Source organism: Ranitomeya variabilis, chromosome 2, assembly GCF_051348905.1.
Source record: "Ranitomeya variabilis isolate aRanVar5 chromosome 2, aRanVar5.hap1, whole genome shotgun sequence".
Taxonomy (NCBI): domain Eukaryota; kingdom Metazoa; phylum Chordata; class Amphibia; order Anura; family Dendrobatidae; genus Ranitomeya; species Ranitomeya variabilis.
The window spans coordinates 1,092,477,308-1,092,621,486 of record NC_135233.1 but is presented as its reverse complement, the minus strand read 5'-3'; the positions used below and the strand labels follow the sequence as shown (position 1 = coordinate 1,092,621,486).

General features: G+C 45.1%; 1 protein-coding gene across 6 annotated transcripts; it reads right to left on the bottom strand.

The window, feature by feature from the left end:
- Positions 1 to 29,848: 29,848 nt before the first annotated feature.
- Positions 29,849 to 139,257, bottom strand: EFR3B (EFR3 homolog B). Of its 6 annotated transcripts, XM_077291768.1 has the most exons (25): positions 139,176 to 139,257; positions 83,034 to 83,107; positions 78,190 to 78,317; positions 73,850 to 74,000; positions 69,948 to 70,069; positions 67,717 to 67,866; positions 65,475 to 65,618; positions 61,909 to 62,043; positions 61,578 to 61,656; positions 58,876 to 59,011; positions 58,526 to 58,687; positions 56,668 to 56,779; positions 56,402 to 56,453; positions 55,245 to 55,417; positions 53,961 to 54,036; positions 53,448 to 53,609; positions 53,098 to 53,229; positions 48,302 to 48,369; positions 43,980 to 44,107; positions 41,211 to 41,302; positions 40,345 to 40,393; positions 40,072 to 40,178; positions 39,621 to 39,670; positions 36,607 to 38,285; positions 29,849 to 30,840 (listed from the first exon to the last, which is right to left on the bottom strand). In XM_077291768.1, exons 1-24 carry the CDS (start codon positions 139,180 to 139,182, stop codon positions 38,180 to 38,182), a joined length of 2,595 nt encoding a protein of 864 aa, XP_077147883.1. In that variant the 5' UTR covers positions 139,183 to 139,257; the 3' UTR covers positions 29,849 to 30,840; positions 36,607 to 38,179. The 6 variants fall into 6 exon arrangements, with proteins under 6 accessions (XP_077147883.1, XP_077147884.1, XP_077147881.1 ...); XM_077291769.1 differs by lacking the exons at positions 29,849 to 30,840; positions 139,176 to 139,257 and adding an exon at positions 128,119 to 128,163 and having other exon boundaries at positions 38,039 to 38,285; XM_077291766.1 differs by lacking the exons at positions 29,849 to 30,840; positions 139,176 to 139,257 and adding an exon at positions 114,976 to 115,058 and having other exon boundaries at positions 38,039 to 38,285.
- Between the last annotated feature and the right edge of the window lie 4,922 nt (positions 139,258 to 144,179).

Below are 144,179 nucleotides of genomic sequence, written 5' to 3'. Positions count from 1 at the left end.
GGAGGCAGATCCCTGAAGGTTCAGTAACCTAGCATTTAAGTCCAGAGTGATGACAATGAGGCCGCAGCGCCAAAAAAAGCCCCGCCCCGGAGCACGAGCATATCATTAATTAAAAACTGCAAACACTGATTAGACAACAAGATGGATTTCTTCAACCCAGGTATCATTTTAATCAGTATAACGGCTCCAACCTGACACTGTCTGTAGTTTACTTAGCAAAATCTTGATGACAGGTTCCCTTTTAGGACCTTGAAAAGTGTTTATTGCAGCCTTAGGAGATCTCGGGGTGTTACACAAATGTTTCCAGGGCAGTTGCAATGCTTGTTAATTGATTAGCCGCAAATCAGATTTTTGGTAAGCTTTTCTCAAAGCTGGCAAATTAGAATTTTTAATAGATTAGTTTTTCTCTATGAATGACGTGATTTTGGAGAATAATCTACAACCCTCTAAATCCCTTAAAAAGTGAAGATCAATAATTTTGAAAATGATTAATCCCATCTGATTACTAGATACATTATAGACAGATGAAAGATACAATGATAGCGACATCTCAGATCAGCAAAGAACAAGATGAAATGTATGTAAAGACGAGTCACTTTCCCGATCCCCCACTCAACGTCACATAGGAAAAAATGGGTTTGAAGGTTTCTTAAGAAGCAAAGTTATAAGATGCCATACAACAACTTTTCAAGGTCAGGAAGCCACGATATAAACGATCACATGAGACCTGCAAACAATTATTAGTCACAAGTTCATTATGCAAAGGATGATAGGAACAGACTAGTATTGTTAATCATCGAGCCCAAGGTTGCACTGGTCTTCATATGCAATAAGTTCAAGACTTCTTTACAAAGTAAAAGTAATTGAAACTGAAAAGAAACCCCATTATCTCCAGTTTACGTGACTGTGTCTGGTGTCACAGTGCAGACAGAGCACGGGCGGAGAAGGGCAACTGCTGCTGCCAGGAGCCTCACAGCAGGGGCAGATCTCAAGATGATTAGGAGATGTGGTGGAAATGGCTTTATAGTTTAATATATAAATAATATAATATAATTATATAAGGGAGGAGTATCTGTAACCAGGGAATATGTAGACAAGATATAAATATAAAAAGTACTATGGAAGCTAGAACTGGTCTGGAAACTCTACAAGACTGTCAAACCTGTGTTAGGACAGTAAACTGGGAAGTACCTCTGATGTCATCACCCATGGCATTTTAAAGCCACATCACACAGCTATGTGCTGCCTGAGTATTCAGGAGGTACCGTAGCTTAGAGAGTCTTGTTACCATGTGCTTTTCCAGGAGTTTGTCTAATTTTCTACTAGACTCTGTTCCTGCCAGTCTAATCTACCCTGCAATTTCATTCTGCAATTCAGCAACCAGCAGATACTTTTAAGATCACTGTGGCAAAAACCTAACGGTGAACATCGCCCTGAAAACAGCATCCCCTCCATCACACATGATGGTGGCAGCATGCTGCTTTGGGGAGGCTTTTATTTGGAAGAGATAGGGAAGCTGGTTAGAGGTGATGGGAAGTTGGATGGAGCTAAATACAGGACAATCCAGGAGGAAAACCTGTTACAGGTTGCAAAAGACTTGAGACTAACACTGAACATCACCCTGAAAACACCATTCCCACCGTTTCACAAGGTGGTGATAGCTTCATGCTGTGGGGAGGCTTTTCTTCAGCAGAGACAGGGAAGCTGGTCAAAGTTGATTTGAGGCTGGATGGAGCTAAATGGAGGAAACCTGTTACAGGTTGCAAAAGACTTGAGACTAACACTGAACATCACCCTGAAAACACCATTCCCACCGTTTCACAAGGTGGTGATAGCTTCATGCTGTGGGGAGGCTTTTCTTCAGCAGAGACAGGGAAGCTGGTCAAAGTTGATTGGAAGATGGATGGAGCTAAATACAGGACAATCCTGGAGGAAAACCTGTTAGAGACGGCAAAAGACTTGAGACTGGATTATGCGTTCACCTTCCAGCAGGACAATAACCCTAAACATCCTGCCAGAGCTACAATGGAGGGTTTAGATAAGAGCATATTCATGTGTGAACAGCCCAGTCACAGTCGAGACCAAAACCCACTGAGAATCTGTGTCAAGACGTGAAAATTACTGATCACAGACGTCTCCATCCAATGTCACTGAGCGCGAGCGAGTGTGCAAAGAAGAAGGGGCAAAATGTCACCTCTAGATGTGCAAAGCTGGAGAGACAGACCAAAAAAGACTGCAGCGGTAACTGCAGAAAAAGGTGGTCCTACAGAGTACTGACTCAGGGGGGCTGAATACAGATGCACATCACAATGTTGATATATATTTTTACAATAATTAGAAAACTCTATCATTTCATTTACATGTCACAAATTGTTGTTTCTTTGTGTTGGTATCACATAAGATCCTAATAAAATACATTTACGTTTGGGAGTGCAAAGTGAAAAGATGAGGAAAAGGTCAAGTGGTATGAATACATTTTAAAGGCAAATTATACAACTCCCCCGTTCCTATGTGTAACCACACCCCTACTGCAAGACACCCGGTTGCATATATGTCATAAATGTAGTGATAAAATAGGGGATTAATCTATTAAACTATCTTTTGAGAGGGGACGTGTCACCCTGATATTAAGAATAGAAGCGTGGCTTCATTATAAATTGCAAATGTAACAAGAGCTAACACTATTGACATCTCTACTTTATGAACAGGTAAATGAAGCAGGTTATCTGATGGAGAACAGACATGGAGTCTGCACACAGGGGAAACAACAGACTGTGGGGAGATACTTTTCTCTCTTGTGTAAATAAGTCTTCCAGGCTTTTAGAAAGATAAAATTATGATGGAAAATATGTTATTAATATTTCCCACCTGGGGCCTCCAGGTAGGCAGATATCCTTAAGATTGGGGATCTCCTAATTTTTGGTACCTGAGCCACATCTCATTTACAGGACCCCATCTGAAGTCATAAGGGGAGTGACTTGTATCTGGTAAAAGCGGTTTCTGACTTATTGCCATTGTTCACTGCAGGGAGATACAGCATGCCGTAAGGATTGTGCCGTTTCCTAATAGGAGTGCTCCACTTCGCAAGATCTGGGCCATTCCTATGACAACAGGTCTAGCAATTTCTTTTTATCACTTTTATTTTTATGTGTCTGTAGATACTGTACTGTCTTGTCCCCTTTGTACCATCTTTGGTATATCTTTATAAACACTGCCTATTTGTTGGATTTAATATATAAAATGTAATAGCTTTGTTCCTTTTGCTCTGTAAGCCGCACCTCTGAAGCCTAATGAGGCCGTATGTTACCAGTAATGGAGCTCCAATCAGCCTGTAATAAACAATTGGAGGAGGCAGCAATGTTCTTTGGTTATTGCGGAGCTTGGCAGTGATCGTACAGAAGTATATGTATATATACCTGTGTGTGGGGATCGGATATGTATATACTACATGCTTACTGGGAAGCGCCCAATAACCGGCCCAGTAGTGAAAACAGGCATAGCCTCATCCAGCAATTGTCAATCAATTGTGCAATTTTCATGACAATTGTTGTCAAGTAGAGTGCTTTTTGTGACACTATTCATCTCTGCTATTCCTGTGTGTGGTTGTACTCCTCCTGCAAGATGCCAGAATGCCTATACATCTCTGCTATTCCTGTGTTTGGTCTCAGTCCTCCTGCAAGATACCTCCTGCCTATACATCTCTGCTATTCCTGTGTGTGGCCATACTCCTCCTACAAGATACCTCCTGCCTATTCATCTCTGCTATTCCTGTGTATGGTCTCAGTCCTCCAGCAAGATACCTCCTGCCCATACATCTCTGCTGTTCCTGTGTGTGGTTGTACTCCTCCCGCAAGATTCCAGATTTCATATACATCTCTGCTATTTCTGTGTGTGGCCACACTCCTCCTACAAGATACCTCCTGCCTATACATCTCTGCTATTCCTGGGTGTGATCACACTCTTCCTGCAAGATACCTCCTGCCTACACATCTCTGCTATTCTATTCCTGTGTGTGACTACAGACTTGTGATTCCTCATAGTGCGCAATGTGCGCCTTAAGGATTCCCCGGTGCCGCGAACGAGCAGCTGCTTGACTGCAAGTGTGTGATTTGTCTACATTCGGTCACGTGCTGACTAGACGTGCACAACCTCGCTCACTACAAGTGTATCGAGTGAGACCTGACACGTCTAGTCGGAATGTGGCCAGAAGTATGCAAATCACATAATTATACATAATTCCTATGTTCTTACGGAAGAGGTGTCTTCCAGATGCTTGTTCCACTCTCCATCTAGGAAAAACATACAAGGCCAGCCAAACATTCACGTGTATGGTGGAGTCTGGAGAGACACTGCAGCTGTCAGACTATTGAAGATTTATGGGCTCCTTTAGAGTCAATTTACGTTAGCTTATCTCCTTACATATTCCTCCACCTGAAGTCATAGTTATGCAGAGGTATGTTAGTGACCCCACGTATCACCTGGCCAAAACCTTACCACAGCTCCGTATAAAACCATTATAAGTCCCTTATACTATATCTTGATCTTGTCCATTCTTGAATCCAGCCCTGGCGCAATGAACAGAATGTACCGTCCATTTGACCATAGTCCTAAACCTGCCGCCCAAACACTGCCCTACAATCCAGATTACGATGACATTTTTATGGTATTATTTTCCTCTTCAGAAGAATCAAAATAACCGCCACTCATCCACTTTGACTCAATTGCAGCTAGTAATGACATCGTCAGGGATATAATTTCTCAGAAACAGACACAAATTGTTCAAGTTGTACTTTGTGGGATCCATAGACGATCGTGAAATGATTTGGGTTCAACTTTAGTGTCGGAGACATCTACCTCTATCCTGCTAGTCTATGTCTCCCTCTCAAGTACTAAATGACAGCAATAAATCCATATATATCATTATTTCCGAGGACGAGAATGTAATGAGAGGAGACCGGGAGTTCTCCATGTGATAGGTAATATGCCCATCTACATTCTGCACATTGCTCTGCCAAGAGTACACTTGAGCAAAGCTTCCAGAGCTATTTTTTATAAAAACGCCCAAAAAGTTCAATCAAGAAGGCGAGTAAAATTATTAGTCTTGTGGCACCCCTCAATATTTGGCCATGTGTGGCTATTAGAGTTGGGGCCAATTGTTTCCCAGGACCTGGTTTATCAACCTCTGGATAGGAGCCTTGGAAACTGCCTCTTTTCTGCCAGTATCCCCAACTCATCTTTTGATTAGCCGATCTGGCGCAATGTCTTAAAACCTGCTAAGAGGTTCCCTTTATACCTGTGCTTGGGAAAAAATTCCTAACTCCATGGAGTCGTCTTTCAACCCCTCCCTCACAAGAGCCATTAACTCTCATAGCCATCCAAGGCACTTCCTCCATTGGCACTGTCCAGCTGGTCCCAGACCTACTGCTCCCTTTCCATATTGGCCCGGACCACCCCCGCAATCCACTTCCTCCGAGTGGCAAGAAGTGGTTACCCGAGGTTGGGCTTCACCTCCAGTATCTAGACCTGAGGGGTCTTCAGGCGCTTGGCCCTATCGTGAGCCGCAAACCAGGCTACAGACTATGACCCCAGCTTCTGCTCGACCTCGACCCTCTGCAGAAGGCCATCTGGTGTCAACTTCTTGTCCTCCATCTCCATCAGCTGGCGCAATTGTCCTCGGCCAGTCTTCTCCTTGGGCGACTCACTACACTTCAATCAATTCTGCCACTCCGCCATTATCTCAAAATGCTGTTTTCTCGATGACTTACAATCCTCGAATGACGTCGTCTTTGCCCTGACTCACCATCCCGTTTCTCAAATGTCCTTGCCTGTTTCCTGGGACCACACCTTTTTGAATGGATCTTTTCCTTCCACTTCACTCTGCGACGATTGACACTTTTGGTTGAGGTTTTCCCCTCTATATGTGTGCCTGATGAAGGGTTGGACTCCGTTTTATGCCTTTTTGACTCCTGCTTGCCCACGATGGGCAGATCCGTCTCGCCGATTCGTGCTACTCACAACCATCTTGCAGTCCTTGCTCGATGCAATCTTAGACCGCAATGGTCGCCATCTTTGCACTGCACGTTCCTTGCAGATGCAAGACTCGATCCTGCACATTAGGCCAAGTATAAAAATTTCCAAACAACAGGAACGTGCCATATGGCCAGAGAATTAGAGGCCACGAGGTAACTAATGCGAGGAGGAAAAGAGCTGGGACCCTCTGCTGTCTTTTGCGCAAGGTGGCCAGCATCAATCAGCTATCAATGGAAGGCATAGACGGTTAGGCACCGACACAAAAAGATTAATTATGAGAGTACGGTGAATCTCAGGGTTAAGTCCAATATACCACCAGAATCCTGGGAGCCCTCCGCACACACATCTCTCATTGTTCTCTAGCTGTCCCGTATACTGAGCTATCGGGACTGGCTCTCCAGAACCACTTAGCTGACCCAAGTTTGGATTCTCCATATCAGTCCAGCCCTAACGAACCCATTGAAACGTTAGTCGTCCTGTTTGGACCTCCCACTAGGAAGTTATGACCCATCCTAGATATTGGGAATTATTCCAGCTAGGAGGTCAAGGCAGGAGATTTAAGCCCAACCCAAAGGGGCGGTGGAAAATATGGGAAGGGGGAGCTAGGGGTTAAAAGCTAAAAGAAAGGAAAAAAAGAAGTGTGTAAACATAGGCAAGGATCACCATTAATAAGGAAATGACAGATTTACTGAAACACAAAAATACAAGCAAAACAAAAAGCACTCACATTTAAAAACAATTAAAAAAGCTAAACAGGCTACACATAAATCACAACTGGAGGACCATGTAAGGATCAACCAGGATAAATTATACACATCAACAGAAAATAAAGAATCCTACACAATTGGGCCTCCTGAACAGTTGTCCAAGGTGTTGTTTTCAGATGAAAGTAAATTTTGCATTTCATTTGGAAATCAAGGTCCCAGAGTCTGGAGGAAGAGTGGAGAGGCCACAATCCAAGCTGCTGAAGGTCTAGTGTGAAGTCTCCACAATCATTGATGGTTTGGGGAGCCATGTCATCTGCTGGTGTAGGTCCACTGTGTGTTATCAAGACCAAAGTCAGCGCAGCCATCTACCAGGACGTTTTAGAGCACTTCATGCTTCCTTCTGCCGACAAGCTTTTTGGAGATGGAAATGTCATCCTCCAGCAGGACTTGGCACCTGTCCACACTGCCAAAAGTACCAATACCTGGTTTACAAACAACAGTTGTCTCAGTTATAGGAAACAAAGTGTGATTATTATGGGTGACAGCTACCAGTGAAAAACCACAGGGGTCAGTATTGGGCCCTCTTCTTTTTAACATATATATATTAATGACCTCGTAGGGGGCATACAGAGCACAATTTCAATATTTGCAGATGATACTAAACTCTACAGGGTAATCAACACTGAGCAGGATATAATATTACAGAAGGATTTATATAAGTTGGAGGCTTGAGCTAAGAAATGACAATAGAGGTTACCAGACAATAAATGTAAGGTCATGCACTTGAGCAGAAGAAATAAAATGTCTAATTATGCACTTAATGGTAAAACAATGGGTAAAGCCGTCACTGGAAAAGACCTTGGAGTATGGGTGGACGGCAAACTCCACTTCAGTGACCAGTGCCAGGCAGCTGCTGCCGAGACAAAGAAATAATAGGATGCAGTCAAAGAGCAGAGATGCTGATGACAAGAACATAGATTTCCTCTAAACAAGTCTCTTATATACTGGGTACAATTGTTGTCTCTGGTGTGTAACAACAGAGCTGAACTAGAGCGGGTGCAGAGAGGCGCGACCAACGTTATTAAGGGAATGGGTGACTGCAGTAGACGGGTTATTAACCCCTTAACGACCGCCGATACGCCTTTTAACAGCGGCAGTTAAGGGTACTTAAACCACAGCATAGGGGAAAAAGTGAATAGCGCCCCCCAGAGTCGGATTTTCTCTGGGGTCTCGGTTGCCGAGGGTAGCTGAGACCCCAGAGAACATGATTCGGGGTTTTTTTACCGACCCCCGAGTTGCGATCGCCGGTAATTAACCGTTTACCGGCGGTCGCAAAAAAAAAAAAAAAAAGCGCTTTACAACTTATAGAGGGGACTTGTACAGACAATAGACATTACAGCATAACAGAAATCACAGTTCAAAACAGATACCAGGAGGAATGAGGGCCCTGCTCGCAAGCTTACAAACTATGAGGAAAAGGGGAGACACGAGAGGTGGATGGTAACAATCGCTTTAGTTATTTGGACCAGCCATAGTGTAAGGCTCGGGTGTTCATGTAAAGCTGCATGAACCAGTTATCTGCCTAAGTGTGTAGCAGTACAGACACAGAGGCTATTAACTGCATAAAGTGTATGAGAACATGATGCGAGGAACCTGGTTATGGTTTACGTATTTTGAATGGGTCACACAGGGATAGGTAGGATAATGCATTGAGGCGGTAGGCCAGTCTGAACAAATGAGTTTTTAGGGCACGCTTAAAACTGTGGGGATTGGGGAGTAATTGTATTAACCTGGGTAGTGCATTCCAAAGAATCGGCGCAGCACGTGTAAAGTCTTGGAGACGGGAGTGGGAGGTTCTGATTATTGAGGATGCTAACCTGAGGTCATTAGTGGAGCGGAGGGCATGGGTAGGGTGGTAGACTGAGACCAGAGAGGAGATGTAGGGTGGTGCTGAGCCATGGAGTGCTTTGTGGATGAGGGTAGTAGTTTTGTACTGGATTCTGGAGTGGATGGGTAGCCAGTGTAATGACTGGCACAAGGTAGAGGCATCGGTGTAACGGTTGGTGTGGAATATGATCCTGGCTGCAGTATTCAGGACAGATTGGAGCGGGGAGAGTTTGGTAAGAGGGAGGCAGATTAGTAGAGAGTTACAATAGTCCAGACAAGAATGAATAAGAGAAACAGTAAGAGTTTTTGCAGAGTCGAAAGTAAGAAAAGGGCGAATTCTAGAAATGTTTTTGAGATGCAGATAAGAAGAGCGAGCCAGTGATCGGATGTGGACCCTATCATACTTACCGGTGTCCCTGGGTCCTCCTGTGTCCTCTCCTGGCCGCCGGCTTCTTCCTTCGGTAAGAAAATGGCGGGCGCATGCGCAGTGCGCCCACCATGATCTGCCCTCCGGCAGCTAGAGGAGTTGGGGCTAAATTTAGGGTTAGGGTTAGGGCTAGGGCTAGGGTTGGGGCTAAATTTAGGGTTAGGGCTAGGGTTAGGGCTAGGGTTGGGGCTAAATTTAGGGTTAGGGTTGGGGCTAAAGTTAGGGTTGGGGCTAAAGTTAGGGCTAGGGTTGGGGCTAAAGTTAGGACTAGGGTAGCAGCTAAAGTTAGGGTTAGAGTTGGGATTAGGGTTAGGGTTTGGATTAGGGTTGGCATTAGGGTTACGTTTGGGATTAGGGTTAGGTTTGGGATTAGGGTTAATGTTAGGGTTGGGATTAGGGGTGTATTGGGATTAGGGTTAGGTTTGAGGTTAGGGTTGAGATTAGGATTAGGGGTGTGTTGGATTTAGGGTTCTGATTAGGGTTATGGTTGTTTTAGGGTTAGGGTTGTGATTATTGTTAGGGTTGTGATTAGGTTTATGGATCGGGTTGGCATTAGGGTTAGGGGTGTGTTAGGGTTAGGGTTGGAGTTAGAATTGGGAGGTTTCCACTGTTTAGGTACATCAGGGGGTCTCTAAACGCCACAGCCAATTTTGCGCTCAAAAAGTCAAATGGTGCTCCCTCCCTTCCGAGCTCTGCCGTGCGCCCAAACAGTGGTTTACCCCCACATATGGGGTATCAGTGTACTCGGAATAATTTGGACAACAACTTTTGGGGTCCAATTTCTCCTGTTACCTTTGTGAAAATAAAAACTTGGGGGCTAAAAAAATCTTTTTTGTGGAAAAAATAAATAAATTTTATTTTCACAACTCTGCATTATAAACTTCTGTGAAGCACGTGGGCATTCAAAGTTGTCACCACACATCTAGATAAGTTCCTTGGGGGGTCTAGTTTCCAAAATGGGGTCACTTGTGGGGGGTTTCTACTGTTTAGGTACATCAGGGGCTCTGCAAACGCAACATAATGCCCGCAGACCATTCTATCAAAGTCTGCATTCCAAAACGGCGCTCCTTCCCTTCCGAGCTCTGCCATGCGCCCAAACAGTGGTCTCCCCCACACATGGGGTATCAGTGTACTCAGGACAAATTGGACAACAACTTTTGGGGTCCAATTTCTCTGGTTACCCTTGTCAAAATAAAAATTTGGGGGCTAAAAAATCTTTTTTGTGGAAATGTTTTTATTTTTTATGTTCACGACTCTGCATTATAAACTTCTGTGAAGCACTTGGGCATTCAAAGTTCTCACAACACATCTAGATAAGTTCCTTGGGGGGTCTAGTTTCCAAAATGGGGTCACTTGGGGGGGTTTCTACTGTTTGGGTACATCGGGGGCTCTGCAAACGCAACATAATGCCCGCAGACCATTCTATCAAAGTCTGCATTCCAAAACGGCGCTCCTTCCCTTTTGAGCTCTGCCGTGCACCCAAACAGTGGTCCCCCCACACATGGGGTATCAGTGTACTCAGGACAAATTGGACAACAACTTTTGGGGTCCAATTTCTCTTGTACCCCTGTGAAAATAAAAACTTGGGGGCTAAAAAATCTTTTTTATGGAAAAAAAAAAATCTTTTATTTTCACGACTCTGCATTATAAACTCCTGTGAAGCACTTGGGCATTCAAAGTTCTCACCACACATCTAGATAAATTCCGTGGGGGGTCTAGTTTCCAAAATGGGGTCACTTGTGGGGGGTTTCTACTGTTTAGGTACATCAGGGGCTCTGCAAACGCAAAATGACGCCCGCAGACCATTCTATCAAAGTCTGCATTCCAAAACAGCGCTTCTTCCCTTCCGAGCTCTGCCATGCGCCCAACCAGTGGTTTACCCCCACATATGGGGTATCAGCCTACTCAGCATAAATTGCACAATAACTTTTGTGGTCCAATTTCTCCTGTTACCCTAGTGAAAGTAAAAATTTGGGGGCGAAAAGATCATTTTTGTGGAAAAAATATGATTTTTTTTATTTTCATAGCTCTACATTATAAACTTCTGTGAAGCAGTTGGGGATTCATAGTACTCATCACACATCTAGATAAGCTCTTTGGGGGGTCTAGTTTCCAAAATGGGGTCACTTGTGGGGGGTTTCTACTGTTTAGGTACATCAGGAGCTCTGCAAATGCAACATGATGCCCGCAGACTATCCCATCAAAGTCTGCATTCCAAGCGGCGCTCCTTCCCTTCCGAGCCCCGATGGGTGCCCAAACAGTGTCCCCCCACATATGAGGTATCAGCGTACTCAGGACAAACTGGTCAACAGATTTTGGGGTCCAATGTCTCCTGTTACCCTTGAGAAAATAAAAAATTGCAGGCTAAAAAATCATTTTTGAGGAAAAAAAAAGGATTTTTTTATTTTCACGCTCTACTTTATAAATTTCTGGGAAGCACTTGGGGGTTTAAAGTGCTCACCACACATCTAGATAAGTTCCTTAAGGGGTCTAGTTTCCAAAATGGTGTCACTTGTGGGGGGTTTCCACTGTTTAGGCACATCACGGGCTCTCCAAACGCGACATGGCGTCCGATCTCAATTCCAGCCAATTTTACATTGAAAAAGTAAAACGGCACTCCTTCTCTTCCAAGCTCTGCGGTGCGCCCAAACAGTGGTTTACCCCCACATATGGGGTATCGGCGTACTCAGGAGAAATAGCACAACAACTTTTGTGGTCTAATTTCTCCTGATACCCTTGTGAAAATAAGAATTTGTGGGCGAAAAGATCATTTTTGTGTAAACAAATGCGATTTTTTATTTTCACGGCTCTACTTTATAAACTTCTGTGAAGCACATGGGGGCGCAAAGTGCTCACCACAGATCTATATAAGTTCCTTAAGGGGTCTAGTTTCCAAAATGGTGTCACTTGTGGAGCGTTTCCACTGTTTAGGCACATCAGGGGCTCTCTAAACGTGACATGGCATCCGATCTCAATTCCAGCCAATTCTGCATTGAAAAAGTCAAACGGCGCTCCTGGCGCTCCTTCTCTTCCAAGCTCTGCGGTGCGCCCAAACAGTGGTTTACCCCCACATATGGGGTGTCGGCATATTCAGGAGAAATTGCACAACAACATTTATGGTTACATTTCTGTTTTTACACTTGTGAAAAAAAAAATGGTTCTGAAGTAAAATGTTTGAAAAAAAAAGTTAAATGTTCTATTTTACCTTCCACATTGTTTCAGTTCCTGTGAAGCACGTAAAGGGTTAATAAACTTCTTGAATGTGGTTTTGAGCACCTTGAGGGGTGCAGTTTTTAGAATGGTGTCACACTTGGTTATTTTCTATCATATAGACCCCTCAAAATGACTTCAAATGAGATGTGGTCCCTAAAAAAAAAATGGTGTTGTAAAAATGAGAAATTGCTGGTCAACTTTTAACCCTTATAACTCCCTGACAAAAAAAATGTTGTTTCCAAAATTGTGCTGATGTAAAGTAGACATGTGGGAAATGTTACTTATTAACTATTTTTGGTGACATATCTCTCTGATTTAAGGGCATAAAAATACAAAGTTTGAAAATTGCAAAATTTTAAAAATTTTCACCATATTTCCGTTTTTTTCATAAATAATCGCAAGTAATATCGAAGAAATGTTACCACTAACATGAAGTACAATATGTCACGAAAAAACAATCTCAGAAACAGCGGCATCCGATAAAGCGTTCCAGAGTTATAACCTCTTAAAGTGACACTGGTCAGAATTGTAAAAATTGGCTTGGTCATTAAGTACCAAATTGGCTCTGTCACTAAGGGGTTAAACTTGGGGTCATTCAGTTTGGAAAAGTGAAGGTTTAGGGGCGATCTTATTACAATGTACAAATATACAGTATGAGGGACAGTACAGATCTGAACAATGAGCTTTTTACACCAAGGCCTGCGACAGTGACAAGGGCACATGGTTTCCCATGTCCTCTACATCTAGAGGAAAAAAGGTGTAATCATAATCACAGTGATTCTTTACTGTAAAATCAGTGAGAGAATAGATACTATGCTGTAGAGCAGTGAGACTGGATTATTTACTGCAAGAGCAGTGAGACTATGGATTCTTTACTGTAAGAGCAGTGAGACTATGGATTCTTTACTGCAAGAGCAGTGAGACTATGGATTCTTTACTGTAAGAGCAGTGAGACTATGGATTCTTTACTATAAGAGCAGTGAGACTATGGATTCTTTACTGTATGAGCAATGAGACTATGGATTCTTTACTGCAAGAGCAGTGAGAGTATGGATTCCATACTGTAAGAGCAGTGAGACTATGGATTCTTTACTGTAAGAGCAGTGATACTATGGATTCTTTACTGTAAGAGCAGGGTGACTATGGATTCTTTACTGCAAGAGCAGAGAGACTATGGATTCTTTACTGTAAGAGCGGTGAGACTATGGATTCTTTACTGCAAGAGCAGTGAGACTATGGATTCTTTACTGCAAGAGCAGTGAGACTATGGATTCTTTACTGCAAGAGCAGTGAGACTATGTATTCTTTACAGTAAGAGCAGTGAGACTATGGATTCTTTACTGTAAGAGCAGGGCGACTATGGATTCTTTACTGCAAGAGCAGTGAGACTATTGATTGTTTACTGTAAGAGCAGTGAGACTATGGATTCTTTACTGCAAGAGCAGTGAGACTATGGATTCTTTACTGTAAGAGCAGTGAGATTATGGATTCTTTACCGTAAGAGCAGGGCGACTATGGATTCTTTACCGCAAGAGCAGTGAGACTATTGATTGTTTACTGTAAGAGCAGTGAGACTATGGATTCTTTACTGTAAGAGCAGTGAGACTATGGATTCTTTACTGTAAGAGCAGTGAGACTATGGATTCTTTACTGTAAGAGCAGTGAGACTTTGGATTCTTTACTGCAAGAGCAGGGAGACTATGGATTCTTTACTGCAAGAGCAGTGAGACTATGGATTCTTTACTGTAAGAGCAGTGAGACTTTGGATTCTTTACTGCAAGAGCAGTGAGACTATTGATTCTTTACTGCAAGAGCAGTGAGACCATGGATTCTTTACTGTAAGAGCAGTGAGACTATGGATTCTTTACTGTAAGAGCAGTGAGACTATGGATTCTTTACTGCAAGAGCAGTGAGACTATTGATTGTTTACTGTAAGAGCAGTGAGACCATGGATTCTTTACTGTAAGAGCAGTGAGTCTATGGATTCTTTACTGCAAGAGCAGTGAGACTATGGATTCTTTCCTGCAAGATCAGTGAGACTATGGATTCTTTACTGTAAGAGCAGTGAGACTATGGATTCTTTACTGCAAGAGCAGTGAGACTATGGATTCTTTACTGCAAGAGCAGTGAGACTATGGATTCCTTACTGTAAGAGCAGTGAGACTATGGATTCTTTACTGTAAGAGCAGTGAGACTATGGATTCTTTACTGTAAGAGCAGTGAGACTATGGATTCTTTACTGTAAGAGCAGTGAGACTATGGATTCTTTACTGCAAGAGCAGTGAGACTATGGATTCTTTACTGCAAGAGCAGTGAGACTATGGATTCTTTACTGCAAGAGCAGTGAGACTATGGATTCTTTACTGTAAGAGCAGGGCGACTATGGATTCTTTACTGCAAGAGCAGTGAGACTATTGATTGTTTACTGTAAGAGCAGTGAGACTATGGATTCTTTACTGTAAGAGCAGTAAGAATATGGATTCTTTACTGCAAGAGCAGTGAGACTATGGATTCTTTACTGCAAGAGCAGTGAGACTATGGATTCTTTACTGTAAGAGCAGTGAGACTATGGATTCTTTATTGTAAGAGCAGTGAGACTATGGATTCTTTACTGTAAGAGCAGGACGACTATGGATTCTTTACTGTAAGAGCAGTGAGACTATTGTTTGTTTACTGTAAGAGCAGCGAGACTATGGATTCTTTACTGCAAGAGCAGTGAGACTATCAATTGTTTACTGTAAAAGCAGTGAGACTATGGATTCTTTACTGTAAGAGCAGTGAGACTATGGATTCTTTACTGTAAGAGCAGTGAGACTATGGATTCTTTACTGTAAGAGCAGTGAGACTATGGATTCTTTACTGTAAGAGCAGTGAGACTATAGATTCTTTACTGTAAGAGCAGGGTGACTATGGATTCTTTACTGCAAGAGCAGTGAGACTATTGTTTGTTTACTGTAAGAGCAGTGAGACTATGGATTCTTTACTGCAAGAGCAGTGAGACTATCAATTGTTTACTGTAAAAGCAGTGAGACTGGATTCTTTACTGTAAGAGCAGTGAGACTATGGATTCTTTACTGTAAGAGCAGTGAGACTATGGATTCTTTACTGTATGAGCAATGAGACTATGGATTCTTTACTGTAAGAGCAGTGAGACTATGGATTCTTTACTGTACGAGCAGTGAGACTATGGATTCTTTACTGCAAGAGCAGTGAGAGTATGAATTCTTTACTGTATGAGCAGTGAGACTATGGATTTTTTACTGTACGAGCAGTGACAATATGGATTCTTTACTGTCAGAGCAGTGACAATATGGATTCTTTACTTTATGAGCAGTGAGACTATGGATTCTTTACTGTAGAGCAGTGAGAATATGGATTCTTTACTGTAGAGCAGGGAGAGTTTGGATTCTTCACTGTAAGAGAAGTGAGGCTATGGATTCTTTACTGTAGAGCAGCGAGACTATGGATTCTTTACTGTAGAGCAGAGAAACAATGGATTCTTTACTGTAGAGCAGTGAGACGATGGATTCTTTACTGCAAGAGCAGTGAGACTATGGATTCTTTACTGTAAGAGCAGTGAGAGTATGGATTCTTTACTGTAAGAGCAGTGAGACTGGATTCTTTACTGTAAGACCAGTGAGACTATGGATTCTTTGCTGTATGAGCAGTGAGACTATGGATTCTTTGCTGTACGAGCACTGACCATGGATTCTTTACTGCAAGAGCAGTGAGACTATGGATTCTTTACTGTAAGAGCAGTGAGACTATGGATTCTTTACTGTAAGAGCAGTGAGAGTATGGATTCTTTTATGTAATATTCCTATGAATCATCATTCTTTCTTTCAACCTTAAAACTATGAAACTTCGTATCTACAGACTGTGTGATCTGCTCTCCTTGAAAACCAGGGCGTTTTTATCCCCCTTCCAAACACTCTGATCGGTTGTGTTCAACCTCATCCTCCTTTCTGCTGCTATCTTTAATACTAAGAAAAGGAAGCGGCTAGCAGCGTGCTATCGGTTCTAGTCAGATTCAGCAGAACAGCCGGCTATGTACAGGAGTTACACAGAATCAACAGCAGCAAAAGTGTAGGAAATTTTGAATGAAGACCATTTATAAAGTTGCTTAATTTTTTATCTAGGAGGTAAATGGACAACGACGAGGAAAAAAGTGTGAATGTGTTCATACCTTAGATGCCTTCCAGACATATGATATGGCTCACATCTCCAGTACATCACAGGTCAGTGTAACCCTGAAAACCTGTTTTGGGGATTTTATTTTAGGATGGGCGCTTGGAATCCATTATCAATTATCAAAGGAACATTTATTATAACCTTAAATATGGACATTGATCAAGAAATTGATGAACTGACAACCTTTAGTGCAGTCCACAAAGAACATTGATTGGTGGATACATTACATGGAAAAACAATGAAGAACAAAGGAGACATGATAAACAGTATCAATATAAGAAAAACACCAGGAAGACGGAAGACAATCTCTCCCCCCACCATCTCCCCTGAGTCAGCCAACATGAATAATCGTCCGTCTCACCGAGCCTTGTTTACTACCCGGGTGATGTACATATAAGATATATCACGCTGCAGGTGGCAAGAGTAACATTTATAGTGAAAAGGGCAAGAAGAGAAGTCATTAATAAGGAAAGAGAACAGCGGATATCTGCGGAGAACCGGGAGCTCCTGTCTGCTGGGCGTAATGAGAACCACAGATACATCCAGAAATGGGAACAGACCAGGGGAACGTCACCGAGAACGGTCAACTACTATATACTGTGCATCACATCACCCTACATGGCTGACAGCTGCATAGATAGGTGTCATCAGTCATTGTACAGGAGGGGGAGGAGGTGAGCTGTGACATCTCCTATTGTGAATGGTGGATCCTGTGTTATCTGCTGTATATAGAGGTGTTATCAGTCATTGCACAGGAGGGGGAGGAGGTGAGCTGTGACATCTCCTATTGTGAACGGTGAATCCTGTGTTACCTGCTGTATATAGAGGTGTTATCAGTCATTGTACAGGAGGAGGTGAGCTGTGACATCACCAATTGTGAATGGTGGATCCTGTGTTATCTACAGTATATAGAGGTGTTATCAGTCATTGTACAGGAGGAGGAGGTGAGCTGTGACATCACCTATTGTGAATGGTGGATCCTGTGTTATCTACTGTATATAGAGGTGTTATCAGTCATTGTACAGGAGGAGGTGAGCTGTGACATCACCAATTGTGAATGGTGGATCCTGTGTTATCTACACTATATAGAGGTGTTATCAGTCATTGTACAGGAGGAGGAGGTGAGCTGTGATATCACCTATTGTGAATGGTGTATCCTGTGTTATCTACTGTATATAGAGGTGTTATCAGTCATTGTACTGGAGGAGGAGGTGAGCTGTGACATCACCTATTGTGAATGGTGGATCCTGTGTTATCTACTGTATATAGAGGTGTTATCGGTCATTGTACAGGAGGAGGTGAGCTGTGACATCAGCAATTGTGAATGGTGGATCCTGTGTTATCTACAGTATATAGAGGTGTTATCAGTCATTGTACAGGAGGAGGAGGTGAGCTGTGACATCACCTATTGTGACTGGTGTATCCTGTGTTATCTACTGTATATAGAGGTGTTATCAGTCATTGTACTGGAGGAGGTGAGCTGTGACATCACCTATTGTGAATGGTGGATCCTGTGTTATCTACTGTATATAGAGGTGTTATCAGTCATTGTACAGGAGGAGGTGAGCTGTGACATCACCAATTGTGAATGGTGGATCCTGTGTTATCTACTGTATATAGAGGTGTTATCAGTCATTGTACTGGAGGAGGAGGTGAGCTGTGACATCACCTATTGTGAATGGTGGATCCTGTGTTATCTACTGTATATAGAGGTGTTATCAGTCATTGTACAGGAGGAGGAGGTGAGCTGTGACATCACCTATTGTGAATGGTGGATCCTGTGTTATCTACTGTATATAGAGGTGTTATCAGTCATTGTACAGGAGGAGGTGAGCTGTGACATCACCTATTGTGAATGGTGGATCCTGTGTTATCTACTGTATATAGAGGTGTTATCAGTCATTGTACTGGAGGAGGAGGTGAGCTGTGACATCACCAATTGTGAATGGTGGATCCTGTGTTATCTACAGTATATAGAGGTGTTATCAGTCATTGTACAGGAGGAGGAGGTGAGCTGTGACATCACCTATTGTGAATGGTGGATCCTGTGTTATCTACTGTATATAGAGGTGTTATCAGTCATTGTACAGGAGGAGGTGAGCTGTGACATCACCTATTGTGAATGGTGGATCCTGTGTTATCTACTGTATATAGAGGTGTTATCAGTCATTGTACAGGAGGAGGAGGTGAGCTGTGACATCACCAATTGTGAATGGTGGATCCTGTGTTATCTACACTATATAGAGGTGTTATCAGTCATTGTACAGGAGGAGGAGGTGAGCTGTGACATCACCTATTGTGACTGGTGTATCCTGTGTTATCTATGTATATAGAGGTGTCATCAGTCATTGTACTGGAGGAGGAGGTGAGCTGTGACATCACCTATTGTGAATGGTGGATCCTGTGTTATCTACTGTATATAGAGGTGTTATCAGTCATTGTACAGGAGCAGAAATTGGTACCCTTTTTAGTCATGTCAGTTAGCGTTTTAGCAATGATAGAAAAATCCTTGATAAATTTCCTATAGTAGTTAGAAAACCCAAGGAACCGCTGAAGTGCTTTTAGGTTATCAGGCCGTTCCCAATGCAGCACAGCTTGCACCTTAGCGGCGTCCATTTTAAAACCAGAAGCAGACACAATATAACCCAAGAAAGGCAACTCTTGAACAGAAAATACACATTTCTCAAGTTTAGCATACAGCTTATTCTCTCTGAGAAGATGTAACACCTGCCTGACATGATCTAAATGAGTATCATGGTCACAAGAATATGTGAGAATGTCATCTAGGTACACAATAACGAATTTCCCCAAAACATGCGAGAACACATCATTAATGAAATGTTGAAACACTGCAGGTGCGTTTGTCAACCCAAATGGCATCACCAAATTTTCAAAATGACCCTCAGGAGTATTAAAAGCCGTCTTCCACTCATCACCTTGATGGACTCTTATGAGATTGTACGCCCCCCTGAGGTCAAGCTTGGTAAACCACTTAGCACCCGCCACCTGGTTGAACAAATCTGGTATTAGTGGCATTGGATATGGATCACGAACCGTAATCTGGTTTAAGTCGCTGAAATCCAGACACGGCCGTAGTCCGCCATCTTTCTTCTTTACGAAGAAGAACCCTGCTGCCACCGGCGAGGATGACGGCCTGATGTGCCCTTTGCTCAAGCTTTCCGCAATGTAATCTTTTAACGCTTGTCTCTCCGGACCGGAGATGTTAAACATCCTTGCTTTAGGCAACTTGGCCCCTGGTTTAAACCTGATAGAACAGTCATAGGGATGATGTGGCGGCAACTCTGAACAACCCTTCTCAGAGAACACATCCACAAAATCCAGAAGTGACTCCGGAACGCTTGAAGTCACCGCAGTCACACATGTGGCCAGGCAATTCTCCTGGCAGAACTCGCTCCACTGAATTATGTCCTGAGTTTTCCAGTCAATCACCGGGTTGTGTGTAGACAACCATGGAAAACCCAAAACCACCTGTGCAGGAAGATTCCTGAGCACCTTACATGTAACCTGTTCGAAATGTAGAACCCAAATGTGAAGTTTTACCTCAGCCACAAACTCAGTAATCTCCCCCTGTGGGAGAGGAGCAGCATTGATGGTGACCACGCGGATAGGATGAGGCAGTTTTTCGACCCTAAAACCGGCTGTGCGCGCAAACTCCTCATCAATGAGATTTGTGGCGGAACCACTATCCACAAAAACAGTGATTGGCTGCTCTCTGCCAGCGATAATAACTTTGGCAGGGAGATGCATTGAGAAACCACCATGGAGGATATGCATAAGCTCAGATTGGTCTCCTCCACACCCTCTGAGCTTAGAAGTTTTCCGCCGTTGCGTTTTTCTTAGACAGCAGAGGACAAATGTTAACAAAATGACCAGTTTTACCACAGTAAAAACAGGCACCCTGCTTCCTGAGTACAGGGGTACGATGCTTAACATGTGACACCCCTGCGATCTGCATAGGCTCCGTGGGTTCACCTGCAGCAACCTCACGGACAACAAGACTCATAGCGGAATCTAGAGAAGCAGGAGTCTCGTACATCAGGAGGGCTTTTTTAACCCTTCCAGAAACCCCATGAATAAACTGACTCCGCAGCGCAGGATCATTCCATTGTGTGTCGACCGCACAACGGCGAAATTCAGAACAGTAATCCTCTGCAACACGCTCCCCCTGGCGAATAGCGCGTATCTTAGATTCTGCTAGAGCCATTCTGTCAGGATCATCGTAAATGTGTCCCAAAGCAGAAAAAAAACTCTCCACTGAGTTAAATGCAGAAGAATCAGATGGCAAAGAAAACGCCCATGCTTGGGGGTCCCCGTTTAGTAATGACAACACCAGGCCCACACGCTGAGCCTCATTACCTGAGGAGATCGGGCGCATATGAAAATATAGTTTGCAAGCTTCACGAAAAGTAACAAATTTACAGCGTTCCCCAGCAAACTTTTCAGGTAAAGGAAACTTAGGCTCAGCAACTCTACCTGTCGCTTCAGCTTGCACATTAGATACTACTAGTCCCTGTTGCTGCACTGCCCCCCTCAACTCAGTGACCTGTAGGGACAGCGCCTCCAACTGGCGGGTTATGGAAGTCATGGGATCCATGGAATTCAAATAATACTGGCCGATTATAATGTCACGGGAGACCTAGGTAGGCAAAAGCTAACAACCCGGGCCCCTGCGATTTCCCTTAGACTAGGGAAACCCTGACTGACCCTCTCCCAGAGTTTACACTGATGATGTGCATGTCTGGGCCTCCATGCTCACTGTGTCTCCTGTTACAACCACTGGCTGAAACCACCGACCACCACCCAGTGAGGAGACCACACCAATACCCACAGTTAGAACAGACAAGGATAACGGAAAATATACACCACGCCGCAGTCACACAGGAATACACTATAAGTGCACAGGGCAAAACAAATACAAATATAGGAAGGAGAAAATATGACAAAGGGAAATACACCACCAGATACGATACTCCTTCTCCTAGACCACCACTCCAGACCGAGATAACCAAGCACAAGACAGAAGCTATAATCGGCGACGCCCAATGTTCAGGAGAACTATTTAAAGGCAGTGGGCGTGACCCAGCTTCCAATCCGAGCACCAGCTAAATTAACCCCGGACCAGCTAGATAGAATCTAGCTGACGCCACTGAGACAATAGTGGACAAAAGCGGAATTACTGCTGTCTGTCGGACGCCCTAGTATGAACAGCGTCCGACATGACAATAGTGGTGTGCCAACATTTTTGGCAGGTGTGAAAAACATGCTGCAAAGTATGAATGTTTAAAAAAATAGCAAAATACAACTGAATGAATTCACAAAAGAGAAATCCAAACCCCATCAATATTTGATGCCTGCCCTTTGCCTTCCTCAGGTCTTCTCGGACACTTGTACACAGGTTATGGAGGATCTCGGCAGGAGATTGTTCCAAACATCTTGGAGACCTGACCCCAGATCTTCGGTGTATGAGGCTTGTGCGGATCCTTCTGTTTCTTCATGTGATCCCAGACAGACGGGATGATGTGAGATCAGGGCTCTGTGGGGACGGATCATCACCCCCAGGACTCCTCATTCTAAATGACATTGGCTGGATGTTGGGGGTCGTTGTCCGTCTGCAGAATAAATTTGGAGCTGATCAGACGCCTCCTGATGATATAACATCATGGATAAGTGTCTGCCTGGATTTCACAGCAATGATGACACCATTAATCATGACCAAATCCACAACTCCATTTGCTGAAATTCCAGCACAGACTTGCAGGAGCCTCCACCGTGCTCCACTGCTCCTGCAGACCCTCATGATTGTGCTGCTCTCTGGGGAACAATCTGCTTCTGTTACAGCTAAACATTTCACATTGTGTCTCCTCAGTCCAGAAATCTGCTGTCATTTTCTGCACTTATCTTGTTTCCACCGTGAGGTTTGTTTTTTTGGCACATTTCTTCTATTAAGTCCTCATCTGGCCAGAAGTCCCCGAACAGTAGGTGGGTGTTAGCTGACCCCACTGGTTGCTGCCAGTCCTGAACTGATGGCACTGCTGGACATCTTCCGATTTTGAAGAGAAGTAACATGATGCATCTATGGTTCTCAATGCTGCCCATTTCTATGTACGTCTTCAAAATATCAGCGCATCTGGAAACCTCAGTCTGCTGTGAAATCTTTGCCCATGGGAGACCTTGCTGATGTATTATAACTACCTTGTGTCTTGTTGCTGCACTCAGTCTTGACAGAGTGTATGACCTGTGACATGAAATTGTCTTCCACAACCTCACCTTGGGAAAGTTTGTCTGTTTCTCACCCAATTTAAGCCTCAAAGAAGCCTTAATCGGTTTCTGTTTCAGTTAGTGTTTCAACCTATGCATGAAAATGATCATTATCACCTGCTTTTTGTAATTGGTCACTCTTACACCCGACTATATTCCTACAAAATCCTCAAAGATCCCTGACTTTATGCAAATGTATCTAGAAGGAGTGATGGAGGAGAGGGGCAGTCATCAAACATTGTTGGGATTTAGATTTCTCTTTTTTTTTTCAATTACTTTGCATTTTACTAGCTTAGCATAAATAATAGGTCATTTTCTGGTGACATATTTCCATTAAGGAGGAGTGTTAAGGGAACAAAGCCGGGGGGGGGGGGGGGGGCGAGGGTCACGCAGATCCCACCACTGTTACCAGTATGTCACAGATGACACCGGGGAGATCACACAGATCCAGATCCCATCGATCCCACCAGTTTGCAAATGGAACGCAACTCCGCTGCCTCCAACCATCAGGACAATTACACAATTGACTGAAGAGTGACGGACGAGGCCCCGGCGGCTTCCACTACTAAGTCAGTTATTGGGGAACTAACAGTGAGCGTATGGTATATACACCTCCGATTCCAATGCATATATACTGTATGTATATCCCTGATACAATCACTGCCAGCTCCACAACAACAAGAAACTACAAGCTGCCACCACCAATAGTTTATACAGTCCAATTGGACACCTTTTACAGTTAGCGTATCGCTTCGTGGGTGCGGTTTACAGAGCAAGAGGAACAGAACTATTAAATGTTATACTGTATATTCAATCCAGAAAGGCAGGAAGTGTTCATAAAAAATACATAAAGATGTTACAAAATGGGAACAAAACAATACGGTATATACAATTACATAACATAAAAAGGAATAACGAAAGAAAAGTACGAAACCTCACGTTGCAAGAATGGCTCTTATCATTAGCACTCCGATTAGGAAAATGGAACACTCTCACAACGAATGTATGACTTCCAGAATGTACGATGTTCAAAGCCCAATTTCATTTTCTCCCCCTTGATGAGCTCATGTGGGGGCTGATTGTGGGATGTCTTGTATCAGCCCTTCAGAATTTTATGCGATACCTAACTTACAGGATATCTCCACCCTTGAAGGTGTCAAGTGGTAGATATTGTCATATTTCATATCTCAATTTTATCTTTCGTCAGGTATAGAATCTACTATATTAAGTTGGAAGGGTTCCAATGATTTGAGTGAATGCGTTCTGTTCGTACCTTCGCTACGACGCCAAAAATCTATCCCCCATAATTATCGGATTGATGCAAAACCCCAAAATTCAAATATAACCACTGGCATCGGCCGGGCTAAGAGAGATCCTTAGATCTAAGGAAGCTTATGTCTCTATGTAAATGAATCCCCATTTTGGAATCTGGTTCCCAGATTAGACCTTCCCTTCTTTTAATTACCTGGTCACTGCAGGAGGCCTCTTCTTCAAAGGAGGTTGGAGTGTCAGCTCTCCTGCAGTTATAATTAGTTTTCTTCCTCCCTATTATAAAGTACCACGGAGGTTGAAGTGTTAGCTCTTCTCCCTTCTGGAGCTTATGGATTTTAATTTTCTTATTTTCCTTTATGACAAGGGGGGTCACATATTTTGTGCATTTGGAGGCAAGTAGGATGTGTGGGTCATTTATGATGGGATTCCAGATATAGAATGGACAGCAGATGGAGTCTTCCTCAGAAGCCCAACACAAAACTTTATTGAGCACAAGTTACAAAGAATGTACAGTGGTCCTCAGTCGGTGTCCACGTCGTCCACAGGTGGGGCGGCATGTATTCACAAGGATCTGTATCTACAGGGTGGAACATGTGGGTGACACCAGGAGGGGACAACAACGGAGGAGGTCGGTCACTTATCACGTACATGGTGATACATCGCTCCTCCATGGCAGACACATCTCGTGTTATATGGGACCACACAAATACAGAATACATATATTTATCAACTGGTGTGAAGACAAAAACTAGAGGGGAAGTTTTCAGAAATCATGGACCCTCCAAAGTCCATCCTGGGTCTGCAGCTGAGAATATCCAAGATCTGTCCTTCTCCTTTACCAGGTGACACACAAAGTGGCTTTCAAAGTCATTAGTCATAGATTCATTGGAGTCCACTGGGAGGAGCCAAGTCTCAAGCACCAAATCAGAGGCACTGTGACCCCTTTCTTCTCTCACCCATTCTATCTTTCTTCTTTACCGTCCCTGATTTTTGGCAACCAAGGAGCATAAGAAAATCGAACAATAATCAGGTAAGTCACAAGGCCAGTGTCCATGTCTAAAACCGCGTCCCTGAGACTTACTTTGGTCACTTTTTTATGGAGAAGGACTTCATTTGTGAAAACTTTTACTGTTTTTTTATAACTTTTTAAAGTTTCTTTAGACTTTGTATTAAATCACCGATTACCTATTCGATAGGTCATAGTCATCCTCCGACTCCTCATACACAGCCCCTCCACTACAGAAGACGCTACTGATCTGCCGCCCAGGAGCTCAGCGGATTCCTGTTCACTAGTGACAAGGACCGTCCTGATGGCACCACCCCTTTAATTCAGTACATTATATGATCCCTTTCAAGTGGGCGATATACAGAGAATGAGAGTGGCCTTTACTGGAAACAAACTGTGTCCCCCTTCAGCACCAATGTCACACATTGAATAGGAATAACTTGTCCCTAATTTTCAGTGAGTTACTTCATATATACATATAAATTATGTACAAAGTGGTGTCAGTGTGTAAATATATTACATTACTTATGTTTCATTGATATACAGTCATATGAAAAAGTTTGGGCACCCCTATTAATCTTAAGCTTAATGTTTTATAAAAACTGTTTTTTTTGCAACAGCTATTTCAGTTTCATATATCTAATAACTGTTGGACACAGTAATGTTTCTGCCTTGAAATGAGGTTTATTGTACTAACAGAAAATGTGCAATCTGCATTCAAACAAAAGTTGACAGGTGCATAAGTATGGGCACCCTTATCATTTTCTTGTTTTAATTACTCCTACCTACTTTTTACTGACTTACTAAAGCACTTTTTTTAGTTTTGTAACCTCATTGAGCTTTGAACTTCATAGCCAGGTGTATGCAATCATGAGAAAAGCTACTTAAAGTGGCCACTTGCAAGTTGTTCTCCTGTTTGAATCTCCTCTGAAGAGTGGCATCATGGGCTCCTCAAAACAACTGTCAAATGATCTGAAAACAAAGATTATTCAACATAGTTGTTCAGGGGAAGGATACAAAAAGCTGTCTCAGAGATTTAACCTGTCAATTTCCACTGTGAGGAACATAGTAAGGAAATGGAAGAACACAGGTACAGTTCTTGTTAAGGCCAGAAGTGGCAGGCCAAGAAAAACATCAGAAAGGCAGAGGAGAAGAATGGTGAGATCAGTCAAGGACAATCCTCAGACCATCTCCAGAGAGCTGCAGCATCAACTTGCTGCAGATGGTGTCACTGTGCATCGGTCAACTATACAACGCACTGTGTTTTTTGCCGCCATGCATAATGCCTTTTTGTATGACCAAACAACTCAATCTTGGTTTCATGAGTCCACAGGACCTTCTTCCAAAAAGAAATTGGCTTCTCCAAATGTGCTTTTGCATACCTCAGCCGCCTCTGTTTGTGGCGTGCTTGCAGAAACGGCTTCTTTCGCATCACTCTCCCATACAGCTTCTCCTTGTGCAAAGTGCGTTGTATAGTTGACCGATGCACAGTGACACCATCTGCAGCAAGTTGATGCTGCAGCTCTCTGGAGGTGGTCTGAGGATTGTCCTTGACTGATCTCACCATTCTTCTTCTCTGCCTTTCTGATGTTTTTCTTGGCCTGCCACTTCTGGCCTTAACAAGAACTGTACCTGTGTTCTTCCATTTCCTTACTATGTTCCTCACAGTGGAAATTGACAGGTTAAATCTCTGAGACAGCTTTTTGTATCCTTCCCCTGAACAACTATGTTGAATAATCTTTGTTTTCAGATAATTTGACAGTTGTTTTGAGGAGCCCATGATGCCACTCTTCAGAGGAGATTCAAACAGGAGAACAACTTGCAATTGGCCACTTTAAGTAGCTTTTCTCATGATTGCATACACCTAGCTATGAAGTTCAAAGCTCAATGAGGTTACAAAACCAAAAAAAGTGCTTTAGTAAGTCAGTAAAAAGTAGGTAGGAGTATTTAAAACAAGAAAATGATAAGGGTGCCCATACTTATGCACCTGTCAAATTTTGTTTGAATGCAGATTGCACATTTTCTGTTAGTACAATAAACCTCATTTCAAGGCAGAAACATTACTGTGTCCAACAGTTATTAGATATATGAAACTGAAATAGCTGTTGTAAAAAAAACAATTTTTATAAAACATTAAGCTTAAGATTAATAGGGGTGCCCAAACTTTTTCATATGACTGTACATCCTGTACTTTACTCCAGAGCTGTACTCACTATTCTGCTGGTGCAGTCACTGTGTACATACATTACATTACTGATCCTGAGTTACATCCTGTATTATACCCCAGAGCTGCACTCACTATTCTGCTGGTGCAGTCACTGTGTACATACATTACATTACTGATCCTGAGTTACATCCTGTATTATACTCCAGAGCTGCACTCACTATTCTGCTGGTGCAGTCACTGTGTACATACATTACATTACTGATCCTGAGTTACATCCTGTATTATACTCCAGAGCTGCACTCACTATTCTGCTGGTGCAGTCACTGTGTACAAACATTACTGATCCTGGGTTACATTCTGTATTATACTCCAGAGCTGCACTCACTATTCTGCTGGTGCAATCACTGTGTACATACATTACTGATCCTGAGTTACATCCTGTATTATACTCCAGAGCTGCACTCACTATTCTGCTGGTGCAGTCACTGTGTACAAACATTACTGATCCTGGGTTACATCCTGTATTATACTCCAGAGCTGCACTCACTATTCTGCTGGTGCCACCAGTTTCTAAATACATGAAATTACCTTTCTACTACAGATTTACTGTATTTACTCCAGAGCTGTATTCGCAAATCTGCTGGATATTAATGGAAACAATCAGCAAGCTTGGGACATAAATGCTTCTAAAAGCCTAGCTGACCTGATTTAACCCCTTGCCACCACACACAATTTTCAGTGAGTGTGGTGGCAAGGGGGTTCAATTTCTTCTCAGTATAACTACAGCTGTCCTGTGAAGGCCTCAGAGGTTTCTTTGAGAACCTTAGAGATCAAACAGCATCATGGAAAGGAGCCCACCAGACTGGTCAGGGATAAAGTTATGGAGAAGAGTAAAGCAGGGTTAGGCTAAAAAATTTAGCCCAAGCTCTGAACATGTCACGGAGAACTGTTCAATCCATCATCCAAAAATGGAAGGCCTATGGCACAACTGCAAACCTACCAAGACATGGCCGTCCACGTAAACGGACATCCCAAGCATGGAGAGCACTAACTAGAGAAGTAACCAAGAGGCCCATGGTCACTTTAAAGGAGCTGCAGAGATCTACAGCTCAGGTAGGAGAATCTGTCCATAGGACAACTGCTAGTCGTATACTCCACAAATCTGCTCTATATGGAATAGTGGAAAGAAGAAGCCACTTTGAAAGCAAGTAATCAGAAGTCCCATTTGAGGTTTACAAAAAGCCATGTAGGGCACGCAGTGACCATGTGGAAGAAGGCTCTCTGGTCAGATGACACCTAAAGAGAACTTTTGGGGCTAAATTAAAATTAACACTGCACATCACCCTGAAAACACCATCCCCACCGTCACACATGGTGGTGCCAGCATCATGCTGTGGGGAGACTTTTCTTCAGCAGTGGCAGGGAAGCTAGTCAGAGGTGATGGGAAGATGGATGGAGCTAAATACAGGGAAATCCTGAAGGAAACCATGTTAGAGGCTGCAAAAGACTTGTCTTTTGGAAGCTGATGGCACCCCCCCCAAGTGCCGAGGAGATTGACAGCAGCATTTAAGGGGTTAAACAGCAGTGATCCAAGCTAGCTCTGTTCGCAGCTTTTTCAGGAGGAGGGGGTTGCTGGCTGGCTCCTGCGCCAGCTCCACACACTCGCCTCTGATATACAACGTACTATTACGTCCTGTGTTGAGAAAACATTAATTCGGGGTGCAGATAGTTATTTTTTCCTTTGTCAGGTCACTGTAAAAAAAATAACACTTCCCAGGATACAAAGCACGAGATAAAGCCGAGAATGCTCTGCAGAATTATGAATGCAGCTCTGGGGTATAATATAAGCTGTAAATGATCTTGATCAGTACCAGATGACTATATGCAAGTATATTACGCTACATTACTCTGTATATGTAATACATATGCCGTAATATGACAACTACCTAGCCCCGCCCACTTGCCATAATTAAAGGGGGCGACTTAAACTCTATAAAAAGACACTGCTCTAAAGGAAAGATCAAAGAAGTAAAGTACAATACTCAAAAACCTTACATGCCGTTATGCTTTATATAACAAACACATGTCCACCATAACCTGAAAAAGAGCCACATAAAAGGGTCTTTCTCAAGGTCAGTGATCACGCGGGGGTCTAGTACCTACCTTGCCTGATTGCTTGGCTACCACCATTAGCTAATGATCTCAGTGTCCATCTTCTTTCCTCTATTTGCCTGTTGGCTCTTTGTCAGGTTATGGTGGACACGTTTTGTTAGGATCATTCCCGTTTGGGATGGATTGTACGAATATTGTGTGTTGCTTATGGTAACAGCATGTATGCACCCTCTAACCTTCATCAGGTATTACATATATATATATATATATATATATATATATATATATATATATATATATATATTTTGTTTTCTCTGCATTTGCCAACATGTGCTAAGGTTTGGAGGACACTGTTTTGTGGCATGTAAGGTTTTTGAGTATTGTACTCATTATTGTATGACCCATACTTCTCTGATCATGGTCCAAGTTGGGACTTTATTAAAATGTTTTTAAATTGTTTTGTATGTGGTGGTTTCCAATAATAAAAAAGTATTTTTGTATTGAATTCTACTTTGGTGATCCCTTTTTTCTGCATATGCTTTTTTCTTTACTTCTTTGATTACTTGTTTGATATGAATTAGGTGATCCCAGTATAAATTATATTAGTGGATGGTGCCCGCTTACACATACAGAGCCTTGCGAAAGTATTCAGCCCCCTGGAACTTTTCAACCTTTTCCCACATATCAGGCTTCAAACATAAAGATACTAAATGTAAATTTTTGGTGAAGAATCAACAACAAGTGGAACACAATTGTGAAGTTGAACGAAATGTATTGGTTATTTTACATTTTTGTGGAAATTCAAAAACTGAAAAGTGGGGCGTGCAATATTATTCGGCCCCTTTACTTTCAGTGCAGAAGTTCATTGTGGATCTCTGAAGGATCCAATGTCGTCCTAAATGCCTAATGATGATAAATATAATCCACCTGTGTGTAATCAAGTCTCCGTATAAATGCACCTGCTCTGTGATAGTCTCAGGGTTCTGTTTGAAGCACAGAGAGCATCATGAAGACCAAGGAACACAACAGGCAGGTCCGTCATACTGTTGTGGAGAAGTTTAAAGCTGGATTTGGATACAAAATGATTTCCAAAACTTTAAACATCCCAAGGAGCACTGTGCAAGCGATCATATTGAAATGGAAGGAGTATTATACCACTGCAAATCTACCAAGACCCGGCCGTCCCTCTAAACTTTCATCTCAAACAAGGAGAAGACTGATCAGAGATGCAGCCAAGATGCCCATGGTCACTCTGGATGAACTGCAGAGATCTACAGCTGAGGTGGGACAGTCTGTCCATAGGACAACAATCAGTCGTACACTGCACAAATCTGGCCTTTATGGAAGAGTGGCAAGAAGAAACCCATTTCTCAAAGATATCCATAAAAAGTTTTGTTTAAAGTTTGCAACAAGCCACCTGGGAGACACCAAACATGTGGAAGAAGGTGCTCTGGTCAGATGGAACCAAAATCTAACTTTTTTTGCAACAATGCCAAACTATATGTTTGGTGTAAAGGCAACACAGCTCATCACCCTGAACACACCATCCCTGTTGTGAATTTGCTTTTTGCTCCCTCTAGTGGTTACTAGTTTTTTGACTCTGGTTTTTCTGTCATTCCTTTTATCCGCACCTGGGTCGTTAGTTAGGGGTGTTGCTATTTAAGCTCCCTGGACCTTCAGTTCAATGCCTGGCAACGTAGTTATCAGAGCTAGTCTGCTGTGCTCTTGTCTACTGATCCTGGTTCCAGTTATATCAGCTAAGTCTGCCTTTTGCTTTTTGCTATTTGTTTTGGTTTTGTATTTTTGTCCAGCTTGTTCCAAAACTATATCCTGACCTTTACTGGAAGCTCTAGGGGGGCTGGTGTTCTCCCCCCGGACCGTTAGACGGTTCGGGGGTTCTTGAATTTCCAGTGTGGATTTTGATAGGGTTTTTGTTGACCATATAAGTTACCTTTCTTTATTCTGCTATCAGTAAGCGGGCCTCTCTGTGCTAAACCTGGTTCATTTCTGTGTTTGTCATTTCCTCTTACCTCACCGTCATTATTTGTGGGGGGCTTCTATCCAGCTTTGGGGTCCCCTTCTCTGGAGGCAAGAAAGGTCTCTTGTTTTCCTCTACTAGGGGTAGCTAGATTATCCGGCTGGAGCGTGTCATCTAGAATCAACGTAGGAATGATCCCCGGCTACTTCTAGTGTTGGCGTTAGGAGTAGATATATGGTCAACCCAGTTACCACTGCCCTATGAGCTGGATTTTTGTATTCTGCAGACTTCCACGTTCCTCTGAGACCCTCGCCATTGGGGTCATAACAGTTTGCCAGGCCAGTATTAAATGTTTAATGCATTGCAGAAGAGGGATTATAAGAAAGAAGATTCTGAGTTTTTTGTTTTTTTTTTCTTCTTCCCCTTTACCTCAGAGTGGCTATGCTTGCTGCAGACATGAATGTCCAGACCTTGATTACAAGTGTGGACCAGCTGGCTACTCGTGTGCAGGGCATACAAGACTATGTTATCAGAAATCCTAGGTCAGAACCTAAAATACCGATTCCTGAACTGTTTTCCGGAGACAGGTTTAAGTTTAGGAATTTCGTGAATAATTGTAAATTGTTTTTGTCCCTGAGACCCTGTTCATCTGGAGATTCTGCTCAGCAAGTAAAAATTGTTATTTCGTTCTTACGGGGCGACCCTCAGGATTGGGCTTTTTCGCTGGCGCCAGGAGATCCGGCATTGGCTGATATTAATGCGTTTTTTCTGGCGCTCGGTTTACTTTATGAGGAACCCAATCTTGAGATTCAGGCAGAGAAAGCCTTGCTGGCTATGTCTCAGGGGCAGGACGAGGCTGAAGTGTATTGCCAAAAATTTCGGAAATGGTCCGTGCTGACACATTGGAACGAGTGTGCACTGGCCGCTAATTTTAGAAATGGCCTTTCTGAAGCCATTAAGAATGTTATGGTGGGTTTTCCCATTCCCACAGGTCTGAATGATACTATGGCACTGGCTATTCAAATTGACCGGCGGTTGCGGGAGCGCAAAACCGCAAATTCCCTCATGGTGTTGTCTGAACAGACACCTAATTCGGTGCAATGTGATAGAAAAACCGCAAATTCCCTCATGGTGTTGTCTGAACAGACACCTGATTTAATGCAATGTGATAGAATCCTGACTAGAAATGAGCGGAAAATTCATAGACGCCGGAATGGCTTGTGCTACTACTGTGGTGATTCTACACATGTTATCTCAGCATGCTCTAAACGTATAGCTAAGGTTGTTAGTCCTGTCACCGTTGGTAATTTGCAACCTAAATTTATTCTGTCTGTAACTTTGATTTGCTCACTGTCGTCTTATCCTGTCATGGCGTTTGTAGATTCAGGTGCTGCCCTGAGTCTTATGGATCTGTCATTTGCTAAGCGCTGTGGTTTTACTCTTGAACCATTAGAAAATCCTATTCCTCTTAGGGGTATTGATGCTACGCCATTGGCAGCAAATAAACCGCAGTATTGGACACAGGTTACCATGTGCATGACTCCTGAACACCGCGAGGTGATACGTTTCCTGGTTTTACATAAAATGCATGATTTGGTTGTTTTAGGGCTGCCATGGTTACAGACCCATAATCCAGTCCTGGACTGGAAGGCTATGTCAGTCTCAAGTTGGGGCTGTCGTGGTATTCATGAGGATTCCCTGCCTGTGTCTATTGCTTCTTCTACGCCTTCGGAAGTTCCGGAGTATTTGTCTGATTATCAGGATGTCTTCAGTGAGTCTGAGTCCAGTGCACTGCCTCCTCATAGGGACTGTGACTGTGCTATAGATTTGATCCCAGGCAGTAAATTTCCTAAGGGAAGACTGTTTAATCTGTCGGTACCTGAACATACCGCTATGCGTTCATATATCAAGGAGTCTCTGGAGAAAGGACATATTCGTCCGTCTTCTTCCCCTCTTGGTGCGGGATTCTTTTTTGTGGCAAAAAAGGACGGATCTTTGAGACCTTGTATTGATTATCGGCTTTTAAATAAGATCACTGTCAAATTTCAGTATCCTTTACCGCTGTTGTCTGACTTGTTTGCCCGGATTAAGGGTGCCAAGTGGTTCACCAAGATAGACCTTCGTGGTGCGTACAACCTTGTGCGCATTAAGCAAGGTGATGAATGGAAAACCGCATTCAATACGCCCGAAGGTCATTTTGAGTACTTGGTGATGCCTTTTGGTCTCTCCAATGCGCCTTCAGTTTTTCAGTCCTTTATGCATGACATTTTCCGGAAGTATCTGGATAAATTTTTGATTGTTTATCTGGATGATATTTTGGTTTTTTCTGATAATTGGGATTCGCATGTGGAGCAGGTCAGGTTGGTCTTTAAAATTTTGCGTGAAAATTCTTTGTTTGTCAAGGGCTCAAAGTGTCTCTTTGGTGTACAGAAGGTTCCCTTTTTGGGGTTCATTTTTTCCCCTTCTGCTGTGGAGATGGACCCAGTCAAGGTCCGAGCTATTCTTGATTGGACTCAGCCCTCGTCAGTTAAGAGTCTTCAGAAGTTCTTGGGCTTCGCTAACTTCTACCGTCGTTTTATCGCTAATTTTTCTAGCATTGTGAAACCTTTGACGGATATGACCAAGAAGGGCTCCGATGTAGCTAACTGGGCTCCTGCTGCCGTGGAGGCTTTCCAGGAGTTGAAACGCCGGTTTACTTCGGCGCCTGTTTTGTGCCAGCCTGACGTCTCACTTCCCTTTCAGGTTGAGGTGGATGCTTCGGAGATTGGGGCAGGGGCCGTTTTGTCGCAGAGAGGCCCTGGTTGCTCTGTTATGAAACCTTGTGCCTTTTTCTCTAGGAAGTTTTCGCCTGCCGAGCGAAATTATGATGTGGGCAATCGGGAGTTGTTGGCCATGAAATGGGCATTTGAGGAGTGGCGTCATTGGCTCGAGGGTGCTAAGCATCGTGTGGTGGTCTTGACTGATCACAAAAATCTGATGTATCTCGAGTCTGCTAAACGCCTTAATCCGAGACAGGCCCGCTGGTCATTGTTTTTCTCCCGCTTTGATTTTGTTGTCTCGTATTTACCTGGTTCAAAGAATGTGAAGGCCGATGCTCTTTCTAGGAGCTTTGTGCCTGATGCTCCTGGAGTCGCTGATCCTGTTGGTATTCTTAAAGATGGAGTTATCTTGTCAGCTATTTCTCCGGATCTGCGACGTGTGTTGCAGAGATTTCAGGCTGATAGGCCTGAGTCTTGTCCACCTGACAGACTGTTTGTCCCGGATAAGTGGACCAGCAGAGTCATTTCCGAGGTTCATTCCTCGGTGTTGGCAGGTCACCCGGGAATTTTTGGCACCAGAGATCTGGTGGCCAGGTCCTTTTGGTGGCCTTCCTTGTCAAGGGATGTGCGGTCATTTGTGCAGTCCTGTGGGACTTGTGCTCGAGCTAAGCCTTGCTGTTCTCGTGCCAGCGGTTTGCTCTTGCCCTTGCCTGTCCCGAAGAGACCTTGGACACATATCTCCATGGATTTCATTTCTGATCTTCCGCTATCTCAGGGCATGTCCGTTATCTGGGTGATATGTGATCGCTTCTCCAAGATGGTCCATTTGGTTCCTTTGCCTAAGCTGCCTTCCTCTTCCGATCTGGTTCCTGTGTTTTTCCAGAACGTGGTTCGTTTGCACGGCATCCCTGAGAATATTGTGTCTGACAGAGGATCCCAGTTCGTTTCCAGGTTCTGGCGATCCTTTTGTAGTAGGATGGGCATTGATTTGTCGTTTTCGTCTGCTTTCCATCCTCAGACTAATGGACAGACGGAGCGAACCAATCAGACTTTGGAGGCTTATTTGAGGTGTTTTGTCTCTGCTGATCAGGACGATTGGGTGACATTCTTGCCGTTGGCTGAGTTTGCCCTTAATAATCGGGCTAGTTCCGCCACCTTGGTTTCACCTTTTTTCTGCAACTCTGGTTTCCATCCTCGCTTTTCTTCGGGTCATGTGGAGCCTTCTGACTGTCCTGGGGTGGATTCTGTGGTGGATAGGTTGCAGCAGATCTGGAATCATGTGGTGGACAACTTGAAGTTGTCACAGGAGAAGGCTCAGCGCTTTGCCAACCGCCGCCGCGGTGTGGGTCCCCGACTACGCGTTGGGGATTTGGTATGGCTTTCTTCCCGCTTTGTTCCTATGAAGGTCTCCTCTCCCAAATTTAAACCTCGTTTTATTGGGCCTTACAAGATATTGGAAATCCTTAATCCTGTATCTTTTCGTCTGGATCTTCCTGTGTCGTTTGCTATTCACAATGTATTTCATAGGTCCTTGTTGCGGCGGTACATTGTGCCTGTAGTTCCTTCTGCTGAGCCTCCTGCTCCGGTGTTGGTTGAGGGCGAGTTGGAGTACGTGGTGGAGAAGATCTTGGATTCTCGCCTCTCCAGGCGGAGGCTTCAGTACCTGGTCAAGTGGAAGGGCTATGGTCAGGAGGATAATTCCTGGGTGGTCGCCTCTGATGTTCATGCGGCCGATTTAGTTCGTGCCTTTCATGCCGCTCATCCTGATCGCCCTGGTGGTCGTGGTGAGGGTTCGGTGACCCCTCACTAAGGGGGGGGTACTGTTGTGAATTTGCTTTTTGCTCCCTCTAGTGGTTACTAGTTTTTTGACTCTGGTTTTTCTGTCATTCCTTTTATCCGCACCTGGGTCGTTAGTTAGGGGTGTTGCTATTTAAGCTCCCTGGACCTTCAGTTCAATGCCTGGCAACGTAGTTATCAGAGCTAGTCTGCTGTGCTCTTGTCTACTGATCCTGGTTCCAGTAATATCAGCTAAGTCTGCCTTTTGCTTTTTGCTATTTGTTTTGGTTTTGTATTTTTGTCCAGCTTGTTCCAAAACTATATCCTGACCTTTGCTGGAAGCTCTAGGGGGGCTGGTGTTCTCCCCCCGGACCGTTAGACGGTTCGGGGGTTCTTGAATTTCCAGTGTGGATTTTTATAAGGTTTTTGTTGACCATATAAGTTACCTTTCTTTATTCTGCTATCAGTAAGCGGGCCTCTCTGTGCTAAACCTGGTTCATTTCTGTGTTTGTCATTTCCTCTTACCTCACCGTCATTATTTGTGGGGGGCTTCTATCCAGCTTTGGGGTCCCCTTCTCTGGAGGCAAGAAAGGTCTTTGTTTTCCTCTACTAGGGGTAGCTAGATTCTCCGGCTGGCGCGTGTCATCTAGAATCAACGTAGGAATGATCCCCGGCTACTTCTAGTGTTGGCGTTAGGAGTAGATATATGGTCAACCCAGTTACCACTGCCCTATGAGCTGGATTTTTGTATTCTGCAGACTTCCACGTTCCTCTGAGACCCTCGCCATTGGGGTCATAACACATCCCCACTGTCAAACATGGTGGTGGCAGCATCATGGTTTGGGCCTGCTTTTCTTCAGCAGGGACAGGGAAGATGGTTATAATTGATGGGAAGATGGATGGAGCCAAATACAGGACCATTCTTGAAGAGAACCTGTTGGAGTCTGCAAAAGACCTGAGACTGGGACGGAGATTTGTCTTCCAACAAGACAATGACCCAAACATAAAGCAAAATCTACAATGGAATGGTTCACAAATAAACGTATCCAGGTGTTAGAATGGCCAAGTCAGAGTCCAGACCTCAATCCAATCGAAAATCTGTGGGAAGAGCTGAAAAGTGCTGTTCACAAACGATCTCCATCAAACCTCACTGAGCTCGAGCTGTTTGCCAAGGAAGAACGGGCAAGAATTTCAGTCTCTCGGTACAAAACTGATAGAGACATACCCCAAGCGACTTGTAATAGCAGCAAAAGGTGGCGCAACAAAGTATTAAGTTACAGGGGACGAATAATATTGCACGCCCCACTTTTCAGTTTTTGAATTTCCACAAAAATTTAAAATAATAAATTTTATTCAATTTCACAATTGTGTTCCACTTGTTGTTGATTCTTCATCAAAAATTTACATTTGGTATCTTTATGTTTGAAGCCTGATATGTGGGAAAAGGCTGAAAAGTTCCAGGGGGCTGAATACTTTCGCAAGGCACTGTATTATCTACAGTTTTCTCTACAGATGAATCATGCCCAATGCTGACCCCTAAGGAGCCCAGTCCCACAACTTGCTGCAGATGGTGGCCCCGTTAGTTATGGAGCCCCGTGGTTTCATGTTACCTCCTCCCTATATAATTTATATTTTAACCCTTTATTTGTCACCTGCGGATCCCTTTACATCTCAGTACTGGTGCCGTTTCTCCGGTCAGGGCTGTGTGTGACATGGTGTCAGGAGATGGATATGATGAGAGCCGAGAACTTTCTCCAAGGCCGGCTAAGTTTTCCTATTCTTAGACTCCGGTCATACAGTGCATTCATCCGCCGCCGTGAATGAGCCGCCCACGGTTCCTGACAAACCTTCCCGTTCATGGCCGTCTTTTCAGCTGCAGAACCCTGGAAGACAATGTATCTCCAGCTAATGAGATGAGCAACTGAGGCAACTTCTGGAAAGTTGGACTCAACTTCTCCAGACTCCACCGGTCTACCGAACCTTGGTCAGTCCAAGCGCCCACCTAGGACCGGCCTTGTGGTACCATACCTGCATCCATAGATAAGGAACAAGACATGACTGGACCATGACGGAGGTGGTGGTGCACACACTGGGATGACTCACGGGAACATTTAAAGGGATTCTCTCGACAATAAATGTAAATCACTCGGTCTGTACAGGAAGTCATGTAAGAACAATGCAGCATAACGCACGGAGAGGACATCCATAGGGTTTAGTGCAAACAGAACGTAATATCCGGACATGACCTGGCACAAGGTGCGGCTGGAAGAAAAGGGCGACCCCGGTGGAGAGTCTCGGTACTGCAGGTCTCTCGGAGAGCGAGGTACATGCTGTAGAGCAGGACACGTCATAGCTTGTGGCTGGTGAGTGGGCAATCAGTAGACGCACAGATCTGGGAATTTCATCTCATACACGGGGATGGAGTGGTTTTGGGACTGGCCGTACGCAGCTGTGATGGTGCCGGAGGGACTCGGTGGAGGACTGTAAAACAGAAGAGCAAGAGATATGGCGGGATTGTATGTAAGGCAGAAAGATAGAACAAAATTCTCTAGATTGTGTGGAAGTTCTGCAGGAGGCTGGTGTGAATATTGAAATTTTATTGGTTCCAAAAGGTAAATTTAAAGAATACAAATATCAAAATGTGGCCATTATCTGCAGGACAAAATGCCATAATAGGTACTCAGATGATTGGCCGTCCCTGTATTACAAGGGTGGCTCGAGTTCACCAGAACGGGGCCTCTTCTACAGAAAGCCTGTCCATTTTGGTTCATAGAGGAAGGTCAGGAGGATTGGCGGACACCCCACTGTGATGTCCAAAGGCTTTTTGACTTATGGCATCTGCAGAGTTCAGCATTTTGTTTTTAAGCCTTATTTTGCTCTATAATTTTTCTCTGCTGGTATACAAGTTTTGGTTCTGCAGTATGGGAGACAGAAACACTAATAGTGAGCACAGGTTTGGGATCTGCAGGATGGGAGGCAGAAACACTAATAGTGAGCACAGGTTTTTGTATCTGCAGCATGGGATACAGAAACACTAATAGTGAGCACAGTTTTAGATCCGTAGTATGGGAGGCAGAAACACTAATAATGGGCACAGGTTTTGGATCTGCAGTTTGGGAGGCAGAAACACTAATAATGAGCACAGGTTTTGGATCTGCAGTTTGGGAGGCAGAAACACTAATAGTGAGCACAGGTTTTTGGATCTCTAGCATGGGAGACAGAAACACTAATAGTGAGCACAGGTTTTGGATTTGCAGGATGGGAGGCAGAAACACTAATAATGAGCACCGGTTTTGGATCTGCAGTTTGGGAGGCAGAAACACTAATAATGAGCACAGGTTTTGATCTGAAGTTTGGGAAGCAGAAACACTAATAGTGAGCACAGGTTTTTGGATCTCTAGCATGGGAGACAGAAATACTAATAGTGAGCACAGGTTATTGGATCTGCAGGATGGGAGGCAGAAATACTAATAGTGAGCACAGGTTTTTGGATCTGCAGGATGGGAGGCAGAACCACTAATAGGGAGCACAGGTTTTGGATTTGCAGCAGGGGAGACAGAAACACTAATAGTGAGCACAGGTTTTTGGATCTGCAGCAGGGGAGGCAGAAACACTAATAGTAAGCACAGCTTTTGGATCTGTAGTATGGGAGGCAGAAACACTAATAGTGAACACAGGTTTTACTGCTGTCTATGAGACAATTCTCTAGGTCCTAGGAGTAGTATTCTTCTTAACAGGTAAATAAACAGATAATAAATAAATCAATGGATGGAAATACCGATCGATCGATAGATTAAGTGTCACACGATCACTCACCGTATTGTCAGCTCAAAGATCTGGTTCAGTTTGCTCTGTAACAGAGATGCCTGAAAAATCAGAGAACACAGGAGAGAGGTGAGCGGACGTGAGAGTAGTGACGCCATCCGGTGACAGTATAGGTTGCAGCATTATATGAGGTACCGGGGGTATCGGATACAGTATGGGGGCACAGTGCTGGGGAGCGGAGCTGTGCCATCCGCGGCGGGTGCCAGCTGTGTAGTACTCTGCTGCCACAACCAGCATTGGAGAGAACTCCGATCCCGGCCATTACAGGGTCTAATGTCTGACACATGGGTGGGGGGAACCCTCCAATACATAAGATGCAATCCAAACTGGTGGCATCCGAAAATACAACACAGGATTCTTCAAGGGGGAACGCGGTGAAAAAAAGCTAGAAAAAAAAAAAATCGGAATGACCAGATTGACCTTTCTGAAGAAGATTCCTTACCCTGGCCCCACAATGTGCCGCAATCTCCTCAAACGGAGCCTTCTGGAACTTCTCCACCACCTGCCGCCGCCGCTCGCGCTCCTGCTCCTCCACCGCTACACTGTCCACTGTACGGGGGGAAACACGGAGAAGTCTTAGCTGACAGCGTTCCGTTTTCCTGCAGCGCCCCCGGTGGTGGAAGATTGTATTACATAATACATGCAGGTTTTCCTTACTGATCACGTATTATGTGCTTGCTGTCAGTGAATGTCCACAAGCTGCACTGACCCTTACCTATTGCTTTTTTCAGAGTCTCAAATGTTATCTCTTCTGCTGGAGCTTTCTAAAAAAAAAAAGTCAGAATATGACATTTGTTATCTAAGGGTTCATGTCACAGCAGAGCAGAGTATTTCAGGAGCGAAATGAGCTCATTATACAGGAGGTAGTGACCTGGCCCCGTATATAATAATGCTGATAAAGACTGGGAGGGGAATGGGGGGGGTCACGAGCTGGGGGCCAGAGATAGATCATTACAGCACAGAGTATTTCAGGAGAGGAGTGTGCTGATCTTGTGGGAGGTGACAGACTGAAGGCAGCAGCACAGAGTATTTCAGAAGGACCCTGATCTTATGGGAGGTTATAGGCTATGAGCTACTTAGTGGGAGGAGAACAGTCCTCAACAGCACAGAGTATTTCAGCAGAGAGCGCTCATCTTGTGGGAGGCCACAGACTAAGCGTTACATAGAAGTATTTCAGCATAGGAGTGTGCTTTACTTGGGGGGAGTTCAAATACTGGGAGCTAAATAGTTGATGGAGCACAGCACAGAGTATTACCACACGCGAGTGTAATTTACCAAATTAAATTAGCCACCACTAGGGGGAGCTCACTACATACATATTTACTATTGAAATGAGCTCCCTCTAGTGGTGGCTGGTCGTAGGAGATGTGGAGTTCTGACCCGCTATAAGAAAGTTCATAGGGATAGATGAACATGGACACGTGCTGCATTAACGCCAGTGAAGCTCTTAGCGCAGCTCTGCAGCAGTTGCTCTTATGTAATGTCATGGCTGTCTCTTGTTATTACACACGGCCTGCACTTAGCCATTATCTCTGCTCATCCGTCTACGTGCATTATAATGCTGCATGTCAATGGCCGCACCTCCTCCTTCTCCGGGCTGTTTCTGGACTCCACTTCCACCTGCAGAGATATTGTCTCCCCGATGCTCTTCCTTTTAGACAAACGATCTTCATCTACGATACAATGGAAGATATAAATGTGCGTCCTTGATGTCGTCTCAAGAGAAGAGTATGAAGGGACGCAAATGTGAATGGATGGGATTAATGGATGGTAAGAACACAAGCGGATGGGAGACGAAGGGTTAACAGAAGAAAAAACTTTAAGTGACCTTCCACCCTCATAGAGGATGTATAGAAGAGGCAGCGCTGTGGAGTGGGTGTCATATCAGGGGCTCAGATCTTACATAACATATAAAGGGACCGCTACTTTTACAGTTTCCATTTCCTCCCATGATTCCCTGCACTGCACGGTGACTACCGCTGTTCTCCATAGACATTTTTACATTACATGTAATTTCCGGGACTACCACCAGAGGGTGCTAACAAGGGATGTCCAAAGTTTGTGAGAGTTTTACAAAACGGGAACAGTGAGGAATTATGAGAAAAACACCAGTCACAAAACTGTGGTTCCCATGCTGTCACACGGGTGACAGTTGTGAGCCAGTAACTGTGACAAGGTCACAGCGAGTCACGTGTCAGCCGATGACTACTACTCTCATCAGCGCCCCCTTGGTCTCGCTGATAGCAGGTGACGCTGATGAGACTATTCACCAGCTGACGCCTGTCCATAGGAATAAAAGTCAGCGAGATATATAATAAGTGCAGTGCGTGTGCAGCTTACTGTACATGTATTTAACTAATAAAGAAAAGAAAAAAAATGACGTGGACCCCCAATTATTTTGTACTAACCAGCTGAGGGAAAGCAGACAGCTGGGGGCTGTGTTCTTATTGGGGGCTGTGTTCTTATTCTGGGAAGGGGCCAATATCTATATAGGTTTCCAGCCTATTAATAACATGTTGTCACAGCTATCTGCATAGGCTTTACTGGTTATTAAATTGGGGAGACCACCAAAAAATTGATGTGGGGTCTCCCCTATATTTAATAATCAGCAAAGGCTAAACAGACAGCTGCAAGCTGATATTAATAGGCTGGGAAGGGGCTATGGATATTGGCCCCCTCGTAGACTAAAAACACCAGCTCTCAGTGGCCCCAAAAATGACGTATCCATTAGCCTCCACTCTTCCCACTTGCCCTGGTACCTTGGCATGCGGGGTAATGGTTTTGGGGTTGATGTCAGCTGACATTACAAAAGTAACATTGACCCCAAAATATTACCCAACTTGCCAACACACCATGGCAAGTGGGAAAAGCCGGGCAAAGAGCCAGAATGGGGGAATCTAATGGATGCTCCTTTTCTGGGGAGGCTGTAGCTGCTATTTTTAGGCTAGGGAGGGCCAATATCCATGGCCCCTTCCCAGTCCGAGAATACCAGCCCCCAGCTGTCTGCTTTACCTTGAATGGTTATCAAAAATGTAGTGACTTTTTAAATTATTTAATTTACTAATTTAAAAAAAACAACATTGGGATCCCTCTATTTTTGATAACCAGCCAAGACAAAGCAGACAGCTGAGGGTTGCAGCCCACAGCTACCAGCTTTACCTGCACTGTTATCAAGAATAGGGGAGACCCCACGTGTATTTTTAAGTTTTTTTTTTTTTTTTTACATGGTTCAACGGCCAATCACAAGCATGCCAATACTTGTCATGGCTATAATTGAGCCGGAAGTGCCCACACAGGAAAGGGTTGTTGATTGGCTGCACTGCAGTCTTTCAACCAGCTTTGTTCGGGCTGCCGAACCCATATAGTAACACAGACTTCTGGGAGAAGTCCATGTTCGGGGCCCATGCTCAGACCCCGAACTTTACCGTTCGAGTTCGCTCATCACTATTTGTGGCCCCTACGGCTGCTACAAGATTAAAAGGGTTGTCAGACTGGGGACAATTTTTTTTTTACTCATCATTTTTGCAGTCAGGTGTCTTAAAAATTGTGTACTGTTTGCCTTCTATAGTCTATTGGTGGCTGCAGAATGAGTCAATTTAGAATCTGTCAGTGAGATCGCTTGGACAATGTGATGGGGAGTTTGTAGATCTTATCTGTTGTGATGACAGCATTTTATCTTAATTATTCAGAAGTCTAAGTTGTCCCCTAAGCTGACATCCTGTAGAAAGTCAAATCTGTGTCCCTCGCGATGGAGCCATGATGTCTTGGCTCTTGTCTTGTAGAATGTTCCTGGTTGTGGCTTTGTAAAGAATCTCTGGTTCTTTGGATCTCCGAATGTCTTGGATATCCTGTTACAGAGGCATATCCCCTTTTTATTATTAACTTTTCTACAAGCCATTGTTCACAGGTCAAGGGGAAGAGGTGATGAGATTAACTTGCATTATTTGATTATGTATAGTTTATCCTTCAATGTTTTGCAAGTCAACAAACTGCATGGCCTGGTACAGTGCGTAATCAACATATCATCAAACATCATTGTTCAGTGACCCTGCATCCCTGTTTTGCAAAGATAACAGTACAATAAACTGTAGCAGCTGATATAAGAGGTAAATAACAACCACTCATCAATTCACAAATATCTGTCCTTTTTCCTCTCAGCTCATTTATAATCACACCAAAGATGAATGTGCAGAAAAACAAAAAACCTGTAAACGTGCAAAACTTAAAAAATATATATTCTAATTACAAATACATATATTTAAAGGAAAACAACCAATGTGGAAAACTCATAAAAATCATCGGTAACTGATATTTAATGTAGGAACCCCAGTGATGGCAAAGGCGACGTACCTGTCAGCTGGGGAACGTAGGGAGTGCTCAGCCTGTCCGAATTGTAACCGCTTCCCCCCAGCACTTCGCTGACTTTGCTCTGCAGGAAGAGCAGCTCGGTGCTGATGTGATCCACGCTCTTCGACCACCTGCAGGACAAAGTTACACTTCTTTGTTTCCTTAAATAAAATATGAAATTTGCATTGTAATTACAGCTAAAGACGTCCGACGTATTCTCTGCTGCGACCAACACATCAGAATAGAACATCCTATTGTTCTCCATACTGCAGCCAGTAGGTGAGAAGTCAGTGCGACGCCATCTGCTGGCCACTGTGAGAAACAAAATTGCGTCTTATTGTAGCCTTTTAGTGATCACAGGTAGTGATGGGCGGACCCGTGGATGTTCGCGTTTGGCAGGTTCAACGAATATACAGTTAAAAGTTCGGTTTGGGTCCGAACTTGACCCCGAACCAAATACAAGTCAATGGGGACCAGAAATTTGGTACTGTAAAATGCTCATACTAAAGGGCTCCAAAAGGGAGCAAAATGGGGGTAAGAGCAAATCAATTGCCCTGCAAACAAATTTCTATGGAAAAATGAATTACCGTATATACTCGAGTATAAGCCGAGATTTTCAGCCCAAATTTTTGGGCTGAAAGTGCTCCTCTCGGCTTATACTCGAGTCATGATCGGTGGTGGGGTCGGCGGGTCAGGACTGTCATATACTCACCTAGTCCCGGCGTCCCTGGCTCTTTCTCCTGGACAGATGGTCTCCGGGTGAAGCAGCTCTTCCCCTGTTCAGCGGTCACGTGGGACCGCTCATTAAAGTTATGAATATGGACTCCACTCCCATAGGGGTGGAGCCGCATATTCATTCCTCTAATGGGCGGTAACGGTGACCGCTGACAGAGGAAGAGGCTGCGGCACCCGGAGACCATCTGTCCGGGATAAGGAGCCAGGGACGCCGGGAGCAGGTAAGTATGTCATATTTACCTGTCCACGTTCCACACGCCGGGCGCCGCTCCGTCTTCCCGTCCTCTTGCTCTGACTGTGCAGGTCAGAGGGCGCAATAACGTACTAGTGTGCGCACCGCCCTCTGCCTGAACAGTCAGTGCGGAGAGACGGGACGCCGAGGAGCAGTGGGCAGCAAGAGAGGTGAGTATGTGATTTTTTTTTTTTATTACAGCAGCAGCATTATATATGGCTCAGCTTGAGATGGAGCATCTTATGGGGCAATAATGAAAGCTATAGAGCATTATATATGGCACAGCTTGAGATGGAGCATCTTATGGGGCAATAATGAAAGCTATAGAGCATTATATATGGCACAGCTTGAGATGGAGCATCTTATGGGGCAATAATAAACGCTATAGAGCATTATATATGGCACAGCTTGAGATGGAGCATCTTATGGGGCAATAATGAAAGCTATAGAGCATTATATATGGCACAGCTTGAGATGGAGCATCTTATGGGGCAATAATAAACGCTATAGAGCATTATATATGGCACAGCTTGAAATGGAGCAATAATGATCGCTATAGAGCATTATATATGGCACAGCTTGAGATGGAGCATCTTATAGGGCAATAATGAACGCTATAGAGCATTATATATGGCACAGCTTGAGATGGAGCATCTTACGGGGCAATAATGAACGCTATAGAGCATTATATATGGCACAGCTTGAGATGGAGCATCTTATGGGGCAATAATGAACGCTATAGAGCATTATATATGGCACAGCTTGAGATGGAGCATCTTATGGGGCAATAATAAACGCTATAGAGCATTATATATGGCACAGCTTGAGATGGAGCATCTTATGGGGCAATATTGAAAGCTATAGAGCATTATATATGGCACAGCTTGAAATGGAGCATCTATGGGGGTAGCTGCTGCATTTCCTACCCTAGGCTTATACTCGAGTCAATACGTTTTCCCAGTTTTTTGTGGCAAAATTAGGGGGGTCAGCTTATACTCGAGTATATACGGTAATCACTTAAATTATACTTCTTTTTGCATGCTCCCCTGCCCAGGAGCTGTGGTATGATCAGTCCATGTTCCTGTATGGTCAGACACGACCAATACACAGTTAACAGCAGAGGCACATTTATAAGATTATCTCAGTACAGGAAGATTTTTTTTCGAATCCCTTCTTATTGTGGAAATTATTTTCATTTCAAGATCTAGAGAATAAAATTAACTTTTGTTTGTGGGAAAACCCCCTTTAAATTACATTCGTAAGAGAAGCAGACAGCTGTGAGCTGATGTTATTATTCTGGGAAGGGGCCAATATCCATAAAAGTTCCCAGCCTATTAATAACAGCTCACAGCTGTCTGCTTAACCTTTACTGATTATTAAAAATGGGTCCCAAAAATGATGTGGAGTACCTCTATTTTTAATAACCAGCTGAGGGAAAGCAGACAGCTGGGGCTGGTGTTATTATTCTAGGAAGGGGGAAATTTCTCACGCTGTGAACGGAGATCACTGTTAGGTTACCACAGTTCATCAGCTATGAACTACGATAACCTTAGTGACGTCAGCGGTCGTCGCAGCAGCTGGATTCACAAATTACTGTCATGCTGAGCAGTCACATTACTAGTGTCATTGCTGAACACTGCATCTGGATGTAGCAGAGTTGGGGCTCGTCGTGGGACATCAGTATTATGGATTATTGGCAGACAGGTGAGGACTACTTTGATTTTTTATTTTTAATTTCATCTTAGTCAATTGGTAAAAGAGGGGATTTGTCGGGGAGTGTTTTGTTCAATTAAAGGACTTTTCTCTGTGTGAGTCTTACTTTTGACTACGGGGTTAGTAATGGGATTGTCTCCATGACTAACCCCTGGGCTTGATGTCGGCGAACATAAAAAAGCTGACATAAACCACAAAACCATCACCCCAGGGCAAGCAAGAAGAGGCGAGGCTAAAAAATTGCAAATCTAATGATGCGCCTTTATGGGGGCGGCTAAGGGCTTGCGTTATTAGTCTGGGAGAGAGAACATGTCCATGGGCCCTTCCCAACCTATTACTGTCAGTCCGCAGTGGCCTGCACAGCCTTTTCTGGTTATTAAATATAGGAGAGGCACCCCCGTAATTTTTTTGTCCCCCCCCCATTTAATAACCAGTAAAGGCTAAGCAGACAGCTGTGAGCTGATATTAATAGGCTGTGATACTTTAGGGATATTGGCCCCTTCCCAGAATAATACCATCACCTCAGGGCTGTCGGCTTTCCCTTGGCTGGTTTTAAGATAAGTGCTCACAGTCTTAAAGCTTGTTAATTGGCTGTGGTGCAGCCTTTCAACAAGCTTTGTTAGGATGATGAACCCAAACAGAAAACCGGACATACAGTAAGTAGTTCAGGTTTGGGGTCGGGTAGCGGACACTAGAAGTTCTGTACAAACCAAGAACTTTCCAGGTTGGGTTCGCTCATTTCTAATCACAGGACACAATGGAATCAGAATTCTGCAATAAATTGAAGAGCTGGAAATAATAGGTCCCACAGGAGAGCTCAGGAGCACTACACGAAAACAATGAGTGGGGAGTGACTAACATCATGTGTAGGGGGCACTCTGACCATACAGAGGAGGATACAGGGGCTGGCCCATCACTGCCATCATCTGTACTCCACATGAGTACATGCTGATCTCAATGCAGCAGGGGCGGATGCAGATCCCCCTAATAACGGGTTTCAGAACTTTCCTTACTGGACACAAAATTATAAAAAAAAGAAGTTTATTTGCCTCCCTGCCGGTCACGGTGGTCACGGGTGACATTATGACGTGTCCTCCGCCCTGTGATGCTGCACTTAGTGCCGGCTCTCCGTGCGGAATGTGAGAGCCATTAGAGGTGGAGAACGCAGATCTTCTAAGTGCTGCGGGAGGGAAGAGTGGGAAGCGGCCATTATCAGGCATTATCCTGATAAGTGGTCGGAGGGTGAGTCAGCCATTGGCCGCATCCACAAATGTTCCCTCCATACATAAAACAAGGGCTGCCTGCAAACAATGGCCAGAAAGGAGCGACGCCATCAAGACCGGGGAGGAAAACGTGTCCCCCGCCCGACCCTGACTGATCAGGAGAAAGCCGGCTGACCATCCATCGGGATATCACTGAGGTCCTCTGTGCCTCGTGCTGGAGAAACAGTGCCATCCTGGTCTGTAGGTCATGTCTGGTACTGCAGCTCAGCATCATAATAATGGATCGATCTGGGTTGCAATACCCGACACAACCTGTGAATAAAAAAGGCGCCATTTCTGGAAAAAATGCAGCCAGGTGTTTTCTTGTCTGTGAAAACCACACGTGGAGCTTGGACCGTGACCAGACATTTCTATACAGTCACCTGGGCTTCTCCACGAAGACGTCTTCCGGAAGGAGATAGCCGCCTTCTTTTTTTCTCATTTCTATCACCTACGACAAGAGACAGAAAAGTTATCAGCAATATATGGAGGCATTATGTGAGCTGTATATAGCGGTATTATTGTGTCACTATATGGAGGTGTTATGTGAGATGTATATAGCAGTATTACTGTGTCACTATATAGAGGTATTATGTGAGCGGTATATAGCAGTATTACTGTGTCACAATATGGAGGTATTATGTGAGCTGTATATAGCAGTATTACTGTGTCACTATATGGAGGTGTTATGTGAGATGTACATAGCAGTATTACTGTGTCACTATATGGAGGTATTATGTGACCTGTATATAGCAGTATTACTGTGTCACTATATGGAGGTGTTATGTGAGCTGTATATAGCGGTATTATTGTGTCACTATATGGAGGTATTATGTGAGCTGTATATAGCGGTATTACTGTCACTATATGGAGGTATTATGTGAGCTGTATATAGCAGTATTACTGTGTCACAATATGGAGGCATTATGTGAGCTGTATATAGCGGTATTATTGTGTCACTATATGGAGGTGTTATGTGAGATGTATATAGCAGTATTACTGTGTCACTATATAGAGGTATTATGTGAGCGGTATATAGCAGTATTACTGTGTCACAATATGGAGGTATTATGTGAGCTGTATATAGCGGTATTACTGTGTCACTATATGGAGGTATTATGTGAGCTGTATATAGCAGTATTACTGTGTCACAATATGGAGGTATTATGTGAGCTGTATATAGCAGAATTACTGTGTCACTATATGGAGTTATTATGTGACCTGTATATAGCGGTATTACTGTCACTATATGGAGGTATTATGTGAGCTGTATATAGCAGTATTACTGTGTCACTATATGGAGGCATTATGTGAGCTGTATATAGCGGTATTATTGTGTCACTATATGGAGTTATTATGTGACCTGTATATAGCGGTATTACTGTCACTATATGGAGGTATTATGTGAGCTGTATATAGCAGTATTACTGTGTCACTATATGGAGGTATTATGTGAGCTGTATATAGCAGTATTACTGTGTCACTATATGGAGGTATTATGTGACCTGTATATAGTGGTATTACTGTCACTATATGGAGGTATTATGTGAGCTGTATATAGCAGTATTACTGTGTCACTATATAGAGGTATTATGTGAGCTGTATATAGCAGAATTACTGTGTCACTATATGGAGGTATTATGTGAGCTGTATATAGCAGTATTACTGTGTCACTATATGGAGGTATTATGTGACCTGTATATAGCGGTATTACTGTGTCACTATATGGAGGTATTATGTGACCTGTATATAGCAGTATTACTGTGTCACTATATGGAGGTATTATGTGACCTGTATATAGCAGTATTACTGTGTCACTATATGGAGGTATTATGGAGATGTATATAGCAGCATTACTGTGTCACTATATAGAGGTATTATGTGAGCTGTATATAGCAGTATTACTGTGTCACAATATGGAGGTATTATGTGAGCTGTATATAGCAGTATTACTGTGTCACTATATGGAGGTATTATGTGAGCTGTATATAGCAGAATTACTGTGTCACTATATGGAGGTATTATGTGACCTGTATATAGCGGTATTACTGTGTCACTATATGGAGGTATTATGTGACCTGTATATAGCAGTATTACTGTGTCACTATTTGGAGGTATTATGTGACCTGTATATAGCGGTATTACTGTGTCACTATATGGAGGTATTATGTGAGCTGTATATAGCAGTATTACTGTGTCACTATATGGAGGTATTATGTGACCTGTATATAGCGGTATTACTGTGTCACTATATGGAGGTATTATGTGACCTGTATATAGCAGTATTACTGTGTCACTATATGGAGGTATTATGTGACCTGTATATAGCAGTATTACTGTGTCACTATATGGAGGTATTATGTGAGCTGTATATAGCAGAATTACTGTGTCACTATATGGAGGTATTATGGAGATGTATATAGCAGTATTACTGTGTCACTATATGGAGGTGTTATGTGAGCTGTATATAGCAGTATTACTGTGTCACTATATGGAGGTATTATGTGAGCTGTATATAGCAGTATTACTGTGTCACTATATGGCGGTATTATGTGAGCTGTATAGAGCGGTATTACTGTGTCACTATATGGAGGTATTATGTGAGCTGTATATAGCAGTATTACTGTGTCACTATATGGAAGTATTATGTGACCTGTATATAGCAGTATTACTGTGTCACTATATGGAGGTATTATGTGACCTGTATATAGCAGTATTACTGTGTCACTATATGGAGGTATTATGTGAGCTGTATATAGCAGTATTACTGTGTCATTATATGGACGTATTATGGAGATGTATATAGCAGTATTACTGTTTCACTATATGGAGGTGTTATATGAGCGGTATATAGCAGTATTACAGTGTCACTATTTGGAGGTATTATGGAGATGTATATAGCAGTATTACTGTGTCACTATATGGAGGTATTTTGTGAGCTGTATATAGCGGTATTACTGTGTCACTATATGGAGGTATCATGTGAGCTGTATATAGCAGTATTACTGTGTCACTATATGGAGGTATTATGTGTGCTGTATATAGCAGTATTACCGTGTCATTATATGGAGGTATTATGTGACCTGTATATAGCAGTATTACGGTGTCACTATATGGATGTATTATGTGACCTGTATATAGCAGTATTACTGTGTCACTATATGGAGGTATTATGTGAGCTGTATATAGCAGTATTACTGTGTCATTATATGGAGGTATTATGGAGATGTATATAGCAGTATTACTGTGTCACTATATGGAGGTGTTATATGAGCGGTATATAGCAGTATTACAGTGTCACTATTTGGAGGTATTATGGAGATGTATATAGCAGTATTACTGTGTCACTATATGGAGGTATTTTGTGAGCTGTATATAGCGGTATTACTGTGTCACTATATGGAGGTATCATGTGAGCTGTATATAGCAGTATTACTGTGTCACTATATGGATGTATTATGTGAGCTGTATATAGCAGTATTACCGTGTCACTATATGGAGGTATTATGTGAGCTCATGAGCTGTATATAGCAGTATTACTGTGTCACTATATGGAGGTATTATGTGACCTGTATATAGCAGTATTACGGTGTCACTATATGGATGTATTATGTGAGCTGTATATAGCAGTATTACCGTGTCACTATATGGAGGTATTATATGAGCGGTATATAGCAGTATTACCGTGTCACTATATGGAGGTATTATGGAGCTGTATATAGCAGTATTACTGTGTCACTATATGGAGGTATTATGGAGATGTATATAGCAGTATTACTGTGTCACTACATGGAGGTATAATGTGAGCTGTATATAGCGGTATTACTGTGTCACTATATGGAGGTATTATGGAGATGTATATAGCAGTATTACTGTGTCACTACATGGAGGTATAATGTGAGCTGTACATAGCAGTATTACCGTGTCACTATATGGAGGTATTATGGAGATGTATATAGTAGTATTACCGTGTCACTATATGGAGGTATTATGGAGATGTATATAACAGTATTACTGTGTCACTACATGGAGGTATAATGTGAGCTGTATATAGCGGTATTACTGTGTCACTATATGGAGGTATCATGTGAGCTGTATATAGCAGTATTACTGTGTCACTATATGGAGGTATTATGTGAGCTGTATATAGCAGTATTACTGTGTAACTGTATGGAAGTAGGTATTATGTGGGCTGTATATAGCGGTATTATCTGGGTACCATATAGAGGTATTATGTGGGCTGTATATAGCAGTATTACCTGGGCACTATATAGAGGTATGTAAGCTATATATAGCAGTATTACCTAGGTACTTTATAGAGGTGTTATGTGGGCTGTATATAGCACTATTACCTGGGTACTACATAGAGGTATTATATGGGCTGTATATAGCAGTGTCACCTGGGTTCTATATAGAGGTATTATGTGAGTGGTATATAGCAGTATTACTTGGATACTATATAGAGGTATTATATGGGCTGTATATAGCAGTATTACCTGGGCACTAAATAGAGCTATTATATGGGCTGTATATAGCAGTATTACCTGGGCACTATATAGAGGTATTATGTGGGCTGTATATAGCAGTATTACCTGGGTACTATATAGAGGTATTATATGGGCTGTATATTGCAGTATTACCTGGGTATTATATATATATATATATATATAGAGGTATTATATGGGCTGTATATAGCAGTATTACCTGGGCACTATATAGCGGTATTATATGGGCTGCATATAGTAGTATTATCTTGTTACTCTTTCTTTGTATTATGTAGGCCTCTATGGTAGTGTTACCTATTATTATGATATTATATGTCAGTATTATGTAGGTACTGTGTATGAGATGAAATTAGGGGGAAAACTGTATAAAAATGACAAGTGGGAAACCCTGAGATCTTTCCCACCAGATCTCCTGCTGCTACTGTAATAAAATTGCGGCAGTCACACAACCCCACAGATCAGGTCTTAGCTAAAAAAAATAAATAAAGGCGTTATTGTAGAGACGACCCCTTAAATGCAGATTATACACCCCCCGTCAATCTCTTTCTGTTGTAGAGTCACATGGGCATTGGGAATTGTGCATTGCTGTCTGGGTATCTTTATGGTCTGGGACTATCAGCCCCGTAGGATAAGGGCGCAGTGCAGCGTGGGCGCTGCGTCGCTCCGGCTCTCACCTCGTGGATGTGCTGGCAGAACGCGGGGACTGTGGTGAGCTGGCTGATCAGGTTCAGGTAGGCGGCACACAAGGCATGCAGAGCACAGCGATTGTATGCCGGAAGATTGTCCTCATTACTCAGAGCCAAATCCTGAAAATATATCAGTCCATAAACACAATCATTTACAAGGGTGAAAAACTTGATTCATCATGTAAGGAATGCTCAGAGGAAAACTCATATTACAATATCATCGTCGTCTTCCTAGGACGGATAACTTCAGCAATTTACCAAATCGGGTGACCGCTGTCCACGTTTTGTCCCCAAGGGCTTAGGGTCTTAATGGTGGATTGGTCGGGCGGCGTTCTTACCTGCACGGCGAAGACCAGGCGGATGAGATCCACCACCACTTCTTCGTTGGCCAGCTCGATGCTGATCATCACCAGCAGGGCGTACAGAGCCTCGTAGTGGGCCTGGACATTGAAGGAGTCATTGCAGCTCAGGTAGATGTGCCGATACAACTGCTGCGAGTGCTGGAGGGGGAGAGCAAAGCATCATGGGAAGAGATTAGATGTCTTATAGCGGGGTCTCCAGAATCCCTGAACTGTCGGGTTTGCAGTTTGTAAGTATCAGCCAGCTGACGATATGAAACCACCAACGAGAGACGGAAAATGTGAGGCTGAGATCCTGAGAGCTAGCAGGAAATCAGCAGAACTCTACACATTTGGTGTGATGGATTGGCTTGGTGCCTCCTTATGTGTCTGCTAAATCAGCTTAGCTACATAGAACAGGGCTGACCTGTAATACCAGACACCACCTTTAGACACGGGTGGCGCTGTTTTTAGAAGAAATGTGTTTAAAATACGGTCAGAAGTTGAGCGTACCTTCTTCATGAAGAGAGTGTCTTGTCTGGAGCACTTGTCCACTTTGAGCTTCAAAACAGCGATGTCCGGGACAGTACTAGAAGCAGAGCAACACCGAACATCAGCAAAGTGAACACGTAAAATACATACAATTATCACACGCAGATTGATATGTAGAAGTGTGGGAGGACATTCGGTATAACTGACTTACAGCCATGCTTTCTCTGGGCTTAGGAGTCCAGTGGGCGGTCCCAATCAGTGATTGACATGACTGTGCACCACTCGCGCAGAGGAGGCTGTCTAGCACAGAGTACCTGTATATTAAAGATTTCACTCTCCTGCAATGCCCCAGATCAGAGATAACTCAAATCTCTCCAATAAAACCCTTTAGATGCAGCAGTTAAAGGTGACCAAGGCAACTAAGAGGTTAGACAGGATTGGACTATCCGTCACCCCCATCAGCTTCTCCTCGATGAAATAATAGCATGTACATCATACTCCTAATAATACTACAAAAAAGGTTTGGGTTGGGTTCCGACCCACCAAAAAATATATGGTGAATGATGTGGAAAAAAAAAAATGTTCAAAGTTTTGTTTTAGTCTATTTGGATCCCACCTTTCCCAGCGCCCCACCCCCAAAAAAATTAGTAAAAACGAATAACGAAAAAGTCACCAACAAAAATGACAAACTGATGTAGCATTTCTTACAATGACAAACATATCCCGATGCAGAGCAGTGTAACCTCGACACTTAACACAGCAGAGACATCGACGGGAAAATAAAAGTGTTGTGACTCCCAGAAACGAGCGGCTCAATAATGATTTTTATTTTAAGTGTTAAAAATGACTAGGAGAACATAAATTGTTATTGTCGTAATTGTACTGAGTTGCGGAATAAAATTCATTGTATATTGTATATTGCTAGCTAAATGTTTTACGGCTCCTGGGAGGCGGGGCTTAAAAAAAAAAAAGGTCCTGTAACAAAGGCTAAAACTAGTCAAGCTATCAAGAAAATAAACACGTTAGAGGGATTGCCTCTTGCGCCCGTATGTCCTATATTTTAGTCTATTTATACATTTTTTTTTATTTTCTGCTAAATTTATTGATCTTCTTTGAATTTTATAGTTCAATCCTGCTACAGAGACATGAACTTGTGATCCTTTTATAACAAATAAAGCAGTATTTAGATTCACTTAAATAGATACATCATATTCCCACACTAATCAAACCGTAATATCGCTATGACAATCAGGATATAATCATGACCATATACGGTCGGTTGTTATAGACCCGCCCCTGAGGTACCTGATGGTGGAAAATTTGTGTCTGCTATCATGGCGATCAATCAATGAGACGAGAATCTCCAAAACAAACAATCTTAATTCAGCATCTTCCATCAAGGTGGAGGAAAGAAGGGGATCCAAAAAGGAGCTGGGTAAGGCAGTCAACATATTACTGCACTGGAATCCCAAGGACACCTGGTCGTTACAGAGGCACAAGAGAGAGGTTGTCAGAGAATACCCCAGCATTGTGAATCTAAAAAAACTACCGCCATATTGTCATTACGTAGCAGTTGCATACTTAACGACTGCCCAAGGGTCATGTTTTACTCTACAGTGAGTGGGGAGTCAGTTGTCAGGAACAGCTGAGCTCTGAATAGAGAAGGCAGTGACAGTTTGTAAACGTCTCTGCCTTCTTGATCACTGTCTATACAGTGAGAAACAAGCAGTGTATACACAGTATATATGAAACTGACAGTGCTTCCTCCTCCGGACCCAGTGATTATGTGATTGACGGAGAAGAAACTGCTAAGTCTCAGGAGACCCAGTCAGCACTGCTATGTATTTCCACTGTAACTGGCGCTAATACAGTAGCCCCAGTTACAGGGGAAAAAAAAATAAAAAATATATATTTTTAAAGTATTTAAATGTTGAAATGCCGATTTTATGAGAGGCAACAATATGTAAAATAAAAGAAAAAAATATACAAAAGAAATAAATAAATAAAAATTAAATACATTTAAAACAAAAACATGCTGCCAATCCAAATTGCTGTTAGCACGCCGGCCCTCGTCGAATACAAAACATGTCTGATACGTAAAAAAAAAAAAAAATTGTTACAGAAAGAGGAATACGTTTTCAAATGTATTTCAGCGGTCCTTTGTGGTCATAAAAAATACAAAATAATGTACGAAAATAACAAAAATTACATCCCATAAAGATGCCAAAAATATTTGAATGTTCTAGTGTGAAAAAAACCAGAACTCTATAAACTAAAAAATGTGCGTGGACAGGAACTGGTGTTAATGGGCCGATAGTAAACTGGGTAAATTACAGCATTATACAGTGTCATATAGTGATCTGTTGCCACATGGGGACCTAGGAAAAAGAATACGGGGACCAAAATGTCTAGCACTGGCAGATCCTGTACGGCTGGTGGGTGATGAGAGTGGGAGTCAGTACCTGCAGCAGAGACTTCAGCAGCATGATCTGGATCAGACGGTTCCGGTTTTCCCTGAATAGGAAATATGACGAATAAAAGTTAATAAATAATACAAAATATTAGATACAGCCCTGTATGCAGAGGCCGGGCACAGCTGGGCACAAGGGGCTTCACCGTTTCTGGCACCACTATGTGACCATTATCACATTATAGTAACTGGCGCTATAGTGGGCAGCGCAGTTTTCGATACCCTGCTGCACAGGTCGGGCTCATCCCCATCGCTTACCCCGGTCTTCCAGGCTCCATCGGATAATGCATTGAAGGAAGCGGCACTTTTCCCATTATAAAGAGCATGACCTCTGACCTCTGGTACGCAGGCAGCGTGCTGGCGAATGATCCTGCAAGACATCACACAGCCAATAACAGATGGCCTTCAATGAGCAATCATAAGTCTCCTTGTAGATGTGTATCTGCTGCCCCCTGCTGGACACTCATTTTATAAACACGTAGGGTTTTCGGAGAAAATATATTAGTCATATATGGGCAGACTAGCGGTCAGTCACATGATGAACAGGCAGACTAGAGGTCAGTCACATGATGTACAGGCAAACTAGACGTCAGTCACATGATGTACAGGCAGACTAGAGGTCAGTCACATGATGTACAGGCAAACTAGACGTCAGTCACATGATGTACAGGCAGACTAGAGGTCAGTCACATGATGTACAGGCAGACTAGAGGTCAGTCACATGATGGACAGGCAGACTAGAGGTCAGTCACATGATGTACAGGCAGATGAGAGGTCAGTCACATGATGGACAGGCAGACTAGAGGTCAGTCACATGATGTACAGGCAGACTAGAGGTCAGTCACATGATGTACAGGCAGACTAGAGGTCAGTCACATGATGTCCAGGCAGACTAGAGGTCAGTCACATGATGTACAGGCAGACTAGAGGTCAGTCACATGATGTACAGGCAGACTAGAGGTCAGTCACATGATGTCCAGGCAGACTAGAGGTCAGTCACATGATGTACAGGCAGACGAGAGGTCAGTCACATGATGGACAGGCAGACTAGAGGTCAGTCACATGATGGACAGGCAGACTAGAGGTCAGTCACATGATGTACAGGCAGACGAGAGGTCAGTCACATGATGGACAGGCAGACTAGAGGTCAGTCACATGATGTACAGGCAGACTAGAGGTCAGTCACATGATGTACAGGCAGACTAGAGGTCAGTCACATGATGTACAGGCAAACTAGACGTCAGTCACATGGTGTACAGGCAGACTAGAGGTCAGTCACATGGTGTACAGGCAGACTAGAGGTCAGTCACATGATGTACAGGCAGACTAGAGGTCAGTCACATGATGTACAGGCAGACTAGAGGTCAGTCACATGATGTACAGGCAGACTAGACGTCAGTCACATGATGTACAGGCAGACTAGACGTCAGTCACATGATGTACAGGCAGACTAGAGGTCAGTCACATGATGTACAGGCAGACTAGAGGTCAGTCACATGATGTACAGGCAGACTAGAGGTCAGTCACATGATGTACAGGCAGACTAGAGGTCAGTCACATGAGGTACAGGCAAACTAGACGTCAGTCACATGATGTACAGGCAAACTAGACGTCAGTCACATGATGTACAGGCAGACTAGAGGTCAGTCACATGATGTACAGGCAGACTAGAGGTCAGTCACATGATGTACAGGCAGACTAGAGGTCAGTCACATGATGTACAGGCAGACTAGAGGTCAGTCACATGATGTACAGGCAAACTAGACGTCAGTCACATGATGTACAGGCAGACTAGAGGTCAGTCACATGATGTACAGGCAGACTAGAGGTCAGTCACATGATGTACAGGCAGACTAGAGGTCAGTCACATGATGTACAGGCAGACTAGAGGTCAGTCACATGATGTACAGGCAGACTAGAGGTCAGTCACATGATGTACAGGCAGACTAGAGGTCAGTCACATGATGTACAGGCAGACTAGAGGTCAGTCACATGATGTACAGGCAGACTAGAGGTCAGTCACATGATGTACAGGCAGACTAGAGGTCAGTCACATGATGTACAGGCAGACGAGAGGTCAGTCACATGATGTACAGGCAGACGAGAGGTCAGTCACCTATGGTCTTGATGACGGCTTCCTGGAACATCCTCTCCTCGTGCTCTTTGATAATCTTAGTTCCGATGTTGACCGATGAGTCGTAGCTTCCGGTCAGCTCATAGTCAATGCTCAGCCGCAGCTGCCTGAGCAACGTGTTAAACACCTCGAGCACGGTGGGGCCTGCACACAACAGAGGGACATGTGAGGCCGAGCGCAAAAGAAATGACAGACAAGTGTAACTGTGATCCATCACTACACACACAAATACTGCAATACTATAATACCGAAATACTAAAATACCGAAATACTAAAATACCAAAATACTAAAATACCGAAATACTAAAATACCGAAAAACTGAAATACATACCCACAGAACCAGTGGCGGCAATAACAGCAGCTTCAGATAGAACGTCAACAATTCCAGCCCGGACAGTGGCAGCACTTTTACTGTTGGCATCAAGGTGGCTCAATAATTGCTGTATCACCAGGTGAGAATGCTGCGGCTGTGTGATAGAGACACGTAACCAATATTGTGCAAGAGCCAGGGCTGAAAACTGCATACGTCTATACATAGGGGGCAGTACTGTATTATAGTAGTTATATTCTTGTACATAGGAGCAGTATTATAGTAGTTATATTCTTGTACATAGGAGCAGTATTATAGTAGTTATATTCTTGTACATAGGAGCAGTATTATAGTAGTTATATTCTTGTACATAGGGGTAGTATTATAGTAGTTATATTCTTGTACATAGGAACAGTATTATAGTAGTTATATTCTTGTACATAGGGGGCAGTATTATAGTAGCTATATTCCTGTACATAGGGGCAGTATTATAGTAGTTATATTCTTGTACATAGGAGCAGTATTATAGTAGTTATATTCTTGTACATAGGGGCAGTATTATAGTAGTTATATTCTTGTACATAGGAACAGTATTATAGTAGTTATATTCTTGTACATAGGGGGCAGTATTATAGTAGTTATATTCTTGTATATAGGAGCAGTATTATAGTAGTTATATTCTTGTACATAGGGGCAGTATTATAGGAGTTATATTCTTGTACATAGGAGGCAGTATTATAGTAGTTATATTCTTGTACATAGGAGCAGTATTATAGTAGTTATATTCTTGTACATAGGAGCAGTATTATAGTAGTTATATTCTTGTACATAGGGGCAGTATTATAGCAGTTATATTCTTATACATAGGAGGCAGTATTATAGGAGTTATATTCTTGTACATAGGGGCAGTATTATAGTAGTTATATTCTTGTACATAGGAGCAGTATTATAGTAGTTATATTCTTGTACATAGGAGCAGTATTATAGTAGTTATATTCTTGTACATAGGGGGCAGTATTATAGTAGTTATATTCTTGTACATAGGGGCAGTATTATAGTAGTTATATTCTTGTACATAGGAGCAGTATTATAGTAGTTATATTCTTGTACATAGGGGCAGTATTATAGTAGTTATATTCTTGTACATAGGGGGCAGTACTGTATTATAGTAGTTATATTCTTGTACATAGGGGCAGTATTATAGTAGTTATAATCTTGTACATAGGAGCAGTATTATAGTAGTTATATTCTTGTACATAGGGGCAGTATTATAGTAGTTATATTCTTGTACATAGGGGCAGTATTATAGTAGTTATATTCTTGTATATAGGAGCAGTATTATAGTAGTTATAATCTTGTACATAGGGGCAGTATTATAGTAGTTATATTCTTGTACATAGGGGGCAGTACTGTATTATAGTAGTTATATTCTTGTACATAGGGGCAGTATTATAGTAGTTATAATCTTGTACATAGGAGCAGTATTATAGTAGTTATATTCTTGTACATAGAGGCAGTATTATAGTAGTTATATTCTTGTACATAGGGGCAGTATTATAGTAGTTATATTCTTGTATATAGGAGCAGTATTATAGTAGTTATAATCTTGTACATAGGGGCAGTATTATAGTAGTTATATTCTTGTACATAGGGGGCAGTACTGTATTATAGTAGTTATATTCTTGTACATAGGGGCAGTATTATAGTAGTTATAATCTTGTACATAGGAGCAGTATTATAGTAGTTATATTCTTGTACATAGGGGCAGTATTATAGGAGTTATATTCTTGTACATAGGGGCAGTATTATAGGAGTTATATTCTTGTACATAGGGGCAGTATTATAGTAGTTATATTCTTGTACATAGGAGCAGTATTATAGTAGTTATATTCTTGTACATAGGGGCAGTATTATAGTACTTATATTCTTGTACATAGGGGGCAGTATTATAGTAGTCATTCCCTTTTATATAGGACGCAGTATTGTAGCCGTTAGTCTAATACATATATGAAAAATTAAAGTTTTTTTTGTCAAGAACAAAAGTTTATTTTAATCAGAAGATCTTGGAACAATAATAACTTCCACAATTGGATGTGTTTAAATAAAATGTTCCTGTGCTGAGATAATCTTATAAATGTGCCTCTGCTGTGTACTGTGTTATGGCCGTGTCTGACTGTGCAGTAACATGCTCTGATACCACAGCTCCTGGGCAGGGGAGTATACTGGTATTACAGCAGGGGAACACAACTGATTCTTTTTGTGAGGTTACACATCTTTCTGACTGTTTTATTTAAGAATTATTTGCGATCCCCGGCTGTAATGTCTGTACACTTTTTCTCCCCCCACCCCTGCCCAGGAGCTGTGGTATGATCAGACCATGTTCCTGTACGGTCGGACACGACCATAATACAGCGCACAGCAGGGACACATTTACAAGATTCTCTCAGCAGAGGAACATTTTATTTAAATCACATCCAAATGTGGAAATTATTATTATTCCAACATCTATCGATTAAAATGAACTTTTTTTTTTGTGGGGAAAAAATCCCTTTAACGTGATTGGTTGAAATGGAGAGAAGTCATAGTTTAACAAGCCTTACACCTGTGCTGCTGTAGTTAGAGGTCTCCAATTTTTAACCATAAATCTTTATATAAAAAAAAATTAACTTAACATTTTAAATGACATTTAACCCTTTGAAGCACTAACGACTCCTGGTTCTCACCTGTATTGAATACATGATGATCTTAAAACATTGTATGGCGAAGACCTTGGGCTCCCACAGGGAATGGTTATCAAGGTGCCTGTAAAATATAACTGAAGAGTCACACCCCGACGCCTACCGGACACTAAGGCTGCGGTTTGGGGGGTCAAAAACCCCGATACATATGATGATAATGATACAATTTGGCATCTCGATAGCCGGCGATTTTTTAAAAATGGCAAAATAAACCTTTTAGATTTGCTCATATGTAAGGGCAATGGACCTCAAAAAAAAAGGAAATAGAAGCCTTGGGATGTATCTGCGGATGATGACTAGGTGGCGGCATTCTCACATGAGTACGGGTTTAATGGCATTCTTGATGTTCCCATAGGCGGCTCGACCCAGCAGCTCCCGAAGACAGCGCTCGGCCAGCTCTGCCGGGACGTCCTTCTCTTTATCCGCGTTCTGCAGCGGAGATGGCGATCGGCTGAAAATATCGAAAGAAAAATTATCACCACTAGGCGTCGCTGGGAACTCCCAATAATCCAGCATTGGTTTATATACACATATATATATATTTTTTTTCTTTTCAATGGTTGGCACCATGCAGCATGTTGGCATAAATGCACATATGGACTTAAAGGGCAATTCCACAAGCGCATGACTGTAGCATGAGGGAGAGAGGCTTTGGTCAAGGTCCACTTTTACGTCTTAGTCAGATCTTGCTCATTTAAAGGGGAACAGCCGTCTCCATAATTACGGAATATAGAGATAAAAACGTGTTGTCCCTAAAATAAGAACCCCTTCCTAATAAACAGGAGCACTCCCCTCCTTGATAACACCTTCAGTGATTGGTGGGACCCCCGAAAATCAGTGGGACCTTCTGCAATCCCTTACAATACATAGCCCTAGGGCCAGGAGACGAAATCCTATACACGCTTCTTCTGGGGTACTGTGACATTAAGGACCATTCATTTGCCTTTCTTTATCTCCCCCCATTTTTGATCTCGGCCCCTCCGTCTCATAGCGCAGATCATGCACTTTGAACTTCACTTGATGGCAGAATTGCTCTTTAATTTTTCATGCGGCCAATTACTGGCTCTGCGGGGGTCCAGGAGACATTACCGTCACCTACAGAGCCGGTAATTAGGCTAAAACATGGAGCAAGATGATGTTCGCAACTTTGTTTCCATGCTTTTGATGCAGGAAAGGAGGACAGCTGCAATGGGGTAAGCACCTCCTAGGATGCACAGCGGGTGCGGACCCCCAGTCGGGGGGATTCCAGGCAAGACTGAACACTCGGGTGGGTAAAATCTCCTCATTCTCATCTGTAAAGCACATCAAAATTCTAAGCCGACCACCACTATTGCCGCCACTTTCGCTTTCTTGTCTCGCAAAGCAAGAAGTGGCTACCCACAATTTTGAGAACTTGACGGATGAGGAGGACTCAAGGACTTCTGAAAGTTACTTAAGGTTCTAGAAATACAAAGAAAAGGGAAATGAAACAGGAAAAGGGAAATTTGAGGGGAATTTTTAGGCAATAATATGTCAGAAAGGAAGGAGATTAAGTAAATAAGACGGCAGGTAGTAAGGAAGGAAAAAGGAGGACCAAACAATCATCCAAAGCGGAAGGTGATCAATCGTAAGCTGACCGTACACATAGGAAGAATTCAGATTGTAAGGACGACCGGTCACAAGATAGATCCTTTTATGGACAGCGACCCCCAAAATAATCCCAGTACTATGTCCTAGTCTTAGCAGAGATCCTTCATGCCTATCAAGGTAGTCATTACTTCAGGATATAGGGATGGCCTCCTCTTCATGTGGGCATAGTTCTTGGAGCAGACCTCTTCTTTGTGTTCCTCATCCGCACAGTGCTTGGAGCAGACCTCTTCTGTGTGTTCCTCATCCACAGAGTGCTTGGAGCAGACCTCTTCTTTGTGTTCCTCATCCACGCAGTGCTTGGAGCAGACCTCTTCTTTGTGTTCCTCATCCACACAGTGTTTGGAGCAGACTACTTCTTTGTGTTCCTCATCCACGCAGTGCTTGGAACAGACCTCTTCTTTGTGTTCCTCATCCGCACAGTGCTTGGAGCAGACCTCTGCTTTGTGTTCCTCATCCACGCAGTGCTTGGAGCAGACCTCTTCTTTGTGTTCCTCATCCGCACAGTGCTTGGAGCAGACCTCTTCTTTGTGTTCCTCATCCGCACAGTGCTTGGAGCAGACCTCTGCTTTGTGTTCCTCATCCACGCAGTGCTTGGAACAGACCTCTTCTTTGTGTTCCTCATCCACACAGTGCTTGGAGCAGACCTCTTCTTTGTGTTCCTCATCCACGCAGTGCTTGGAACAGACCTCTTCTTTGTGTTCCTCATAGCACAGCGAGTGGAGCAGACCTCTTCTATGTGTTCCTGATCCGCACAGTGCTTGGAACAGACCTCTTCTTTGTGTTCCTGATCCGCACAGTGCTTGGAGCAGACCTCTTCTTCTTTTTGGTCTTTTTGTATGGTGCTTGGAGCAGATCACTTCTTCATGTGGCCTCTCTATATGGTGCTTGTAATCAACCTCTTTCTCATGTGGTTCTTCATGTATTCTCTTTGCCAGGTCCATGGAGCAGACTTCTTCTTAATGTGGTCTTTTTGCATCGTCCATTGAGTAGATCTGTTCATCATGTGGTCTCTTTGCCATGTCCATGGAGCAGACTACTTCTTCATGTGGTCTCTTTGCATGGTTCATCAAGCAGACTTCTTCTTAATATGGTCTCTTTTGCCTGGTCTATGGAGCAGACTTCTTCTTCATGTGGTCTCTTTGCATAGTCCCTAGTGCAGACCTCTTCTTCATGTGGTCTCTTTGCATGGTCTATGAAGCAGACCTTGTCTTCTTTTTGCCTCTTTGCATTGTTCAAGGAGCAGACTTCTTCATGTAGCCTCTTTACATAATCCATGAAGCAGACTTCTTCATGTGGCCTCTTTGTATGGTATTTGGAGCAGTTCTTGTCTTCATGTGGTTTCTTATCATAGTCCAAGGACCAGACCTCTTCGTCATATGATCTGTTTGCATGGTCCATTCAGTAGACCTCTTTGTCATGTCCTCTCTTCATACAATGAATAGAGCAGACCTCTTATTTCATTTGGCCTACTGACATGATCCATGGAGCAGACGTCTTACCTCATGTAGCTTCTTTGCATGGCCCATGGAGCAGACCTCTGCATGTGGCCTCTTTGCATGGTGCTTGGGGAAGTCCTTGTCTTAATATGGTCTCTTTGCATGGTCCATGAAGCAGACCTCTTCGTCATGTCTTCTCTTCATACAGTGAATAGAGCAGACCCCTTATCTCATTTGGCCTTTGGGCATGGTCCATGGAGCAGACCTCTTACCTCATGTGGCCTCTTTGCATGGTGCTTGGGGTAGACCTTTGGTTATATTGTCATGTGCCACCTATCCCCTCGTTCTTGAGGCCCAGAGCATGACAAATTCACTTTCGACCTGCCTTGATATCAGCGGGAATAGGCAATAGGTCAAACTCCGTGAACAAGATGACATCCCTATATCCTCTCAATGTGGCTGCTGAGGTTGGCCATGATTGTGGCGTTTAACGGATGACACTAGGCAATAGCCTTAATTCCTGTGCATCTCCTCACGTAGATTTATGACCAGACAAGTGCAAGGAGGGCAACATTTGTGAGTCCAGCAACTTTTGCATAAGACCTCAAAGCAAAAATTGACAAAATAAGGTCTGATTCGCTTTGATGGATGACTTCTATCTTCAGCGTATGGTCAGCTTACGAGTGTGTGAAGAAACAAGACCAAGAATGAGTCTACAGCAGAATCCAAAGCCAAATGTACCAAGAGAAATTACAAGGAACACATCAACGATGACCCCCACAATGGAGACGTACACAAGACCGTCCTGAGGACGTACCTCAAGGCTTTTCCACCTTGGACAGCCCCTTTTCCTTTCAGGATAATCCCTCCAGTACTCTGTGGCTGCCAGGTCTTAGCTTCACCCAGGACAATGGTGAAGGATGAGACGGGTAAGGCACACAGGTTCATATACATAGAAGGGCTATGGATGCAAGAAATAAACATGTACAGAAGAAGAAGAGCGGCCGAACAAGCAGAAGCAAAAAAGACAAGAATGAGAGCAAAGAGTGATGAGGAATAGCTGAAGGCAGAACATACGGGCTGGTTAGTACCTGAGCAGCTGAGACCAGGGTCAGGTCAAAACAAAACAGCAGAGAGTATTAGTACTGACGGCCTCCACGATCCGCTCCGGGTCATTTACAAGTATTCTGCTTTACCCATCTTGTCCTGATCATGAGTTACATCTGGTCTTATGCTCCAGTCACATCCAGAGCTGCGCACGCTCCCTTATTATTCTCCTGCTGGGTCAGTGTCTGCACAAAGCACGCTCATGTATGTGACCATTTATACATCTGTAATGCACAGATTTAACACCTCCTATTAGTGTCCTGCTGGTTCAGTGTCTGCACAAAGCAAGCTCATGTACATGACCATGTATACATCTGTAAGGGTACTGTCACACAGTGCAATTTTCGTCGCTACGACGGCACGATCAGTGACGTCGCAGCGTCGTATGATTATCGCTCCAGCGTCGTAGACTGCGGTCACACTTTGCAATCACGGCGCTGGAGCGATGCCGAAGTCCCCGGGTAACCAGGGTAAACACCATAGCCGGAAAGCAGAGCGGTGACGTCACCGCGTCACCGCTGTGCTCGCTTTCCGGCCGGCAGGCGCTCACACAGTGCAGAGAAGCTGAGACGCCGGAGGACAGACACCGGAATGTGAGTATGTATTGTTTGTTTTTTTAACGTTTACGCTGGTAACCAGGGTAAACATCGGGTTACTAAGCGCGGCCCTGCGCTTAGTTACCCGATGTTTACCCTGGTTACAAGCGAACACATCGCTGGATCGCTGTCACACACAACGATCCAGCGATGTCAGCGGGTGATCAAGCGACGAAAGAAAGTTCCAAACGATCTGCTACGACGTACGATTCTCAGCGTGATGTCTGATCGCAGTAGCGTGTCAGACACAGCGATATCGTAACGATATCGCTAGAACGTCACGAATCGTGCCGTCGTAGCGATGAAAATGGCACTGTGTGACAAGTACCCTAATGCACAGATTTAACACCTATTAGTGTCCTGCTGCTTCAGTGTCTGCACAAAGCACGCTCATGTACATGACCATGTATACATCTGTAATGCACAGATTTCCCATCACTTAGCCCCTTATCTGCTGGTTCAGTGTCTGCACATAGTATAATGTAATGCTTTTTACTGTGGTTACTGCAGGACTTCATATGCCCTCAGTAGCCTGCTGGTTCAGTGTCTGCACAAAGCATACCCTGCATTTTTAGCATAGGAATCCCTTTTTGGTTCAGCGCCTATGCAAAACCAACTGTAATCTACTTTGTTGTGTAAATGGCCGTTTCATTGCCCTATAGCAGTCTGCTGATTCAGTGTCTGCACAGACTATTCTCTGATAGGTTTCATTATGGGACCTGCGGCATTTTACTTCTTATTTTAGTCCTATGCTGGCTCAATGTCTACAAAAAGACATAACGTACGGTGTTTCATTGTCAGACCTGCTGGCTTCATTTGGCCTACAGATGCCTGCTGGTTCAGGTTCTGCACAAAGTAGATACATATATAAAATAACACCATCTTCCACAATGAGGAGTAATGTGCAATGTATTTTCTGAGATATGCCAATATTGATGTGACTCTTCCTGATTCCAAGCAGTGGCCACCAAAATTGTGAAAACAGATGTGGATGTAAATGGGGAAAAGACACGATGTAACCCATAATCATCACAAGACAAGCGCAGCAAAAGGGGAACATGGGTGTAGGTTATAAAAAATCAGAAAATAATAGGTACGATATCATTAAAGATGGCAAAAACTGTGATCTGATCAAGCCTAGAGGTCAATGCCAGGAAGGAGCTCCATAAAGCCATCATGATAAAGGTATAGACTATATAAAAGGCAATTACAGGTAGACGGAGGATCTTGGCTTGTAACCTGCTCGCTTCATCATATGGATATTCTCTCTGAAGAACGTGGGGTACGTATCAGGCTTGTGTGTTACGGTGCGGCAGTGATGGCTACTCTACGTCCCCGGCTGGTGTCTTGCATTACCTCTCTATGTCTTCCGCATGCTGGAGGTTATACAGTAAGGAAGGAACAATCTTGTCCATGTGTTGAGGCTCCCAGATATTGGCCTGAAGTTCATCGTTAACTGTTTTCCTGACAACTCCCTGAAGACCTTTAATTCCTGCCATTCGGATGCTTGAAATAAGAAGAATATATCAGATATTAAATAATACATCCAACATCGAAAATCGGGTCACAAGGAAAAGAGAAGGATAGATAATAGATAGATACTGTAGATAGATAGATAATTAATAGATAGATAATTAATAGAGAGATAATAGATATATAGATAATGGACAGATAGATAGATAATAGATAGACAATAGATAGATAATAGATAGATGATAGATAATAGATAGATAATAGATAGTGTGAGGCTGTGGCCTCTGATACAGCTAGGGGGCGCTGTTTGTTCTCCCCAGAATGTGCATGCAGACGGATGAAGTCCATAGGTGTGCATGAGAGTCACGGATTTCCGTTCCGGGTTTTCCATGTGGCTGAAGGTCACAGGTTTGTGTGTGTTTAAAAACCCTGCAGTAAGGGGTATGGGTGTGTCAGGCCGTGTCAGGCCGTGTCGGGTCAGGTGTGCGAGGTGCACGTCAGTGTCAGTCTGGTGTGTGCTCGTCTGCAGAGTGCATGGAGGCCAGCAGAGCCAGCACCCAGGGCAGCTGAATAGCCTGGCACCCACAGCGTACACAGAGATGCAAGTCATCCATGGTACTGGTCTCGGATGTGGACAGTCCTGTGCCCGGAGGTGGATGTCCTGTGCCCGAAGGAGTCGGATGTGGACAGTCCTGTGCCCGGAGGTGGATGTCCTGTGCCCGAAAGAGGACTAGCATGTGCAACGATTGCAAACAGGTGGATATGGTGCCCGGCTGCTATCCGGAGGATATCCTGAACTGTGTACGACTGTGTGAGTAAAGAGTCTGTAAGGAGACTGTGATACAGCGATGCAGAACATCCATGAGAACTAGTCAGAGGAGGGTTGGCATGTGTAGTGTCTGCAACATATGAGGCTGCATGTATGGAGACGTATAGAGACTGTGAGATGGCGTGCGGTCGCCCAGGGAAACTGGACAAGGGAAGTCTGGCCTGTTTAGGGACCGCAAATCTAAAGCCATGTGATATGTATTGCTTTGAACTGGTGTAAACTGATCACTGATAATATCCACTGAAGTTATATGCATTTATGTGAATTGGACTTTAATGCTGTGAAGAAACACAATAAAAGAGACTTTTGTGTTTGAATTTGTGGGTCACTGCTTCTTCACTGCGTACGATGCTACTGCAGCTTTACAATAGATAATAGATAGATGATAGATAATAGATAATGGATAGATGATAGCTAGATAGAAAAAAAAATGGAACAGCACATACAATTAAATGGGTGTATAGGCCTCCAAGGAACTAATCCATATACTTGCCAAATATACGGGGACCAAAAAAAAATGGAAGGCAGCACCCCAGGTTTTAGCAAAAAATATAAGTGGATTTATTGGGCCCACATGAAAGATAGAATAGATAATAGATGGACAGACAGATAGATAGATAAATAGATAGATAGATAGATAGATAGATAGATAGATAGATAGACAGACCGACAGACAGACAGACAGACAGATAGATAGATAGATAGATAGATAGAATCCGCCGCTTTCTGAGGAATGAAATCGCAGCAGTTTATTCGCCCATGAATATGGGACATTTTGCCACCCAACCTCTGTATGTCTGAGCCTTCGGCTGCGTTCACGCCTCAGTTTTACGTCTCAGGAGTCAGCCACGTTCTATCCTTCTTGCTGCCAGTTTTCTCCTCCAATATCTTTCTCACTAGAACATGTAACTGTCTGAACTGTTCTATCCATTGAATTCGCAACAATGTGTCAGTTAAAAACGGATAAAACCCGTCTGGAATGTGCGGACAATCACTGCTGCTGTCTTCTGAGTTTCCTCCGGATCCCTGGGGCGTTTACCAGCCGCCTTCCATCCACACAGCACATGGACGGGGGGCCGCTCGGGGTCTCACGGACTGATGTGTGGCTCAGTGTGCTGCCCCACGGCCTGAGGCTCAGACGTTCAGTGTCTGGGCCTCCATCCTCAGAGACGAACGGATGGACCTCCGGAACACCAAGACAAGAGACATCCCACCCTGTGACCCTGGGCACGCACACTGGACGCCGTCACACCGCCGGCGTCGGATGCGGCCGCCCGCCACTTACTTGCTCCGGATCTCCAGGTCTTCGTAGCTGGAGTGGCACATCTCGCTGAAGCGGGACACAAAGAAGTCGTAGCTGCGGTGGTAGGACGGCGTGTCCTCCTCAATGTTGGCAAACTTCACAAACTGAGAGATAAAACAACAACTCCACAGTCACAGACGCACAGCGGCCGCGGGGAGCACTTTACATATAGAAAACAACAACAGTTATTAATTTCTGGATCAATTCAGTCTCTAATGTGCGGAGAAATGGAGCAAAGGGCCGGAGAAATAACAGCCTGGTACAAGAAGTGCTTTATCCCCGCCATCCACTGCCGGTGACTCCGTCCCTCCCTCATACTTTACACTGCAGGTCCGGCTCCTCACACTGGCTGCTGTGTATGAGCACAGGCTCCGCAGGAAGGCAGAACATGGAGATGACGATGAGGAGACGAGAGAGGACCAGGAGAGACGGATGCGCCACAGAGAAACGGGAGATGCTCCAAAAACATCCAAACACAGACTGAGGGGAGGAGCATGTAAAGGGGAGGGGCATAACGAGAGGAGGAGGGGCACATAAAGGGGAGGGGCATAGAGGAGGAGCACAGAAAGAGGAGGGGTATAAGGAGAGGAGGGGAACATAAAAGGGAGGAGCATAGGGGAGCGTAAAGGGGAGGGGCATAGAGAGAAGAGGAGGGGCATAGAAAAGGAGCACATAAAGGGGAGGGTCATAGAAGGGGAGGGGTATAGAGGAAGAGCACAAAGGGGAGGGGCATAAAGAGGAGGAGCACATAAAGGCGAGAGATATAGAAAGAGGAGCATATAAAGGGGAGGAGCAGAGCCTTTAAAGGGGATGGGCATATAGAAAGGAGGAGCACATAAAAGGGAGGGCATAGAGAGAGGAAGAGCACCCAAAGGGGTGGGGCATAGAGGAGCATGTAAAGGGTAGGGGCATAGACAGTTGAGGAGCACCTAAAGGGGTGGGGCATAGAGGAGGAGCACATAAAGGGGAGGAGCAGGGCCTTTAAAAGTAGACGGGCATAGAGAGGAGCACATAAAGGGGTGGGGCATAAAAGGAGGAGGGGCACACAAAGGGGAGGGGCATAGAGGAGGAGCAGATAAAGAGGAGGGGCATAAGGAGAGGAGGGAAACATAAAAGGAAAGAGAATAGAGGAGGGTATTTAAAGAGGATGGGCATAGAGAGGGGAGGAACACAAAGGGGAGGGACATAGAGAAGGAGCACATAAAGGGGAGGGTCAGAGACAGAAGTGGAGGGGCATAGAGGTGGAGCACACAAAGGGGATGAGCATAGAGAGGAGCACAGAAAGGGGAGAGATATAGAAAGAGGATATAAAGAGGAGGGGCATATAGGAAGGAGGTACAGAAAAAATGGAAGAGCCTTTAATTTTAGAATATCCTTGCATACTGCAGACAAGTTGAGAGGGTATCTAATCCCATCATGTGTGATACTGTCCGCTGAGCTTTGTATCTACAACTGCTTCTCACAAAATTAGAATATCATCAAGAAGTTAATTTATTTAACTTCTTCAATACAAAAAGTGACACTCCTATATTATGTAGAGTCATTACACACTGAGTGATCTATCTCATGTGTTTATTTCTGTTAATGTTGATGATTATTGCTTACAGCCAATGAAAACCCAAAAGTCATTATCTCAGTAAATTAGAATGCTTTATACCACCAGCTTGAAAAATGATTTTAAAATCTGAAATGTTGTCCTATAGAAAATGTATGTTCAGTAAATGCCCTCAATACTTGGTCAGGGCTCCTTTTGCATCAATTAAGGTACCGTCACATTAAGCGACGCTGCAGCGATATAGACAACGATGCCGATCGCTGCAGTGTCGCTGTTTCGTCGTTGTGTGGTCGCTGGAGAGCTGTCACACAGACAGCTCTCCAGCGACCAACGATGCCGAAGTCCCCGGGTAACCAGGGTAAACATCGGGTTACTAAGCGGAGGGCCGCGATTAGTAACCCGATGTTTACCCTGGTTACCAGTGTAAATGTAAAAAAAACCAAACACTACATACTTACATTCCGGTGCGTGTCGCGTCCCCCGGGGTCCGCTTCCCTGCACTGTGTAAGCGCCGGCCCTAAGCACAGCGGTGACGTCCCCGCTGTGCTTTGCTTTCCGGCCGGCACTGACACATTCAGTGCAGGAAGCTCTGAGCAGCAGCGCGGACGCCGGGGGACGTGACAGACATCAGAGGGTGAGTATGTACTGTTTTTTTTTTTACTTTTACAATGGTAACCAGGGTAAATATCGGGTTACTAAGCGCGGCCCTGCGCTTAGTAACCCGATATTTACCCTGGTTACCATTGTAAAACATCGCTGGCATCATTGCTTTTGCTGTCAAACACGACGATACACACCGATCTGACGACCAAATAAAGTTCTGGACTTCTAGCTCCGACCAGCGATATCACAGCAGGATCCTGATCGCTGCTGCGTGTCAAACACAACGATATCGCTATCCAGGACGCTGCAACGTCACGGATCGCTATCGTTATCGTTGTTAAGTTGTTCAGTGTGAAGGTACCTTTACTGCATCAATGCGGCGTGGCACGGAGGCGATCAGCCTGTGGCGCTGCTGAGGGGTTATGGAAGCCCAGGTTGCTTTGATAGCAGCCTTTAGCTCGTCTGCATTGTTGGGTCTGGTGTCTCATCTTCCTCTTGACAATGCTCCATAGATTCTCCTTGGGGTTAAGGTCAGGCGAGTTTGCTGCCAATCAAGCCCAGTGATACTGTTGTTTTTACACCAGGTATTGGTACTTTTGGCAGTGTGGACAGGGGCCAAGTCCTGCTGGAGAATGACATTTCATCTCCATAAAGCTTGTCGGCAGAGGGAAGCATGAAGTGCTCTATAATGTCCTGGTAGACGGCTGCGCTGACTTTGGTCTTGATAAAACACAGTGGACCAACACCAGCAGATGACATGGCTCCCCAAACCATCACTGATTGTGGAGACTTCACACCAGACCTCCAGCAGCTTGGATTGTGGCCTCTCCACTCTTCCTCCAGACTCTGGGACTTTGATTTCCAAATGAAATGCAAAATTTATTTTCCTCTGAACACAACACCTTGGACCACTGACAACAGTCCGGTTCTTCTTCTCCTTGGCCCAGGTAAGACGCTTCTGGCATTGTCTATTGGTCATGAGCGGCTGACACAAGGAATGTGACACTTGTAGCTCATGTCCTGGACACGTCTGTGTGTGGTGAAGCAATGACTCCAGCAGCAGTCCACTCCTTGTGAATCTCCCCCACATTACTGAACGGCCTTTTCTTAACAATCCTTTCCAGGCTGCGGTTATCCCGGTTGCTTGTGCACCTTTTTCCACCACACTTTTTCCTTCCACTCCACTTTCCATTAATATGCTTGGATACAGCACTGTGTGAACAGCCGGCTTCTTTACCAATGACCTTTTGTGGCTTCCCCTCCTTGTGGAGTGAGTCAGTGACGCCTCCTGGACATCTGTCAGGTCAGCAGTCTTCCCCATGATTGTGGAGCTACTGGAGCAGACTAATGGACCTTTATAAACGCTCAGGAAGCCTTTGCAGGTGTTTATTGTTAATTATTCTAATTTATAGGAGGTTCATTTTTGTATTGAAGAAGTTAAATAAATTAACTTTTTTATGATTTTCTAATTTAGTGAGAAGCCCCTGTATATATACTACATAGTGATCAGTGTATCGTCCGTTAGATATGTCAGTATCTGGTATATTGGGACATCTGACCCCTCCACCTATTGAGGCCGCAGACTGTAATGTTGACAGGATACAATAACTGTTGGAGCTGCAAAATCTTCACTTAAAATCAGATGTTGCGAATGTCTAGTGGCCGCTCTTCTTCCCCGGATCCACCGGTGGGTGGTCACACATACAGCACAAGGCCACATACTCACAGAATTAGTCCCCAGGATCTGGAGATTTGGCTTCTCTGATTCGAGGAGTTTGGCTACCATCTTCAGAAAACTCTCCACAAACAGGTTAATACTTTGGCAATGACAGGCCATCAAGAGCTGGTCAAGAGCCTCCATGGCGATGCAGACATAACTAACAGAGGAAAAGTGGAAGATGAGAAGAGGCAAAATAGTGATCCTGAGTTACATCCTGTATTATACTCCAGAGCTGCGCTCACTATTCTGCTGGTGCAGTCACTGTGTACATACATTAAATTACTGATCCTGAGTTACATCCTGTATTATACCCCAGAGCTGCACTCACTATTCTGCTGGTGCAGTCACTGTGGACATACATTACATTACTGATCCTGAGTTACATCCTGTATTATACTCCAGAGCTGCACTCACTATTCTGCTGGTGCAGTCACTGTGTACATACATTACATTACTGATCCTGAGTTACATCCTGTATTATACCCCAGAGCTGCACTCACTATTCCGCTGGTGCAGTCACTGTGCACATACATTACACTACTGATCCTGAGTTACATCCTGTATTATACCCCAGAGCTGCACTCACTATTCTGCTGGTGCAGTCACTGTGGACATACATTACATTACTGATCCTGAGTTACATCCCGTATTATACCCAGAGCTGCACTCACTATTCTGCTGGTGCAGTCACTGTGTACATACATTACATTACTGATCCTGAGTTACATCCTGTATTATATCCCAGAGCTGCACTCACTATTCTGTTGGTGCAGTCACTGTGGACATACATTACATTACTGATCCTGAGTTACATCCCGTATTATACCCAGAGCTGCACTCACTATTCTGCTGGTGCAGTCACTGTGTACATACATTACATTACTGATCCTGAGTTACATCCTGTATTATACCCCAGAGCTGCACTCACTATTCTGCTGGTGCAGTCACTGTGTACATACATTACATTACTGATCCTGAGTTACATCCTGTATTATACCCAGAGCTGCACTCACTATTCTGCTGGTGCAGTCACTGTGTACATACATTACATTACTGATCCTCAGTTACCCCCTGTATTATTCTCCAGAGCTGCACTCACTATTCTGCTGGTGCAGTCACTGTGTACACACATTACATTACTGATCCTGAGTTACATCCTGTATTATACCCCAGAGCTGCACTCACTATTCTGCTGGTACAGTCACTGTGTACATACATTACATTACTGATACTGAGTTACATCTGTATTATACTCCAGAGCTGCACTCACTATTCTGCTGGTGCAGTCACTGTGTACATACATTACATTACTGATCCTGAGTTACATCCTGTATTATACCCCAGAGCTGCACTCACTATTCTGCTGGTGCAGTCACTGTGTACATACATTACTGATCCTGAGCTACATCCTGTATTATACCCCAGAGCTGCACTCACTATTCTGCTGGTGCAGTCACTGTGTACATACATTATATTACTGATCCTGAGTTACATCCTGTATTATACTCCAGAGCTGCACTCACTATTCTGCTGGTGCAGTCACTGTGTACATACATTACATTACTGATCCTGAGTTACATCCTGTATTATACCACAGAGCTTCACTCACTATTCTGCTGGTGCAGTCACTGTGTACATACATTACATTACTGATCCTGAGTTACATCCTGTATTATACCCCAGAGCTTCACTCACTATTCTGCTGGTGCAGTCACTGTGTACATACATTACATTACTGATCCTGAGTTACATCCTGTATTATACCCCAGAGCTGCACTCACTATTCTGCTGGTGCAGTCACTGTGTACATACATTACATTACTGATACTGAGTTACATCTGTATTATACTCCAGAGCTGCACTCACTATTCTGCTGGTGCAGTCACTGTGTACATATATTACATTACTGATCCTGAGTCACATCCTGTATTATACCCCAGAGCTGCACTCACTATTCTGGTGCAGTCACTGTGTACATACATTACATTACTGATCCTGAGTTACATCCTGTATTATACTCCAGAGCTGCACTCACTATTCTGCTGGTGCAGTCACTGTGTACATACATTACATTACTGATCCTGAGTTACATCCTGTATTATACTCCAGAGCTGCACTCACTATTCTGCTGGTGCAGTCACTGTGTACATACATTACATTACTGATCCTGAGTTACATCCTGTATTATACTCCAGAGCTGCACTCACTATTCTGCAGTCTAGTCTGTGACTAGAGTATGAAGTGTTGCAACTCAGAGAGTGATCACTGTGTTATCTGTGATGTTACATAGGACTGCAGGTGATATGGTGCACATACAATCTCCGCTGCTCGGTGACCCCCCACACACACACAGCAGTATAGTCCTCTGTCCCGGTCCCCATTCCTCCTCCCCTGCACTTTCGGCCATTCCCCCCACTGTCTGCCATGCAGGATATTTGCCAATGACCTACAAGACGATGACGGACGGTGTAGTGTGTGAACAAGTACCTGCACCAGCAACTCATCTTCCCGGACTGTGGCAGATCGGGGCGCAGGGCTCGGACAGGACACCTCGAATGCCGCTGACTTCTCTTCCCAAAAATGCAGAGAGCATCTGCAGCAGCGGAGGGCAGGCTGGGGTGGACGAGCTGCGGAACAGATGTGCCGCCGAGCCCAGGATTCCTGCACTAATCCACAATCTGAGGGCATTAGGACGGCAGCTGATGGGAGGCCATTTATTAAGTAGGAAGCATTAAATCTAGGGATGTAGGACTGTGAAGACACAGGATTCAGGAGGGGGAGGAAATAGAGATGCGCGCCCCAAAATCTCAGCGACCTTCCTGGAGATCATCACCCTGGCTACATAGGGGCATAATACTGAGTATGAGCTGGGCAAGAGGCCGAGGTGCCGAAATGGAGACTAAGGGGAAAGGATGGGAGGCGGGAGAAGGGTTAACTGTTGGGAGGTGACATTCATAAGGACTCCCGTAACGGGATATGTTGGGCTTCCAAAAACTGGACATCAACCACACGCAGGGCTGCCTCCAGGCTTCCCTGTTACTTGGGTCTTCACAAAGAGAGAGAATCCTGCCATAGATAACAGTGCAGACAGGGGTCACTGTTAGTGTTTCTGCCTCCCATAGATAACAGTGCAGAAAGGGATCCATAGATAACAGTGCAGAAAGGGATCACTGTTAGTGTTTCTGCCTCCCATAGATAACAGTGCAGACAGGGGTCACTGTTAGTGTTTCTGCCTCCCATAGATAACAGTGCAGACAGGGGTCACGGTTAGTGTTTCTGCCTCCTACAGGTAACAGTGCAGACAGGGGTCACTGTTAGTGTTTCTGTCTCCCATAGATAACAGTGCAGACAGGGGTCACTGTTAGTGTTTCTGCCTCCCATAGATAACAGTGCAATCACGGATCATTGTTAGTGATTCTAACTCCCATACATACCAGTAAAGCCAGGGGTCACTATTATTGTTTCTGCCTCCCATAGATAACAGTGCCACCAGCATTCACTGTTAGTGTTTCTGTCTCTCATAGATAAGTACAGCCAGGGATCACTGTTAGTGTTTCTACCTCCCATAGATAACAGCAGACAGGGGTCACTGTTAGTGTTTCTACCTCCCATAGATAACAGCAGACAGGGGTCACTTAGTGTTTCTACCTACCATAGATAACAGTGCCGCCAGGGGTCACTGTTAGTGTTTCTACCTACCATAGATAACAGTGGAGACAGGGGTCACTGTTAGTGTTTCTACCTACCAAAGATAACAGTGCCACCAGGGGTCACTGTTAGTGTTTCTGCCTCTCAGATAACAGTGCAGCCATTTGTCCCGGCTAGTGTTTCCACCTCCTAAAGAGAGCAGTGCAGCCAGGGGTAACTGTCCTATATAACACCGCAGATAACACATTGACATCTCTGAGTACAGCTTATGTAGTACATGTTACGTATATAATATTTGCTGTGGATGATTCCCTTTTAAACCATAGAGAATAACAGGTACATCTCCTCCTCCTCCTGAAGGTAGTGGGACTAGAAAGCTTTTACCTGTTATTACACATTATTAGTGCGCCATTTTCTGTGCGCTGACATTCTGCAGAATAATCTCTTGAGAAAGATTAAATCGAAATATCACATTCCTGCAAGCTAGACTCTGCCTCTCACCCATCATTAACAGTCACTTCTTTTGAAGTGAAAATCATGACTGAGCTGTGCCCCCTCCCCTATAACGTCCACATGGGCTTCCTCTAAGTTACATACACTCTTGGGTAATGTGGCCCCCACATGGTTTCGAAACATACACCTGCAGTCAATATGCGGTTCTTAATTATAGTGGAAAATGTCAAGGATGGTCGTCGTACCCATAGCGGTGCCTGGACACATCTCGACTCAGTCGTTCCGAGAGGTAGGCACCGATACGGTCCAATTTCTCTGGGGCTGAAAGTGCATAGAAGGTCAACTTTTCCATGTTTGCTTTGACCAGACCATCCTGTAAAGGTCACAATATATACAATTACAGAACAATACAATATAAAAATTTTATTCTATACGGTACCAGGCATTTAATGCGGACCCATGTAGGTATAATAACTCATAAATTATGTATTGATTGTAAAAACAAATTCATGGTATTTAATAATAAAAAATATTTATTAAATTTAAATTATGGTTTTTGGTATATTTATTACTCATTTTCCTCCTGTTAAATGAACAATATAAACATTTGTACAATATGAAGAGTATAAAAGCCTTACAGTTGTGGCCAAAAGTATTGACACCCCTGCAATCCTGTCAGATAATAATCAGTTTCTTCCTGAAAATGATTGCAAACACAAATTCTTTGGTATTATCTTCATTTAATTTGTCTTAAATGAAAAACCACAAAAGAGAATGAAGCAAAAAGCAAAACATTGATCATTTCACACAAAACTCCAAAACTGGGCCAGACAAAAGTATTGGCACCCTCAGCCTAATACTTGGTTGCACAACCTTTAGCCAAAATAACTGCGACCAACCGCTCCCGGTAACCATCAATGAGTTTCTTACAATGCTCTGCTGAAATTTTAGACCATTCTTTGGCAAACTGCTCCAGGTCCCTGATATTTGCAGGGTGCCTTCTCCAAACTGCCATTTTTAGATCTCTCCACAGGTGTTCTATGGGATTCAGGTCTGGACTCATTGCTGGCCACCTTAGAAGTCTCCAGTGCTTTCTCTCAAACCATTTTCTAGTGCTTTTTGAAGTGTGTTTTGGGTCATTGTCCTGCTGGAAGACCCATGACCTCTGAGGGAGACCCAGCTTTCTCACACTGGGCCCTACATTATGCTGCAAAATTTGTTGGTAGTCTTCAGACTTCATAATGCCATGCACACGGTCAAGCAGTCCAGTGCTAGAGGCAGCAAAGCAACCCCAAAACATCAGGGAACCTTCGCCATGTTTGACTGTAGGGACCGTGTTCTTTTCTTTGAATGCCTCTTTTTTTCTCCTGTAAACTCTATGTTGATGCCTTTGCCCAAAAAGCTCTACTTTTGTCTCATCTGACCAGAGAACATTCTTCCAAAACGTTTTAGGCTTTTTCAGGTAAGTTTTGGCAAACTCCAGCCTGGCTTTTTTATGTCTCGGGGTAAGAAGTGGGGTCTTCCTGGGTCTCCTACCATACAGTCCCTTTTCATTCAGACGCTGTCGGATAGTACGGGTTGACACTGTTGTGCCCTCGGACTGCAGGGCAGCTTGAACTTGTTTGGATGTTAGTCGAGGTTCTTTATCCAACATCCGCACAATCTTGCGTTGAAATCTCTTGTCAATGTTTCTTTTCCGTCCACATCTAGGGAGGTTAGCCACAGAGCCATGGGCTTTACACTTCTTGATGACACTGTGCACGGTAGACACAGGAACATTCAGGTCTTTGGAGATGGACTTGTAGCCTTGAGATTGCTCATGCTTCCTCACAATTTGGTTTCTCCAGTCCTCAGACAGTTCTTTGGTCTTCTTTCTTGTCTCCATGCTCAATGTGGTGCACACAAGGACACAGGACAGAGGTTGAGTCAACTTTAATCCATGTCAACTGGCTGCAAGTGTGATTTAGTTATTGCCAACACCTGTTAGGTGCCACAGGTAAGTTACAGGTGCTGTTAATTACACTAATTAGAGAAGCATCACAGGATTTTTCGAACAGCGCCAATACTTTTGTCCACCCCCTTTTTTATGTTTGGTGTGGAATTATATCCAATTTGGCTTTAGGACAATTCTTTTTGTGTTTTTTCATTTAAGACAAATTAAATGAAGATAATAATAACAAAGAATTTGTGTTTGCAATCATTTTCAGGAAGAAACTGAGTATTATCTGACAGAATTGCAGGGGTGTCAATACTTTTGGCCACAACTGTACATATTCCAATGGAGAAGGGTCTAATTTCATTCCATAGGGGACTAATTAAATCCTTGGTGCCTTATGTGACAAACTTATCCCAAAGATACAGTTGACATTTGATTTAGAGGTATAGGATATTTTCATCCTAAGGCTGTTGGCACATACATAGACACCCTGCACCCAGCATTTTGGTAGGACGGGAACGTAATAGTCGTGGATTTCTGCGAATGATCCTCTGTGTGTACATCACATCCGAAACAACCGGCACAAAGAGACGACGAACCTCAGTCATTTCTTACACTAGTAATATGAAGCTGTATCACATATTATAATGTAATGTTATGTAATACCATATGATGCAGTATAATGTTATAGCAGCTGCTGCCACCATGACTATTAGATCCTCTTTCCCTATTAGATCACTTAGCTATTTTCCCTTTCGTGCAGGGATTTCCCTGCGGCCTGGATCTCTGGAGCTCACTCAGCGGATTAGTGCTTCGCTCCTGGCATTGACTGTATGAAGGTTTTTCTCCTCCGACCTTGCAAGGTCACCAGTGTCAAAATCTCTCACAGATGTCTCAGTCACGTCCTCCACCCCAAGAGAAGCAGCCGGGATTTAGCAGCAGGCAGAAAATAAGTAGCTGCTATTTTATTTCACAGAACAGCACCACTCATGTCTACAGGTTGTGTCTGGTAATTGCAGACCAGCCACATTTTAGTGAATTCAGCGATAATACCAAAAATGACCCATGTGATGAGTGGTGCTGTCAGACATAACCCACGTGACAAGAGTGGTACTGTCAGACATAACCCACGTGACAAGAGTAGTGCTGTCAGACATAACCCACGTGACAAGAGTAGTGCTGTCAGACATAACCCACGTGACAAGAGTAGTGCTGTCAGACATAACCAACGTGACAAGAGTGGTGCTGTCAGACATAACCCACGTGACAAGAGTGGTGCTGTCAGACATAACACACGTGACAAGAGTGGTGCTGTCAGACATAACCCACGTGACAAGAGTGGTGCTGTCAGACACAACCCACGTGACAAGAGTGGTGCTGTCAGACATAACCAACGTGACAAGAGTGGTGCTGTCAGACATAACACACGTGACAAGAGTGGTGCTGTCAGACATAACACACGTGACAAGAGTGGTGCTATCAGACATAACCCACGTGACAAGAGTGGTGCTATCAGGCATAACCAACGTGACAAGAGTGGTGCTGTCAGACATAACCAACGTGACAAGAGTGGTGCTGTCAGACATAACCCACGTGACAAGAGTAGTGCTATCAGACATAACTAACGTGACAAGAGTGGTGCTGTCAGACATAACCCACGTGACAAGAGTGGTGCTATCAGACATAACCCACATGACAAGAGTAGTGCTATCAGACATAACCCACGTGACAAGAGTGGTGCTGTCAGACATAACCAACGTGACAAGAGTGGTGCTATCAGGCATAACCAACATGACAAGAGTGGTGCTATCAGACATAACCCACGTGACAAGAGTGGTGCTGTGAGACATAACCAACGTGACAAGAGTGGTGCTGTCAGACATAACCCACGTGACAAGAGTAGTGCTATCAGACATAACTAACGTGACAAGAGTGGTGCTATCAGGCATAACCAACGTGACAAGAGTGGTGCTGTCAGACATAACCCACGTGACAAGAGTGGTGCTGTCAGACATAACCCACGTGACAAGAGTGGTGCTATCAGACATAACCCACGTGACAAGAGTAGTGCTATCAGGCATAACCAACGTGACAAGAGTGGTGCTATCAGACATAACCCACGTGACAAGAGTGGTGCTGTGAGACATAACCAACGTGACAAGAGTGGTGTTGTCAGACATAACCCACGTGACAAGAGTGGTGCTGTGAGACATAACCAACGTGACAAGAGTGGTGCTATCAGGCATAACCAACGTGACAAGAGTGGTGCTATCAGACATAACCCATGTGACAAGAGTGGTGCTGTGAGACATAACCAACGTGACAAGAGTGGTACTGTCAGACATAACCCACGTGACAAGAGTGGTGCTATCAGGCATAACCAACGTGACAAGAGTGGTGCTGTCAGACATAACCAACGTGACAAGAGTGGTGCTGTCAGACATAACCCACGTGACAAGAGTAGTGCTATCAGACATAACCAACGTGACAAGAGTGGTGCTGTCAGACATAACCCACGTGACAAGAGTGGTGCTGTCAGACATAACCCACGTGACAAGAGTAGTGCTGTCAGACATAACCCACGTGACAAGAGTAGTGCTGTCAGACATAACCAACGTGACAAGATTGGTGCTGTCAGACATAACCCACGTGACAAGAGTGGTGCTGTCAGACATAACACACGTGACAAGAGTGGTGCTGTCAGACATAACCCACGTGACAAGAGTAGTGCTGTCAGACATAACCCACGTGACAAGAGTGGTGCTGTCAGACATAACCCACGTGACAAGAGTGGTGCTGTCAGACATAACCCATGTGACAAGAGTAGTGCTATCAGACATAACCCACATGAGAAGAGTGGTGCTGTCAGACATAACCTACGTGACAAGAGTGGTGCTGTCAGACATAACCCACGTGACAAGAGTGGTGCTGTCAGACATAACCAACGTGACAAGAGTGGTGCTGTCAGACATAACCCACGTGACAAGAGTGGTGCTGTCAGACATAACCCATGTGACAAGAGTACTGCTATCAGACATAACCCACATGAGAAGAGTGGTGCTGTCAGACATAACCTACGTGACAAGAGTGGTGCTGTTTGCTACAATAAGGGGAAATCAACATAAAAATACATAAATTACCCGGAGCTCTCACCTCTGAATCCTCCGGGAAGATATTGTCCACAAGTCTCTTGTAGCGAGGACGCAGCGCTCCACAGCAGCACAGGCCTGAAGAGAGAACACAGACATTAAAATGATGGAAATTAGGTGTATAATGGAGTAGAGTAAGAAACTATAAGTGGACAGTCAGTGCTACAACTACAACCATGAATACTGATAGAATATGACCACAATTACAACCATAAGTAGTACTAGAACCAAGATTAAGACTACAACCAAAACTACGGCTACAATCACAACCAGAACTATGATTACAACTATGACTGGAGCTAGAACTACGGCTACAAGTACACCTATGACTACAGCTAGAACTAAGACTGTACCTGGAACCAAGACCAGAGCTCGGACTATGACCATGACTACAACCATGAATACTAATAGAGCTATAACCACAACATGACCATTACTACAGAACTAGAACTGTAAGCACGACTGAAAAAAGACTAGAGCTAGAATTATGGCTACAACCAAGAATAGTACTAGAGCGAAAACTATGACCAAGACTACAGCAAGAACCATCACAACAAATACAACCGTGACTGCAGGTAGAGCTTTGGCTTCTACTATACCATTAATATAACTAGAACCATGACTGCGACTACAACCATGACTACAGCTAGAACTAAGTCTACAACCTTAGTCCTTGGGGGATCTGTGGATGACGCAATGTTATGGGGGATCTGTGGATGACGCACTGTTATTGGGGATCTGTGGATGACGCACTGTTATGGGGGATCTGAGGATGACGCACTGTTATGGGGGATCTGAGGATGACGTACTGTTATGGGGGATCTGTGGATGACGCACTGTTATGGTGGATCTGTGGATGACGCACTGTTATGGGGGATCTGTGGATGACGCACTGTTATGGGGGATCTGAGGATGACGCACTGTTATGGTAGATCTGTGGATGACGCACTGTTATGGGGGATCTGTGGATGACGCACTGTTATGGGGGATCTGTGGATGACGCAATGTTATGGGGGATATGTGGATGATGCACTGTTATGGGGGATCTGTGGATGACGCACTGTTATGGGGGATCTGTGGATGACGCACTGTTATGGGGGATCTGTGGATGACGCACTGTTATGGGGATCTGTGGATGACGCACTGTTACGGAGGATCTGTGGATGACGCACTGTTATGGGGGATCTGAGGATGACGCACTGTTATGGGGGATCTGAGGATGACGCACTGTTATGGGGAATCTGTGGATGACACACTTATGGGGGATCTGAGGATGACGCACTGTTATGGGGGATCTGAGGATGACGCACTGTTATGGGGATCTGAGGATGACGCACTGTTATGGGGATCTGTGGATGACGCACTGTTATGGGGGATCTGTGGATGCCGCACTGTTATGGGGGATCTGAGGATGACGCACTGTTATGGTGGATCTGTGGATGCCGCACTGTTATGGTGGATCTGTGGATGACGCACTGTTATGGGGGATCTGAGGATGACGCACTGTTATGGGGGATCTGTGGATGCCGCACTGTTATGGGGGATCTCTGGATGCCGCACTGTTATGGGGATCTGTGGATGACGCACTGTTATGGGGGATCTGTGGATTCCGCTCTGTTATGGGGGATCTGTGGATGATGCACTGTTATGGGGGATCTGTGGATGACGTTCTGTTATGGGGGATGTGGATGACGCACTGTTATGGGGGATCTGTGGATGACGCCCTGTTATGGGGATCTGTGGATGACGCACTGTTATGGGGGATCTGTGGATGACGCACTGTTATGGGGATCTGTGGATGATGCACTGTTATAGGGGATCTGTGGATGCTGCACTGTTATGGGGGATCTGTGGATGCCGTACTGTTATGGGGGATCTGTGGATGAGGCACTGTTATGGGGGATCTGTGGATGCTGCACTGTTATGGGGGATCTGTGGATGACGCACTGTTATGGGGATCTGTGGATGATGCACTGTTATAGGGGATATGTGGATGCTGCACTGTTATGGGGGATCTGTGGATGACGCATTGTTATGGGGGATTGCTGGCTGGCACACTGTGTAAGCTTCTGTGCCTTTGTCCCTTTTAGTATGTGGGGTGGAGGGATATTATATTGGAATTCTCAGGGTTAATGGCGCTAATAATGTTCTCCCCCTGACACAGTGGCACATGGTCTTTTGTGCAGAGACAGGGGCGGTGAATGTCACTGGTAGCAGAGATAGTCCTTAGAATTAGCCGTCATTGCTGTCTCTGCGGGCGGCGGGAGTTGTGATCAGCGGGTATAATGTGTGTTATCTCCAGTGCTGAGTGTCGCATGATGCCCGGCTCCAGCTATGAGTCATCTACCAGAACACCGAGGATTCCAAATGTTCCAAAATCAGGGCACCGACACCTCCACAAAAACCGTAATCTGTTCCTTCCCACGGCTGGCAGTAGAATATAATGACCACCTGACCAAAGTGTTGACACAATTGCATTTGTTTCAGAAAATGAAATAGTTCTTCCAAAGAATTATTGCAATTACACAGGTTTTGTTATCCACATGTTTATTTCCTTTGTGTGTATTGGAAAAACACAAAAAAAACTGAGGACAAAAAAAGGAAAACTGGACATAATTTTGCACAAAACCCCCAAAATAGGATGGACAATATTGTTGGCACCTTTCAAAAAATTGTGGGTAAACAACCTTATTCCAAGCATGTGATGCTCGTTCAAACTCACCTGTGGCAAGTAACAGGAGTGGGCAATAGAAAATCACGGAAATAGAAAAAAATCCAGCTCAACGAGAAAACACTATCTACGCGTTTCTGGTGACATAGCACCCTTAGTCATGACTAAGGGTGCTATGTCACCAGAAACGCGTAGATAGTGTTTTTAATTATATTGTGCTGTTATTATTATTATTATTATTATTATTAATTGTTATAGCGCCATTTATTCCATGGCGCTTTACAAGTGAGGAGGGGTATACATAATAAAAACAAGTACAATAATCTTGAACAATACAAGTCATAACTGGTACAGGAGGAGTGAGGACCCTGCCCGCGAGGGCTCACAATCTGCTGTTGTTTTATCCTCTATTTTTTGATATGAAGTGAATAAAGTACCAAGACTTTGCTTTTTCACCATCTCGTTGAGCTGGATTTTTTTCTATTTCCTGCATTCCTCACACCTTGACACAGTGTTTCCGTGCTCCGAGCCTCCAGGGACTACAACTATGGTGAGCTGGATTTTTTCTTTTGTCTTCAAATAGAAAATCACACCAGGAACCAGGGAAAAAGGGGAGAAGTTGACACAATCTTTGCATTGTGTGTCTGTGACACTAAGTTTGGAGAACAGAACGAGGAGAACTGTCTGAGGACACGAGAACCAACATTTTTTCAAAAATTATCAACAATCTCAAGGTTACAAGTCCATCTCCAGAGATCCTGATGTTCCCTGTGAGCAACATAATCAACATAATCAAGAAATTTACAACCCATAGCACTGTAGCTAATCGACGTGGACGGCAAAGAAAAAATGATGAAAGGTTACAATGCAGGATAGACTGGATGGTGGATAAGCCCCAATCAAGATCCAAAGAAATTCAAGCTGTCCTGCAGGCTCAGGGGGCATCAGTGTCAGAGCGAGCTATCCGTCCACATGTGAATGAGATGAAACGCTATTGCAGGAGACCAAGGAGGACCCCAGTGTTGACAAAGAGACATAAAAAAACTAGACTGCAGTTTGTCAGAATGCATGTAAACCAAAATCCTTCTGAGAAAGTGTCTTGTGGACAGATGAGACCAAGGTAGAGCTTTTAGGTAAAGCACATCATTCTACTGATTACTGAAAGCAGAATGAGGCCTACAAAGAAAAGAACACAGTACCTACAGTCAAATATGGCGGAGGTTCAAATATGTCTTAAGGTTGTTTTGCTGCCTCTGGCACTGGGAGCCTTGACTGTGTGCAAGGCATCATGAAATCTGAAGATCGTCAAAGGATTTTGGGTCACAATGTAGTGCCCATTGTCAGGAAAGCTGGGTTTGTGTCTCAAATCATGGGTCTTCCAGCAGGGCAATGACTCCAAGCATATGTCAAAAAGCTCCCAAAATTGATGGAAAGAAAGCGCTGGAGAGTTCTGAAGTGGCAGCAATGAGTCCGGATCTAAATCCCATCGATCACCTGTGGAAAGATCTTAAAATTGCTGTTGGGGGAAGGCGCCTTCACATATGAGAGACCACGAGCAGCTTGTAAGAGAAGAGGAGTCCGAAATTCCAGCTGAGAGGTGTAAGAAGCTTGTTGGTGGTTATAGGAAGCGACTGATTGCAGTTATTTATTCCAAAGGGCGTGTAACCAAATATTAAGGAGGGCGCCAACAATTCTGTCCGGAACATTTTGGGGATTTTGTGTAAAATTATGTCCAATTTGCCTTTTTTCTCAGCTTTTTTTCTGTGTTGTTCCAATAAACACAAATGAAATTAATCTGTATATAACACGTTCGGCCACGACTGTATGTTACCTAGTGCACATATTGTGGGGTCTATCCGCGTATACAGTGAATATACGTCCCTGCGGCGGCCTTCAGCCAGTTATGGATTGGTCACCTGATTCTGCATCATTGCATCAGTGCCCAGCGACCGGCCCAAAACATCACTGCTCTAGAGGAGACCTGCATGGAGGAGTGGGCAACATACCACCGACAGTGTGTGCCAACCAGGAGATCTGCATGGAGGAGTGGGCAACATACCACCAACAGTGTGTGCCAACCAGGAGATCTGCATGGAGGAGTGGGCAACATACCACCAACAGTGTGTGCCAACCAGGAGATCTGCATGGAGGAGTGGGCAACATACCACCAACAGTGTGTGCCAACCAGGAGATCTGTATGGAGGAATGGGCCAACATACCAACAACACTGTGTGCCAACCAGGAGATCTGCATGGAGGAGTGGGCAACATACCACCAACAGTGTGTGCCAACCGGGAGATCTGTATGGAGGAATGGGCCAACATACCACCAACACTGTGTGCCAACCAGGAGATCTGCATGGAGGAGTGGGCAACATACCACCAACAGTGTGTGCCAACCGGGAGATCTGTATGGAGGAATGGGCCAACATACCACCAACACTGTGTGCCAACCAGGAGATCTGCATGGAGGAGTGGGCAACATACCACCAACAGTGTGTGCCAACCGTGTGAAGACTTACAGAAAACGTTTCACCTCTGTCATTGCCAGCAAAGGATATATAGCAAAATATTCAGATGAACTTTTGTTAATGATCAAAACTTATTTTCCACCATAATTTGCAAAATAAAATCTTACCAAATCAGATGCGGTGATTTTCTGGATTTGTTTTCTCATTGTGACTCTCATAGTTGTGTTCTACCTATGATGTCAGTTACAGGCCGCTCTCATCTTTATAAGTGGGAGAACTTGCACAATTGATCGCTGACTAAATACTTTTTTCCCCTCTTTATGTAATATGCTTATTCTCCATTTGCCCCTTTAAGAACCTCCCGTTATATCTCTTATATCGCTATTCCGGCTCCATAGAGGCGAGCGGAGTCAGCAATCTATGGCGGAACAGAGACTACACGGCAGGGACAGAAAACCCGGGAGAAGCAGCAGACTCAGCGCCACATTTCTGCTTCCACATCAAAAAGCCAAAAACCAAGTCAGAACCCTGTGTCCCACTGTCACACTCCTTACACCACGTCTAAATCTGTGACCTTCCCGTGAATTATCACACCCTTCTTAAACACTCTGTGCTGCTGTGGTCTTCACTTCTTACACTAAGGGTGAATCTGGACCTTCCTGTGAATTATCACACCCTTCTTAAACACTCTGTGCTGCTGTGGTCCCCACTTCTCACACCAAGGTTGTACATGTACACTTCTCCTGAAATACTCTGCGCTACTGGAAACCCTCTGAAAGCCATGGCTCAGCGACTGGGGTGGAACAACTCCTTGCAGCATGCTGGTGGTAGTAGTCAGGGGCAGAGGCTGGTGACAGCGGGTATTTTCGGGGCAGGCGACCATGTGACCGGGTTTTCATCTTTCATATTATTTCGATGCTTATAAACCTTTTAGTGAGGATTTCGCCTCGCACAGATTGAGGTCACCGTCAGCTGATGGAAAGCTCCCCGGCCGCTCCGGGGGAAGGGACTCGGATCAGTGAGAACAGATTTATAGGAAATATCCAGAATGTTACAATAACTGATTATTTCATAAATAAATCGTAAACATGAAAATAAGAAACTTTGTATCAAATCTCAGCAGAGAATTCCGCCTCGTTCTCCTCCCGGACGGATCGTTCCCAATTCATGTGTCCAATCCGTATTCAGTGAGGACAGAATCTCCCATTACTGAGGCCGGAGACGACGGTTGGTGCTTGTACAATTCTATGGAGGAGCGGGACACATTCTGCCACATATTCCCCTGACACCAGTTACACTTCTCCATAGAACTTCACCAGCACCAACTCCCATCTCCGTAATGGGAAATTCTTACTCAATAAGTCACATTTTACCACTGAAATAACAACTTTGAGAAAGAATAATGAGCCGAGGACGAAGCAGATTTCTCTGATAAACAATATTACAAAGTCTCTTATTTCACATGTGCAAATGATTTATTTAAAAAAAAAAACAAAAAAAAACGATGGCTCCTCTTTAAAGCAAAACTTCAAAAAAGTGTGGTCATATCGTGCTAAAAAGGGAGGAATAATGTTGATGGGGTGAAGCAGACAACCCAAAATGTCATACAATCCACACCGAGGACCAAAAACTGTGTGTAATGTATGTAGACTACATACCAACTACGCCAGCAGAACAGCGAGTGCAGCTCTGGAGTATAACACAGGATGTAACTCAGGATAAGAAATGTAATGCATGTACACAGTGACTGCACCAGCAGAATAGTGAGTGCAGCTCTGGAGTATAATACAGGATGTGACTCAGGATCAGTAATGTAATGTATGTACACAGTGACTGCACCAGCAGAATAGTGAGTGCAGCTCTGGAGTATAATACAGGATGTAACTCAGGATAAGAAATGTAATGTATGTACACAGTGACTGCAGCAGCAGAATAGTGAGTGCAGCTCTGGGGTATAATACAGGATGTAACTCAGGATCAGTAATGTAATGTATGTACACAGTGACTGCACCAGCAGAATAGTGAGTGTAGCTCTGGAGTATAATACAGGATGTAACTCAGGATCAGTAATGTAATGTATGTACACAGTGACTGCACCAGCAGAATAGTGAGTGCAGCTCTGGAGTATAATACAGGATGTAACTCAGGATAAGAAATGTAATGCATGTACACAGTGACTGCACCAGCAGAATAGTGAGTGCAGCTCTGGAGTATAATACAGGATGTGACTCAGGATCAGTAATGTAATGTATGTACACAGTGACTGCACCAGCAGAATAGTGAGTGCAGCTCTGGAGTATAATACAGGATGTAACTCAGGATAAGAAATGTAATGCATGTACACAGTGACTGCACCAGCAGAATAGTGAGTGCAGCTCTGGAGTATAATACAGGATGTAACTCAGGATCAGTAATGTAATGTATGTACACAGTGACTGCACCAGCAGAATAGTGAGCGCAGCTCTGGAGTATAATACAGGATGTGACTCAGGATCAGTAATGTAATGTATGTACACAGTGACTGCACCAGCAGAACAGTGAGTGCTGCTCTGGAGTATAATACAGGATGTAACTCAGGATCAGTAATGTAATGTATGTACACAGTGACTGCACCAGCAGAATAGTGAGTGCAGCTCTGGAGTATAATACAGGATGTAACTCAGGATCAGTAATGTATGTACACAGTGACTGCACCAGCAGAATAGTGAGTGCAGCTCTGGGGTATAATACAGGATGTAACTCAGGATCAGTAATGTAATGTATGTACACAGTGACTGCACCAGCAGAATAGTGAGTGCAGCTCTGCAGTATAATACAGGATGTAACTCAGGATCAGTAATGTAATGTATGTACACAGTGACTGCACCAGCAGAATAGTGAGTGCAGCTCTGGGGTATAATACAGGATGTAACTCAGGATTAGTAATGTAATGTATGTACACAGTGACTGCACCAGCAGAATAGTGAGTGCAGCTCTGGAGTATAATACAGGATGTAACTCACCAGCAGAATAGTGAGTGCAGCTCTGGGGTATAATACAGGATGTAACTCAGGATCAGTAATGTAATATATGTACACAGTGACTGCACCAGCAGAATAGTGAGTGCAGCTCTGGGGTATAATACAGGATGTAACTCAGGATTAGTAATGTAATGTATGTACACAGTGACTGCACCAGCAGAATAGTGAGTGCAGCTCTGGAGTATAATACAGGATGTAACTCACCAGCAGAATAGTGAGTGCAGCTCTGGGGTATAATACAGGATGTAACTCAGGATCAGTAATGTAATATATGTACACAGTGACTGCACCAGCAGAATAGTGAGTGCAGCTCTGGAGTATAATACAGGATGTGACTCAGGATCAGTAATGTAATGTATGTACACAGTGACTGCACGAGCAGAATAGGGAGTGCAGCTCTGGAGTATAATACAGGATGTAACTCAGGATAAGAAATGTAATGCATGTACACAGTGACTGCACCAGCAGAATAGTGAGTGCAGCTCTGGAGTATAATACAGGATGTAACTCAGGATCAGTAATGTAATGTATGTACACAGTGACTGCACCAGCAGAATAGTGAGCGCAGCTCTGGAGTATAATACAGGATGTGACTCAGGATCAGTAATGTAATGTATGTACACAGTGACTGCACCAGCAGAACAGTGAGTGCTGCTCTGGAGTATAATACAGGATGTAACTCAGGATCAGTAATGTAATGTATGTACACAGTGACTGCACCAGCAGAATAGTGAGTGCAGCTCTGGAGTATAATACAGGATGTAACTCAGGATCAGTAATGTATGTACACAGTGACTGCACCAGCAGAATAGTGAGTGCAGCTCTGGAGTATAATACAGGATGTAACTCACCAGCAGAATAGTGAGTGCAGCTCTGGGGTATAATACAGGATGTAACTCAGGATCAGTAATGTAATGTATGTACACAGTGACTGCACCAGCAGAATAGTGAGCGCAGCTCTGGAGTATAATACAGGATGTGACTCAGGATCAGTAATGTAATGTATGTACACAGTGACTGCACCAGCAGAACAGTGAGTGCTGCTCTGGAGTATAATACAGGATGTAACTCAGGATCAGTAATGTAATGTATGTACACAGTGACTGCACCAGCAGAATAGTGAGTGCAGCTCTGGAGTATAATACAGGATGTAACTCAGGATCAGTAATGTATGTACACAGTGACTGCACCAGCAGAATAGTGAGTGCAGCTCTGGAGTATAATACAGGATGTAACTCACCAGCAGAATAGTGAGTGCAGCTCTGGGGTATAATACAGGATGTAACTCAGGATCAGTAATGTAATATATGTACACAGTGACTGCACCAGCAGAATAGTGAGTGCAGCTCTGGGGTATAATACAGGATGTAACTCAGGATCAGTAATGTAATGTATGTACACAGTGACTGCACCAGCAGAATAGTGAGTGCAGCTCTGCAGTATAATACAGGATGTAACTCAGGATCAGTAATGTAATGTATGTACACAGTGACTGCACCAGCAGAATAGTGAGTGCAGCTCTGGGGTATAATACAGGATGTAACTCAGGATTAGTAATGTAATGTATGTACACAGTGACTGCACCAGCAGAATAGTGAGTGCAGCTCTGGAGTATAATACAGGATGTAACTCACCAGCAGAATAGTGAGTGCAGCTCTGGGGTATAATACAGGATGTAACTCAGGATCAGTAATGTAATATATGTACACAGTGACTGCACCAGCAGAATAGTGAGTGCAGCTCTGGGGTATAATACAGGATGTAACTCAGGATTAGTAATGTAATGTATGTACACAGTGACTGCACCAGCAGAATAGTGAGTGCAGCTCTGGAGTATAATACAGGATGTAACTCACCAGCAGAATAGTGAGTGCAGCTCTGGGGTATAATACAGGATGTAACTCAGGATCAGTAATGTAATATATGTACACAGTGACTGCACCAGCAGAATAGTGAGTGCAGCTCTGGAGTATAATACAGGATGTGACTCAGGATCAGTAATGTAATGTATGTACACAGTGACTGCACGAGCAGAATAGGGAGTGCAGCTCTGGAGTATAATACAGGATGTAACTCAGGATAAGAAATGTAATGTATGTACACAGTGACTGCACCAGCAGAATAGTGAGTGTAGCTCTGGAGTATAATACAGGATGTAACTCAGGATCAGTAATGTAATGTATGTACACAGTGACTGCACCAGCAGAATAGTGAGTGCAGCTCTGGAGTATAATACAGGATGTAACTCAGGATAAGAAATGTAATGCATGTACACAGTGACTGCACCAGCAGAATAGTGAGTGCAGCTCTGGAGTGTAATACAGGATGTAACTCAGGATCAGTAATGTAATGTATGTACACAGTGACTGCACCAGCAGAATAGTGAGCGCAGCTCTGGAGTATAATACAGGATGTAACTCACCAGCAGAATAGTGAGTGCAGCTCTGGGGTATAATACAGGATGTAACTCAGGATCAGTAATGTAATGTATGTACACAGTGACTGCACCAGCAGAATAGTGAGCGCAGCTCTGGAGTATAATACAGGATGTGACTCAGGATCAGTAATGTAATGTATGTACACAGTGACTGCACCAGCAGAACAGTGAGTGCTGCTCTGGAGTATAATACAGGATGTAACTCAGGATCAGTAATGTAATGTATGTACACAGTGACTGCACCAGCAGAATAGTGAGTGCAGCTCTGGAGTATAATACAGGATGTAACTCAGGATCAGTAATGTATGTACACAGTGACTGCACCAGCAGAATAGTGAGTGCAGCTCTGGAGTATAATACAGGATGTAACTCACCAGCAGAATAGTGAGTGCAGCTCTGGGGTATAATACAGGATGTAACTCAGGATCAGTAATGTAATATATGTACACAGTGACTGCACCAGCAGAATAGTGAGTGCAGCTCTGGGGTATAATACAGGATGTAACTCAGGATCAGTAATGTAATGTATGTACACAGTGACTGCACCAGCAGAATAGTGAGTGCAGCTCTGCAGTATAATACAGGATGTAACTCAGGATCAGTAATGTAATGTATGTACACAGTGACTGCACCAGCAGAATAGTGAGTGCAGCTCTGGGGTATAATACAGGATGTAACTCAGGATTAGTAATGTAATGTATGTACACAGTGACTGCACCAGCAGAATAGTGAGTGCAGCTCTGGAGTATAATACAGGATGTAACTCACCAGCAGAATAGTGAGTGCATCTCTGGGGTATAATACAGGATGTAACTCAGGATCAGTAATGTAATATATGTACACAGTGACTGCACCAGCAGAATAGTGAGTGCAGCTCTGGGGTATAATACAGGATGTAACTCAGGATTAGTAATGTAATGTATGTACACAGTGACTGCACCAGCAGAATAGTGAGTGCAGCTCTGGAGTATAATACAGGATGTAACTCACCAGCAGAATAGTGAGTGCAGCTCTGGGGTATAATACAGGATGTAACTCAGGATCAGTAATGTAATATATGTACACAGTGACTGCACCAGCAGAATAGTGAGTGCAGCTCTGGAGTATAATACAGGATGTGACTCAGGATCAGTAATGTAATGTATGTACACAGTGACTGCACGAGCAGAATAGGGAGTGCAGCTCTGGAGTATAATACAGGATGTAACTCAGGATAAGAAATGTAATGTATGTACACAGTGACTGCACCAGCAGAATAGTGAGTGTAGCTCTGGAGTATAATACAGGATGTAACTCAGGATCAGTAATGTAATGTATGTACACAGTGACTGCACCAGCAGAATAGTGAGTGCAGCTCTGGAGTATAATACAGGATGTAACTCAGGATAAGAAATGTAATGCATGTACACAGTGACTGCACCAGCAGAATAGTGAGTGCAGCTCTGGAGTATAATACAGGATGTAACTCAGGATCAGTAATGTAATGTATGTACACAGTGACTGCACCAGCAGAATAGTGAGCGCAGCTCTGGAGTATAATACAGGATGTGACTCAGGATCAGTAATGTAATGTATGTACACAGTGACTGCACCAGCAGAACAGTGAGTGCTGCTCTGGAGTATAATACAGGATGTAACTCAGGATCAGTAATGTAATGTATGTACACAGTGACTGCACCAGCAGAATAGTGAGTGCAGCTCTGGAGTATAATACAGGATGTAACTCGGGATCAGTAATGTATGTACACAGTGACTGCACCAGCAGAATAGTGAGTGCAGCTCTGGAGTATAATACAGGATGTAACTCACCAGCAGAATAGTGAGTGCAGCTCTGGGGTATAATACAGGATGTAACTCAGGATCAGTAATGTAATATATGTACACAGTGACTGCACCAGCAGAATAGTGAGTGCAGCTCTGGGGTATAATACAGGATGTAACTCAGGATCAGTAATGTAATGTATGTACACAGTGACTGCACCAGCAGAATAGTGAGTGCAGCTCTGCAGTATAATACAGGATGTAACTCAGGATCAGTAATGTAATGTATGTACACAGTGACTGCACCAGCAGAATAGTGAGTGCAGCTCTGGGGTATAATACAGGATGTAACTCAGGATCAGTAATGTAATGTATGTACACAGTGACTGCACCAGCAGAATAGTGAGTGCAGCTCTGCAGTATAATACAGGATGTAACTCAGGATCAGTAATGTAATGTATGTACACAGTGACTGCACCAGCAGAATAGTGAGTGCAGCTCTGGGGTATAATACAGGATGTAACTCAGGATTAGTAATGTAATGTATGTACACAGTGACTGCACCAGCAGAATAGTGAGTGCAGCTCTGGAGTATAATACAGGATGTAACTCACCAGCAGAATAGTGAGTGCAGCTCTGGGGTATAATACAGGATGTAACTCAGGATCAGTAATGTAATATATGTACACAGTGACTGCACCAGCAGAATAGTGAGTGCAGCTCTGGGGTATAATACAGGATGTAACTCAGGATTAGTAATGTAATGTATGTACACAGTGACTGTACCAGCAGAATAGTGAGTGCAGCTCTGGAGTATAATACAGGATGTAACTCACCAGCAGAATAGTGAGTGCAGCTCTGGGGTATAATACAGGATGTAACTCAGGATCAGTAATGTAATATATGTACACAGTGACTGCATCAGCAGAATAGTGAGTGCAGCTCTGGAGTATAATACAGGATGTGACTCAGGATCAGTAATGTAATGTATGTACACAGTGACTGCACGAGCAGAATAGGGAGTGCAGCTCTGGAGTATAATACAGGATGTAACTCAGGATAAGAAATGTAATGTATGTACACAGTGACTGCACCAGCAGAATAGTGAGTGTAGCTCTGGAGTATAATACAGGATGTAACTCAGGATCAGTAATGTAATGTATGTACACAGTGACTGCACCAGCAGAATAGTGAGTGCAGCTCTGGAGTATAATACAGGATGTAACTCAGGATAAGAAATGTAATGCATGTACACAGTGACTGCACCAGCAGAATAGTGAGTGCAGCTCTGGAGTATAATACAGGATGTAACTCAGGATCAGTAATGTAATGTATGTACACAGTGACTGCACCAGCAGAATAGTGAGCGCAGCTCTGGAGTATAATACAGGATGTGACTCAGGATCAGTAATGTAATGTATGTACACAGTGACTGCACCAGCAGAACAGTGAGTGCTGCTCTGGAGTATAATACAGGATGTAACTCACCAGCAGAATAGTGAGTGCAGCTCTGGGGTATAATACAGGATGTAACTCAGGATCAGTAATGTAATATATGTACACAGTGACTGCACCAGCAGAATAGTGAGTGCAGCTCTGGGGTATAATACAGGATGTAACTCAGGATCAGTAATGTAATGTATGTACACAGTGACTGCACCAGCAGAATAGTGAGTGCAGCTCTGCAGTATAATACAGGATGTAACTCAGGATCAGTAATGTAATGTATGTACACAGTGACTGCACCAGCAGAATAGTGAGTGCAGCTCTGGGGTATAATACAGGATGTAACTCAGGATTAGTAATGTAATGTATGTACACAGTGACTGCACCAGCAGAATAGTGAGTGCAGCTCTGGAGTATAATACAGGATGTAACTCACCAGCAGAATAGTGAGTGCAGCTCTGGGGTATAATACAGGATGTAACTCAGGATCAGTAATGTAATATATGTACACAGTGACTGCACCAGCAGAATAGTGAGTGCAGCTCTGGGGTATAATACAGGATGTAACTCAGGATTAGTAATGTAATGTATGTACAAAGTGACTGCACCAGCAGAATAGTGAGTGCAGCTCTGGAGTATAATACAGGATGTAACTCACCAGCAGAATAGTGAGTGCAGCTCTGGGGTATAATACAGGATGTAACTCAGGATCAGTAATGTAATGTATGTACACAGTGACTGCACCAGCAGAATAGTGAGTGCAGCTCTGGAGTATAATACAGGATGTAACTCAGGATCAGTAATGTATGTACACAGTGACTGCACCAGCAGAATAGTGAGTGCAGCTCTGGAGTATAATACAGGATGTAACTCACCAGCAGAATAGTGAGTGCAGCTCTGGGGTATAATACAGGATGTAACTCAGGATCAGTAATGTAATATATGTACACAGTGACTGCACCAGCAGAATAGTGAGTGCAGCTCTGGGGTATAATACAGGATGTAACTCAGGATCAGTAATGTAATGTATGTACACAGTGACTGCACCAGCAGAATAGTGAGTGCAGCTCTGCAGTATAATACAGGATGTAACTCAGGATCAGTAATGTAATGTATGTACACAGTGACTGCACCAGCAGAATAGTGAGTGCAGCTCTGGGGTATAATACAGGATGTAACTCAGGATTAGTAATGTAATGTATGTACACAGTGACTGCACCAGCAGAATAGTGAGTGCAGCTCTGGAGTATAATACAGGATGTAACTCACCAGCAGAATAGTGAGTGCAGCTCTGGGGTATAATACAGGATGTAACTCAGGATCAGTAATGTAATATATGTACACAGTGACTGCACCAGCAGAATAGTGAGTGCAGCTCTGGGGTATAATACAGGATGTAACTCAGGATTAGTAATGTAATGTATGTACACAGTGACTGCACCAGCAGAATAGTGAGTGCAGCTCTGGAGTATAATACAGGATGTAACTCACCAGCAGAATAGTGAGTGCAGCTCTGGGGTATAATACAGGATGTAACTCAGGATCAGTAATGTAATATATGTACACAGTGACTGCACCAGCAGAATAGTGAGTGCAGCTCTGGAGTATAATACAGGATGTGACTCAGGATCAGTAATGTAATGTATGTACACAGTGACTGCACCAGCAGAATAGGGAGTGCAGCTCTGGAGTATAATACAGGATGTAACTCAGGATAAGAAATGTAATGTATGTACACAGTGACTGCACCAGCAGAATAGTGAGTGTAGCTCTGGAGTATAATACAGGATGTAACTCAGGATCAGTAATGTAATGTATGTACACAGTGACTGCACCAGCAGAATAGTGAGTGCAGCTCTGGAGTATAATACAGGATGTAACTCAGGATAAGAAATGTAATGCATGTACACAGTGACTGCACCAGCAGAATAGTGAGTGCAGCTCTGGAGTATAATACAGGATGTAACTCAGGATCAGTAATGTAATGTATGTACACAGTGACTGCACCAGCAGAATAGTGAGCGCAGCTCTGGAGTATAATACAGGATGTGACTCAGGATCAGTAATGTAATGTATGTACACAGTGACTGCACCAGCAGAACAGTGAGTGCTGCTCTGGAGTATAATACAGGATGTGACTCAGGATCAGTAATGTAATGTATGTACACAGTGACTGCACCAGCAGAATAGTGAGTGCAGCTCTGGAGTATAATACAGGATGTAACTCAGGATCAGTAATGTATGTACACAGTGACTGCACCAGCAGAATAGTGAGTGCAGCTCTGGAGTATAATACAGGATGTAACTCACCAGCAGAATAGTGAGTGCAGCTCTGGGGTATAATACAGGATGTAACTCAGGATCAGTAATGTAATATATGTACACAGTGACTGCACCAGCAGAATAGTGAGTGCAGCTCTGGGGTATAATACAGGATGTAACTCAGGATCAGTAATGTAATGTATGTACACAGTGACTGCACCAGCAGAATAGTGAGTGCAGCTCTGCAGTATAATACAGGATGTAACTCAGGATCAGTAATGTAATGTATGTACACAGTGACTGCACCAGCAGAATAGTGAGTGCAGCTCTGGGGTATAATACAGGATGTAACTCAGGATCAGTAATGTAATATATGTACACAGTGACTGCACCAGCAGAATAGTGAGTGCAGCTCTGGGGTATAATACAGGATGTAACTCAGGATTAGTAATGTAATGTATGTACACAGTGACTGTACCAGCAGAATAGTGAGTGCAGCTCTGGAGTATAATACAGGATGTAACTCACCAGCAGAATAGTGAGTGCAGCTCTGGGGTATAATACAGGATGTAACTCAGGATCAGTAATGTAATATATGTACACAGTGACTGCACCAGCAGAATAGTGAGTGCAGCTCTGGAGTATAATACAGGATGTGACTCAGGATCAGTAATGTAATGTATGTACACAGTGACTGCACGAGCAGAATAGGGAGTGCAGCTCTGGAGTATAATACAGGATGTAACTCAGGATAAGAAATGTAATGTATGTATACAGTGACTGCACCAGCAGAATAGTGAGTGTAGCTCTGGAGTATAATACAGGATGTAACTCAGGATCAGTAATGTAATGTATGTACACAGTGACTGCACCAGCAGAATAGTGAGTGCAGCTCTGGAGTATAATACAGGATGTAACTCAGGATAAGAAATGTAATGCATGTACACAGTGACTGCACCAGCAGAATAGTGAGTGCAGCTCTGGAGTATAATACAGGATGTAACTCAGGATCAGTAATGTATGTACACAGTGACTGCACCAGCAGAATAGTGAGCGCAGCTCTGGAGTATAATACAGGATGTGACTCAGGATCAGTAATGTAATGTATGTACACAGTGACTGCACCAGCAGAACAGTGAGTGCTGCTCTGGAGTATAATACAGGATGTAACTCAGGATCAGTAATGTAATGTATGTACACAGTGACTGCACCAGCAGAATAGTGAGTTCAGCTCTGGAGTATAATACAGGATATAACTCAGGATCAGTAATGTATGTACACAGTGACTGCACCAGCAGAATAGTGAGTGCAGCTCTGGAGTATAATACAGGATGTAACTCACCAGCAGAATAGTGAGTGCAGCTCTGGGGTATAATACAGGATGTAACTCAGGATCAGTAATGTAATATATGTACACAGTGACTGCACCAGCAGAATAGTGAGTGCAGCTCTGGGGTATAATACAGGATGTAACTCAGGATCAGTAATGTAATGTATGTACACAGTGACTGCACCAGCAGAATAGTGAGTGCAGCTCTGCAGTATAATACAGGATGTAACTCAGGATCAGTAATGTAATGTATGTACACAGTGACTGCACCAGCAGAATAGTGAGTGCAGCTCTGGGGTATAATACAGGATGTAACTCAGGATTAGTAATGTAATGTATGTACACAGTGACTGCACCAGCAGAATAGTGAGTGCAGCTCTGGAGTATAATACAGGATGTAACTCACCAGCAGAATAGTGAGTGCAGCTCTGGGGTATAATACAGGATGTAACTCAGGATCAGTAATGTAATATATGTACACAGTGACTGCACCAGCAGAATAGTGAGTGCAGCTCTGGGGTATAATACAGGATGTAACTCAGGATTAGTAATGTAATGTATGTACACAGTGACTGCACCAGCAGAATAGTGAGTGCAGCTCTGGAGTATAATACAGGATGTAACTCACCAGCAGAATAGTGAGTGCAGCTCTGGGGTATAATACAGGATGTAACTCAGGATCAGTAATGTAATATATGTACACAGTGAATGCACCAGCAGAATAGTGAGTGCAGCTCTGGAGTATAATACAGGATGTGACTCAGGATCAGTAATGTAATGTATGTACACAGTGACTGCACCAGCAGAATAGGGAGTGCAGCTCTGGAGTATAATACAGGATGTAACTCAGGATAAGAAATGTAATGTATGTACACAGTGACTGCACCAGCAGAATAGTGAGTGTAGCTCTGGAGTATAATACAGGATGTAACTCAGGATCAGTAATGTAATGTATGTACACAGTGACTGCACCAGCAGAATAGTGAGTGCAGCTCTGGAGTATAATACAGGATGTAACTCAGGATAAGAAATGTAATGCATGTACACAGTGACTGCACCAGCAGAATAGTGAGTGCAGCTCTGGAGTATAATACAGGATGTAACTCAGGATCAGTAATGTAATGTATGTACACAGTGACTGCACCAGCAGAATAGTGAGCGCAGCTCTGGAGTATAATACAGGATGTGACTCAGGATCAGTAATGTAATGTATGTACACAGTGACTGCACCAGCAGAACAGTGAGTGCTGCTCTGGAGTATAATACAGGATGTAACTCAGGATCAGTAATGTAATGTATGTACACAGTGACTGCACCAGCAGAATAGTGAGTTCAGCTCTGGAGTATAATACAGGATATAACTCAGGATCAGTAATGTATGTACACAGTGACTGCACCAGCAGAATAGTGAGTGCAGCTCTGGAGTATAATACAGGATGTAACTCACCAGCAGAATAGTGAGTGCAGCTCTGGGGTATAATACAGGATGTAACTCAGGATCAGTAATGTAATATATGTACACAGTGACTGCACCAGCAGAATAGTGAGTGCAGCTCTGGGGTATAATACAGGATGTAACTCAGGATCAGTAATGTAATGTATGTACACAGTGACTGCACCAGCAGAATAGTGAGTGCAGCTCTGCAGTATAATACAGGATGTAACTCAGGATCAGTAATGTAATGTATGTACACAGTGACTGCACCAGCAGAATAGTGAGTGCAGCTCTGGGGTATAATACAGGATGTAACTCAGGATTAGTAATGTAATGTATGTACACAGTGACTGCACCAGCAGAATAGTGAGTGCAGCTCTGGAGTATAATACAGGATGTAACTCACCAGCAGAATAGTGAGTGCAGCTCTGGGGTATAATACAGGATGTAACTCAGGATCAGTAATGTAATATATGTACACAGTGACTGCACCAGCAGAATAGTGAGTGCAGCTCTGGGGTATAATACAGGATGTAACTCAGGATTAGTAATGTAATGTATGTACACAGTGACTGCACCAGCAGAATAGTGAGTGCAGCTCTGGAGTATAATACAGGATGTAACTCACCAGCAGAATAGTGAGTGCAGCTCTGGGGTATAATACAGGATGTAACTCAGGATCAGTAATGTAATATATGTACACAGTGAATGCACCAGCAGAATAGTGAGTGCAGCTCTGGAGTATAATACAGGATGTGACTCAGGATCAGTAATGTAATGTATGTACACAGTGACTGCACCAGCAGAATAGGGAGTGCAGCTCTGGAGTATAATACAGGATGTAACTCAGGATAAGAAATGTAATGTATGTACACAGTGACTGCACCAGCAGAATAGTGAGTGTAGCTCTGGAGTATAATACAGGATGTAACTCAGGATCAGTAATGTAATGTATGTACACAGTGACTGCACCAGCAGAATAGTGAGTGCAGCTCTGGAGTATAATACAGGATGTAACTCAGGATAAGAAATGTAATGCATGTACACAGTGACTGCACCAGCAGAATAGTGAGTGCAGCTCTGGAGTATAATACAGGATGTAACTCAGGATCAGTAATGTAATGTATGTACACAGTGACTGCACCAGCAGAATAGTGAGCGCAGCTCTGGAGTATAATACAGGATGTGACTCAGGATCAGTAATGTAATGTATGTACACAGTGACTGCACCAGCAGAACAGTGAGTGCTGCTCTGGAGTATAATACAGGATGTAACTCAGGATCAGTAATGTAATGTATGTACACAGTGACTGCACCAGCAGAATAGTGAGTGCAGCTCTGGAGTATAATACAGGATGTAACTCAGGATCAGTAATGTATGTACACAGTGACTGCACCAGCAGAATAGTGAGTGCAGCTCTGGAGTATAATACAGGATGTAACTCACCAGCAGAATAGTGAGTGCAGCTCTGGGGTATAATACAGGATGTAACTCAGGATCAGTAATGTAATATATGTACACAGTGACTGCACCAGCAGAATAGTGAGTGCAGCTCTGGGGTATAATACAGGATGTAACTCAGGATCAGTAATGTAATGTATGTACACAGTGACTGCACCAGCAGAATAGTGAGTGCAGCTCTGGAGTATAATACAGGATGTAACTCAGGATCAGTAATGTATGTACACAGTGACTGCACCAGCAGAATAGTGAGTGCAGCTCTGGGGTATAATACAGGATGTAACTCAGGATCAGTAATGTAATATATGTACACAGTGACTGCACCAGCAGAATAGTGAGTGCAGCTCTGGGGTATAATACAGGATGTAACTCAGGATCAGTAATGTAATGTATGTACACAGTGACTGCACCAGCAGAATAGTGAGTGCAGCTCTGGAGTATAATACAGGATGTAACTCAGGATCAGTAATGTAATGTATGTACACAGTGACTGCACCAGCAGAATAGTGAGTGCAGCTCTGGGGTATAATACAGGAGGTAACTCAGGATCAGTAATGTAATGTATGTACACAGTGACTGCACCAGCAGAATAGTGAGCGCAGCTCTGGAGTATAATACAGGAGGTAACTCAGGATCAGTAATGTAATGTATGCACACAGTGACTGCACCAGCAGAATAGTGAGTGCAGCTCTGGAGTATAATACAGGAGGTAACTCAGGATCAGTAATGTAATGTATGTACACAGTGACTGCACCAGCAGAATATTGCACCAGGATATTGCAGTTGATATGAGATCAGTGAGACAATGGCCAAAACTGGAAAGGATTTTTGATACTATTTTTTTAACTTTGCTAAGTTACTGTGGGGACACACTTCCCCATATTTAAGCAGACACACAATGGACCATCTGTCTGCCTCCAGTAACAAAGCTTCTCAACAATATACAGTGCTGAATACATTCAGCACAAGAATGTGACGGCTTAAAAAAAAAAACAACAAAAAATAACAAACAAATGCCATCACGTGCGGTGGTGCCAGGTGGGAGCGTCTGGTGCATTCAGCAGCAAAACAGTGACCGTCAGCTGATGTGTACGAGCTCTCGGCAGCAACTCAGCACCGACACAGCTGGCACCGTCATGGGGTCCACATACCCACAGTGCCTGGCATCAGAGGAGGAGGCGGGGGCGCTGTGTGCTGCACAAACGCCACAGTCATAATCACTAGTATCACGATTAATTAAATATCTGAAGCCTAATTATCCGAAGATCTGATTGGACGAGTCAGAAACGGAACGTGAAGAAGAGAAATCATCATTGTATTTACAGAGAAGACGGGAAGCAAATATAGAACCAGCAGATGTGAAAATATGGATAGGAGCAGTATTATAGTAGTTATATTCCTGTACATAGGGGCAGTATTATAGTAGTTATATTCTTGTACATAGGGGGCAGTATTATAGTAGTTATATTCTTGTACATAGGAGCAGTATTATAGTAGTTATATTCTTGTACATAGGGGCAGTATTATAGTAGTTATATTCTTGTACATAGGAGCAGTATTATAGTAGTTATATTCCTGTACATAGGGGCAGTATTATAGTAGTTATATTCTTGTACATAGGAGCAGTATTATAGTAGTTATATTCTTGTACATAGGGGCAGTATTATAGTAGTTATATTCTTGTACATAGGAGCAGTATTATAGTAGTTATATTCTTGTACATAGGAGCAGTATTATAGTAGATATATTCTTGTACATAGGGGCAGTATTATAGTAGTTATATTCTTGTATATAGGGAGCAGTACTATAGTAGTTATATTCTTGTACATAGGGGCAGTATTATAATAGTTATATTCTTGTATATAGGAGCAGTATTATAGTAGTTATATTCTTGTACATAGGGGCAGTATTATAGTAGTTATATTCTTGTATATAGGAGCAGTATTATAGTAGTTATATTCTTGTACATGGGGGCAGTATTATAGTAGTTATATTCTTGTATATAGGAGCAGTATTATAGTAGTTATATTCTTGTACATAGGGAGCAGAATTATAGTAGTTATATTCTTGTATATAGGAGCAGTATTATAATAGTTATATTATTGTACATAGGGAGCAGTATTATAGTAGTTATATTCTTGTACATAGGGGCAGTATTATAGTAGTTATATTCTTGTACATAGGGGCAGTATTATATTAGTTATATTCTTGTACATAGGGGGGGGGCAGTATTATAGTAGTTATATTCTTGTACATAGGGGAAGTATTATAGTAGTTATATTCTTGGACATAGGGGCAGTATTATAGTAGTTATATTCTTGTACATAGGAGCAGTATTATAGTAGTTATATTCTTATACATAGGAGCAGTATTATAGTAGTTATATTCTTGTACATAGGGGCAGTATTATAGTAGTTATATTCTTGTACATAGGGGCAGTATTATAGTAGTTATATTCTTGTATATAGGGAGCAGTACTATAGTAGTTATATTCTTGTACATAGGGGCAGTATTATAATAGTTATATTCTTGTATATAGGAGCAGTATTATAGTAGTTATATTCTTGTACTTAGGGGCAGTATTATAGTAGTTATATTCTTGTACATAGGGGCAGTATTATAGTAGTTATATTCTTGTACATAGGGGCAGTATTATAGTAGTTATATTCTTGTATATAGGGAGCAGTACTATAGTAGTTATATTCTTGTACATAGGGGCAGTATTATAGTAGTTATATTCTTGTACATAGGGGCAGTATTATAGTAGTTATATTCTTGTACATAGGGGCAGTATTATAGTAGTTATATTCTTGTACATAGGAGCAGTATTATAGTAGTTATATTCTTGTACATAGGGGCAGTATTATAGTAGTTATATTCTTGTATATAGGAGCAGTATTATAGTAGTTATATTCTTGTACTTAGGGGCAGTATTATAGTAGTTATATTCTTGTATATAGGCGCAGTATTATAGTAGTTATATTCTTGTACATAGGGGCAGTATTATAGTAGTTATATTCTTGTACATAGGAGCAGAATTATAGTAGTTATATTCTTGTACATAGGAGCAGTATTATAGTAGTTATATTCTTGTACATAGGGAGCAGTATTATAGTAGTTATATTCTTGTACATAGGGGCAGTATTATAGTAGTTATATTCTTGTATATAGGAGCAGTATTATAGTAGTTATATTCTTGTACATAGGGACAGTATTATAGTAGTTATATTCTTGTATATAGGGGCAGTATTATAGTAGTTTTATTCTTGTACATAGGGGCAGTATTATAGTAGTTATATTCTTGTATATAGGGGGCAGTATTATAGTAGTTACATTCTTGCACATAGGAGCAGTATTATAGTCGTTATATTCTTGTACATAGGAGCAGTATTATAGTAGTTATATTCTTGTACATGGGGGCAGTATTATAGTAGTTATATTCTTGTATATAGGAGCAGTATTATAGTAGTTATATTCTTGTACATAGGGAGCAGTATTATAGTAGTTATATTCTTGTATATAGGAGCAGTATTATAATAGTTATATTATTGTACATAGGGAGCAGTATTATAGTAGTTATATTCTTGTACATAGGGGCAGTATTATAGTAGTTATATTCTTGTACATAGGGGCAGTATTATATTAGTTATATTCTTGTACATAGGGGACAGTATTATAGTAGTTATATTCTTGTACATAGGGGACAGTATTATAGTAGTTATATTCTTGTACATAGGGGGCAGTATTATAGTGGTTATATTCTTGTACATAGGGGAAGTATTATAGTAGTTATATTCTTGTACATAGGGGCAGTATTTGTTGTGAATTAGACTTTTTGGCTCCCTCTTGTGGTTACTAGTGATATGACTCTGGGATTTTCTTCCCTCAGTTTGCACCCAGCTGGGCCGTTAGTTCAGGGGTGTTGCTATATAAACCTCCTGGAACCTTAGTCCAGTGCCTGGCATCGTTGTAATCAGACACATTCTGTTTGCTCCTATCTGCTGGTCCTGGTTCGTGCAAAATTAAGCTAAGTCCTGCTTCTTTGTTTTTTTGGGTTATTTGCTTGCTCTCATTTTTGTCCAGCTTGTACTAAATGTGATTCCTGACCTTGCTGGAAGCTCTAGGGGGATGGTGTTCTCCCCCCGGGCCGTTAGACGGTTCGGGGGTTCTTGAATTTCCAGCGTGGATATTTTTGATAGGGTTTTTGCTGACCATATAAGTTATCTTACTATATTCTGCTATTAGCTAGTGGGCCTCTCTTTGCTAAATACCTAGCTCATTCTTATGTTTGTCTTTTCCTCTTACCTCACCGTTATTATTTGTTGGGGGCTTCTATCCAACTTTTGGGGGATTTTCTCTGGAGGCAAGAAAGGTCTTTCTTTTCCCTTCTAGGGTTAGTTAGTTCTCCGGCTGGCGCGAGACGTCTAGGATCAACGTAGGAACGTTCCCCGGCTGCTGGTATTTGTGGTGCTAGGATTAGATATATGGTCAGCCCAGTTACCACTGCCCTATGAGCTGGTTTTCTGTGTTTGCAGACTTAGCGATTATTCCTGAGACCCTCTGCCATTGGGGTCATAACAGTATGCCAGGCCAACATTGAATGTTTAATGCATTGCAGAAGTGGGATAATAAGAAAGGAAATTCTGAGTTTTTTTTTTTTTTCTTTCCTCTCTTCCTCCCCTTTACCTTTGTGTGGCTTGTGCTTGCTGCAGACATGAATGTCCAGACCTTGATTACAAGTGTAGACCAGCTGGCAGCTCGTGTGCAGGGCATACAAGATTTTGTTACCAGTAGTCCTATGTCTGAACCTAAAATACCTATTTCGGAATTGTTTTCTGGAGACCGATTTAGGTTTAGGAATTTCAAGAATAATTGTAAATTGTTTCTTTCTCTGAGACCCCGTTCATCTGGAGATTCAGCTCAGCAAGTTAAAATTGTTATTTCTTTTTTGCGGGGCGACCCTCAGGATTGGGCTTTCTCGCTAGCGCCAGGAGATCCGGCATTTGGCAAATATTGATGCGTTTTTTCTGGCGCTCGGATTGCTTTACGAGGAACCCAATCTTGAAATTCAGGCAGAAAAAGCCTTGCTGGCTATTTCTCAGGGTCAGCATGAAGCTGAAGTGTATTGCCAAAAATTTCGGAAATGGTCCGTGCTTACTCAGTGGAATGAGTGTGCTCTGGCCGCAAATTTCAGAAATGGCCTTTCTGAAGCCATTAAGAATGTGATGGTGGGTTTCCCCATTCCTACAAGTCTGAATGATTCTATGGCGCTTGCTATTCAAATTGACCGGCGTTTGCGGGAGCGCAAAACCGCTAATCCTCTGGTGGTGTTGTCTGAACAAACACCTGATTTAATGCAATGTGATAGAAGCCCCCAACAAGATAGAATTCAGACTAGAAATGAGCGGAAAAATCATAGACGTCAGAATGGGTTGTGTTTTTACTGTGGTGATCCTACACATGTTATATCAGCATGCTCTAAACGCCTAACAAGGGTTGTTAGTCCTGTCGCCATTGGTAATTTGCAACCTAAATTTATTTTGTCTGTGACTTTAATTTGCTCTTTGTCTTCTTACCCTGTTATGGCGTTTGTGGATTCAGGTGCCGCCCTGAGTCTTATGGATCTGTCATTTGCCAAGCGCTGTGGTTTTGTTCTTGAACCGTTAGTAAATCCTATTCCTCTTAGAGGTATTGATGCTACGCCATTGGCGGAAAATAAACCGCAGTTTTGGACGCAGGTGACCATGTGCATGACTCCTGAACATCGGGAGGTGATTCGTTTTCTTGTTCTGCATAAAATGCATGATTTGGTCGTTTTGGGTCTGCCATGGTTACAGACCCACAATCCAGTCCTGGATTGGAGGGCTATGTCTGTATCAAGTTGGGGCTGTCAGGGAATTCATGCTGATTCCCCGCCGGTGTCTATTGCTTCCTCTACTCCTTCGGAAGTTCCTGAGTATTTGTCTGATTATCAGGATGTATTCAGCGAGTCCAGATCCAGTGCTCTGCCTCCTCATAGGGACTGTGACTGCGCCATAGATTTGATCCCAGGTAGTAAATTTCCTAAGGGAAGATTATTTAATCTGTCTGTACCTGAGCATGCCGCAATGCGTTCGTATATCATGGAGTCTCTGGAGAAGGGGCATATCCGTCCATCCTCTTCCCCTCTTGGTGCGGGATTCTTTTTTGTGGCCAAGAAGGACGGATCTTTGAGACCTTGTATTGACTATCGGCTTCTGAATAAAATCACTGTTAAATTTCAGTATCCTTTGCCTCTGTTGTCGGACTTGTTTGCCCGGATTAAAGGTGCCAAGTGGTTCACCAAGATAGATCTTCGTGGTGCGTACAACCTTGTGCGCATTAAGCAAGGTGATGAATGGAAGACTGCATTTAATACGCCCGAAGGTCATTTTGAGTACTTGGTGATGCCTTTTGGGCTCTCTATTGCTCCCTCGGTATTTCAGTCCTTTATGCATGACATTTTCCGGAAGTATCTGGATAAATTTATGATTGTTTATCTGGATGATATTCTGGTTTTCTCTGAAGATTGGGACTCACATGTGGAGCAGGTCAGGATGGTGTTTCAGGTTTTGCGTGAGAATGCCTTGTTTGTTAAAGGCTCAAAGTGTCTCTTTGGAGTACAGAAGGTTCCCTTTTTGGGGTTTATTTTTTCCCCTTCTGCTGTGGAGATGGACCCAGTCAAGGTCCGAGCTATTCATGAGTGGACTCAACCCACGTCAGTTAAGAGTCTTCAGAAGTTCTTGGGTTTTGCTAACTTCTACCGTCGTTTTATCGCTAATTTTTCTAGCGTTGTTAAACCTTTGACGGATATGACCAAGAAAGGTTCTGATGTTGCTAACTGGGCTCCTGCAGCCGTGGAGGCGTTCCAGGAGTTGAAGCGCCGGTTACTTCGGCGCCTGTTCTGTGCCAGCCTGATGTCTCACTTCCCTTTCAGGTCGAGGTGGATGCTTCTGAGATTGGGGCAGGGGCCGTTTTGTCACAGAGAGGCCCTGGTTGCTCGGTAATGAGACCATGTGCTTTCTTCTCTAGGAAGTTTTCGCCTGCTGAGCGGAATTATGATGTTGGCAATCGGGAGTTACTGGCCATGAAGTGGGCATTTGAGGAGTGGCGTCATTGGCTCGAGGGTGCTAAGCATCGTGTGGTGGTCTTGACTGATCACAAAAATTTGATGTATCTCGAGTCTGCTAAACGCCTGAATCCTAGACAGGCCCGCTGGTCATTGTTTTTCTCCCGTTTTGACTTTGTGGTCTCGTATTTACCAGGTTCAAAGAATGTGAAAGCTGATGCTCTTTCAAGGAGCTTTGTGCCTGACTCTCCTGGAGTCACAGAACCTGTTGGTATTCTTAAAGAGTGAGTAATCTTGTCGGCCATTTCTCCTGATTTGCGACGTGTGTTGCAGAGATTTCAGGCTGGTAGACCTGACTCTTGTCCACCTGACAGACTGTTTGTTCCTGATAAGTGGACCAGCAGAGTCATTTCCGAGGTTCATTCCTCGGTGTTGGCAGGTCATCCGGGAATTTTTGGCACCAGAGATCTGGTGGCTAGGTCATTTTGGTGGCCTTCCTTGTCACGGGATGTACGGTCATTAGTGCAGTCCTGTGGGACTTGTGCTCGAGCTAAGCCTTGCTGTTCTCGTGCCAGCGGGTTGCTCTTGCCCTTGCCTGTCCCGAAGAGGCCTTGGACACACATTTCCATGGATTTCATTTCTGATCTCCCGGTGTCTCAGGGTATGTCTGTCATCTGGGTGGTATGTGATCGCTTTTCAAAAATGGTCCATTTGGTGCCCTTGCCTAAGCTGCCTTCCTCTTCCGATCTGGTTCCTGTGTTCCTTCAGAATGTGGTTCGTTTACACGGCATTCCTGAGAGTATTGTGTCTGACAGAGGATCCCAGTTTGTTTCCAGGTTCTGGCGATCCTTTTGTGCTAGGATGGGCATTGATTTGTCGTTCTCGTCTGCCTTTCATCCTCAGACTAATGGACAAACTGAGCGAACTAATCAGACTCTGGAGGCTTACTTGAGGTGTTTTGTTTCGGCAGATCAGGATGATTGGGTGACCTTCTTGCCGTTGGCTGAGTTTGCCCTTAATAATCGGGCTAGTTCCGCTACTTTGGTTTCGCCATTTTTCTGCAACTCTGGTTTCCATCCTTGTTTTTCCTCGTGACATGTGGAGCCTTCTGACTGCCCTGGGGTGGATTCTGTGGTGGATAGGTTGCAGCTGATCTGGAATCATGTGGTGGACAACTTAAAATTGTCACAGGAGAAGGCTCAGCGTTTTGCCAACCGCCGCCGCGGTGTGGGTCCCCGACTTCGTGTTGGGGATTTGGTGTGGCTGTTTTCTCGATTTGTTCCTATGAAGGTCTCCTCTCCTAAGTTTAAGCCTCGCTTCATCGGTCCTTACAAGATATTGGAAATCCTTAATCCAGTGTCCTTTCGCTTGGATCTTCCGGTTTCGTTTGCCATTCACAACGTGTTCCATAGGTCTTTGTTACGACGCTACGTTGTGCCTGTGGTTCCTTCTGCTGAGCCTCCTGCTCCGGTGTTGGTTGAGGGCGAGTTGGAGTACGTAGTGGAGAAGATCTTGGATTCTCATCTCTCCAGACGGAGGCTTCAGTATTTGGTCAAGTGGAAGGGCTATGGTCAGGAGGATAATTCCTGGGTGGTTGCCTCTGATGTGCATGCGGCCGATTTAGTTCGTGCCTTTCACGCTGCTCATCCTGATCGCCCTGGTGGTCTTGGTGAGGGTTCGGTGACCCCTCCTTAAGGGGGGGGTACTGTTGTGAATTAGACTTTTTGGCTCCCTCTTGTGGTTACTAGTGATATGACTCTGGGATTTTCTTCCCTCAGTTTGCACCCAGCTGGGCCGTTAGTTCAGGGGTGTTGCTATATAAACCTCCTGGAACCTTAGTCCAGTGCCTGGCATCGTTGTAATCAGACACATTCTGTTTGCTCCTATCTGCTGGTCCTGGTTCGTGCAAAATTAAGCTAAGTCCTGCTTCTTTGTTTTTTTGGGTTATTTGCTTGCTCTCATTTTTGTCCAGCTTGTACTAAATGTGATTCCTGACCTTGCTGGAAGCTCTAGGGGGCTGGTGTTCTCCCCCCGGGCCGTTAGACGGTTCGGGGGTTCTTGAATTTCCAGTGTGGATATTTTTGATAGGGTTTTTTGCTGACCATATAAGTTATCTTTCTATATTCTGCTATTAGCTAGTGGGCCTCTCTTTGCTAAATACCTAGCTCATTCTTATGTTTGTCTGTTCCTCTTACCTCACCGTTATTATTTGTTGGGGGCTTCTATCCAACTTTTGGGGGATTTTCTCTGGAGGCAAGAAAGGTCTTTCTTTTCCCTTCTAGGGTTAGTTAGTTCTCCGGCTGGCGCGAGACGTCTAGGATCAACGTAGGAACGTTCCCCGGCTGCTGGTATTTGTGGTGCTAGGATTAGATATATGGTCAGCCCAGTTACCACTGCCCTATGAGCTGGTTTTCTGTGTTTGCAGACTTAGCGATTATTCCTGAGACCCTCTGCCATTGGGGTCATAACAAGTATTATAGTAGTTATATTCTTGTACATAGGGGACAGTATTATAGTAGTTATATTCTTGTACATAGGGGAAGTATTATAGTAGTTATATTCTTGTACATAGGGGACAGTATTATAGTAGTTATATTCTTGTACATAGGAGCAGTATTATAGTAGTTATATTCTTGTACATAGGAGCAGTATTATAGTAGTTATATTCTTGTACATAGGGGCAGTATTATAGTAGTTATATTCTTGTACATAGGGGCAGTATTATAGTAGTTGTATTCTTGTACATAGGGGCAGTATTACAGTAGTTGTATTCTTGAACATAGATTGCATTATTAGTAGTCTCATTCCATCAGAGGAATAAGCAGTTGTCGCAGGGGTCACGGTATAAGTTTCGTAGCAGTAGTATAATATAACATCGCGTCGCTCTCTCCTTGGAGGATCGGGGTCGCTCATGTGGCCACTTTACCGGGAATTAGCAGCACATAACGAGATGTGACACAAGGTTGCGTAATGGAGACAGTAACATCTCAAGTGACCAATTTCCTCTTGATCCAGAACCAGGTATCAAATCATAAGAGGAAGCAATGTGAGCTGTAAATAGAGACTATTACATGTCCGCTCATCTCGCACTTCACGTCTGATGAGCGACGTGGATGGAAGTTATGATGACACTGGTCACTTTTGGGAAGTGTCAGGATCGGCCCTGGATTTACTCCAATCCGACCTGCTTTCCTCCATAAAACTGCAGCAGTCGCCTTCAGCAATCCATTTCTAGGAGTAGGGGTGAGGACCTTTTTTTAGATGTCCCTAACATACTTTTATGGCAGAGACCAAAAAAATAATCAATCCTGTCCTCAGGCAGTCGCTCTGATGGGAGCCTGATACATATGGCGTAATCATCATCACATCTCTCATATTAAGTTGCAGCAATGAAACAGAAACCCCAGGGCTCATTGGCATCTGTGAGTTGGGCAGGTTTGTGGCACTAAAAGCATGTTGTTTAAAGGTGCTGATTGGTTTGGGGTGCCGGGTGTCACACCTCCACCAAGCTGATACTGACGACCTATTCTAAGAATAAACCCTCAATATAAAGGTACCAAACAACCCCATAACATTTGTATCTTTTAGCCCGGGAGAAGTGTCATCGATAATTATTAGGTTTAGGGTCCCATCACAAAAGTGCCTTCATTTTATAGGTATATTCAAAATTTCCTATATTCACTGTTTGCATGATGTAGCCACCACCATGTTTGACTGTGGGGATGGTGTTTTCAAGGTGATGGGTAGTGTTAATTTTCTGCCACACATAGTGTTCATCCAAAAAGTTTTACTTTTGTCTCATCTGACCACAGCTCCTTATTCCACATGTTTTCTATGTCCACTAAATGGCATGTGGAAGAAGATGCTCTGGTTCATGAGACCAAAGGAGAACTTTTTGGGCTAAATGCAAAATTCTATGTGTGGCAAAAAAACTAACCCAACACTGAACATCAACTGTAAAGCGCTACGGAATATGTTGGTGCTATATAAAAGTAAAGATTATTATTATTATTATCACCTTGAAAACACCATCCCCACTGTCATGCATGGTGGTGGCATCATCATGCTGTGGGGAGGCTTTTCTTCAGCAGGGGCAGGGAAGATGGTAAGAGATGATGGGAAGATGGATGGAGCTAAATACAGAGCGATCCTGGAGGAAAACCTGTTAGAGGCTGGAAAAGACTTGAGACTGGGGCGTAGATTCACCTTCCAGCAGGACAATGACCCTAAGCTACAATGGAGGGTTTAGGTCATAGCATATTCATGTGTGAATGGCCCAGTCACCGTCCAGACCAAATCTAAGAGAACCTGTAACGAGACGTGAAAATTTCTGATCACAGCCGTCTCCATCCAGTGTCACAGAGCGAGAGCTTACGACCTTCTCAGGACAGATGCTTTGGATCAAATTACCCTCAGAGCTGCGCTCAGCCTGGTGCAGAGACATTAAATCAGAGGCCGCTCATCAATAAGTAACAAATGGTAATGAACGATTGTGTGTTAGGGCAGAAAACCCCGGCGCGGCGCTGATCGGGGAGCAGCCGTTGTCTGATGGGAGTTGTTTTCGCCTGTAGACCGTAGATGAAGCCACATCAGGGCAGGAATCAAGGCAAGATGGAGATAATGGGGCAAATGGATGAAAATTGTCTAAAACAAATACTATTTTTTTTTTTGCCCTTAGCGACCAATTACGGTGCAGCTTTCATTTTTCAAGAGCAGAATATAGAATGAAAGCTGCGCTGTGATTGGTTTATCTTTCCTACAGTTTACAGAAGTCTCTTCCTCCTATTACGGCCTACTTGTTCTCCACGGCAACCAATCAGAGCGCAGCTTTCTTGTTTTAAACAGCTCTGGTAAAATGACAACTGCGATCTGATTGGTTGCTATGGGTAACAAAGACAGTTTTGATAAACAAGGCCAAAGAGGAGTCTTAAAGCTGAAAATCTTCGTAAACGGATTGTCTGGGCAAAAATCAATGTTTCCCTAGTGACATGGATGTGTAAACCATAAACGAATTACCAGGGCACAAACCTGGATCCAGAGCTGGAAGCAAAGACGTCACCGCTTCACCAGCAGCAGGACCACTGCAGACTATGATTGGCTGCAGCAACCAGCTGTGATGATCATTATTTGAGTCATCCAATGACTTGGTCATTCACCTGACCACTGCAGCCAATCGCTGTCCGCAGTAGTTCTTTTGCTGGTGAATCGGTGACATCTCTTCTTCCTGGAGTTCAGACTACCGCAGACTACAGCGGACAATGTAGGTGGGCTGGAGCCACTGATCATTGCTGTGTCCTGAGGTGATTCTGGAGCTGAAGTCCGGGGACCTTCACCTGACAACCCCCGCGACAACACGGGGAACGAGGAGCAGGATGGCGGCTATGATGTGCGCCGATAGACGAGCAGTCACGATCCGCAGATTACACACAGTTCTGAGTCACTCGTCTCCGCTCGATCACGACTGCCGCATGTAAAATCGGTGCCAAACATCTGCAATCTGCACATGTGGGAGGAAGGGCATTAACCCACTCACTGCCAGCCTGGGAAAGGTGTCCGACCACCGTGGCATACCGCACGACCACTAGTGGTGTCACAGCAATATACAGTGCCCGTACAAATATATCAGCCCTCAGCAGCCATATGCATCTGATTTCCCAGAAATATACAGACGTACACCAAAGTACGGGCTCCACGCACCAATGTACGGGCTCCACGCCCCAATGTACGGGCTCCACATACCAACGTACGGGTCCATGCAACAATGTACGGGCTTCACGCACCAACGTACGGGTCCATGCAACAATGTACAGGCTCCATGAAACAATGTACGGGCTCCACGCACCAATGTACGGGCTCCATGAAACAATGTACGGGCTCCACGCATCAATGTACGGGCTCCAAGCATCAATGTACGGGCTCCACGCACCAATGTACGGGCTTCACGCATCAATGTACAGGCTCCACGCACCAATGTACGGGCTCCACGCATCAATGTACGGGCTCCACGCATCAATGTACGGGCTCCACGCACCAATGTACAGGCTTCACGCATCAATGTACAGGCTCCACGCACCAATGTACGGGCTCCACGCACCAATGTACGGGCTCCACGCATCAATGTACGGGCTCCAAGCATCAATGTACGGGCTCCACGCACCAATGTACGGGCTTCACGCATCAATGTACAGGCTCCACGCACCAATGTACGGGCTCCACGCATCAATGTACGGGCTCCACGCATCAATGTACGGGCTCCACGCACCAATGTACGGGCTTCACGCATCAATGTACAGGCTCCACGCACCAATGTACGGGCTCCACGCACCAATGTACGGGCTCCACGCATCAATGTACGGGCTCCACGCATCAAGGTACGGGCTCCACGCATCAATGTACGGGCTCCATGCACCAATGTACGGGCTCCACGCACCAACGTACGGGCTTCAAGCACCAATGTACGGGCTCCATGCAACAATGTACGGGCTCCATGCACCAAAGTACGGGCTCCACGCACCAATGTACGGGCTTCACGCATCAATGTACGGGCTCCATGCACCAATGTACGGGCTTCAAGCACCAATGTACGGGCTCCACGAACCAATGTACGGGCTCCATGCACCAAAGTACGGGCTCCATGCACCAAAGTACGGGCTCCACGCACCAATGTACGGGCTCCACGCATCAATGTACGGGCTCCACTCATCAATGTACGGGCTCCATGCACCAAGGTACGGGCTCCACGCATCAATGTACGGGCTCCATGCACCAAAATTACGGGCTCCACTGTTGTGAATTCTGCTCTTGGGCTCTCTCCGGTGGTTGTTGGTGGTAGTGCAGTTGTCTCTGGGTTGTAATCTAGGGCAGGTGTTTCTGATGATTGCAGCTCTACTAGGTATTTAGGTGTGCAGGATCCATTAGTCCTTGCCAGTTGTCCATTGTTCTTGGAGGGATTGCATCTCTGTCTGGCTCCTCATGCCCTGCTGTCAATTCAGCTAAGATAAGTGTCTGTTTTTTTGTCTCTGCAGCACACATGCAGTGTGCTTTACAATTCAGTGCAATTCATTGTGTTTTTGTCCAGCTTAGACTTTGTTTGGATTTTTCAGTCATGCTGGATTCTCTGGAGATGCAGATACACATTCTATGTCTTTAGTTAGATGTAGTATATTTGTATTATCTGCTGTGGATATTTTTAGGGTTTTAATACTGACCGCTTAGTATTCTGTCCTATCCTTTCCTATTTAGCTAGAAGTGCCTCTTTTGCTAAATCCTGTTTTCTGCCTGTGTGTGTCTTTCCTCTTATACTCACAGTCAATATTTGTGGGGGGCTGCCTATCCTTTGGGGTTCTGCTCTGAGGCAAGATAGAATTCCCATTTCCATCTATAGGGGTATTTAGTCCTCCGGCTGTGTCTAGGACGTGTTAGGTACACCCCACGGCTACTTCTAGTTGCGGTGTCAGTTCAGGATTTGCGGTCAGTACAGGTACCTACTCCAGAGAAAGTCTCATGCGGCTCCAAGGTCACCGGATCATAACACTCCACGCACCAATGTACGGGCTCCACGCATCAATGTACGGGCTCCATGCACCAAATTACGGGCTCCACGCACCAATGTATGGGCTCCACGGACCAAGGTACAGGCTTCACGCACCAATGTACGGGCTTCACGCCCCAATGTACGGGCTTCAAGCACCAACATACGGGCTCCACGCACCCATATATGGGCTTCAAGCACCAACGTATGGGCTCCACGCACCAACGTACGGGTCCATGCACCAATGTACGGGCTTCAAGCACCAATGTACGGGCTCCACGCACCAATGTACGGGCCCAAGGAGCCAACGTAGGGGCTCCACGCACCAATGTACGGGCTCCACGCACCAATGTACGGGCTCCATGCACCAACGTACGGGCTCCAAGGACCAATGTACGGGCTTCAAGCACCAACGTACGGGTCCATGCAACAATGTACAGGCTCCATGAAACAATGTACGGGCTTCACGCACCAATGTACGGGCTCCACGCACCAATGTACGGGCTCCACGCACCAATGTACGGGCCCAAGGAGCCAACGTAGGGGCTCCACGCACCAATGTACGGGCTCCACGCACCAATGTACGGGCTCCATGCACCAATGTACGGGCTCCATGCACCAACGTACGGGCTCCACGGACCAATGTACGGGCTTCAAGCACCAACATACGGGCTCCACGCACCAACGTACGGGCTCCACAGACCAAGGTACTGGCTCCACGCACCTACCATATGTATGGGCTCCACGCACTGACATACGGGCTCCACCAGCATATGCGCTCCACACACTGACGTACGATCGCCAAACTCCGATGTAGGAGATCCACACCCACATGTAAGGGTTCCACGCACCGTCGTACAATCTCCACACAACGACATATGGGATCCACACACAGACATGCAGGCTCCACGGACAGATGCACTAGCTCCACGCACCGACTCCACGGATTCACATACAGGCTCCGCACCCCGAGATACGGGCTCCACGCACTGATACACAGTTTATAAAAACATTTCCAGGAGACTGAACACTTTTTATAAATCAATATGTCATTTGCATTTATCATTCTGTTGCTCACTTGCTGTCGGACCTCTCATGGACCCTGTAGCACTACAAGTCTCAGGACTCTCCAGCAGGCAGCTGCGGCAGCATGGGACGGTGTGGTCTCCGGCAGCACATCCACACACCCTGCACGGTGGCCCTTTATGACTAATGTGTTCAGTCCCACTGGCGATAGTGCCCACCAGGTCGGTAGCAACACGTTAACCCTTTGTCCGAGGCAACAACATGGATTTTTCTGCACATTATATGACGCTCTACAAGCCATAATCATCCCGGGGGTAGGAAACCCATTATCCTCTATGTAGTGCCTGCAGCCGACAAAATCAGCCACAAAACGGCCAGGAAAACCAAAAGAGGAGGAACGTTTTAACAGAGTATGGGGATTACAACTCTGGTGTTAGTCGATAATCTCACAAATCAAAGCAAATCACTCCAAATTAAGCTTCTTATTGTCTAATCCTGCAGAGGCCGCTATCTCGTAATGACAGCTGTAATCTCGTACCATTGCATGATCTACATATGTTTCTTTCAGAAAGGAAAAAGATGACATGGGAAAGTATAGGCCATAGAATATTCCACATAAACATCCGCCAGATATAGCATGCCCTGTTTCAGCAAACAATGCAAGTTATCTATATACCGGAGCAGTTAATGATTAATAGGGATAATGAGCAAGTGACAGTAATGGAGTATCATATCTCTCTGCTTCAAAAAGGACACCCAACCCAGTAAGCTTTGTTTTACTAAATGATGCATTCTATGTTCATAGACAAAGTTTATTTAGATAAGCGTAAGTGACAAGTTGACAATCAATAAGAGAGACAATGAGCAAGTGACAGCAAAGAACGTCTCAGTGCCACATGTCAAAGATCACAATCTGCATGTTAGTTTTACTCAATGTTAAGTATTATCTTTAGATTTCATGTAAACAATCATAAGTGGAAATTGATAGTTAGCAAGTGACAGTAAAAAGTCATTTTCAAGATACCATCCAATGCTAATGGTCTGTATTTTAATAAAGACAACACATGTCTAATGTAACACATAACACACTGATTGAAGATGCATAATGCTTTAAAAATCAGACAGATCATTACTGACAAATGATAATAGGGATAATTAGCATGTGACAGTAATGGAGTATTACATCCATGTGCTCCAAAAACAGCAGGCTGGCACAGTGAGACTTTTTTTTTAACTTATTGATGCATGCTGACTTCATAGATAAACTCAATTTACATAAGCCAATGTGAAAAATTGGCAAGACAATAATAAAGATAATAATCAAGTGACAGCAATGTTTCCAGCAATGTACCATCTCAGAAATCACAATCCTTATGTTTATTTTACTTGATAACTGTGTATATAATCATAATAAAAAAAAAAAAAAAAATCGATAATCAGTGATAGTAAAGTCATTTTTACGGTAGTCTCCATACTATAGGTGTATGGACTAGAAATGACAACCCAAGTCCAAACATTTTTATAATCAGAAGAATCAAAATAAAAAAGGATAATAAGCAAGTGATAGTAATGGAGAATAATATATCCTCAAGAAGACAGCTTTGTTTTCCTAAATGGTGCATGTTATCTTCATTAACAAACTAGAAGCATACAAGAAAATGTGACAAGGCTGATGATCAATAATCGAGATAATAAGCAAGTAAGAATAATGACACCTCCTAGATACCCCCTCAGTACCACAGTGTCACAACCCGCATGTTTGGGTAATGCAATACTTTATCCTGTGTATGCATAGAGAAAGGAGACATATATAATTATTAGTGGTAAATGATAATTAGCAAGTGACAGCATTATCATTTCCAACATACTCCTAATACCGTAAGTCTACTTTCTAGAAATGACAACACATGTCTAAGTAACTCATAACCGTGTGCCATTCACAACTAAGGGATGTAAAATATCCTCATAACCAGAAGGGTTAAGGATGACGATTATCAGTAGCGATTATAAGCAAGGGACAGAAATTTCACCTTCAAGATTCCAACCCAGTAGCGCATGTCAGAGATGACCGTTTGTATTTATAGAAAACCTAAATTTATAAATTTAAAAGAGATAATAAGCAAGAGACACTAATGTTAATCTTCTAGATACCAGCTCAGAATCATATGATATCGATTACAATGCGTATGTAAGGCTTACTAAATAATGCATGCCACCTTCATTGACAAAACAGATGTAGATATTTATCAATAGCAATGATCAATAAAGATAATAAGCAAATGATCTCATAGCTGTATACTGGGAGTGCGCCATGGTGTCAAGTGGGCAAGTGTCATATACTCACTGTTGGATGAAGTCACCGCCACAGCCATGGTGCCTGGACCTATGCTCAGCTATAATTACTGTTATCGGAGCTCTGCAATGACATGACGGCTCTGCTCAGATCACAGTTATTACCGGTGAGCGCTCATCAAAACCCGGCACCAGGGCTGCGGCAGTGACTTCATCCAGCTGCGAGTACACGTCACTGGATAAGTTCAGTGCAGCAGCGCTTGTGCTTTGAGAACCACAATGAATTGACGGCTCTGCTCGGATCACAGTAGTAACCGGTGAGCTGTGCATCTAATCCTATCATGTGCGATACAGTGGGCAGAGCAGCACCATCTAACAGAAAGGGTGATGCCAGAGGCCCTACACTTCATTTTCCATTACTCTTTTGCAAACACCCCAGAAGGGGAGGGGAGTAGTGACATCAGACACATGTGAGCAGACCCCGCCCACATTTACTACAGTCGTAAAGTGAGCTAGCATTATAATAGGTTTTCATGGCAAATTTTAGCAGCTTCTCCCCCTAATGTTTAAAAATTGAAAATATTAAAACTTTAAAATATTTTTTCATATTTTATACGATTACAAAAATGTTAAATATTTGTTAAAAAATTCAGCCATTAATAACTTTACATTTTTTCAGTTGATGAAAAAAATAATTATGACACATCCACTTTAATATATACTATGTATAGAAAGCAGTGGCAATCATTAATAGAGATAATAATCAAACTACAGGAATATAAATACCAGCTTAGTATCCAATGTCACTGACAGTATGGATCAAGGTTTGTCTTATAAGGCAGAGACTAGACAAAATACACACTGTCACACAGGAGAGGATTAGATACACAGCTCAGCAGTCAGTATCACACAGGATAGGATTAGATACACGGCTCAGCAGTCAGTATCATACAGGAGAGGATTAGATACACGGCTCATCAGTCAGTATCACACAGGATAGGATTAGATACACAGCTCAGCAGTCAATATCACACAGGAGAGGATTAGATACACAGCTCAGCAGTCAGTATCACACAGGATAGGATTAGATACACAGCTCAGCACAGTATCACACAGGATAGGATTAGATACACGGCTCAGCAGTCAGTATCACACAGGATAGGATTAGATACACGGCTCAGCAGTCAGTATCACACAGGATAGGATTAGATACACGGCTCAGCAGTCAGTATCACACAGGATAGGATTAGATACATGACTCAGCAGTCAGTATCACACAGGATAGGATTAGATACACGGCTCAGCAGTCAGTATCACACAGGATAGGATTAGATACACGGCTCAGCAGTCAGGATCACACAGGAGAGGATTAGATACATGACTCAGCAGACAGTATCACACAGGAGAGGATTAGATACACAGCTCAGCAGACAGTATCACACAGGAGAGGATTAGATACATGACTCAGCAGTGCTCGGTCCTGGCAGCTATATCCCCAGTAGATGATGACAGCCCACACACACACACTCTGGTACAGTCAGTATCTGAATTATTTGCTGCCAGATGCACAGACGTATTAACCCAGTGAATGCATTAAATGAGCTCAAAACATCGAGTCCAAATCAAAGACAATGTTTGTGTCTAGCAATACATACTGGGACTTGTAGTTCCTTAGCATGAGCGTTGTGCATAACTCGATTAGACTTTGCCGCAAAATGAACCCCCAGAGCGGCCGTTCCCAATAACCTGTCCCTGATCTACGGGCTGCGGAGAAGGATCTTTATTGCTCCATCAATGCAATGGCCGCCACTAAGTCACCACATTCACCTGACATATATTATTCATGGCGTCCTCCAATCATCGAGTGCTGGCACAAATCCTACATCACCTGCGCATGGATAATAGATAGATAGATAATAGATAGATAGATAATAGATCTTCAAGCATCTATCTAACACTCATAAAGCATCTTAACATCTTGCTTCCACATTATTGAATACATGAATTCCACTATTGCTACACATAGAACAATGTAGTTTTTGATCAGCCATCCAACCTCGCTTTGTTATGTAGCAATAGTGGAATTCACGTATTCATTCTTGCCGGGCGCTGACGCAAAGATAACATCATCTGTAAAAAAAAGCTGAAGATCAAAAGAGGAAGAGGAAGAGGATGGCTTCTACACATGGATAATGATCCTAAACACGTCACAATTCACAATAGACGACCTCAAAAGGCGCAAGCTGAAGGACTTACAATGGCCCTCACAGTCCCCTGATCTCAGCATCATTGAAAATCTGTATCTAGACCTCAAAATAGCAGAGGATGCAGGACGCCCCAGGAATCTCACAGAACTGGAGATACACAGTCACTGTGTACATACATTACATTACTGATCCTGAGTTACATCCTGTATTATACTCCAGAGCTGCACTCACTATTCTGCTGGTGCAGTCACTGTGTACATACATTACTTATCCTGAGTTACATTCTGTATCTCTTTTTTATTATAAAAGTACAAAACAAAACTTACAGGCAAAGCTTACAGACAAACTCAATAACAAAACAAATTATTCACAGTCCCCAAAAGTCCAATGTCCAGCAGATTTATACAAACAAAATGTTCCTCCATTTCATTAATACCCCCAGCAAGGGAAGAGACCTCAACCTATATCCTTTTTCCTCTCCCCTTGTACCTTTTTCCCTCATACACACATACCCATGCATTCATCCCTAGAAAAATAAACAAAAGTCGGCCAACTGCCCTAAAGAAAGCAAATAGGCCACCTGGCCAAAACTTAATCATATATTTTTTATATTTATTTATTTATTTTTTTTTTACCTCCTAAACTAAACCACCACCATTCCCCCAAAGGTCCCACGAAAGTTTGTGGCCTATCACACCAGGTCCCACGAGAGTTTGTGGCCTATCACACCAGGTCCCACGAGAGTTTGTGGCCTTCACTATAGAACAAGGTCCACAGAAGTTTATGGCCCTTTTTTCCTCTTCTTGGCATCCCGCCGGACGTCCATTCTCCAAAACCCATCCCCCCACCCCCCCAAGAAACCCCCCACCCCACCTAAACTAAATCCCCCCTACATGCATCATAGTACACATGTAACATATATACAACCTTATAATAACATATAATCAATAATAACATAATAATAACCAATACACACCTTAACCATGACCAAAGAACAGGCCCAAGTTCAATGCTTGCAAGCCCTATACCCGGGTTACCAATTACAAAACAAAAATCTGTAAGTGAGGGTTACAGCCCACCACCAGGAACTGGAGACCATAGAGGCTCTCACCCTAATCTACCACACATCACCCTGACCCTCCCTAACAACACAAAAGAGAAAATCCTGTCCCTATAGCCCTACCAATCTCTCCCTACCTGCCCCTACCTGTCCCTCACTGACCCTCACTACCAACCTAATACTAACTACCTGTCCCTAAAGACTGCCCCTATCTGACCCTACAAAATAAAGATAAAAAGATAAAAAAGACTAAAGGTACCGTCACACTAAACAATATCGCTAGCGATCCGTGACGTTGCAGCGTCCTGGCTAGCGATATCGTTTAGTTTGACACGCAGCAGCGATCAGGATCCTGCTGTGATGTCGCTGGTCACTGAATAAAGTCCAGAACTTTATTTGGTCGTCCGATCGCCGTGTATCGTTGTGTTTGACACCAAAAGCAACGATACCAGCGATGTTTTACACTGGTAACCAGGGTAAACATCGGGTTACTAAGCGCAGGGCCGCGCTTAGTAACCCGATGTTTACCCTGGTTACCAGCGTAAAAGTTAAAAAAACAAACAGTACATACTCACCTTCGCGTCCCCCAGCGTCTGCTTCCTGCTCTGACTGAGATCCGGCCCTAAAGTGAAAGTGAAAGCACAGCACAGCGGTGACGTCACCGCTGTGCTGTTAGGGCCGGAGCTCAGTCAGTGTCAGGAAGCGGACGGCAGGGGACGCGCAGGTGAGCATGTACTGTTTGTTTTTTTTACTTTTACGCTGGTAACCAGGGTAAACATCGGGTTACTAAGCGCGGCCCTGCGCTTAGCAACCAGATGTTTACCCTGGTTACCCGGGGACCTCGGCATCGTTGGTCGCTGGAGAGCGGTCTGTGTGACAGCTCTCCAGCGATCAAACAGCGACGCTGCAGCGATCGGCATCGTTGTCGCTATCGCTGCAGCGTCGCTTCGTGTGAAGGTACCTTAACTCAACCCTATCACAGGCACACAGAACCTAACTCTCCCTAGGGCACATTAAAGGAGAAACCCCTCCAAAGAAGAGAGGCCCTCCCTGCACCCAGCCTCTCAAACTCCAGCAAGCGCACTTTTGCCAGGTCACCCAGGATGTTCCTAATCACCTCTTCCCTGGGGAGGACTTTCCACTGAGTAGACACTAGACACCGTGCATTCCACGTGTGGAACCTAGTTACTAAACTAACTAAGAAAACAGTGCCCCGATCTCGGCCACCAAGGGACCTGAATGCCCCATAGGCCCACTCCGCATAGGAAAGGCCTGCCAGCCTAGGCCAGCCAATGGAAGCACCCACCCTGCTATAGACCTCTGTATTAAAGGGACACCGAAGCAGGAAATGCTCCATGCTTTCAAGCATACCGCCACACTCTTCGCGGGGACAATCCCGGTCATCAGAGCATCTGCACTTCAGGTTGTCCCTCACATACAGCTTCCCATGGAAGCAGTGCCAAGCCAAGTCCCAAAACTTCAAGGGGATCCGCTTAGAATTCAATAACCCGAGCCCCACCTCCAGATCCCAGCTTGGGCAATCCCTGAGCGCCAGGGGCTTCTGAAAGTGGGTCAACAGGACCCTATTGTCAAGTAACCTTCTCGACATGGTCCTGATCTCCCACACTCCCAGACCCCACCGACGGATCACCTTCAAAACCGGGGTAGCATAAGCCGGAAGATGCCCATGAGGTGTTCGAAGGTCCTTTACCTGCCCTCCTGTCTCCCATTCCTGGAAGAAAGGCCGAAACCACCCCCTACAGGAGAATACCCACAGAGGAGCCCTCTCTGACCAGAGGTTGGCGATGTTTGCCTTAAGAAAGGTGTTTACTAGAAACACCACTGGGTTGACCATACCCAACCCTCCTAGTCTCCTCGTGCGGTACGTGACCTCCCTCTTGATTAGGTTCAGCCTATTTCCCCATAACAATTGGAAAAACAGGCTGTAGACCCGTGTCCAAAGAGGCTCTGGCAAGATGCAGACGCTGCCCAAATATATTAGCAAAGGAAGCAAATAGCCCTTGGCAAGACTAACCCTTTCCCTTAGGGTCAAAGACCAACCCTTCCACTGATCCACCTTCTGGGCGGCAATCTTAAGTCTGCCCTCCCAGTTTTGCTGGGGATAGTCCCCCGGGCCGAAACTGATGCCTAATATTTTTGCTGTGGCCTGAGGCCCTGGAAGGGTGTCCGGGAGATCAAAACTTGGATCTCCCCCTCCCAGCCAGAGACTCTCACACTTGTCTCGGTTGATCATGGAACCGGATGCCACCGAGTAGCGTTCAACCTCAGACATCACCCAATCTGCCTCCTCTCTCGAGGATACAAAAAGGGAAACATCATCAGCGTACGCCACTACCCTCAAGGCGGCCTCTGGCTCCGCCTGGTCCATCCTGACTCCCACCAACGGTCCACGCTCCACCCTCCTTAAAAGGGGGTCGATCGCAAACACGTATAACAGCGGGCTCAGAGGACAGCCCTGGCGGACACCAGACCTCACCTCAAAAGGGTGTCCGACCCAACCGTTCACGAGCGGAAAAGTCTCTGCCCCATTGTATAAAACTCTCAACCAATCAACAAACCTCCCAGGCAGACCATACCTCAGAAGGACGGACCAGAGGTACTCATGGTTAACCCGGTCAAAGGCCTTCGCCTGGTCTAAGGACAGCAAGTACCCCTTCCAGTGACCTGCCCTGCCCTGCTCCACTGCCTCCCGGACACCGAGCACAGCACTAAATGTACTGCGGCCTGGAACAGAGCAGTGCTGGGCCCCCGAAAGGAGCCGGGGCGCAAACTGCACCAACCGATTAAAAAGCACCTTTGCCAGAACCTTTCGGTCCGTATTGAGAAGCGCTATGGGACGCCAATTCTCAATACGGGACGAGTCTTTACCTTTTGACAGGATAATCAGGGCTGACTTCCTCATTGAACTGGGTAGAATGTCCGAGGAGAGGCACTCATTAAAAACCTCAGTCAAGAGGGGGACCAAAGAGTCCCTAAAAGTCTTGTAGAACTCGGATGTTAAGCCATCCGGACCGGGCGACTTTTTGGGCCGGAGCCCATCAATCGCCCGTCTCACTTCCTCTTCCCTGATTGCTTCTGCCAAAACATGAAGAGAGGGGTCATCCCCTGGCTCAGGGATGGTTTCAGTCAGGAAAGCCGACATCTCATCCCGATCAGGATCCCTCCTCCCCAAGAGGTGCAAGTAGAAGGATCTGACCACCTCCAGGATCCCTGATTTGGATCTGTTCAGGGACCCCGTACTGTCAATCAGTCCTCTCACCATCTTACAATTCACTGACAACCTGCAGTTTCTGTAAGGGTCGGGCGAGCGGTACCTCCCGAAATCCCTCTCAAAAACCAAGGATGTGTGCCTATCATACTGGCACCCCTTGAGCAAGGTCTTCACCCTGGAGATTTCCTCTCGGTCCCCTCCAGTCGAGACGAGCTGCTCGAGTTTCCTCCCCAGCTCCCGATACAGGCGGTACCTGTTCAGGCCTCTGAGGCTCGAGAGCTGACGGAAGAACCCTGCGACCCTTCTTTTGAAGATCTCCCACCACTCAGACCTACTGCTACAAAGACCCAAGAGAGGTACCTGGCTCTGAAGAAATTCCTCAAAGGACTGTCTTACTTCCGCCTCTTCCAGAAGGGACGAATTCAGCTTCCATAGGCCTCTCCCCATCCGGGGGGTCTCTGTAACATTCAAAGTAAAGAAAATGAAACAGTGATCGGAGAACTCCACCTCAACAGCGGACACTGCAGAAGAGACGGCTTCCTCCTTTAAAAAAAACCTATCTATCCTAGACCTACTGCTTCCCCTAAAAAAGGTGAAACCCCCGTGACCTGGGGTGTGCCGGATGTGGACATCCACCAGGCGAGCTTCGCTTACTATGCTATTCAAGGCTACGCTATCATAAGCCAGCCGGTCTCCGGGGCCTCCCCTATCACGGAGTCTGGTTACAGTATTAAAATCCCCACCGAAGACCACCTGCCGGCTCGTAAAAAGATAGGGCTTGATCCTCAGGAAGAGACATTTACGGTCCCACTTGGATTGTGGGCCATAGATATTGATGAGCCGAAGCTCCTGTCCCCTCATGAAGACGTCAAGGACCAAACATCTCCCCATTTCTACCTCGATCACCCGTCTGCATTCCACCTCCACGGTCTTAAAAAGGACCGCTACCCCGCTATACGGCTCGGCCGCAAGAGACCAGTATGAGGGCCCACTCCTCCATTCCCTCTTTGCTTTGTAGATGGACCCGAGGTCCGTTAGTCTGGTCTCCTGCAAAAATAAAATATCAGCCTCAACCCGGGTGAAAAAATCAAAGGCCGTAAATCTAGCCGTATCTGACTTTATGCTGGTGACATTAATCGACGCCAGAGTCAACGGGGTAGGTTCCGCCATCATGGGTGATTGAGTTAGATGGCCTGTTTTTTAACCGTACCCCCTGATTTCCTCTCCCCTTCTGAGGAGGAGCCCGACTCACCCCTCCTCTTTAAAGATACCGAGGTGTCCATATCCTCCTTTATAGCACTGGATTTCCCAGAAATAGATTCCTTGCCCCTGGACCCCGAGGTGGTCCCCTCTCCAAAGGAGTGTGAATCCCCCGGAGGACAGACCTGACCACTCCCCGAAGGCACCCCAGATGTTGCGACCGGCCCCTCACCCCCGACCTCCGACACAGCAGAGTCATCGAGGGCTTGGAACCGATTGGAGAGGGGGATCAGAGGGGAGTCAGCGAGCCCTTCCGTAGGCACCCCAGTGGCCAGGGGGGGGGGGCTTAGATTTTTTTAGCCTTGTTCTTCCTCTTCTTCCGACTCTTACCGGTACGATTGTCACCCGTTTTTTTAGGCTGCTCCACCACCTCTTCATCCAGACTTTCATACTGGGAAGAGTTATCAGAAGCAGCCAACTCCTCCCTCTCCATCCTCCGGATCTCCTCGCTCACCGCCTTCTCCCCCAGGGCCTCAGAGGCTTCGGCTGCCGTCTCCAGGGTGGGGGCAGTCATCACCCCAGTTGCCTGAGGCTTATCCTGCCCCCTGCCCTTACGGCTCCTCACCTGTTGCCACTGGTGGGCAGATGTACCAGCCTCGCCTTTCCTCACCGACCCCTCAGCTCCCCTCATGCCTCCACCCTCAGCCACAGCAGAAGTTGCACCACCGGGGACCCCCCCTTGGCTCCCCCCTGCCGGGCCAGAGATGGTGCTGGAAAAGGACCGGGGGCAGCGGCTATACGGGTGACCTAGGTCACCACACAGGTGACACCTAATGTCACCACAGGCCGCGGCAAGATGGCCTACCCCGCCACACAAGGCACATTTCTGTACCTTGCAGCCTGCGCTGAAGTGGCGGGGATCACCGCACCTGTGGCAGACCTTCGGTTGCCCCTGGTAGAAGATCTGGATTCTGTCCCTCCCCAGAAATGCTGAGGAAGGGATGTGGGTGACCGTACCTCCTGAAACCTTCAACTTTACCATGAAGGTCCAGCCCCCTGACCAAATGCCAAACTCGTCCCTATTTTTTTTAGGGACCTCGGTGACTTCCCCATAACGGGAAAGCCACGTCATTATGTCGACCCCAGAGAGTGACTCGTTACTTGTCAGAACGGTCACCCTCTTTACACTATTTTGGCGAGACACCGCCTGCACGGCAAAGTCTCGCCAGCCGGGCTCCCCCTTTGCCAGTTCGAAATTCGACCAGAAAAGCCACAAGCCCTCTGGCCGAACAAAACTGACATCGAAGAAGGAGGTGCCAAACGGATGAATCAGGGCAAAGATGTCCGTCGCCCTGAAGTCCATCTTCAGAAGGAGCTCCACAACCCTCGCCCTTGGCGGGCACGCTTCACTGCCCCTCCACCGAAGATGGACCACATTCCGCCTGGCCACCCCCTGCCCGGCTGTCGGGATGGACCAAACCGTTTCCCCTTCCCTTTTATCTTGGAAGGCAGCCTGGCCGTGTCTATCCAGCCAAAAGGCCAAGTCCACCACTCTTCCCTCTACTTCAATCGTCCGTTCTCCCTTTTTGAGGGCCTCCAGGAAGCGGCGCCGCAAAACGCTATCCCTGAGGTCCAGAGGCGAGGAAACCCCCTGACTAGACCCCGGGGCTCCAGCCACCACCCCCGAATAACTCCGAGAACCTGTGGCTGGGGGGGCAGATGGACCGGCCCCCTCCCCCCTTCTCCCACTACCATCAGACACCGTACTCACACTTGCCACCTTAGACGCACTGCCACTCGCATCCTCAACCATAGACACTTCCATACCCGCACCCTCCTCATCCACTCCATCAGTCACCCCACTCTCACTCTCATGCACACTGGGGTCATTATTATTTTGCCTCACCTTTTGGGTATTTCCAGGTTCACTGCTACCGCCACCTACTGGTGGCATCCTCCCTGCTGGGGGGTTTGGCACACACAGCGCTGCTGTCCCTTTAAGAGTCCTGCTGCCATAGGACTTAAGCAGCACAGCCTGACTTTCCACCATAGCAGGCACAGAGTCTCCTCCCTCACTGGCAGGTAGGAAGCCAGGTGCAGACCCGCCTCCAGCTCCATCCTGCCTTGTCACCGGAGCCCCCACCGCAGGTAAGCCCCCAGACTCAGGGGACCCCGCCAGGCAGACGCCCTTGCTGCTGTCTGCTGCAGTCCCTGCTCCATTGCTGGCTAAGTCCATTTTTTTTTCCTTTCTTTGGGAAGCCATGCCCCCAGCCTCCAGCCGCACAGCAGAGCTATCCAAAGCTGCACCTGCATGGGCAGCGGGTGCCGAGGAGGCCACGCCCCCCGAGACCGGCCACAGCGGGACCCCCAGAGCCGACCCAGAGCTGGATCCACCCCCCGGAATCCCCCCAGCGGTACCAGTCCCCTGAGGCACAGCACCCCCCACCACCACACCCTGAGCCACAAACAGCCTGGCCACAGCAACTCCAGCGGCCGGCCCCAGGCTAGGCCACTCCCCCTCAGCATCCACCAGCGGCGCTGCCCCCAATGCAGGAGACCCCGACTTCACCGCAGACCCCGCCAGGGGAGCCCCCACCATTTTCTTTTTATGAGCCTGTAATGCCGAAGCCGCAGGCCCCTCCCCCTTTACTTTACTAGGTGCCTGGGACCCCAGAAGCGATCCAGATTTAGCGGATCCGTAAGTGGGGGACCCGGACACCCCAGCGCTCACCGCCGGAGATGCGGTCCCGGCTGCCACTCTCTTGCCCACCGCTGGGCCACCTTCCACACCATGCTCCATATCAGACACATCACTACCCCCTCCATTACCACAAACAGAGGCAGCGCCCTGCATGTCATGGCCTGTAATCTCCCCGCTCCCCCGCTGCGGACCCACAACAGAGCCCGAGCCGGGGTGGGTAGCGGGTGCCGCACAGCGGGATCGGGGGGCCCCAGAGAGGGGGACATACACATATTTCTCCACAGTAGATGTTTTCTTGTTATTCCTTTTCTTAACCTTCCTCTTCATCCCCCTCCTGGTTGCCTCGTCCTCACAGATCTCATCCCCGAACCTCAGCTGGTTAAAACGGACCGGGGACTCGATCTGCCGGATCTGCTGCATGACGAGGCAGCCCCCCTCGCTGCTACTACCACCATCCTCATCCTCCCCCTCGCTCCCGCTGTCCCCTGAAGGGCCAGAATCTGACAGGAGGGCCACCTGCTCGGGGGCTATCCCGCTATGCGACGCCTGGAGATCTCTTACCAGGCCACCAGGCGGTGGGTAGGGCGCGACCTCCTCCTCGCATTCCTCATCATCCTCCTCCACCACCTGGCCGGAGCTCCGTGACCCCTCCGGAGCCCCACCGGTCATGGCTCTGAACCGGTCGTCGTTCTCCAGCTTTTCACGGAAGGGCCCGCTGCCATCCAGGATCTCACACCTCCGGCTTTCCAGGTCTTGTATGGATTGTTTTATCTTCTTGACCGCGGCGGATAGCTCGGCCTTCTTATTGCCGGAGGCCCTGTCAGACCTCTCCTTAGCTACGCTCAACTCCCCCCAGAGGGATTTTAGCTTCCATGAGGCGTCCTCATACTCGCAGAGGTGCGCATGGATGCGTGAACCATAGACCACGGCGGATTCACGAGCCGCCTTAGTACCCCAACCAAGGGGCACCGCTGCAGCACCCCTGCTCGTACTAGGCCTACCTCCGGGGGAAGGAGCCGCCGCGGCCTCAGGGGTCCTACGGGTCTTCATACTGGATCCCTTGCCTGATCCTTGGCCAGATCTTGTGGCCCTAGCCGGAGTTGGAGTCCTCCCACCCCCCGCCGGCTTGGACCGGGAGGCGGGAGCCGGGGGCCCAGCCCCGGAGGCCAGTCCCAAAATGAGCCTTCTTTCCTGGGAAGGGGGCAGACAAAAAGTCCTGGATGAAAAACTTTACCTCCCTTCCCAGGAGCTCTCTCTACGCAGCACACAGAGCACACGGCAAGCAGGCTCCACCTCTTCCTCTATGACACTCCAGAGCTGCACTCACTATTCTGCTGGTGCAGTCACTGTGTACATACATTACATTACTGATCCTGAGTTACATCCTGTATTATACCCCAGAGCTGCACTCACTATTCTGCTGGTGCAGTCACTGTGTACATACATTACATTACTGATCCTGAGTTACATCCTGTATTATACCCCAGAGCTGCACTCACTATTCTGCTGGTGCAGTCACTGTGTACATACATTACATTACTGATCCTGAGTTACATCCTGTATTATACTCCAGAGCTGCACTCACTATTCTGCTGGTGCAGTCACTGTGTGCATACAGTACATTACATTACTGATCCTGAGTTACATCCTGTATTATACTCCAGAGCTGCACTCAGTATTCTGTTGGTGCAGTCACTGTGTACATACATTACATTACTGATCCTGAGTTACATCCTGTATTATACCCCAGAGCTGCACTCACTATTCTGCTGGTCTAGTCACTGTGTACATACATTACATTACTGATCCTGAGTTACATCCTGTATTATACCCCAGAGCTGCACTCACTATTCTGCTGGTCTAGTCACTGTGTACATACATTACATTACTGATCCTGAGTTACATCCTGTATTATACTCCAGAGCTGCACTCACTATTCTGCTGGTGCAGTCACTGTGTACATACATTACATTACTGATCCTGAGTTACATCCTGTATTATACTCCAGAGCTGCACTCACTATTCTGCTGGTGCAGTCACTGTGTACATACATTACATTACTGATCCTGAGTTACCTCATGTATTATACTCCAGAGCTGCACTCACTATTCTGCTGGTGCTGTCACTGTGTACATACATTACATTACTGATCCTGAGTTACCTCATGTATTATACTCCAGAGCTGCACTCACTATTCTGCTGGTGCAGTCACTGTGTACATACATTACGTTACTGATCCTTAGTTACATCCTGTATTATACCCAGAGCTGCACTCACTATTCTGCTGGTGCAGTCACTGTGTACATATATTCCTGCACTGACTCTGCCCTGTATGAGCAGTAGCGTTATATTATCAGATGTGTCAGGGTAGTGATTCTGTACACTCTCAGGGAATATTAGTGCGGAGCTGCGCTCTATACAGTGACCCCAGAGACCACAGCTACATATGTGGCAGTCGTTTCTGGAATTTCCTTCTTGTATTAGTAAACTCTCTGTTACTTCCCCATAATCCCCTGTGTCAAAACATTTCCAATTCCTGTTTATCAGCACAGGCAGCCATTGTTCACACTCCCCCCTGCTGAGCGCAGGACATAATCCAAAGGTCCCCGTCACCAGTGCAGCCAGTATAGACTGCCGGCTGTAATAATGGGATGATGGCAGCAGACAGGCCGGCACGACTCAGACCCGGAATTCTGCAGGTGGAAATATATTCAATAAACCATAATAAAAAAAAACCCTATAACATTACTGCATGGAGCAGGTGGACTTGCATTGTTACGGCGTGTTACACCCTCACATTGCTCCAGCTCTTTTCTTGGTCTTGGTGTCAGTCATTACTATCGGTCTAGTGTTCTATTCATGATACTGGAAGCTCGAAACTTTTAAGTCCTTTGGGGCAGGAACAAAGAAATATACTAGATAGTGTTTAGGACACATTTTGATATAACCTCCTTCCCACTTATCCATAGTGTTCTGCTCTGTGTATAAGTAACTAAATATTAGATTGTAGGCTCCTCGGGGGCGGGTCCAGTCAACCTTGGTATGGGGTGACATTAGGGTGGAGAAAGCAGCAGTAGGATAGGGCCCTATTTTAAATGTTTGCCATTGTGCCACTTATTTGTTTCTTCATTTGTCCTGCATATTAGTAATTAAAATTATATTATATGAACCATGAATCAATTAAATATGATCCTTGGGGGCGGGGATAAACACACTTTGGAAATGGAGGGTGAAGAGCCCATTTAGCTAAACCCTCACCCAACTCTACATATGTCCATAACAATGTGGTTTGTCAATAAGTAACTACAATTAGATTACAAGAATCATATGTCAAAATAAAGTGGTCCTTGTGGGCGGGACAATGTGGCACTGGGCCATGCTGTAATAGGTTAGATTTTGTAAATTTGAAAGAGGACCATATTTTAATACTTATGGCATCGGCTTTCCCAAGCATGCTCATGGTCACGTTATATACTCTGGATAATACTGTAACCAGAAATTGGATTGGATTGTAAGCTCCTAGGTTCCAAAAAAATTGATCCTTGGGGGTGGGGCAAAAAAAGCACAGGATTTTCCTCAGGTTTTGTATTGTGCAAGCATGAAAGACGTCCCAATTTTGAATTTTTGCACAGTGGTCTAGGCATAATTAACTAAAACTTAGATCGTAGGTTCCTTGGGGGTGGATCCTGTCACTTTTGGGATAGGGCAGGGGAAGCATCAGTAGTATGAGGCCCTATTTTTAATTTTTGCCATGGTGTCCCCTCTCCTCTGCGTCTTCCTGTGGTCTGTATATTACTAATTAAAAATTATATGCGCCATGGGTCAAGAAAATATGATCCTTGGGGGCGGGGATAAACAACCTTTGGAAATGGATGGTTAGGGGCCTATTTTGCTAAGCCCTCACCCAAGTCTACATAAGTTCATAGGAATGTGGTCTGTCTATAAGTAACCAAAATAAGATTACAAGAAAAATGGATAAAGAAAACGTGCTCCTTGGGGGCGGGACAAAAGTATTGGGCCATGTTAAATTAGATGGTACTTTATGTGAATTTGAAAGGGGCCCATTTATTTTTAATATTGCTATAGCATCGGCGTTCCTCCAGGCATGGTCTTCATCATGTGGTTTAATCTGTAACTACTGGAAACAAGTAATTGGATTGTAAGCTCTTTGGTTCCAAAGAATTGGATCCTCGGGGGTGGGGCACACCAACATAAGTCAATCTTGGTTCAGGTTTTGTATGGAGTTAACCTGAACGGTGCCCCAATTTTTGAAGTTTGTCACTGTGCACCATTGACTATATTCGCGTGGTCTGTGTATCATTAACTAAAAATTAAATTGTAAACTCCTGGATTCGAGCACAGGGTGTTATATAATCCTGTGCAGACGGGAGAACTGCACCTAGTTATGACTCTTTCCAATCAATGTGAATCAAAATTGTCAGCTCTTCAGACAACAAGGGGTTAAATAGAACACGGCGATTACCTTGTATCATCTCCTTGTATTATAGAATATCCAAATATCAAAACAAAACCAATGAAAAAGTATCTAAACACAGCAGAACAGAGGCAGCAGAACAGAGGCAGAAGGGCAGAGGCAGAAGAGCAGAGGCAGAAGAGCAGAGGCAGCAAAGAAAAGGTAGCAGGGCAGAGGCAGCAGAACAGAAGTAGCAGAGCAGAGGTAGCAGAACTGAGGCAGCAGAGCAGAGGTAGCAGAACAGAGGCATCAGAACAGACAACGGAGCAGATGTAGCAGAGCAGAGGTAGCGGAGGTAGCAGAGCAGAGGTAGCAGAGCAGAGGTATCAGAACAGAGGCATCAGAACAGAGGCATCAGAACAGACAACAGAGCAGATGTAGCAGAGCAGAGGTAGCGGAGGTAGCAGAGCAGAGGAAGCAGAACAGAGGTAGCAGAACAGACAGCAGAGCAGATGTAGCAGAGCAGAGGTAGCAGAGCAGATGTAGCAGAGGTAGCAGAACAGAGACAGCAAAACAGAGACAGCAGAACAGAAGCAGCAGAGCAGAGGTAGCAGAGCTGAATTTGATGGTTAACTCTTTCTTAAAGGGAAATTCCAAAACGACACCCTATAGATCTCAAGAACAAAAAGAATGGCACCAAATGACAGACTAAGCTCTGCTACATCTGTGTGTCAGTAAGAGAAGGCGAGCGACGAGATGAATGATGAGAATTGGCCGCTGCGCCGATCACGGTCACAATAATCAGGCACCTCAGTCCTAATCCCCGATGATGCCACCCGGACCGACACTACAGCAAACCCCAACAGAGCTGGCACTGGAGCGTACAAGGATGCAGCGTGCAGCAGGAGGACCGGCCGGGGCAGACACTGAGGATGATGAGGGTGGCAGTACAGTCATGGATGAGCAGCCAGTGACATCCCCTGTAAATCTCATCGATCAGATCACAGTGACGTCAGTGAGGACCAGACACAGAGCAGGTGGGGGTCCCCGGCCCCTCTCACCACCCAGGGACCCCCCAGAGCTGGCACTGTACAGAGACATGCAGATACAGAGACCCCGAGGTGACAGGTCGCTGCCCAGTGTAGTGGGGTCTGTGCAATGTGGGGGGTGACATGCAGTGCAGAGGGGTCTGCAGGGGTGCAGGCTGCCGTATATTATCAGGACACCTCACAGTGAGGGAATGGGGGTCACATAGGGTTTGGGAGTGATATAGGGGGCTGCGCAGTAAGGCAGGAGATGCAGGGAGATGGGGAAAACTCTTCAGTGCAGGGGGCGCTCGGCGCTAAGGTCTTGAAATATTGGGGTGCAGAGTAATTACATCGGGAGTCATAGAGCTGCAGTGTTTTGCAGGGCAGGGGTACAGAGAGGAGGGGGGATGTGCGCTGTTGGGTAATGGGGGGGCTGACATGTAGTGGGGGGCGCAGTGTAGAGGCGCCCTGTACAGCACCGGTCACAGGCATTGTTAGGTTGTTACAGTACAGGGGTGACATGCCGTGAGGGGGGCTGCACTGGAGGGGTGTCATACTGTACAGGTGACATGCAGTGAGGGGGCTGCACTGGAGGGGCATCATATTGTACAGGTGACATGCAGTGAGGGGCTGCAGTGGAGGGGCATCATACTGTACAGGTGACATGCAGTGAGGGGGCTGCACTGGAGGGGCATCATATTGTACAGGTGACATGCAGTGAGGGGCTGCACTGGAGGGGCGTCATACTGTACAGGTGACATGCAGTGAGGGGGCTGCACTGGAGGGGCGCTATACTGTACAGGTGACATGCAGTGAGGGGGCTGCACTGGAGGGGCGTCATACTGCACAGGTGACATGCAGTGAGGGGGCTGCACTGGAGGGGCGTTATACTGTACAGGTGACATGCAGTGAGGGGGCTGCACTGGAGGGGCATCATACTGTACAGGTGACATGCAGTGAGGGGGCTGCACTGGAGGGGCGTCATACTGTACAGGTGACATGCAGTGAGGGGGCTGCACTGGAGGGGCGTCATACTGTACAGGTGACATGCAGTGAGGGGGCTGCACTGGAGGGGCGTTATACTGTACAGGTGACATGCAGTGAGGGGCTGCACTGGAGGGGCGTCATACTGTACAGGTGACATGCAGTGAGGGGGGCTGCACTGGAGGGGCGTCATACTGTACAGGTGACATGCAGTGAGGGGGCTGCACTGGAGGGGCGTTATACTGTACAGGTGACATGCAGTGAGGGGGCTGCACTGGAGGGGCGTCATACTGTACAGGTGACATGCAGTGAGGGGGCTGCACTGGAGGGGCGTTATACTGTACAGGTGACATGCAGTGAGGGGCTGCACTGGAGGGGCGTCATACTGTACAGGTGACATGCAGTGAGGGGCTGCACTGGAGGGGCGTTATACTGTACAGGTGACATGCAGTGAGGGGCTGCACTGGAGGGGCGTCATACTGTACAGGTGACATGCAGTTTGGGGGGCTGCACTGGAGGGGCGTCATACTGTACAGGTGACATGCAGTGAGGGGGCTGCACTGGAGGGGCGTTATACTGTACAGGTGACATGCAGTGAGGGGGGCTGCACTGGAGCGGCGTCATACTGTACAGGTGACATGCAGTGAGGGGCTGCACTGGAGGGGCGTCATACTGTACAGGTGACATGCAGTTTGGGGGGCTGCACTGGAGGGGCGTCATACTGTACAGGTGACATGCAGTGAGGGGGCTGCACTGGAGGGGCGTCATACTGTACAGGTGACATGCAGTGAGGGGGCTGCACTGGAGGGGCGTCATACTGTACAGGTGACATGCAGTGAGGGGCTGCACTGGAGGGGCGTCATACTGTACAGGTGACATGCAGTGAGGGGGCTGCACTGGAGGGGCGTCATACTGTACAGTTGACATGCAGTGAGGGGCTGCACTGGAGGGGCGTCATACTGTACAGGTGACATGCAGTTTGGGGGGCTGCACTGGAGGGGCACCATTCTGCACAGGTGCATGCGGGGTGCCCTACATTTGGGGTCTGGCTGTGTCTGGGGGGCACTGCCCTGAGGAGCCGGGTTCTTACCATACATCGCTGCTTTGTGCCGCTGCTGTCGGTGTCTCCTCCTCGGCTCAGCAGCAGCAGCAGGGAGGGGGCTGGGGATGAATGGAGGGGGCTGGCAGCGGCTGGAGCGGCTCATTCAGCTCCTATCCCGGGGAGGGGGAGGGCTCTATGCAAATACCTCCGCTCCCATCATGCATCACACCCTGCTCTATCAGCTCCCCTCCCCCTGCAGCCGGGAGGTGTGGAGGAGCCTCATCCTCTGCACTGACAGCAGAGCCCGTCTCCTCCTGCAGGAGGCGCTGCCGGACCTCACTGCTCTCCCCGCCTCCTCCGCAGGCAGTGACCGCTCTGCCCTGAGCTTGTGGAGGTGCGGGGCCCCCGGTGCTGGCCCTGCTGATGAGGCGCCGTCCCCCGGTGCTGGCCCTGCTGATGAGGCGCCGTCCCCCGGACCCTTCCTTGTCCTCGGTGACCATCGCTGCTGAGCACAGTACTGTGCGGTGTGTGATAGTATCGGTGGGATCTGCTCCTCTCACACACCGGGCACTCAGCTGTTAGTGTGTTAATAAGTTTATAATTTGTTTCTCACCCCTTTAAACAGGGCCTTATAGGGCAGAAGGGCGAGCCACCAGGGGGCGGGTGCTACTTGTGCAATTGTAGGGTGCCAACCTCCACACAAGGTAGGGCCAGTCAGCGGTAGAGTAGGGTTAGTCAGCGGTAGAGTAGGGTTAGTCAGCGGAAGAGTAGGGTCAGTCAGCGGAAGAGTAGGGTCAGTCAGCGGTAGATTAGGGTCAGCGCTAGAGTAGGGTCAGTCGGCGGTAGAGTAGGGCTAGTCAGCGGTAGAGTAGGGCCAGTCAGCGGTGGAGTAGGGTCAGTCAGCGGTAGAGTAAGGACAGTCAGCGGTAGAGTAAGGACAGTAGGGTCAGCAGTAGAGTGGGGTCAGTCAGCGATAGAGTAGGGTTAGTCAGCGGTAGAGTAGGGCTAGTCAGCAGTAGAGTAGGGTCAGTCAGCAATAGATTTGGGCCAGTCAGCGGAAGAGTAGGGTCAGTCAGCGGTAGATTAGGGTCAGCGGTAGAGTAGGGTCAGTCGGCGGTAGAGTAATGCCAGTCAGCGGTAGAGCAGGGCCAGTCAGCGGTAGATTAGGGTCAGTCAGCGGTAGAGTAGAGGCAGCCAGCGGTAGAGTAGAGGCAGCCAGCGGTAGAGTAGGGTCAGTCAGCGGTAGAGTAGGGTCAGTCAGCGGTAGAGTAGGGAAAGTCAGCGGTAGAGTAGGGTCAGTCAGCGGTAGAGTAAGGACAGTCAGCGGTAGAGTAAGGACAGTAGGGTCAGCAGTAGAGTGGGGTCAGTCAGCGATAGAGTAGGGTTAGTCAGCGGTAGAGTAGGGCTAGTCAGCAGTAGAGTAGGGTCAGTCAGCAATAGATTTGGGCCAGTCAGCGGAAGAGTAGGGTCAGTCAGCGGTAGATTAGGGTCAGCGGTAGAGTAGGGTCAGTCGGCGGTAGAGTAATGCCAGTCAGCGGTAGAGCAGGGCCAGTCAGCGGTAGATTAGGGTCAGTCAGCGGTAGAGTAGAGGCAGCCAGCGGTAGAGTAGAGGCAGCCAGCGGTAGAGTAGGGTCAGTCAGCGGTAGAGTAGGGTCAGTCAGCGGTAGAGTAGGGAAAGTCAGCGGTAGAGTAGGGTCAGTCAGCGGTAGAGTAAGGTCAGTCAGCGGTAGAGTAGGGCCAGTCAGCTGTAGAGCCAGTCAGTGGTAGAGTGGGGTCAGTCAGCGGTTGAGTAGGGTTAGTCAGCGGTAGATTTGGGCCAGTCAGCGGAAGAGTAGGGTCAGTCAGCGGAAGAGTAGGGTCAGTCAGCGGTAGATTAGGGTCAGCGGTAGAGTAGGGTCAGTCGGCGGTAGAGTAGGGCTAGTCAGCGGTAGAGTAGGGCCAGTCAGCGGTAGAGTAAGGACAGTCAGCGGTAGAGTAAGGACAGTAGGGTCAGCAGTAGAGTGGGGTCAGTCAGCGATAGAGTAGGGTTAGTCAGCGGTAGAGTAGGGCTAGTCAGCAGTAGAGTAGGGTCAGTCAGCGGTAGATTTGGGCCAGTCAGCGGAAGAGTAGGGTCAGTCAGCGGTAGATTAGGGTCAGCGGTAGAGTAGGGTCAGTCGGCGGTAGAGTAGGGCTAGTCAGCGGTAGAGTAGGGCCAGTCAGCGGTGGAGTAGGGTCAGTCAGCGGTAGAGTAAGGACAGTCAGCGGTAGAGTAAGGACAGTAGGGTCAGCAGTAGAGTGGGGTCAGTCAGCGATAGAGCAGGGTTAGTCAGCGGTAGAGTAGGGCTAGTCAGCAGTAGAGTAGGGTCAGTCAGCAATAGATTTGGGCCAGTCAGCGGAAGAGTAGGGTCAGTCAGCGGTAGATTAGGGTCAGCGGTAGAGTAGGGTCAGTCGGCGGTAGAGTAGGGCTACTCAGCGGTAGAGTAGGGCCAGTCAGCGGTGGAGTAGGGTCAGTCAGCGGTAGAGTAAGGACAGTCAGCGGTAGAGTAGGGTCAGTCAGCGGTAGAGTAGGGTCAGACGGCGGTAGAGTAGGGTCAGTCACTGGTAGACTAGGGTTAGTCGGCGGGGTAGAGTAATGCCAGTCAGCGGTAGAGCAGGGCCAGTCAGCGGTAGATTAGGGTCAGTCAGCGGTAGAGTAGAGGCAGCCAGCGGTAGAGTAGGGTCAGTCAGCGGTAGAGTAGGGTCAGTCAGCGGTAGAGTAGGGAAAGTCAGCGGTAGAGTAGGGTCAGTCAGCGGTAGAGTAAGGTCAGTCAGCGGTAGAGTAGGGCCAGTCAGCTGTAGAGCCAGTCAGTGGTAGAGTAGAGCCAGTCAGTGGTAGAGTAGAGGCAGCCAGTGGTAGAGTAGGGTCAGTCAGCGGTAGAGTAGGGTCAGTCAGCGGAAGAGTAGGGTCAGTCAGCGATAGAGTAGGGTTAGTCAGCAGTAGAGTAGGGTCAGTCAGCGGTTGAGTAGGGTTAGTCAGCGGTAGATTTGGGCCAGTCAGCGGAAGAGTAGGGTCAGTCAGCGGTAGATTAGGGTCAGCGGTAGAGTAGGGTCAGTCGGCGGTAGAGTAGGGCTAGTCAGCGGTAGAGTAGGGCCAGTCAGCGGTGGAGTAGGGTCAGTCAGCGGTAGAGTAAGGACAGTCAGCGGTAGAGTAAGGACAGTAGGGTCAGCAGTAGAGTGGGGTCAGTCAGCGATAGAGTAGGGTTAGTCAGCGGTAGAGTAGGGCTAGTCAGCAGTAGAGTAGGGTCAGTCAGCGGTAGATTTGGGCCAGTCAGCGGAAGAGTAGGGTCAGTCAGCGGTAGATTAGGGTCAGCGGTAGAGTAGGGTCAGTCGGCGGTAGAGTAGGGCTAGTCAGCGGTAGAGTAGGGCCAGTCAGCGGTGGAGTAGGGTCAGTCAGCGGTAGAGTAAGGACAGTCAGCGGTAGAGTAAGGACAGTAGGGTCAGCAGTAGAGTGGGGTCAGTCAGCGATAGAGTAGGGTTAGTCAGCGGTAGAGTAGGGCTAGTCAGCAGTAGAGTAGGGTCAGTCAGCGGTAGATTTGGGCCAGTCAGCGGAAGAGTAGGGTCAGTCAGCGGTAGATTAGGGTCAGCGGTAGAGTAGGGTCAGTCGGCGGTAGAGTAGGGCTAGTCAGCGGTAGAGTAGGGCCAGTCAGCGGTGGAGTAGGGTCAGTCAGCGGTAGAGTAAGGACAGTCAGCGGTAGAGTAAGGACAGTAGGGTCAGCAGTAGAGTGGGGTCAGTCAGCGATAGAGTAGGGTTAGTCAGCGGTAGAGTAGGGCTAGTCAGCAGTAGAGTAGGGTCAGTCAGCGGTAGATTTGGGCCAGTCAGCGGTGGAGTAGGGTCAGTCAGCGGTAGAGTAAGGACAGTCAGCGGTAGAGTAGGGTCAGTCAGCGGTAGAGTAGGGTCAGTCGGCGGTAGAGTAGGGTCAGTCACTGGTAGACTAGGGTTAGTCGGCGGGGTAGAGTAATGCCAGTCAGCGGTAGAGCAGGGCCAGTCAGCGGTAGATTAGGGTCAGTCAGCGGTAGAGTAAGGTCAGTCAGCGGTAGAGTAGGGCCAGTCAGCTGTAGAGCCAGTCAGTGGTAGAGTAGAGCCAGTCAGTGGTAGAGTAGAGGCAGCCAGCGGTAGAGTAGGGTCAGTCAGCGGTAGAGTAGGGTCAGTCAGCGGTAGAGTCGGGCCAGTCAGCGGTAGAGTCGGGCCAGTCAGCGGTAGAGTAGGGCTAGTCAGCGGTAGAGTAGGGCTAGTCAGCGGTAGAGTAGGGTCAGTCAGCGGTAGAGTAGGATCAGTCAGCGGTAGAGTAAGGACAGTCAACGGTAGAGTAGGGTCAGTCAGCGGTAGATTTGGGCCAGTCAGCGGTAGAGTAGGGTCAGTAAGCGGTAGATTAGGGTCAGCGGTAGAGTAGGGTCAGTCGGCGATACAGTAGGGCCAGTCGGCGAAAGAGTAGGGCCAGTCAGCGGCAGAGTAGGGCCAGTCAGCGGTGGAGTAATGTCAGTCAGCGGTAGAGTAGGGTCAGTCAGCTGTAAAGTAACGACAGTCAGCGGTAGAGTAGGGTCAGTCAGCGGTAGATTTGGGCCAGTCAGCGGTAGAGTAGGGTCAGTCGGCGGTAGTGTAGGGCCAGTCAGCGGTAGAGTAGGGCCAGTCACCGGTGGAGTAGGGTCAGTCAGTGGTAGAATAGGGTCAGTCGGCGGGGTAGAGTAATGCCAGTCAGTGGTAGAGCAGGGCCAGTCAGCGGTAGATTAGGGTCAGTCAGCGGTAGAGTAGAGGCAGCCAGCGGTAGAGTAGGGTCAGTCAGCGGTAGAGTAGAGTCAGTCAGCGGTAGAGTAGGGTTAGTCAGCGGTAGAGTAGGGTCAGTCAGCGGTAGATTTGGGCCAGTCAGCGGAAGAGTAGGGTCAGTCAGTGGTAGAGTAGGGTCAGTCGGCGGGGTAGAGTAATGCCAGTCAGTGGTAGAGCAGGGCCAGTCAGCGGTAGATTAGGGTCAGTCAGCGGTAGAGTAGAGGCAGCCAGCGGTAGAATAGGGTCAGTCAGCGGTAGAGTAGGGTCAGTCA

Excerpts from the sequence above, each read along its gene's own strand:
- EFR3B (XM_077291766.1), bottom strand. The coding sequence starts at position 115,000 with ATGTGGCTTCATCTACGGTCTACAG. Across the intron at positions 70,070-73,849 it reads AGATCCTGGGGACTAATTCT|TTTGTGAAGTTTGCCAACAT; the intron begins GTGAGTATGTGG and ends TTTATCTCTCAG. Across the intron at positions 61,657-61,908 it reads GCCATTAAACCCGTACTCAT|GCACCTTGATAACCATTCCC; the intron begins GTGAGAATGCCG and ends TATATTTTACAG.